This window comes from Schistocerca cancellata, chromosome 2 (assembly GCF_023864275.1).
Source record: "Schistocerca cancellata isolate TAMUIC-IGC-003103 chromosome 2, iqSchCanc2.1, whole genome shotgun sequence".
NCBI lineage: Eukaryota > Metazoa > Arthropoda > Insecta > Orthoptera > Acrididae > Schistocerca > Schistocerca cancellata.
The window spans coordinates 469,647,943-469,792,121 of NC_064627.1; the positions used below are offsets into that span (position 1 = coordinate 469,647,943).

General features: G+C 42.3%; 1 protein-coding gene across 1 annotated transcript; it reads left to right on the top strand.

Moving 5' to 3' along the window:
• Nucleotides 1-8,935: 8,935 nt before the first annotated feature.
• LOC126161989 (protein takeout-like) lies at nucleotides 8,936-91,038 on the top strand. The gene is made up of 6 exons (XM_049918190.1): nucleotides 8,936-9,092; nucleotides 13,912-14,004; nucleotides 34,440-34,587; nucleotides 72,488-72,630; nucleotides 74,734-74,883; nucleotides 89,759-91,038. Exons 1-6 carry the CDS (start codon nucleotides 9,011-9,013, stop codon nucleotides 89,911-89,913), a joined length of 771 nt encoding a protein of 256 aa, XP_049774147.1. The 5' UTR covers nucleotides 8,936-9,010; the 3' UTR covers nucleotides 89,914-91,038.
• The last annotated feature ends 53,141 nt before the right edge of the window (nucleotides 91,039-144,179 follow it).

Below are 144,179 nucleotides of genomic sequence, written 5' to 3' on the forward strand. Positions count from 1 at the left end.
GACAAAGAATAAAAAGTCTTCTAGATTTCTGCAAGCATTTCCCTCAGGATCGATATCATCGTTAACGCGTCGCCATACGACTCCCCGTCCTTATTCCATGCGTCGATGGTGGGAGAGGGCGGTTCAGTACTCGCTGTTTGCAGGACTGCACTCACCCTTTGCTCGTAGCAAAGCGCTTCATGAAGATGAACTGGAGACTATTTACTAAGTATAGTTCAGACAACTTTCATAATGTCATTCAATGGACGTATGAAACAGTTGGTTCGATAATTAACGCAATATACTGAAATTCACCCGATATGTAGACTTAACGAGCAATATTGTTAAATAGTGATCACAGTGCAGAGAAAATCGATTTTATAAACACCGCAAGAGAAAATTCCCATTAAATTTGTATTACGAAAAATTTATTATAAATTATTACAGGTCACGCAACGAAGTAAAATGTGTCATATTATAGGCTTACAAAACTTAGATCACAGAACAGAACTAAATTTCGCGACGCACTCTACAGATCTGTCTCTCGACAGATCAGCTGGGAGAACCTAACCACTTAGTGATGGAAGCCAAAAACCTTACACTATTACATCTGGTGGGAGATAGTGAGGTTCTGGCTTATCTTAACGTGTTAAAGTTTAAAACAAGGTTGGAAACTTTACCTAAATGCTATGATACATGGTAGACAAACATACTGTAAAGCACACTGTGATTAAACACAAAATTAGTGTAAGAAACATAAAATAAGTTCACAAAAGCTGCACTAAGTGAGATTATCACTAACCTTAATTTAGACGAATAGCCGTCATACTTTGGAAGCATACCGGCCGGCCGAAATCGTTTGCTGGGCGGGTACTCCAGCAAACAATGTAGACGTGCTTTGTTAACAATGTTAAGCAATTACTCTCTGTCGATGTGTACTGTTGTGTTAATTATGAGAAATGGTGGAAACGTACGTCAAAGGGTTTATGGAAAACCTACACACAGTGACCACTACCTGCGCAGTCTTTCAAATCATTTAGCGAGACAGAAAAGGGGTACGATCAATATGCTCGTAACGAACACAAGTCGAACATGTGCGCCGCAGCACTACGACCGAGATGCAGCAACTGACAAGCATTCTATGGAACAAAGTGGACTCCACCAGTTGCGTAAGAAGTGCTACGAGACCTAACACCCGGTGTAGCGACACGTTGGAAAGATGACTGTCGGGTGCGGCCTTTCAGCCGTACGTACCCAGTGTTACCGACAGAATGGACTGCATATTGCGCAAACACTGCGTACGATCATTTACAAATCGACCTAGAAGACCAGAGAATGTCTTAGTCTGCAAAGGAGAAAAGGAACCCTGTCGCAATGCCAGATGGATAACGCACGCCGTCTACACGTGTAAATGTCTTTGTTGGAGTGATCAAACGACCCATTACACCAGGGTCATCGAACGTAGACCGAGACAGTTGGAGAAATCGACAGTGGTGGAGCACGCGTTGTGTGAGACTGATAGTGCACTAATGTTTAGCAACAAGCAGACTCCCCCTGTTCACATAAGCCACTGAAATTCATAAATACCACAATTTGACAAGGACATCAAATTAAAACTGTTAATGAGTAATCTCCAGTAATTACAGTCTACGACACAGCCTCGAGGTGAAGGGATCCTGGATTTCTGTGCTGCAGCGAAAGACGGTTGCATTTAACAAGGCATAAACACAGCGTTAGTGACCAATGAGAGGACTTCAGACGTTGATGCGACAATTACATACCAGGTGGTTACTGATGGAGGCCCATTGCGGGTTGCAGTTATCGTATGGCAGCAAAACTTGGTAGATGTGCAAAAGCGTTAATGCGGAACTGATTTACGCTGGGAAAAATTAGTTCCAATTTGGGCCAACACGTGCAAATCTGGCGCCGTACAGCATCTCTTGAACGTCTCTAGTGCTCATATTGAACAACTTGTGTAAGCGGCAGTTAATAAAATCAGTATTATGCCTTTCTCTGTTGTTTGACCTTTTATGCGCACGTCCAGTTCCTAATTCATTACATTTGGAAACATTAATTATATATATCTGTCTTGCATTCACAGAGCTATATTGCAGCTGGTGGCCAAGACAGGAACTTTTTTCCCCGTATAAATCAGTTCCGCGTTAACGTATTTGAATATCTACTAAGCTTCGCTGCCATACGACAGTTACAGTCACAGAGGACCTCTGTGACGATCTGCATCATTTATAAGCACCCGGTGTAATCTCAGGCAGTAGGCTCCAGGAAGGAGGGTGAAGTCTTGACAATACCAGCCACTCGTACAGGCAAAACGTCAGAGATGTCATCAAATACAGGGGGTTGCATAAGCGGGTATACCCGTAGGTACACTATATTTTTATCCGTTCTAACATCGCTTTTCTATTTTTTCAGTTATTCAGATAATAATACCTCGTAATTTAAGCAACGACCAGCGGAAGTGGATACTTAAGACACGGAATGCTGAACAGGTTCGACAGAAATGGACAGAAGAATTCAATACACTTACACGAAGCAGGATATCAATTTACAGGTCGCACGGCATATTTGATCGAGGTGCGTCTATCTGTAATGTGCCGAAGAGCGGTCGACCATTGAGTGTTACTATCCACGAAAATCAAATGCTAGTTGCTCAGGCATTTATCCAAACCCCACAGAAATTAAAAATGAGTGCCTGTGTTGATTAGACGTTTCTCGTGCATCCATGTGTCGTCTAATCCAATGTTTCGGTTTGCAAGTGTACCGCCAATATTGCATCATGGATTACTAGAGGATGATCCAGATCACCGTTTAGAATTCAGCGAGATTCTTTTGTATGAAGAAGTGCAGCGTGATGGAGTAATTCGAAACATTTTTTGGTCTGTCGAAGCGACTTTTAAGCTGTCAGATGCTGTTAATAGGCATGATTGTGCGTACTATACCACAGAAAATCTCCGTGCAGTAATTGAAAATCATTTGAATGAACCTGGGGTTACGGATCGGACGCGCTTTTAACGTCAAGGGATCTTTGGGCCTCCTTTTCTTCCACAGAGCTGTTGCCTTGGGCGCCTGACTTGAGATGCTGCAGGATACTGATATTTCACAGTTATGTATACAGCAGGGTAATGAAGAATTCTAATTCCAACAAGATGGGGCTCATCTCCACAGTACGTCATATTGCTGACACACTCGTCCACCACCTGGGGCACTCAAAGGTGTGAGCCCGCTAGGCCTCTCGCTGTCTAACAGAAATGACTTGCTTTTCGCATTTACGAAGCTAATAGTGAAAATTTTTGGTCGAACATCATCACAGGCGATGAAACGTGGGTTATTCACCTCAATCATGAAAAAAAAAAACGGCAGTCCATGGATTGATACAACACTACCTCTCCTTCGAAGAAAAACTTCAAAGCCGCACCCTCAGCCGGTAACGTTATGGCGACGGTGTTCTGGGACTCTGAAGGGCTTATTCTGTTTCATGTCCTCTCTCGTGGTGCAACTATCATCTCGGAAGTGCATTCTGCTACCATTAGGAAGTAGAAGAAAAAAGACTTCAGCGATTCGTCACCACTAATATGGAAACAAACTGTTTCTCCTCCATGACACTGCAAGGCCTCACACACGTCTGTGTGCCCGAGAGGAGCTCACTAAACTTCATGTACCGTTCTTGCTCAGCCCGAGTCTCGCACCTTCCGACTTCCATCTGTTTCGCCCATTGTAGGATGCACTCCACGTGAAGCAGTACATGGATGATGGCGAGGTTATTGATGCAGCAAGACGTCGACCAGTAGAGTGGTACCATCCAGGCATACAGGTTCTCCCAGTAAGGTAACGCAAGGCCGTCGCATGGACAGAGATTATGATGAAAAAGAGGATTTTTTGGCCAAAAGAAAAAAATTGAAAATTAGTTGGAAGATCTTATGGGAACAAACTACTTGGGTCATCGGTCCCTAAGCTTACCCATTACTTAAGCTAACTTAAACTAACTTGCGCTATGGACAACACATGCAGCCATGCCCGAGGGAGTATTCGAACCTCCGACGGCGGGAGCCGCGCGGACCGTGACAAGACGCCTCAGCCCGCGCGGCTAGCCAAAAGAGTGGGGTATGATGTAGCGTACTGTAATCCTGGATAAAACCAACCTGCTTTCATAAAAAATGTGTTGCAGTACTTATTCAATGCCCCTCGTGCACAATAATAACAACATGTACTGTTTTTGCAAAACCAGACATAATGTCTTATGGGATAACAGCAATCAGTGATTTTATAATGTTAGTTAAAATCCGTCTTGATTGCAATTTTTTTTTATTCATGTGACCGGTTTCGGTTCATTCAGAACCATCTTCAGATCTGATGTGAAAGTTGCTGGATTTGGACGGGTTACTCCTGTAACTGAAATATCAGATCTGAAGATGGTTCTGAATGAACCGAAACCGGTCACATGAATTTAAAAAAATTTGCAATCAAGACGGATTTTAAGTAACATTATAATATGTACTGTGCCGGCCGGGGTGGCCGAGTGGTTCTAGGCGCTACAGTCTGGAACCGCGCGACCGCTACGGTCGCAGGTTCGAATCCTGCCTCGGGTATGGATGTGTGTGACGTCCTTAGGTTAGTTAGGTTTAAGTAGTTGTACGTTCTAGGTGACTGATGACCTCAGAAGTTAAGTCCCATAGTGCTCAGAGCCATTTTAATATGTACTGTATACCTTCTTATGCACCGCCCCCCTCCCCCCGCCCTTTAGACCTTGGACAAAGATCACAAGGCGGAAGTCAACAGACAATATGTGTCACCAGAAAAAATAATATGGAGTCCCTGAAATCAAGTGGAGCGTGCCATGTACTACAAGTTCTATGTGGGTAAACCGCCTCTGGTCACAGCATTTGTTAGGTACTCTCGACGGGAAGCTTTATTATCGAGGTTTTTATTACGATAGCTACTGACGTTTCCTCTATTCTTGAGAACGCTTTATTGAGTACTCCTGCCAGTGAGAGAACATTGCTGAACATGGGGCTTCGTATCAGACAATTGCAATGCGTGTGTTTTTATCTTAACTCTTTCATCTTGACCCGACAACTTCGTAGCGGCTCTCCAGCTTTATGGGTCCACTGACAGGCAACCCCTTGATTGCGAGATCGCAAAAGGCCAATGATGTTTACGGCATTCGACGCCCTAAATATTGACTACCATGCAACCACAACACAGCGTGTTTCAAAATGAACATACCGGTTTTGATGCGTTGTACCATTTATTACGTTCAGGTTACAATTCTAAATAATACACCAAATGAAAGAGCGCCTCAAACAGTTTTGTTTGTATACCTGTGCGCAATTGGAATAGTGTGAAATGACAAAGAGTGACTGAAAAAAGTGTTGAACGAGTGCGAGTCTTTCAAGCTTAGCCCCTAGAAATATCCCCGCGGAAAATTTGTGGGCCTTTCTTTTTCGGTGAATCAACTGTAACTGATGTTTCTTATCTTGATGTGCTACAGCTATGGCCCGTGTCTGAAAGGGGAGAAGCTGAACAATACATCTTTATTTGGGAGCAAACTGGTGCGCCGCCTCACTGGCACAACTCAGTACGTGACTGGCTAAACGACGTTGTATCCGACCGGTTGATTGGCCGCAAGGGGCAGGTTGACACAGCACTTTATGCATGACCTCCACGTTCACACACGATCTGACGCGATCATGTGTATGTGTCTCCGATACCAGCTGATCTATCCGATTGTACAAACAGTGTTCTTGCAACAGTTACTCCTGACACACTGATCAAGATTCCGGAACAACTCGCCTATCGACTCGATGTGTGATCGGTATTCACATTGAATAATTGTAAAAACTACTGTTTGTGTTTCTCTTTCATTTGGTGTACTACTTATAATTGTAAGGTGAATGTAATATATGCTACAAAGCCATAAAACCCGTGTGTTCGTTTTGAAACGCCCTGTGTTAGCTGCTAACGACAACAGGGGGTGAGACTGGAGACATCCAACGGTGAGCATAGCATGATACTGTAGAGCGTAGCTGAAGTGCTTAGTCGACGAGTAATTCATTCCAGTGCTACAGTGCTAGTGGTGTTGATACAAAGCAGAGCAATGGCAACGATATACAAAGCAAACATTGCATTATGTCTACAACCGGCTATCGAAGTTGAAATTTCGTCAGAAAAGGACCCAAGGAATTTCGCAGAGTGATGAAGAATTGGCAGATGAAATATTAGCGTTTATGGAAGATGAGTCAGTGTAATGTGTAGTGTCGTATTCGCTCCACAGTGCGGACAATGATGACATACGTTCTTAACAAGTGACAGTGATATTGAAACAGGCGTCAAGGCATGTAGCTCATCATCCTTGACGGGCAGGGAGCCACAAACCCCGTCTCCAGTGAAACATAGAAAGGAGCGGATACCAAAGATAATCACGTACATGGAAGAGCATCCGCATCATAAGAAAGAAAAAATTGTGAACAGATTTCGAATAATCCGTAGCAATATCACCTGTAGTGCATAAGAAAAAGTATGGATATTCAAGGAAGAACGAAGCACTTTGTTACAAAAACAGGTGTTTGTGACTTTCAAGAATGTCCGATAGAATTTACAGGATGTGATGATAGTGACTTACTAAGTTATGCACCTCAGATTGTGCGCGACAAGGATTACAGTGATTTCGATGGACGTGATGGTTGGTTGCATAACTCCAAACAGTGGTATAGAATTGGAAGACACAACGAAATTTCAAACAAAGCGTCAACTCGACGATGCACAGAAAACTGCGGAATAGGCACGAAAATTTGTGGATGTGTCAAACGAACACATCCCATCGTTCAGTAAGGAACTTTTTTTCAACTCTAACCAATCTGGATTTGAAGAGAAAAGTAGTAGTACCAAAGAGTTGCGTCAAGACAACTAACATGAATGCCTTAACGCATTCATTTATAGTCCTGCCCACCTCTCGCAACTGGCCATGGCCCGTCTCCAGTCTGCGTGAGTACAGCGCTGGAGTCTCGTCTGGATGCAAATTGGCTGGAAAGTTATTTATCGTGCTGCGAGAAGTTGGAGGTGTTAAGCTCCCTAAGATTGTTTCTCGTGTACATGATCTTGCAAGGTCGGCATGGAATATTTACGTCACAGCAAGCAAGAGTGGGAAAACGGGCATAAGACAACTACAACTACGGTATGAGCACTGCTTTTGGCCAATAGCTTTTTAAAGTAACTTACTTTTGCTCGAATCCTGGTCCGCGTCTAAAAATAATACTTTTTAGAGCAAAGTATCCTTCCCGGGAAGTGTGTGACATTGCAGTTCATGCCACCCGGAACCAATGGACGAATTCAGCCTCTGTATGTTTGTTTTTTCCGTGCCTATAAAACATTAAGGCACTATGTGGGACTACGCCTTAAGGCAGGGGCGGGCAAACGTTGCACGCGGCTCGTGAGCGCACAGCGCTGCACGTGTGCTGCTCGCGTGCAATCGTCGAATGGGGCAGTGGCGACAGCCGGCAGGTTGCGGCAGTGTAGTACCAGGCTAAGCTGCGGACGTCGATACGTAGCGACCACTACGTAATGAACGTTGTATTTCAAGAACCGGAAAATGCAGAGTGACACAAGAAAACGGAGAAGCGGAGATTTGCTATCTTTTAAAAAGTAATGGGAGAATCATTTTTTCTTTGTGCAAAAACGTGAAAATTCGAAATGTTTAATATGTGGCAGTATTCTCGCTGGTCAGCGGAAGTTTAGTATTGAAGGCCATTATAACAAATTTCACAAGGACGAGTACAATTTATTGTCGGATTCTGAGCGGATGGGGAAATTGACTGAGCTTAAGAAGGGCGATCTGACGATACTAGATGAATCTGTCGTAATTGCTGTGGTCACGAGAGATCTGCGACCTCCTTTCGTCATGTCTCTCATCTAACTGATTTAACATTTTATGGAGCACTGTTTTCAATTTTTCAGGACGACAACAATAATAGTCCAGCGGTACGTGCAAGTTATAAGATTACGCTTAATATAGCGAGAGCTGGAAAACCATTTGCTGAATTAGTAAGTGTCAGTTAAGAGGAAACATCAGTGATGAAAATTTAAGTATCTGTTTGCGTTTGTCTGTATGTAGAAATTTTGTTCCACTCCACCTGTGATAATTAAATAAAACGTATCGTAGGTAATAGGCACTCTTTCAAACCATGATATCTTTCAAGCACTCCTACTAATCTTATTCCTTCATTCAATAAAGCAAGCTAGGAAACAAAACGCATTCCAGGGAAAGGAGCGGACAGAAGGTATGGTGGGGAGGGAAGATAAGTGGGTGGCCAGCTTGCCCCTGTGTGCACGCAGAACGACTGTTAACTGCACGCGTGCAAGTGTACCGCACACGTGCAGGATTCCTGCCCACCCCTGCCTTAAGGGATAGAAAGTTTCACATTAAGCTCCACGACAGACTGTCTCACATTTCGTTGCATGCCATCACTTTCCAACAGTTCTCATTACATCAATATCATTGTAATTGCATTCTTTAAGATTGGATACCTAGCTGAACGTCCTGCATGCCTTGTAACTCCCAAGGAATTCGCCTTAGAACTTGACGGTGGGAACCTTTCTGATCAGCTTTTCATTTCGTGTGATGGTGTAAGTTAATGGTTTGTTTTGAATGTTTCTTGGATGTCAACGATGTCCGTTTTGCGAAGTACATAGTATAGTACATGCATCCAATAGAAGGTTGATCCTTGCACCTTCCGGACATTCATTTTCTATTGCCCTCCTCATGCACCATTAGCAGCTGTCATAACTGTTAACATAATGCTGTTAAATGAGCCTTACTAAGGATTGAACTGTAGACGTCGCGCGCAAGGGGTTTCTTGTGTGTTGTTCTCCGCGCGCCTGGCAGGTCGGCCGCCAGCCTAGCGCCTGCTATTTAAGTGGCCGCGGCAGCGCGGCGCGCGACTCACTCTCGCTGCGGACTGCTCGAGACGCGGCCAGTTTTACCAGGAGCCACCGCCCACCAGCTGCCCGTCGCGGCACCATGAGGATCGCGCTGCTCGCCTGCCTGCTGGCGCCAGTCCTGGCCGCCTCCCGCAACAGGCCGGGACCCGTCTCCAGTCTGCGTGAGTACAACGCTGCCGTCTCGTCTCGTTAGAGTGCGCAGGGTGTCACATGCAGGGACCTCCCTCAATGTTTCTCTACGTCCTAAGCAAGTAGTCTTGCATTTGCTTGCCTAAAGTTTATGTTACAGTGCCGCGTGGAGCATTATGGGAAGATTGTGTTTAACGTATAACTGCATAGTGCCTGGTTCCCAAAATGAAAGCAGTGGTGCGTGTAAGACTCGCTGGCACAATTTCCATAAATTTGAGTAACTGGTTCTAAGGCAGCAAGTTGCAGGTTAGTTTGTGGTGTTCAAGTTCTGTACGGGCACTGTGTGGCCGTATCATTGTCTAGGTCTCATTTTTCATTAACGTCCTTAAACTTGCAGTTCAGAGTCCACCATACGAATGTAACAGTGCAGTGTGGAACCCCTTACTGACACTTTTTGGGCGCTATTCCTGTAATCAGTGAGGGTAACACCTCTACAGTCCAAATCATTGAAACTAGAGCCATTCCCGCTGCCAATGGCCTTCACATTTTCACTGTGTTATGAAATGATTCGGGGCACCACTTTCACCGTTGTTTGGTTATGCATTCACTTCCCCTCTATTTGTGTGAGGGCGTGTTGAAAAAACAGACCTGCGAATTTTTTATATGAAAACTCTTACAGGTTTTTAAATAAAACAAACGATATTAACATTCTACATGTTTATTCTACAAGTCTACATATTTATAACCATCTGCCGTTAATGTGCTCCGCATTGTAGCGTGTAACATGGCGGTTTGTAACATAACTCTGTCGATCCGTGAGAAACAGCGTGCTGTAAACGACTTTCGTATTCGAAGAGTTCGTCCACACATGGAGCGCCCTCTCCTTCCGCAAGACAATGCCAGACCACACACGAACGCTGCAACTATCCGATGCCTTGGGTTCACCGTCATCTATCATCTTCCATACAGTCCCCACTTGGCCCCATCCGATTTGCAATTCAAAAATTGTTCAAATGGCTCTGAGCACTATGGAACTTAACTGCTGAGGTCATCAGTCCCCTAGAACTTAGAACTACTTAAACCTAACTAACCTAAGGACATCACACACATCCATGCCCGAGGCAGGATTCGAACGTGCGACCGTAGCGGTCGCGCGGTTCCAGACTGTAGCGCCTAAAACCGCTCGGTCACTCCGACCGGCATTTGCAATTCTTTCCAGAACTTAAGTAACACCTTCGAGGACTTCACTTTGATTATGGTGGAACGATGAAAGCTGAGGTAAGGTTTTGGCTCTGTCAACAACATCAAACATTCTACAGTGACGGTATCAACAAACTGGCCTCTCGTTGGGAGAAATGTATTCGTCGCCATGGTAACTATGTTGAGAAAAAAATATGTAGACGTGAAGAACAAAGACGCAGAAGGTTAATAACGTTTGTTTTATTTTCAAAGCTTTAAGAGTTTTCACATTAAAAAATCGTGGGAATTAGTTCCCAGCACGCCCGCGTACCATTCATTAATAATCTGAGTTGCATGTAAGGTTATCAGATGATATAGAAAGAGTCTACATTCTTCGACTTTGGTCGACAGAATCCACTTCTGGTATCCATTTTCCAAAGTGCTCTCTCATGTGCAATGTTTAACGCAAGTTGTGATATCCCCTGTGAAATGAGACGCTTGCAGAACCCTAGTCGGATGAATTGTTGTGTGGTGGCCTTGTATGACCGTACTATGAGTTTGCTGTGTTACTTCAATGGTCAAGGCTCCACCCTGATGACCGCAAAGTGCCATCCTCTGTTGACATCACCATATTTTAATTCACTTACCCAGAAGCAAAATTTTCATTGATACCACAGACTGCCCAAGTGCATTTCATATGTGTCACTGTTTGGTCACGAAGAGATGTTTTATCATTTAGTGGAGTGGAACCAACCATTAAAATACCTCTTTAAAATGCTTTCCACACCCAAATAAGCAGTTTTACGCTGATATGTGGTATTCCTTGACTGGAGAGTCTTCATCTCCTGCAAAGTAAATAGTGAAAGTATGAATCTTAAATTACGTAAATAACCTTTGTATATCTGTTGGACATACCAGACGGACTGCTGTCTTCGACATTCGTGGTGTCTCTCTTCTAATTATGTTACATCATAAATCCATACGACACTGTTGAGGGATAATCAAGGACCCCTTCGCTATATGTAGTTCCTTGACCTTTTAGTTGTAAGATCAATGTGTTAAGTGGATACCCTGATGTCTTCTTCTACAGTATTGACTCGATACTTACGTCGAATGCACTGTCCACCACTAAAATTCTGACTGTCAGTCGAGCACCAATATGAGTTACTGTTTACGGACATCCTCCAAGAAAGCGGATAGTGTAGACGATAATTCAGTTATGTAAAGTACTATGATTCATGAGTACTGAAAGTTTCGAGAGTCTTCTACAAGTCTTCGATAATATTTTTCGTGAAGATCGTGGACAGATGGCAATTCCGCGGGCATTTTAGTTACGACAACTATGCCACGACCAAATTCGATATTTACTGCTACAGAGATCTGAGCAAGTTTCTCTCCTCCAGGGTTTGCATTACTTTATTCAATAGTTTCAATTCGCTCTGCCTTCCACTACCAGCCTTTTGCAGAAGGAACTAACTTTCACTTTACGCCAAACCCGATTAAGACTTTATAAATAGAGAACACGCAAACTACTATGACTGGAGGTTACTCATGTATAGTTTTCATTTGTTTTCTTCACCATCCTTGCACTACCTCGAGCACTATTTGTTGTGGTGGTAGGATTCATTGGAGCAGTCTTTTTTGTCCCAATATTTTCCTTGTCGACGCTCTATTAAGCTAAGAGTGCAAACTTCTCCATACCCTAGTGCTGTCGTGCATTATCCTTTTCACATACATTTAACTTAATATTCCCGAAATAAAACCAGGCTGCTCGACTTGGCAAACGCCCAAACGTCTCGTCCTGTAATGCACTCATTATACTGGTTCCATCTGACACCTTTCGCTTTCCATTGCTGTTTCTTAAAGTGGTGGCGTCTTCGTTTCTTGGGAATCAACTTGCGCTTCTCCATCAACATCTTTTTCGCCTTGGAAAATAAATATAGCAAACTATACTCTTTTTTTCTTGCCTTATACTACCTGACGAATGTTCAATAATGTTGTCAGAGACATTACATAAACGAATCACAGGAAAGGTATGGAGCTTTCCTCCAGATACATACTGCCGGAACACAACAAGAAGTAAGTATTGGAAATGAAGCGTTAATTTTCTTTCTGAGAAATCTGGCCTTTTCCCTCCTTCCCCTTGTTCAACCATAACAACGCATTACAAAAGACTAGCCACTTTTTCGCCTACTTAACACACATCGAAAACTAATCGAGCACTCACTGCCGCGAATACATAGAACATATTAAGACTGTGGCAGCGTATATTAAAACTTGTGGACTGGTAAAGTCAACAATTAGACCATACACGCCATTATTCGTGAGTGGTAATACGCTACACTTGGAGAGTAAAACTGCCAGCCGAAATAATAGTCCAATCATGTATTTACCATATTGTTTTTACCATCTTATTTTTTTTCATCTCCTTCTTTCTCCTTCGCGAGTTTTGTACTTTTCTACTTTTTAAGCATTCACTGACCTACTCTTAGTTCTATCAGTATTTCTGGTCTTTGGTTTTCGTCAGATGGCAATGTTTTGCTCTATAATATTTACCCATCACTTTTACAAGCTCAGTCCAGCACTGCCTACATCGCTTTCCGTTGAGTTCACTTAGCTGTGATAAGACACTTTCCTTTTCTCAACCGCTACAATCAGATGCTTGAAATACATATCACATTATGAACAATCAACATCATTTAAATATCACACGGCTGTCACTAAATCTTCGCCGTTACGACAAAATCTCGGCGATCTTGCTTAGAGGTAACGTAATACCTTAAAGCATACAATAAACTGTTCTTTCAGTGACGGATTAATGTATCGTAGCTCGCTTTTATATCTACAATTATAACTTATTTTTTTTAAATCTGCGCCTTTTTTGTCTGCGCTAAAATTTCGCAATACACAATTTTATATCTACTGTCTCAAACAGAGTACCATGACGATTTCATGACAGGGCATGATGACCTTTATTGCTTTACTTGCACAGACGTTTAATACAATAGAGTCTACCAGGTATTCTACGTAAATTTCAGAAATTGTAACGCCTGTTCTTGTTTGACATATATCTCGCAACGCTTGGCCACTCTTCGGCCGATTGGTGTCATGTTAGAAGATAAAAATTTGTATTTTTCAAAAAATCTAGTTAACTGAGTCACCTGTACCTAAATTAGAGTCAGTTATGTTTTTGCAAATGAATTACTTGTTTAACACCTTTCCCCCACCATTTTCCCCCATACCTGTATACCATAGTAAGCAGTTGCCTCATGTTCTAACGTACAGCCAAGACGTCCTTTGCAAGTTTCTTTATCCACAAGAACATTTAGGCACCGGAAGCCCAACGAGTAAACAGCTTTCCCTGCTTGGACAGAGTCCAGTGACCTCCACCTGAGGTTGGGGCAGGTCATTAACAGCATTGTTTATGAAGACGACCTTCTCCCTGGTAGAAACGCTCAGCTTGCCACGGTAAGAGATACAACTAATTTCCTCGTTTCTTGTTTCCAACGTACCAGTCAGACACCTGTCCAATGCAACACGTCACCGAGAAAATTCTTCCTTCAGTATTCCAGCATCTTCCATCCATAATAAAGCAGATTGAGCTGTCACACCAGTATGCTTACTTAATGTACAAGTCGACCCTGTACTTACCAAAACCCATTTCTGTTTCAGCCGACTGGGTTGAAGTATGTGGCAGAAACGACCCAGACCTTAACTTGTGCATCAAGGATAAACTAGTCAAGAACATACGCAAAGCAAAAGACGGTGAGTACTCATTAGAGGTTTTCACGTAATTGCTAGGCTTTATATTACGCTACATAACACCAAGAAATCCGTTAACACGCTGAAATGTCATTTCTTTTTGGTTTCCAAGGATTCTACACAACTTGATTACACATCGCAATACTTATTGAAAATTTCGCGTTACTTGCGCATTTTAGAAACTATGAAATAATGTGGAAATGTACTTTCACTTTTACATAAAATAAGTTCTACTTTTAGAAGATACTTTCCAGACTTACTGGATTTCTGGAACGCTTCTTCTAAAAAGTGGAATTTATTTGACGTAAAAGTGAGCTGATACTTATCTAGATACGGAATCCGTTAGCTAAGTTTCAACAACTACTACGATATGAATTTGCTGTTTCGTGTACTTACTTGAGAGTTTACTGTCGATAATCACTTCAATTGTGTAAGTACAATGTCGGCTACTCTTCTCATTTTAATGGTGCCATTGGCCTTGACGGCCGTTACATTACCGACCTCGAGGAGGGAAAAATATTTTCTCACGAGTTCCCTTTATGAGACTCAGTTTTCCACAAGTATCTCTAGCTACAGAATATGGAAATGACAGGCGAGTTCCACTGTGTCCCTTTGTAAATGCGGTATCTCTGGAAAGGGCTCGATCAAATACACTAGGTGAATTTGAGAGCTTGCGCTCACACGGCTACCAGGGACAAGGACACGCCGTGAGAAAAAAAATGGAAATTGATATGAGTAGGAGAATCCATAAGTTACGTTAGATCTTAGACAAAATATGATTTTTAAGCTTTATGCATAGTCAATGGCAAAGCGCAGAAAAATTCTTATAATTAACACTGCATCAATATGTGGAGCTATTTGATCGAAATTTTGTTGGGAAAACATGGCGGCATTTGATTAAAGCGAGTTGAAAAATATTGGAAATTCAGATCATAATAACCACAGTAGGTTTAAAGTTCATTTCTACTTAATCAATGTACAAACACTTAACAGTAGCTATAAGAGTTCCAGTGAAAGAAAAATATGAAAGGCAGAATCCTCTGCCGAGGAAGATAAATCTAATTGCTGTATCTTTTCGGTTTAGTTTGATTAAACGCCCATACTTCAAGAGGCATCGCTGCATATATTGGTGAGTATCTCAGAAAGCCGCTGTAACGTTGGTATGAACATTAGGAATCAAGCTAATAACTTTTTCACCTTGAGTCATATCCCTACGAATTCATCTGTTCTGCGCAGTCCGAAACGTGTGTCTCAAATGTGCCATTAAACAACTGATTACAGTATTGAAATCCAGTTTTCTTATCATATTAACGACAGTTTTACTGTTGTGTAGAACACAAAACAAAAGGAATAAAACTGGCACAATGTGCGGTTGATGTAGGTTGGTTTGCCTATCGTAAGGCGTAAGAATTTCTTTCTCCGAGCCAGATATTTTTTGCCTAGCCTGTATAAAAAATAAGGATCGCTCGCTTTTTAGGATGTTGTTGTTGTGATCTTCAGTCCAAAGACTGATCTGATACTGCTCTCCATGCTACACTATCCTGTGCAAGCCTCTTCATCTCCCAGTAACAACTGCAACATACATCCTTCTGAATCTGCTTACTGTATTCATCTCTTGGTTTCCTTTACGATTTTTAACCCCCCCCCCCCCCCCCAACCTTCTCTACAGTACTAAACTGGCGATTCTTTGAAGTTTCAGAATCTTTCCCATCAACCGACCCCTTTTTCTAATCAGATTGTGACACAAATTTCTTTTATCTCCAATTCTATTCAGTACTTCCTCATTAGTTACGTGACCTACCCATCTAATCTTCAGCATTCTTTTGTAGCACCACATTTCAAAAGCCTCTATTCTCTTCTAGTCGAAACTGATTATAATCCATGTTTCACTTCCATACATGACTACCCTCCAGTCACTTTCAGAAAAGACTAACTCTTAAATCTATACTCGATGTTAACAAATTTCTCTTCTTCGGAAATGCTTTTCTTGGCATTGCCAGTCTACATTTTATATACTCTCTACTTTGGCCATCATCAGCTATTTTGCTTTCCAAATAGTAAACTCATCTACTACTTTAAGTGTCTCATTTCCTAATCTAATTCCCTCAGCATCACACGATTTAATTCGACTACATTCCATTATCGTCTTTTTTTGTTGATGTCCATCTTATATCCTCCTTTCAAGACACTGTCCATTTCATTCAATTGTTCTTCGAAGTCCATTGCTGTCTCTGACAGAATTACAATGCCACCGGCATTTCATTTCTTCTCCATGGACACCAATTTCTGATCCAAATTTTCCTTTTGTTTCCTTTACTGCTTGATCAATATACAGATTGAATAAAATCACTCTCCTCACAAATACTGCTTCCCCTTCGTGCCCTTATTCTTATAACTATCATCTCGTTCTGTACAATTTGTAAACGGCCTTTCTCTCTCTGTGCTTTACCGCTGCCGCCTTTAGAATTTAAAACAGAGTTATCCAGTCAACATTGTCAAAAGCTTTCTCTAAGTCTACAAATGCTATAAACGTAGGTTTGCCTTTCCTTAACCTATCTTCTATGAGAAGTCATGGGGTCAGTATTGCCTCGCGTGTTCCTACATGTCTCCGGAATCCAAACTGATCTTCCCCGAGGTCGGCTTCTGCAAGTTTTTCCATTCTTCTGTAAATAATTCGTGTTAGTATTTTGGAACCTTGACTTTTTAAACCGATAGTTCGGCAAGTTTCACACCTGTCAGCGCCTGATTTCTTTGGAATTGGAATTATTATATTCTTCCTGAAGCCTGACGGTATTTCTTTTACCTGCTTCATAAATCTTCCTAACCAGATGGAAAAGTTTTGTCAATACTGGCTCTCCGAAGGCTATCAGTAGTTCTAACGGAATGTTGCATACGTCCGGAGCCTTGTTTCAACGTAGGTATTTCAGTGCTCTGTCAAATTCTTGACGCAGTGTCATATCTCTCATCTCATCTTCACTTACGTCCTCTTACGTTTCCATACTATTGCCTTCAAGAACATCTCCCTTGTATGGACCCTTTATATATTACTTCCAGCTTTCAGATTTCCATTCTCTGCTTAGGACTGGTTTTCCATCTGAGCCGTCGATATTTATACAGGTGGTTCTCTTTTCTCGAAAGGTCTCTTTAATTTTCCTGTAGGCGGCATCTGTCTTTCCTCTAGTAATATATACTTCTAAATCCTTAAGTTCGTTCTCTAGTCATTCCTGCTTAGCCATTTTGCAGTTTCTGTAGATATTTTTTAGACGTTTGTATTCCCTTTTGACTGCTTCATTTACTGTGGTTTTATATCTTTCCTGTCATCAATTAAATTTAATATCTCTTGTGTTGCCCAGGGATTCCTACTAGCCCTCGCCTTTTTTACCTACTTGATCCTCTGCTGCTTTCACTCTCAAAGCTACCCATTCTTCTTCTACAGTACCTCTTTCTTCTGTTCTTGTCACTCGTCTCTTAATCCTTTCTCTGAAATTCTCTACAACCGCCTGTTGTTTCAGGTTATCCAGGTCCCAGCTCCTTAAATTCCTCCTATTTTGCAGTTTCTTCAGTTTTAATCTACAGTTCATAACCAATAAATTCTGGTCAGATCCTACATGTGCCCTGGAAATGTCTTACAATTTAAAATCTAGTTGCTAAATCTCTGTCTTACCATTATCTAATCAATGTAAAATTTTCCGGTAAATCTTTCACGTATACACCCTTCTTTCATGATTCTTAAACCAAGTTTTAGCTATGATTAAATTATGCTCTGTGCAGAATTCTATCATGCGGCATCCTCTTTCATTCCTTTCTCCCTGTCCATATTCACCAACTATTTTCTCTTCTATTTCTTTTATTTTACTATCGAATTCTGATCCCCATGACTATTAAATCTTCCTCTCTCTTAACTATCTGAATAATTTCTTTTATCTCATGGTACATTTCTCCATTCTCTTAATAATCTGCGGAGCTACTGTGTTAGCTGTGCGCTTCGTGTCTATCTTCACTTCAATAGTGCGTTCAGTATGCTCTCCACAGTAACTTATCCATTTTCCTATTTTTTATTCATTATTAAACGTACTTTTGCGTTATCCCTATTTGATTTTGTATTTATGAGCCTGTATTCACCTGACCAGAAGACCTGTTCCTCCTGCCACCAAACTTCACTACCTCCCAATACATCTAGCTTAAAGCTATCCATTTCCCTTTTTAAATTTTCTAACCTGCCTGTCCGGTTAAGGGACCTGACATTCCACGCTCCGATCAGCTGGTTCAAATGGTTCAAAATGCTCTGAGCACTATGGGACTTAACTGCTGAGGTCATCAGTCCCCTAGAACTTGGAACTAATTAAACCTAACTAACCTAAGGACATCACACACATCCATGCCCGAGGCAGGATTCGAACCTGCGACCGTAGCGGTCGCGCGGTTCCAGACTGTAGCGCCTAGAACCGCTCGGCCACCCCGGCCGGCTTCCGATCAGTTCAACGCCAGTTTTGTTTCTCCTGATAAAATCTTCTTGAGTAGCTCCCACCCGGAGATCCGAATAGTGGACTATTTTACTTCCGGAGTTATTTTACCCAAAAGAATTCCATCTTCATTTAACCATACAGTGGAGCTATACGTCCTCGGGAAAAATTGTGGCTGTAATTGCCTTCGCTTTCAGCCGTTCGCCAGAACAACAAGGCCACTTTGGTTATGTTACAAGGCCAGATCAGTCAATCATCCAGACTGTACCCCTGCAACTACTGAAAAGGCTGCTGCCCCTCTTCAGGAACCACACGTTTTTCTGGGCTTTCAACAGATATCCCTACATTGTGGTTGCTCTATTGTCATACAGCTGTCTGATTCATGGCGGTTGGCGGGGGGGGGGGGGGGGGAATTTCAAGAAAGATTTAAAGATTTATAGACTCAACTCGTAGCTTGGCAGGTACCTTGTGTCTTTTGATTCATGAGACTGTAGCTTATTGCAGAGTCATACTAGGTGAACAGACTACACTGAAGAGCCAAGGCAGCTGGTACACCTGCCTAATATCGTGTAGGGCACCCGCGGGCACGCAGAAGTACCGCAACACGATGTGGCATGGACTCGACTAATGTCTGAAGTAGTGCTGGAGGGAATTGACCCTATGAATCCGGCAGGGCTGTCCATGAATCCGTAAGAGTACGAGGGGGTGGAGATTTCTTAACAACATTTTGCAAGGCATTCCATATATACTCAATAATGTGAAGAATACGACAGTAAATCGGCTTTGAGTGGAACCACACCGACATGTTCGTTAAGTGGTTCTGGGGAAACTGCAAAATATGACCCGACGGAAAATGGACGCTCCTTACAACCGAGACATTCGCCTACCTATGTAACCCCATTTCGTGCATTTTGCACTATGACATTAACATGTATTTCACTTTTGTTCCAAGTAACAGAGATCGGTCTGGAACCGCGCGACCGCTACGGTCGCAGGTTCGAATTCTGCCTCGGAATTCTGCCTCGGGTATGGATGTGTGTGATGACCTTAGGTTTAGGTAGTTCTAAGTTCTGATGACCTCAGATGTCAAGTCCCATACTACTCAGAGCCATTTGAACCATTTGAACAGAGATCGCTAAATGTGACAAAAATTAACATCGCCGCGGATGATAGCGGAAACTCTTCCAGAAGTCCGCCATCTCATTCAACATCAATCAAACAAAATCGACACGTTCAAATATGCCTACCAATTTGTGTTGCGTTACGGAGATGTCGTTTCATTAATACTGGATGTATTAGAGAGACACGTATGATCTCAAAAAAGTATAACTGACATTCTACCGTCCTCTGAAGGGAGGCATTCAGACGTGATTTAAAATATAGACGCGAAGTCCAGTAGACTGGAGTGTTCTGTCTTTGTGCAGGATGGGCTGGACTGAACTTCGTTTCCCAGTGGCGACGCCACTTGTAAGGCTGTGGGTGAGTGGGTCAGGCAGGCCGCTGGCAGAGGCGGGGCAGAGAAAACAGGCAGGCTGTCTGGAGCAACAGGCTGAGGCAAAGACAGAATGAGAGAGAGACAGAGAGAGAGAGAGAGAGAGAGAGAGAGAGAGAGAGAGAGAGACGGACAGAGTGGAGGAGGCGGAGCGGAAGAAACCGTTACACCGCAAACCGCAGGCGCCCGCCACACAATGCCTCGCGTCGCCCATTAAGCACTCACTTTCTTTCGTTGAGGTTGCCGCCAGAGGTAGCCGAGGCAGCAGACAGTGCAAAAATACGTGTCGCAACCACCAGGTCACTCGTGTTACTTATATTTCGTATCAGAGCTCTGTAATGCGATATAACAACACAGCGAGTAACTGCTGCTACGAAACCGTTAGAACCGCGTAAGCTGTTCTCATTTGTTGGAAACGCATAATTACATACTGCAGTTTAAAAAAATTAAAGTTAATGATACAAGCTCATGTCAGATATTCAAGAATGAGTAACATGCAGGAAATTCACGAAATTTATGTACAAATATTTCGAGCTGTATCTCTGGGTTTTGGCGTCACTGATCGGGAAAATGTTCAAGGATACTTCCATTACCAGTTTTTTTTATGTTATTCCATGACGTATAATTAGGCCTCATTCCTTTCGCGGGTTTTACGCGGGAAAAAGAGTTTCATTATCATTACAACAGATGTAGCCAATAGCCTTGCCTCGCTGAACACAGCATTTGTCGCCAGATCACCGAAGTTAAGGGGGAACGTTCATAAAAAAACAAAACTATTTAAAAATGCACCAACTCCACGATTTTGAAGATACGGGAATGAAATTTTGTACCGTGCTTTGCATGAAGTTAACAAATTTACCATTAAGTTCCTCGACTTATATATATTAAACATTTGAATGTAATTTAAAAGTTTTATTTTCAACAGATAATGTATGTACCTTTTTCCCAGAAACTATTCGAGAGATTTCTACAAACTTTTCTCTGTTTAATCTCTTTGCATGTAGTAAGCTTCTCTCAAGAGGTTCTTTGAACATATCGAATAGGAGAATTTCAAAAATTTACTCTTGAGACAGCATTTATTTTGTTTATAGAAATAAATGTGCAAAATTTCTAGTTCTAACCTCGGTTCAAATGGTGCAAATGGCTCTGAGCACTATGGGACTTAATTGCTGAGGTCATCAGTCCCCTAGAACTTAGAACTAATTAAACCTTAAACCTAACTAACCTAAGGACATCACACTCATCCATGCCCGAGGCAGGATTCGAACCTGCGACCGTAGCGGTCGCGCGGTTCCAGACTGTAGCGACTAGAACCTCTCGGCCACCAAGGCCGGCCTAGTTCTAGCCTTCATAGGTTCTGAGAGAAAGGTACATAAACTTCAAATTAAGTTGAAGTTCAACCTAACGATTTTTCATATGTGACCTCTTCAGAAGGCCCCATATTTGTACTCAGGGTCCTCTTGCCCTTCAAGGCTTTTCTTCTGGTTTCTTGTGTTCTGGCTTCTTTCCTTGACCCGGTCTTCAACTGACGCGCCGTAAATTTATTTTTCTCAAGATGTCTTGGGTGAAATTTCCTGGCTTAAAGCCCATTCTCTCTAATACCTCTATCCTCCCGAGATTCCCATCATTAAATACAAGAACTACATCATAAGTTCCAATTCTGATAACTGTAGCAGATGAAAATCTGGTTCTAGGGCATCGTTTCCATAGGCGTGAATTTAGAGACTCATTTGTTTCTAAGATACGGAACAGAATCACAGATGATGCATAAAAACAAAGAGTACAATGTATCTCGTGCACGTTTGCTCGGAAGTAATGCAGGGAATCGTTGTTCACCTAGCTAGTATTGAAATATTGCTTTAAAAAGTTTCAGTGGAAGGTCGCGTTACATATTTAACTATTTTTCAGGACTTCGGATGCGATTTCATCATTGAAACTTTGGAAACTTATTTTCCATGAGTTCTATTAATAAATAAAAAATAAATAGAAAATTTGAATTTTTTTAGCGATTTCGTTGTCCCATTAAGCAACATTGGGCATGGTCAACACTTCGATGGGTAACTGGCTGGGTACGACACATGCTGTTGGCTGCTTTCCCTGCCTTTACGGCAAAGGGGAGGAGCTGTGACGGTGTAATCCCCTGATCGTCAGTCTTTGTGCCAATGTATGGGATTAAATTTTAAACCTCTTTGCATGGTGTCACACAGTAATGCTGCTGACGATATCATTCGTCCTTCGGATGGGGACGTTAAGGTCGGCGGCCCCTTTGGTACTTTTCGAGAGAAGTAGGCTTGTGTCGGCACCGGGTTCAACGCTCCGTCTTCTGTCTTCATCATCCAGCACGAACATTACACAATAATACACACACATACACACACACACACACACACACACACACACACACACACACACACACACACACATCACATTCACCTACACTTACCGTATACACACGACTCTCACACTTTGTGAAGGAGAAGTGCCAGTGTGCACGAAGGATAGGAAAACCTTCCCAGTTCGGTGTCTGAACCTGTTCCTTGGCGCCTTCCAGTTAGCCTTGTCACACGACTGTACTTTATTACGATGGAAGTTCTCAACAGCAAAAGCTCGTTTCCTCTTAGAAGGTCGACTCTCAGAAATTCAACAGGAAGTCTTTCCTTCTGCTACCGACTTATATAGTTTAATGGGCATTTCTGTGGCGTTCTTGCGTGGTTCAGTCAGCATGGGACGAATCGTGTTGCTCGCATCGCAGCCAGCTCTTCCGTTAATACAGTACTGGCCATTAAAATTGACACAACAAAAAGAAATGCAGCTGATAAACGGGTATTCATTGTACAATTATATTATACTAGAAATGACATGTGGTTACATTTTCACGCAATTTGGGTGTATAGATCCTGAGAAATCAGTACCCAGAGCAACCACCTCTGGCCGTAAAAACGGCCTTGGTACGCCTGGGCATTGAGTCAAACAGAGCTTGGATGGCGTGTACATGTACAGCTGCCCATGCTCCTTCAACATGATACAACAGTTCATCAAGAGTATTGACTGGCGTATTCTGACGAGCCAGTTGCTAGGCCACCATAGACCAAACGTTTTTAATTGTTGAGAGATCTGGAGAATGTGCTGGCCAGGGCAGCAGTCGAACGTTTTCTGTATCCAGAAAGGCCCGTACAGGACCTGCAACATCCGGTCGTACATTATCCTGCTGAAATGTAGGGTTTCGCAGTGATCGAATGAAGGGTAGAGCCACGGGTCGTAACACATCTGAAACGTAACGTCCACTGTTCAGAGTGCCGTCAATGCGAACAAGAGGTGACCGAGACGTGTAACCAATGGTACCCCATACCATCACGCCGGGTGATATGCCAGTTTGGCGCTCACGAATACACGCTTCCAACGTGCGTTCACCGCGATGTCGCCAAACACGGATGCGCCCATCATGATGCTGTTGACAGAACCCGGATTTATTGAAAGAAATGACGTTTTGCCATTTGTGCACCCAGGTTCGTCGTTGAGTACACCATCGCAGGCGCTCCTGTCTGTGATGCAGCGTCAAGGGTAACAGCAGCCATGGTCTACGAGCTGACAGTCCATGTTACTGCAAACGTCGTCGAATTGTTCGTACAGATGGTTGTTGTGTTGCAAACGTCCCCATCTGTTGACTCAGGGATCGAGACGTGGCTGCACGATTCGTTCCACCCATGCGGATAAGATGCCTGTCATCTCGACTGCTAGTGATACTAGGCCGTTGGGATCCAGCACGGCGTTCCGTATTACCCTCCTGAACCCACCGGTTCCATATTCTGCAAACAGTCAGTGGATCTCGACCAACGCGAGCAGCAATGTCGCGATACGATAAACCGCAACCGCGATAGGCTACAATCCGACTTTTATCAAAGTCGGAAACTTGATAGTACGCATTTCTCCTCATTACACGAGGCATAACAACAACGTTTCACCAGGCAACGCCGGTCAACTGCTGTTTGTGTATGAGAAATCGGTTGGAAACTTTCTCTATGTCAACACGTTGTAGGTGTCACCACCTGCGCCAATCTTGTGTGAATGCTCCGAAAAGCTAATCATTTGCATATCACAGTATCTTCTTCCTGTCGGTCAAATTCCGCGTCTGTAGCACGTCATCGTCGTGGTGTAGCAATTTTAATGGCCAGTTGTTACGATTTCGCGAGCGTCCCACAGTGTTTATCAATACAGGGAAGAAGGACTGATCAGAGCCTCGTGGACCGCCTCATTCGTGCACCCAATTCTTTATCATTGTTGTAATATCTCTTACTATGGTATCTGCATTCCATAGCTATCTTTACGTGGTCTCTCCACCATCAATAGACCCATGTGTATGGGTAACCTTAATTGTTTGAAGGCTGAGATTGACTGCAGTAATTGTTCGCCATTAATGAAATCGGGTGAATTCTCCTATTTATGATTATTACGTCTGGTTACGTCGGCGGTCACCTTCCACTTTCACCACTATGTGTTGATCAGCTGCAGATTATCCTACGCTCTAACAGCACTTTTCTATTTATGCGATATTTCCCGTTTTCAACGGGCCGTCAAGGAATAGCCTCATAAAGCTACCTTCATGTGTTTGTATAAAAGTGTTCACTAAAATTTTAAATTGAGTGATGTTATTGTTGTTGTTCTTGTGGTCTTCTGTCCTGAGACTGGTTTTATGCAGCTCTCCATGCTACTCTATCCTGTGCAAGCTTCTTCATCTCCCAGTACCTACTTCAGCCTACATCCTTCTGAATCAGCTTAGTGTATTCATCTCTTGGTCTCCCTCTACGATTTTTACCCTCCACGCTGCCCTCCAATACTAAATTGGTGATCCCTCGATGTCTCGGAACATGTCCTACCAACCGATCACTTCTTCTAGCCAAGTTGTGCCACAAGCTCCTCTTCTCCTCAATTCTCTTCAATACCTCCTCATTAGTTATGTGATCAACCCATCTAATCTTCAGCATTCTTCTGTAGAACCACATTTCGAAAGCTTCTATTCTCTTCTTGTCTAAGCTATTTATCGTCCACGTTTCACTTCCATACTTGGCTACACTCCATACAAATACTTTCAGAAACGTCTTCCTGACACTTAAATCAATACTCGATGTTAACAAATTTCTCTTCTTAAGAAACGCTTTCCTTGCCATTGCCAGTCTACATTTTATATCCTCTCTACTTCGACGATCATCAGTTAATTTTGCTCCCCAAATAGCAAAATTCCTTTACTACTTTAAGTGTCTCATTTCCTAATCTAATACCCTCAGCATCACCCGACTTAATTCGACTACATTCCATTATCCTCGTTTTGCTTTTGTTGATGTTCATCTTATGCCCTCGTTTCAAGATACTGTCCATTCCGTTCAACTGATCTTCCAAGTCCTTTGCTGTCTCTGACAGAATTACAATGTCATCGGCGAACCTCAAAGTTTTTATTTCTTCTCCATGGATTTTAATACCTATTCCGAACTTTTCTTTTGTTTCCTTTATTGCTTGCTCAATATACAGATTGAGTAACATCTGGGAGAGGCTACAACCCTGTCTCACTCCCTTCCCAACCACTGCTTCCCTTTCATGTCCCTCGACTCTTATAACTGCAATCTGCTTTCTGTACAAATTGTAAATAGCCTTTCGCTCTCTGTATTTTACCCTTGCCACCTTCAGAATTTGAAAGAGAGTATTCCAATCAACATTGTCAAAAGCTTTCTCTAAGTCTACAAATGCTAGAAACGTAGGTTTGCCTTTCCTTAATCTTTCTTCTAAGATAAGTCGTAGGGTCAGTATTGCCTCACGTGTTCCAACATTTCTACGAAATCCAAACTGATCTTCCCCGAGGTCGGCTTCTATCAGTTTTTCCATTCGTCTGTAAGGAATTTGCGTTAATATTTTGCAGCTGTGACTTATTATACTGATAGTTCGGTAATTTTCACATCTGTCAACATCTGCTTTCTTTGGGATTGGGATTATTATATTCTTCTTGAAGTCTGAGCGTATTCTGCCTGTCTCATACATCTTTCTCACCAGATGGTAGAGTTTTGTCAGGACTGGCTCTCCCAAGGCCGTCAGTAGTTCCAATGGAATGTTGTCTATTCCGGGGGCCTTGTTTCGACTCAGGTCTTTCAGTGCTCTGTCAAACTCTTCACGCAATATCATATCTCCCATTTCATCTTTATCTACATCTTCGTCCATTTCCATAATATTGTCCTCAAGTACATCGCCCTTGTATAGGTCCTCTATATACTCCTTCCACCTTTCTGCTTTCCCTTCTTTGCTTAGAACTGGGTTTCCATCTGAGCTCTTGATATTCATGCAAGTGGTTCTCTTTTCTCCAAAGGTCTCTTTAATTTTCCTGTAGCCAGTATCTATCTTACCCCTAGTGAGATAAGCCTCTACATCCTTACATTTGTTCTCTAGCCATCCCTGCTTAACCATTTTGCACTTCCTGTCGATATCATTTTTGAGACGTTTGTATTCCTTTTTGCCTGCTTCATTTACTGCATTTTTATATTTTCTCCTTTCATCAATTAAATTCAATATTTCTTCTGTTACCCAAGGATTTCTATTAGCCCTCGTCTTTTTACCTACTTGATCGTCTGCTGCCTTCACTACTTCATCCCTCAGAGCTACCCATTGTTCTTCTACTGTATTTTTTTCCACCATTCCTGTCAATTGTTCCCTTATGCTCTCCCTGAAACTCTGTACAATCTCTGGTTCTTTCAGTTTATCCAGGTCCCATCTCCTAAAATTCCCACCTTTTTGCAGTTTCTTCAGTTTTAATCTACAGTTCATAACCAATAGATTGTGGTCAGAGTCTACGTCTGCCCCTGGAAATGTCTTACAATTTAAAGCCTGGTTCCTAAATCTTTGTCTTACCATTATATAATCTATCTGATACCTTTTAGTATCTCTAGGGTTCTTCCATGTATACAACCTTCTTTTGTGATTCTTAAACCAAGTATTAGCTATGATTAAGCTATGCTCTGCGCAAAATACTACCAGGCGGCTTCCTCTTTCATTTCTTAGCCCCAATCCATATTCACCTACTATGTTTCCTTCTCTCCATTTTCCTACTGTCGAATTCCAGTCACCCATGACTATTAAATTTTCGTCTCCCTTCATTACTTGAGTAATTTCTTTTATCTCATCATACATTCCATCAATTTCTTCGTCATCTGCATAGCTAGTTGGCATATAAACTTGTACTACCGGATAGGTGTGGACTTCGTGTCTATCTTGGCCACAATAATGCGTTCACTATGCTGTTTGTAGTAGCTTACCAGTACACCTATTTTTTTATTCATTATTAAACCCACTCCTGCATTACCCCTATTTGATTTTGTATTTATAACCCTGTATTCACCTGACCAGAAGTGTTGTTCCTCCTGCCACCGAACTTCACTAATTCCCACTATATCTAACTTTAACCTATCCATTTCGCTTTTTAAATTTTCTAACCTACCTGCCCGATTAAGGGATCTGACATTCCACGCTCCGATCCGCAGAACGCCAGTTTTCTTTCTCCTGATAACAACGTACTCTTGAGGTGTCCCCGCCCGGAGATCCGAATGGAGGACTATTTTACCTCCGGAATATTTTACCCAAGAGGACGCCATCATCATTTAATCATACAGTAAAGCTGCATGCCCTCGGGAAAAATTACGGCTGTAGTTTCCCCTTGCTTTCAGCCGTTCGCAGTACCAGAACAGCAAGGCCATTTTGGTTAATGTTACAAGGCCAGATCAGTCAGTCATCCAGACTGTTGCCCCTGCAACTACTGAAAAGGCTGCTGCCCCTCTTCAGGAACCACACGTTTGTCTGGCCTCTCAACAGATACCCCTCCGTTGTGGTTGCACCTACGGTACGGCTATCTGTATCGTTGAGGCACGCAAGCCTCCCCACCAACGTCAAGGTCCATGGTTCATGGGGGGGGGGGGGTACGTTATTGTTATGTACGAGTTTTACTGAAGAGTAATGTGCACGTGTATTTTTACACTTGTAGCTTGCTGTGCAAAGAGCTTAGCATCTGGGCTATGAAACATTTGTTGATGTCAGGATTGCCTTGCAATGTCTCTTGAAAAGAAACTTCGAACTCAGCGGAGACTACCAAGTTCACGTCTAGGTAATCTCAGAATCATTCTCCACTTGAAACACGAAAACATGTTCTAATAGTCTCACAGGAAACAGATCTTTCAGCACCCGTTTCTTCTTAGTTTCTGCTTCTTAAAAACCACACGTGAAATGCAAATCAGCGTCCTCAACCAAAGAACACCAATTCTTTTAATTCTCATTAAAGACACAGTCTTATATGCAAACGCGCCATACACACTATTTAAACAATCAGAACCTATCTTTCTTAGGAGGAAGGAAGAAAATCGTCCGTGTTCTCTTGAAAGGAACCATCCTGGCATTTTTGTATTTCTAGCTTGCTGGGTTAATAACAGAACAGCAATTTGTGTTAATCATTTCGATGTAGAAAACAGCCCAAGTTTTGAAATTCAGTTATTTTTATTTAACTGGGGGCCGTTTATGGGTATCGAAACCCATTCTCATATCATCCAGACAGAAAAAATGGCGTTTCCATTACAGCACGAAAGCGATGTTAAAATTGTGCATACTTGTATGTAAGTCAAAATTTTTAGTGAGCATTGGCAGGACAAACATAGAACTGACGCCCGAAACTGGTCATCATTTAAATAAAAAGAACTGAGTTTCTCAAGTTTGGCTGTTTTCTACATCAAATCCCGGTATTTGCCTTATGTGAGTTAGGGGAAACCGCAGTAAGCATAAATCAGGAGGCCGGATAGGCGACTCCATCCTGCAGATCGCGAGTCCTGTGCCTCGCCAGACACTTGCGCCGCGTCGCTCGCTCTTAGCTAAGGTCAGCACTTCCACCATGAATCTGATTTGAGACCTCAGCGTGCTCACATGCGCTGTAGTCGGGGCAGTAAAAGCAACCTGTTCTACAGAAGGGCTATCTGCACATTCTTCAGTAGTAGGATAATGACAATTCTTAAAGAGTTGCGTCGTATTAGTATACCTCTGAAAGACGTTTATCAACCCTAAACTGTTCTAAAGACCAATGACAATCAGTTTAGAGAAAAATTAAAATAATAAACATTCTTTCTTTTACTCTTTGCATCTTCATTATTTAGGGCGTTAGTACTGTAAACGAAGTTCATAAATTTCGTATCATTCATTACTAATAACAATCAAATTACGTCTGACAGGCTCTGAATTCTATACATTTAATTAATTGCTCTCAGCATAGTCAGTTATTATAAAAAGCAACTAATGTCTCACAGTCTTTAATATCAGAGTGAGGAGTGGCAAAAAACGAAAGCGGGCTCCATGTTATAATAGACTAGAATAGAATAAGTTATTGCTTGGTGTATCAAAATAACAGTAAAATGTAAAGCAAATGTTTCTTCAACAAGGTGTATAGGAAATCAAGAATTACTGACGCTCTAATACTCATTTGCGGAGTGCGACTAACAACTAGTTCTACTATAGTGTAGGCTTGTTCGGAAGTGAAACGTCGTTGATAAAGAGTTTAGGCAAGCAGGAAATAGGAGCTTCAGCATTCCTCTTCAGAAACATATTTCTGAAACATGTTTCTGAAGAGGAATGCTGAAGAGTACATGAGTGAGCCGTATAGGTAATGAGGTATACTGAGTCTAACTGAGGAGAAAACAAATTTATGGCACAGCTTGACTGAAGAGATGGTTTGATAGGACATGAAGGAATAGTCAATTTGGTGATGGAGGAAACTGAGGGCGGTAAAAATTTTACAATGGGATAAAGGCGTAGCAGCAGGAACCTGGGTGAAATAGATGTGCGTCGCAGCAATTATGCGAAGATAAAGAGCCTTACACATAACATACTAGAGTGGAGAACTCCAGTAAAGCGGTAGCTGGACTGATGCCCACAGCAACAAAAACAACAAGAAAATGGTTCATGGAAGCTGAAGCTAGTGTAGAGCTATGAAACTGAGCTATAACGTTTGAAAGACCATCCATCGATGCAAACAAGAGCTGTTTCCGTGTAGATCAGAGACCACGATACGGATTCCACATAGTACACAACGTCAGGAAGAAGGAAAGAAGTAAGTAACACTGAGCAGCAGTCCGATGTAATAGGCATCTCACTCAGACTGGAAACCAGATGGCTACCCTCGAACACACACACACACACACACACACACAGACACACACACACGTACGTCCTCCCCCACCAGACAGGTCACAATAGTTTTCACCAAACATTCAAAATTAGCGCCACACTGAACAGAAACAACACGATGAACAGGTGATCCGGGACAATAAAATAGCGCCTCTCTATGATTACAGAGATGTAAGGGTTTACTCGAATCCGATTTTGAGCACAAAAAAGTCGAAACAGATGAGAGTGGAACTTAAAAACTAAGTGGAAAACTGCGTGTACAATGGCAATTCAAAAAGAAAATCGACCATAGGTGCGCAATTAGACGAAAAAGGTAAGGTCAGTGAAATACGCAAGCACTACTCTCGAAAAAGCATTTCAAAAATAAACAATTTTCTTTACGACTACTTTGTAGATGACTTGCTATCAAGACGATAAAAAGGCATAAAAGCAAAATTTTTAATACGTAATGCAGTTTCAGGTGGGCACTCGAAACAAATTAATAAATACACATGTTGTAGTTTTTAAGATTTAACCAAAAGAAGAATTGTGAACTTCGTGGGATATTTTAAGAAATAAATCGAGACCCATAGAAGATGACACGTAATGTCGAAACATATCTGGGCAAACAGAAAAAGAAATACACTGTATTTTGCGTAAGGCGAAGTTTACCCCCCCCCCCCCCCCCCACACACACACACACACAAACACACAGAAAAAAAGAAAAAAAACAAAGCTTAAGTTATTCCAACGATTTTAGTAACCTGTGTTTTCATACGGCTACGTTCTGCTTCAGTCTAATGAATGGTATTTCGCATAAACACCCTCGCTTTCAGCTGAACGCCTACTGCACCTACCGGAGCAGACAACAGACATTGTACCGGTAGTTAAGGTGACCGCGGCCCGTTACAGAAGGAGAGCTATTGATGCAGTCGTAATACTCTTCGTGGAAACGCGTGCCTCAGGACGCCGTGCAGCGTTTGACCTTGGAGAGTGCGGGGACAGAGAAGAGCGAGCGGCCATTGCTCAGACAGGCGCGCGGCTGTCAGTCGGGGAGTGAAAGCGTGGGAGGCGGCCTGCCACAGCCCGCGGACTTCCGTCAACACGCCGCGTCGCAACGCGCGGGCCGCTTACGGCAGGCGGCGGGAAGCAGCCGAGCAGCTGGCTCTGCTGACAAACAGTTGTGATGGCGCGACCGACAGGAGAAAACGTGGGCGCGCCAACTCAGCGGCGCCTCTGCAGCGTCATCTCTGAAGAAATATTCTCATCACAGGAACTGTACTGTACGTGAGGAAGTACTTTCTCTAGCTGCTGACTGAAGGCTCTCCATCACTGCGGACAGTGCTAACACTCTGTGTCATCACACTGCGTTCTCATGGTGAGGCCGTAGTCAAGGAGGAGTGGTATCGCGCACCGTACAGCCTGACAACCAGGACCGTTGGTCCCGGGTGCCATTTCAGCTCATAGCAGGATCCCTTTGCCTATCATCCACGACCCCCTTCACAGCACAGGGCTATGTCGACGATGTTCTACACCCCGTTATGTTGCCCTTCATGACAAGCCATCCTTGAATTAAACTTTGCAAAATAGTTCCCCCCTTGCGCTCGCGGAGAGAGTTTCTACTGCTTGTCTTCGTACTTGCCAAACCCTGCCTTGGCCAACGAGGTCGCCGGGTCTCTCCCCAACTGAGAAAGTTTGGAGCATTATAGACAGGGCCCTCCAACCAGCTAGGGATTTTGACGATATGTAGCGTCAGTTAGGAAGAATTTTCCACAGTTTCGCTCAAGAGGACATGCAACAACTCCAGCTATCAATGCCAAACTGAATAACTGTTTGCATAAGGGCCAGAGGTACACCCACACGTTATTGACTTGCTCAGGAAAAATGACTCTGAGCACTATGGGACTTAACATCTGAGGTTATCAGTCCCCTAGAACTTAGAACTACTTAAACCTAACCAACCTAAGGACATCACACACATCCATGCCCGAGGCAGGATTCGACCCTGCGACCGTAGCGGTCGCGCCGTTCCAGACTGCAGCGTCTGGAACCGCTCGGCCACTCGGCCGGCGACTTGCTCAGTTTGTGAAACTCTATCTCTCGGATAAATTGTCCAATTTTTCTGAAATTGTAATCCTTTGCCGGACGGAGTGGCCAAGCGGTTCTAGGCGCTACAGTCTGGAACCGCGCGACCGCTGCGGTCGCAGGTTCGAATCCTGCCTCGGGTATGGATGTGTGTGATGTCCTTAGGTTAGTTAGGTTTAAGTAGTTCTGAGTTCTAGGGGACTGATGACCTCAGAAGTTAAGTCCCATAGTGCTCAGAGCCATTTGCACCATTTTTTTGTAATCCTTTGTTTGTCTGAACATGTACATCACATTATAACGATGCTACATTCTTCTTGATCGTTACTTAAAATTACTTAACCTTTTACTGGAGTTAATTTTGATGAAAGAACATAAATTTGCAACTTCTCATTATTTATTGACATCAGAACAGCATTTTCAACACGTTTAAACAAAGCACTTCACAGATATCACTGATCTCTTTAACAAACTGACCTCACAGGTAGTCTTTCAAACAGACTCTCAAGCAGACTCAACAACAACTAGTAACTCGCAGTCTCGCTGCATTGCTTTATGTATGAATTTTAACAATCATTTCCAAAATATTCTGTTATTAATTTTGAAACATTTCAATCTTACAATTAAAATTTGCAAAATGTAGGGAAATGAAGTTACATCAAAATAAGGAAAAATTACAATATTATTTGACGTAATTTTTGTAGTATCATCACTAGTTCTAAATATGAAAATAGATCTGAACTTTAATTACAATAATGTTTCTTGTATTATTTTAGTTATGTAATTAATTACAGAAGTTAGAAAACTGTGAGATGTAAACAACTGGAGAGTTAATAAGAAATATAATTACAAAGAATATTAATTACAGAGGAAGACATAAAAATAAATAACAAATGAAAATACATCGTTTGGTAATAACTTTCAAGCCGTTTCTCAAGATAATGAGGTTCTTTGTGTTAACTCGTTACTCGATTGTAATTATAGTAATTAGAGGCACCGGCCACCTATGCCAACACTTCCACAGAATTTTAATATTTCCCGCAAAATATTTATCGCTTCAATTTCTGTATTATACATTCAATCCAGCATTTGTACGTAATTTTGTTAATGACAACAATCTCTTGATAATGATGAAGTATACGTCCCTCCAAAAACTTATTACAAGTCTTCACAAAATGTTCAGCTTTCTAGCTAATTGAGTCAAATGACACTTGTACGTGTATTTCCACAACGTCCTAGGAAGCATCAAATCAGCCAACAACCACCCGGATACATTCAAAAAATTGATATCAGACATTTCCTCTAACTTTTGGGGAAGGCCGTTTCATTATAACATCTACCGATTCCCGTCTCATTCGGACTATTCCATCGTGGTGCATCGTAAATTTATTTATCTGGATATAGATTTATTTATCTATTTTGAATGTATTACAGTTGTAACAGATGTTAACGAAAACAGGAGGAACAATGAGGACGAAATCCACTGCAGGTGCATTGCCTGCTTCTGTCGAATATTACCCCGAAATCACTGAACTTGAAGCCCATACCTACGAACAGGTTATAATCAACAATATAGCACGCGACATGCAGTGAGAAGTAGCAGCGAAGTTCTGCATTTAACTTAGAACGCTGGTGTACAGGGAAGTGATCAAGGACTATACGTCTGTACCTTTTCTCACCTTGCTGCACGAAATAACGCACCATGATACAAATGTGGCAATGACAAAAAACGTAATTTTCACTTTACTTGTAAAATTAATACGATGTTATACTTTATCCGACCAAAAATATCCGGACACTTTTCAATTCCAGAATATCTCCAGTAAAATGTTCAAAAATTCCGTCTAAAGCGATCAATACCGCCTGACATTCCTATTGACACTGTTCCACACCCACACTCCATATTCCGCTAATCAGTACAGATTATTGACGGGATAACTTAACACGTGCACGTATGGCAGTTGCGAGAAATTATGCATAGGTCTTGACGACACGATTATTACACGACGAGGTCCAAAAAAGAATGACGTGAAGATCTTTGCTTCCAACACTAGAGCTAATTCCTTCCCCCTGACGTATTTCCATTGGTACAAAAATTCTTTTCTTTGAAATCACTGATTCCAACAGACCTCATTTCTTGACCCACAGGTCAACCTGTGTCTGATAAAGTGTTTCTGTTGACATTGCTAACCAAATTTTAGATTACAGGGAGTGGTTTTGTTCCGCAGGCATCTCGGAGCTGGGCGTGCCGCCCCTGGAGCCGTTCGTGGTGCGGGAGATGCTGGTGGAGTACCGGCAGGGAGACGTGGCCGGCAAGATGCTCATCAAGAACTCGCGCACCCACGGCCTCACCGACGTCATCGTCGGTGATGTCAGGTACTGTACTCCGACCGGCCTGGTGGTAATACACCTCACCACTCCACTAAACAATACGTGGTTTTTCAGGAAGATTCATCCGGTTTCACAAAACTAGGTCTTCTACATGAACGAAGAAGGAAACTTGGATTAGACTTTGGCTTACATACCGAAATTAAAAGTTTACCCTGACGCCAGTTGTGAGTTTCCGAGTCACGTGGTTGCTCTATGATTTTGTTATCTCGTTAACGAAAACAATGTGGGGCCACTCGAGATGGCGTCAAGACAGCAGCAAAAGGCGTTATGAGTTCTCCGTTTCAACAAATACAATTCTTTTACAACTGTGTGACGTGATTTTCGCGTAGAGTACCGCACTGCAGCTCCGACATTTCAAAGCATTCCGCAATGGCAGCATAAGTTTCGAAACACTTGTCGTTTACGTAGCGGGACATGCACAGTTTGCCTTAGTGTGCTGGTCCACGCCGTAGGCTCTACGTCTTTTAGCAGAACTCTGTTCGTAGTCCACAGAACTCTAGTGCCAACCGAGAGTTAGCTATTCGTCACTTGTCTATCCGGCGTGTTTTGTGGCGACGTTTGTGTTTCAAACCACACAGTATTCTCAGCTGCTACAAACCTTCACGCAGATGATAAAAAAAAAAAAAAAGCCCAGAGTTCGATGAATTCAGAGTTGGCGCAGGGATGGAAAATTACAATTTCCTTTCACCTTTAGTCATCAGTGACGAAACCATATTCCATTTAAGTAGAGGAGTAAATCGTGAAAACGTGAGAATATGGAGCATCCAGCAACTACATACGATAGTCGAGCGCGAGAGAGAATCTATAACACTTGTTGTTTCTGGCGCCGTTTCCTGAAAAAAAAAAATTAAGCCGGTTCTTTTTTGCGGAAAAGACGGTACAGGAATTACGAACCTGCGTCTGGAAATCTTTCTTTACCACAATTGCGAGAACATGTTGAAAATTCTGTTTCCAACAGGGTGGAGCACCACTGTACTGACACCCGAGTGTGCGAATATTTCTTAATAGCACGCCACCTCAGCGTTGGATCGACAGTACACGATAAAAGGATCTCATTTTACACCATTATCCCCTGAATTCGTCTGATCTCGCGATACGAGGTTACTTTTGTGAGCGGTTGTGGCAGCCTCCGTCTGTGCTGTGTCCCCCTCCCTCCCCCCCACCCACCCCCCCAAACACACACACTTTTTATGAACTTTCGGTAAACCGCGACGTTGAAAAGCAGCAGCAGCAGAGTGCACTAATAGCAGACATGGTCGCAAAGGTATGAAACTTGTTTGACTGTCGTCCGTGGACCTGATGGAGGCCACATTGAACATTTGTTGTAAATGAAAGCTTTAATCATTAACATACTTGTAACAAGTACTCCGAGATCCTATGAATATGCATGTAAAAGATATAGGCTTGGAAAAACACTGTTTTTTTAATAAAAAATTTGTAGTCCTATTAGTAAATTAAGATTTTTTACAAGCTTCTATTTTCGTCGTGGTGAGGATACAGTCATGTCAAACCTAATGACTCTTTCTGAGATGTCGTGAACTACCGTCTCCAATCCCCATGAAGTAGCTTACCAGACACGTGGTGCAACCATTCGCAGGTACTACAAGATGAATGCAACTTGGATGAGCAGTCGTATTCTGTTCGTTTCCTGACAAAGTAATTCGTTTAAATGAAAGTCCACATAACACGTGTGATAGCGCCACATCCAAATCAGTATACAGCCTTGAATCGTAGAGTAGACCAGAAGCACTGCGTACAGGTTTACATTCGTCCCGTAATTAGTATTAGCAAATACTCACAAATGCTGGCTGTCATTTTTAGTCCACTGTTGAGTGACATTACAATTTACTTCTTTTAACTGGATTCAGATGAAGTATTTACTTTAACAAACATGGGGCCTTACCACGACTTCCATTCATTTGTTCAATAAATACCATGTACCGGCGAACTCAACGATAACGTGAGTCTCGAGATTTTTACGACGTACTGAATACTAACTGACTTTTCACATTTACGTCTAGCTGTTGTTTACTTTCCAGCACGATATTTTAACTAGGCACCTACGAGTCATTTTCAACTGAAGGAAAGAATTTACATGGGCTGCTCATGTCACACTATTTATTAGCACCGTGGATGGAGTTCATGAAGTGTTAAGAAGCCTGATAACAATGCTAATCACAGTAGGTGGTTCTGCGGGCAGCACCAACGGCTGTGTACGTGCGAAAGTCAGCTGTCCGATGGGTTGCCGCTCGTCAGGGGTTAGGGCGTGTTGTGTCGTCTACACTGAGAGCGTACTATGGGAATGACGGGATCCCACGCATTACACTATGCGACCAAAAGTATCCCGACACCCCTCAAAACATACGTTTTTCATATTAGATGGATTGTGCTGCACCCACTGCCAGGTATTGTATATTACCGTCCTCAATAGTCATTAGACGTCGTGAGAAAGCAGAGTGGGGCGCTCCACGGAACTCACGGACTTCGAACGTGGACAGGTGATTAGGTGTCACTTTTGTCATACGTCTGTACCCGAGATTTCCACACTTCTAAACATCCCTAGGTCCACTGTTTTCGATGTGACAGTGAAGTGGAAACGTGAAGGGACACGTACAGCACAAAAGCGTACAGGCCGACCTCGTCTGTTGACTGAAAGAGACGGCCGACAGTTGAAGACGGTCGTAATGTCTAACAGGCAGACATCTATCCAAAACATCACACAGGAATTCCAAACTGCATCAGGATCCACTGCAAGTACTATGACAGGCGGGAGGTGAGAATGATTTCATGGTAAAACAGCTTCTCATAAGCCACACATTACGCCGGTAAATGCCAAACGACGCCTCGCTTGGCGTTACGAGCCTAAAAATTAGACGACTGAAGAGTGGAAAAACGTTGTGTGGCGTGACGAATCACGGTACACAATGTGGCGATCCGATGCCAGGGTGTGGGTATGGTGAATGCCCGGTGAACGTCATCTGCCAGCGTGTGTAGTGCCAACAGTAAAATTCGGAGGTGATAGTGCTATGGTGTGGGAGCGTTTTTCATGGAGGGGACTTACACCCCTTGTTGTTTTGCGTGGCACTACCACAGCATAGGCCCATATTGATGTTTTAAGCACCTTGTTGCTTCCCACTGTTGAAGAACAAATCGGGGACGGCGACTGCATCTTTCAAAACAATCGAGGACCTGTTCATAATACACGGCCTATGGCGGAGTGGTTACACGACAATAACATCCCTGTAATGATCTGGCCTGCACAGAGTCCTGACCTGAATCCTATAGAACGCCTTTGGGATGTTGTGGAACACCGACTTCGTGCCAGGCCTCACCGACCGACATCGATACCTCTCCTCAGTGCAGCACTCCGTGAAGAATGGGCTGCCATTCCCCAAGAAACCTTCCAGCAACTGACTCAACATATAACTGCAAGAGTGGAAGGTGTCACCAAGGCTAAGGGTGGGCCAACACCATACTGAATTCCAGCATTACCGATGGAGGGCACCACGAACATGTAAGTCATTTTCAGCCAGGTGTCCGAATACTTTTGATCACACAGTGTATCTAATTGATAGCCGCTACACTGGTTAATTAGATTTTCCGTAATGCATATCTCCACAAACTCTATAATCCAGTGCCACCATTAATTCTCTGTAGCCGGAAATATTTTGTTCTCTTGTTCCATTGGGTGTCTGTTGGAGATATGGCGGTTAGAAAAAGCAGACATGATCTGTTAAAAAAATGAGATTTTAGTATTGGTGTTTGCTGCAAAACTCTTCCACAGTGCGTGCGGTCCGACCCAAATATGCCACGTCACGCTGCCTATTCTAGTTTATTGGAGCAGTGAACCTTTCACTACCGATCCTAAAATATGTGTAATACTAAATGGCGAGTGGAATGTCACTAACTTGTAATTTGCGGAGGAGTCTGACTATCTTAGATGAATCACTCACATACGGAACCAAAGTTATGTATTTTGCGAGCTTTCTATCGTCCGCCTCTGTTGGCTGGTGTATGGCTTTAACTGATAGAGCACTGTTATTCTGACGGACGGGAAATCTATTTTCCTTGTACTTAGTTTTTCCTAGGAGTTCACCTAAATCAAAACAATCACATCGAAAATAGTATGTATTCAACGTAAGTGTGCAATATTTCGTGGCCGTTGTCGTTAAAGGTAACATTTTCTAGGTTGTTTGGCCGCATCAAGATCTTTTGCAGTTTCTTCCTACACAGCTGACGTTTCCATCCCTCTGCTGAGATCTTCTTCAGGCTCTTCTCGTGTGTATGGTTACCTAAGTGCTCAACTAACCGGGACATCAGAAGACCCCAACAGAGGGGGTGAAACGGCAACTGCGCAGGAAGAAACAGAAAAGAAACATAACGCGGCCGAAACACATAGAAAATTTTAATTCCAGTATGCATTCTAGGCATTACGTATTGAGCACGCCTTGATTACCCAAGGATGATTACAACAACTGGCTGAACAAAAGGGACTGAAACAAAATTTTAGAGTAAGTGAGCTTACGTTGAATCTATTTCTTCAGAGAGCCATTATTCATCCGTCTGATCAAACCATGCAGGAATGGGGAACAGCTATCTTTTTCTGCTGCGATGGCGAACTGGTTACTACTTTGAAATGCTGTATGTACGAGGGTGTGCTGAAAAGTAATGTCTCCTTATTTTTATATGCTTTTAAAATAAAACAATCTTTATTAAAATTCTTCATCTCTATTCTTCATTACTACAAATTTATTTCTCGACATAATCACCATAGCGGAAAAGAAATTTCTCCCAGCGAGAGGCTATTTCGTTGATAGCGTCAGTACAGAATGTTTTATTCTCCTGTCGGAGCCACAATTTCACCTCTGCTTGCACCGCTTCATCACTATCAAAGTAAAGTTCTCGAAGTGTTCTTTACGTTCCGGAAACATATAACCAAATGAAAATCCAGTGGGTCCAAGTCTGGACTCTAAGGAGAATGGTCGATGACGGTGAAGCCAAGGCGTCGGATTGCTGCAGATCTCCGACGCGCGGTGTGGTCGCGCGATTTGAGGTGCCATGTCACGGACTGCGCGGCATCTACCGCCGGAGGTTCGAGTCCTCCCCCGGCCATGGGCGTGTGTGTATTGTTCTTAGATAAGTTAGTTTAAGTAGTGTGTAAGCCTAAGGACCGATGTGCTCAGCGGTTTGGTCGCTTAGCAATTCACGCACATCTAAACATTTTTTTGCAGATCTCGCAGCGTTCGTGTGAGGCCTGGCATTGTTATATTGAAGGAGAGGGTGCCCCATGTGTGAAAGAACTCTTCGAATTCGTTTTCTGTGGGATTACAACACGCATCGATAAAGATACGTTACACACCGTCATGTTACCCGGTACAATTCGGAGCCCTCTAGCGCCAGAGCGAACCGACGCAGCCGAGTAATAAGCATGAGATATACACTCCTGGAAATTGAAATAAGAACACCGTGAATTCATTGTCCCAGGAAGGGGAAACTTTATTGACACATTCCTGGGGTCCGATACATCACATGATCACACTGACAGAACCACAGGCACATAGACACAGGCAACAGAGCATGCACAATGTCGGCACTAGTACAGTGTATATCCACCTTTCGCAGCAATGCAGGCTGCTATTCTCCCATGGAGACGATCGTAGAGATGCTGGATGTAGTCCTGTGGAACGGCTTGCCATGCCATTTCCACCTGGCGCCTCAGTTGGACCAGCGTTCGTGCTGGACGTGCAGACCGCGTGAGACGACGCTTCATCCAGTCCCAAACATGCTCAATGGGGGACAGATCCGGAGATCTTGCTGGCCAGGGTAGTTGACTTACACCTTCTAGAGCACGTTGGGTGGCACGGGATACATGCGGACGTGCATTGTCCTGTTGGAACAGCAAGTTCCCTTGCCGGTCTAGGAATGGTAGAACGATGGGTTCGATGACGGTTTCGATGTACCGTGCACTATTCAGTGTCCCCTCGACGATCACCAGTGGTGTACGGCCAGTGTAGGAGATCGCTCCCCACACCATGATGCCGGGTGTTGGCCCTGTGTGCCTCGGTCGTATGCAGTCCTGATTGTGGCGCTCACCTGCACGGCACCAAACACGCATACGACCATCATTGGCACCAAGGCAGAAGCGACTCTCATCGCTGAAGACGACACGTCTCCATTCGTCCCTCCATTCACGCCTGTCGCGACACCACTGGAGGCGGGCTGCACGATGTTGGGGCGTGAGCGGAAGACGGCCTAACGGTGTGCGGGACCGTAGCCCAGCTTCATGGAGACGGTTGCGAATGGTCCTCGCCGATACCCCAGGAGCAACAGTGTCCCTAATTTGCTGGGAAGTGGCGGTGCGGTCCCCTACGGCACTGCGTAGGATCCTACGGTCTTGGCGTGCATCCGTGCGTCGCTGCGGTCCGGTCCCAGGTCGACGGGAACGTGCACCTTCCGCCGACCACTGGCGACAACATCGATGTACTGTGGAGACCTCACGCCCCACGTGTTGAGCAATTCGGCGGTACGTCCACCCGGCCTCCCGCATGCCTACTATACGCCCTCGCTCAAAGTCCGTCAACTGCACATACAGTTCACGTCCACGCTGTCGCGGCATGCTACCAGTGTTAAAGACTGCGATGGAGCTCCGTATGCCACGGCAAACTGGCTGACACTGACGGCGGCGGTGCACAAATGCTGCGCAGCTAGCGCCATTCGACGGCCAACACCGCGGTTCCTGGTGTGTCCGCTGTGCCGTGCGTGTGATCATTGCTTGTACAGCCCTCTCGCAGTGTCCGGAGCAAGTATGGTGGGTCTGACACACCGGTGTCAATGTGTTCTTTTTTCCATTTCCAGGAGTGTAATACCTCAACCGATACCGAGAACAGAATAAAAAATTCGAAGGCATTACTTTTTGGCAAGCCCACGTATGATATTAATTTCTCCTCAAGAGATGGAAGAAACAGGGCATCTCGCATGGCAAACATGCTGGCCCGTTAAAAAAAAATCCTGCTTCAAAAAAAAAAAAAAGTATGTTGAGAAAACAGCACACCGGAACAAAGAAGCGATGTCCGCATGAAAGTTATTGGCAACCAATGTTTAACACGTTTTGTTTGGGATCCATATGGTAAATGTCTAAATGATAATTTCGCCATTTGATGTTCTTTTATTTTATTTTGAATTGCTTGTTCGTTTATTTTCTTTTGAACTCTTCAGTGTCAAATAGTGTCCAAATAAAATAAAAGAACAGTTAAATAGTGAAAATGTTATTATTTACACTGTTCTACACGACTGTGAATCTCAAAAATCGTAAAATCACTCTGTCGTAATGTATAAAATAATGGATGTTAGGAACATTTACTTCAGTGATGGATAAAATTCTAAACAGATCGCTACCTAACTAGATTTCACATTTCTTACGGACAAAATCTGAGTGGCTAGTCGAATTTTCTCTAATTTCACGAGCTGTAGGCAACGGCCTTGCTGCAGTGGATACACCGGTTCCCGTTAGATCACCGAAGTTAAGCGCTGTCGGGCGAGGCTGGCATTTGGATGGGTGAACATCCAGCCGCCATGCAATTTTGCCATTTTTCGGGGTGCACTCAGCCTCGTGATGCCAATTGAGGAGCTACTCGACCGAATAGTAGCAGCTCCGGTCAAAGACAGGGAGGGCAGTGTGCTGACCATGCGCTCCTCCTAACCGCATTCTCAAATGAGGATGACACGGCCGTCGGATGGTCCCGATGGGCCACTTGTGGCCTGAAGACGGAGTGCTATGCTTTCACGTGTCGTGGTCATTGGAAGTAATGCAGCGGCTAATGATATAGCCTGGCTTTATAACTGAAATTCGCCATTAAAGGCTTTTAATTGGATCGCCGTCATTGGACGTAACTGCAAAGATTAATGATCTAGTCTGGCTTTACAACTAAAAATTCAGCCTTAAACTGGCCTTACCACATCACGAAATCAATGAGACTGCAAGGAATAAACATGTTTGTTCTGTAATACACAATTCCGACACCGACGACGGGAGGACGTTAGTAACGTCACAACACAATAAAAATCAAGAGTTTTTCCCATTCTTGTGCGAAGGTCATCCTTGGTAACAGAAATGAATGGCGATACCTTTAACAGGACCAGCGACGCTATTTTGTTGTGGACGGGAGCAGGTGTTACTTACATTTCAACTGGAGTACAGCCGATAATAGCTTTCTTCTCTGAGATAACGCCGTACTCTTTAACAGCAAACGCATTTTATTGCTCGACGTCTCCGAGACGTGGCGTTTATGTATATGCAAATTACAGGCTGACATAATATGTAAAAAGGATACCACAGTAGCTGATACAACTATCTGTTGTTCATGGTTCAAATGGCTCTGAGCACTATGCGACTTAACGTCTGCCGGCCGCGGTGGTCTAGCGGTTCTGGCGCTGCAGTCCGGAACCGCGGGACTGCTACGGTCGCAGGTTCGGATCCTGCCTCGGGCATGGGTATGTGTGATGTCCTTAGGTTAGTTAGGTTTAAGTAGTTCTAAGTTCTAGGGGACTTATGACCTAAGATGTTGAGTCCCATAGTGCTCAGAGCCATTTGAACCATTTTTGAACTTAACGTCTGAGGTCATGAGTCGCCTAGAACTTAGAACTAATTAAACCTAACTAACCTAAGGACATCACACACATCCATGCCCTAGGCAGGATTCGAACCTGCGACCGTGGCGGTCGCTCGGCTCCAGACTGTAGCGCCTAGAACTGCACGGCCACTTCGGCCGACTTGTTGTTCATGATGTTGAGGATAGTGTAGGTTTCCGAAAGGCAAGGTTTATTTTTATTGGAAACAGACGCTCCAGTTGCCAATTATTTGATGTGATGACACGGATTGTTACTAGTCAATTACGAACCATTCTCAAGCGTTAATGTGATTATGCAACGCAGAACGTCTAACAAAATCTATAAAATGCTTCTTTGTCAGATGGAGTAAAGTGAAAGTTGAAATTTATATATATACTGAACCGCCAAAGAAACTGGTATAGGCATTCACATTCAAATACAGAGATATTTAAACAGGCAGAATACCGCGTTGCGGTCGGCAACGCTTATATAAGACAACAGTTGTTAGACCCTGCATGTCAGCAGTAGACGGTTGAAGGTGGTGGAGGCTCTGTAATGGTTAGGACATGTGCAGTGGGAATGATATGAGACTCCTGATACGTCTAGGTACGACTCTGACAGGTACACGCACGTAAGTATCTTGTCTGACCACCTGTATCCATTCATGTCGATTGTGCATTGCCATGGACTTGGGTAATTCCAACACGAAAATATTACGCCCACACGTTCAGAATTGCTACAGAGTGGCTGCAGGAACATTCTTCTGAGTTTTAACAACTCCGCTGGCCACCGAACTCCTCAGACATGAACTTTGTTGAGCATATATGGGGTGCCTTGCAAGTTGCTGTTCAGAAGAGATCTCCACCCTCTCGTATTCTTACAGATTTATGGATAGCCCTGCACGATTCATGGTGTCATTTCCCTCCAGCACTACTTCAGACATTAGTCGAGTCCATGCCACTTCGTGTAGCGGCAGTTCTGCGTGCTCGCGGGGGGCCTACACGCTATTGGGCAGGTGTGCCAGTTTCTTTGCCTCTTCGGGGTATATATATCTGGTCTACTGAGAGGAAGAAGAGATGATAAAACATAAAGGAGAAAGTATTGCTTACAATAACGCTTTGTTTCAGTATTGATGTTCATTTGACTGAATACAAGTTCTTGATGATTTGGAAAATAACGATGGGTGGTGCTATACAAAAGGAATATTATTTCAGATGTCAAAGGCTTCGGCATTTGCGCCAAAACACATTTTTACTGTCACCGCACTGCTCTTCACAAAGGACGTTCTAGGGGACTTCATAAAGTAAGGTACACCTATCGTCCCACACTAAATCGTTGCCTAACAAGAGTAGCGCATTGTCAGAAGAGAATACATGGTCTGGGGCGCGTGGGGTAGCCGTGCGGTCTAAGCGCCTTGCCACGGTTTGTGCGGCTACCCCCGTCGGAGGTTCGAGTCCTCCTTGGGGCATGGGTGTGTGTGTTGTCGTTTGTGTAAGTTGTAAGTTTAAGTTAAATTAAATAGTGTGCAGGCCTAGGGACCGATGACCTTAGCAGTTTGGTCTAATAGGAACTTACCACCACCAATACATGTTCTGGGTTTACTGCACACACTGTTCTCCTGCGGTGCCTATAACAGGGTGCGATGGAATAGAGTGACAACTGGAAATGTACTCCAAAGTTGAAGTACACAGGACAGAACGATTCTTGTGGACAAAATGTCTAAACTTCACACAGATACATCCTCAAATTCGGGCGACCTATGGACCAGATATAATGTCGCGAACAGCTATAATGAAATGGTGGCAACAATCTGACGAAGGCTGCACAAACGTGGCTGATGATGGTCGGCAACGAAGGCCATCGACATCGACCACAGACGACAATCTCTACTTAATCGAGGAACTAACTGGCAGCGATCAAAGTTTTTCCGACGATGAGGACCTTCACACAATTGTCCTCGAATATCTCCGTGACCAAGCAGCGATTTTTAACGGCGATAAACTGAACGACTGCTTGAACTTTACGACCGTTGTTTACAGAGACTTCGTGACTGTGTTGGGATATAACGTCACATTTCTTAATCACTTTGGAATGTAGTGCAGCAGTGAATGAAAGATACTTGGCTTACCATAGATACTTGGCTTGCCATAATAATATGTACACTACTGGCCATTAAAATAGCTACACCAAGAAGAAATGCAGATGATAAACGGGTATTCATTGGACCAATATATTGTACAAGAATTGACATGTGATTAAATTTTCACGCAATTTGGGTGCATAGATACTGAGAAATTGGTACCCAGAACAACCACCTCTGGCCGTAATAACGGCCTTGATACGCCTGGGCATTGAGTCAAACAGAGCTTGGATAGTGTGTACAGGTACAGCTGCCCATGCAGCTTCAACACACCACAGTTCATCAAGAGTAGTGACGATCCAGTTGCTCGGCCACCACTGACCAGACGTTTTCAATTGGTGAGAGATCTGGAGAATGTGCTAGCCAGGGCAGCAGTCGAACATTTTCTGTATCCAGAAAGGCCTATACAGGACCTGCAACATGCGGTCGTGCATTATCCTGCTGAAATGTACGGTTTCGCAGGGATCGAATGAAGGGTAGAGCCACGGATTGTAACACATCTGAAATGTAATTTCCACTGTTCAAAGTGCGAACAAGAGGTGACCGAGACGTGTAACCAATGGCACCCCATACCATCACGCCGGGTGATACGCCAGTATGGCGATGACGAATGCACGCTTCCAATGTGCATTCTCAGCGATGTCGCCAAACACGGATGCGACCATCATGATGCTGTAAACAGAACCTCGATTCATCCGAAAAAATGACTTTTTGCATTCGTGCACCCATGTTCGTCGTTGAGTATACCATTGCACTCGCTCCTGTTTGTGATGCAGCGTCAAGGGTAACCGCAGCCATGGACTCCGAGCTGACATTCCATGCTGCTGAAAACGTCGTCGAACTGTTGGCGCAGATGGTTATTGTCTTGCAAACGTACCCATCTCTTGACTCAGGGATCGAGACGTGGCTGCACGATCCGTTACAGCCATGTGGATAAGATGCCTGTCATCTCGACTGCTAGTGATACGAGGCCGTTGGGATCCAGCACGGCGTTCCGTATTACCCACCTGAACCCACCGATTCCATATTCTGCTAACAGTCATTGGATCTCGACCAACGAGAGCAGCAATGTCGCGATACGATAAGCCGCAATCGCGATAGGCTACAATCCGACCTTTATCAAAGTCGTGAACGTGATGGTGCGCGTTCCTCCTCCTTACACGAGGCGTCACAACAACGTTTCACCAGGCAACGCCGATCAACTGCTGTTTGTGTATGAGAAATCGATTGGAAACTACAACGTGCTGACGTTGTAGGTGTCGCCACAGGTGCCAACCTTGTGTGAATGCTCTGAATAGCTAATCATTTTCATATCACAGCATCTTCTTCCTATCGGTTAAATTTCGCGTCTGTAGCACGTCATCTTCGTGGTGTAGCAATTTTAATGGCCAGTAGTGTAACTTACCTTTTGACAGGATTGAAAACAACAGCCAATAGTTTCTAAATTAAAGATTTATCAAACCTTCGACAAATATAAATGTGTCTTCTTTAGAAGAGAAATGTCAACCAAGAAAGGAAACAAATTCAATGAATAATAACATTGTATATTTTCCGTTCATTTAGAAGGGCATACCTCACTCGTATAACCGCATAAACGGATATTGATGGCAAAAGGCTCTTGTCTAGTACAATGTGCAGTTCACCGTCAATCACAAACATCGACTTTTGAAATACATAACTGTAGGTAGTATCCCAACGCTCAGGAGTGCAAGTGGCCTTGCATCCACCTAACATTTAGTGTGGCTTTGTCGTAAAACTTTTAAAGTAACACTGTTGTGGTTGGCAGGAGAGCCAACACCGTGTTACTAGAGGAAGCCGAAAGGCACGCGTCTTAGGTCACGCAGGCTGGCGTGAGGTCTGGAACAGGACAAGGAAATTACAATTTAGAAAAAACGGACGTAGCTGGTGGAATACTTAACTTTAATCCATTAATGGTGAACGTCGGTCTTGATGGTACATGATTCATAATATCAATAGTAACTGGTAATGGCGCCTTGCTAGGTCGTAGCAAATGACGTAGCTGAAGGCTATGCTAACTATCGTCTCGGCAAAGAAGAGCATATTTTGTCAGTGAACCATCGCTAGCAAAGTCAGTTGTACAATTGGGGCGAGTGCTAGGAAGTCTCTCTAGACCTGCCGTGTGGCGGCGCTCGGTCTGCAATCACTTATAGTGGCGACACGCGGGTCCGACGTATACTAACGGACCGCGGCCGATTTAAAGGCTATACCACCTAGCAAGTGTGGTGTCTGGTGGTGACACCACATTCCTCCCCCGCAAATCGGCGTACGGTGGTGGCATAAGGCTTCCGCCCGCCGTGGGGAGGACCGCATGTTGACGTATGCGACGAGGTGGGGAGTCTAACAACAGGCGAGGCTGTGCCACACGCACCCTGCCATTCGGACCGCGGGGAGCTAAGAACCGCCTGAAAACCTGCTGCAGGGTGCACGCCAACATGCGGTGTATGTACCCGCAGAGAGACAGGAGGGGCCGACGGGTCGACCTCCATCGGGCCGGGGCACCCGACGGGCGAAGACGACATATGGTCCGGAGCGGGCAAGAGTTCCATGTCGGAGGACAACTGGTCACGGGAAGCGATCGGCAGCGCGTGACCCAGGGAGGCGCCCGGCGGCTGCAGCGATGCGTCCACTGCGGGCGGCGGCGGCGGCGGCGCGTCGCAATGGGGCAAAATGGAAGGCAGCGTCGGTAACACCTGGGGCTGAGGCGAGCCAGTAGATGGATCCCCAGGGCGCTGACCGGACGGCACCGTCGCTGAAAGCAGACGGCGAGCGGCATATCCCATGTGGCGACAGAGGTGCAGCTGGTTGAGGTGCCGGCGCACCTCACCAGAGGCCCCCAAAACCAGATACATAGCGCGTACGAGGCAGCGAAGAATGCGCCCGTCGAGCCAACGCCGTGAACCTCGATAGTGGCGGTAGTAGATAACGTCGCCTGGGGCAAAAGCAGGTGTCTACCGCTGCACAGGAACCTGATGCGGCGGATGTAGCAAAGACATTAAGGTTCGATGAGGCCGACCGTGGAGCAACTCAGCCGGCGAGCGACCATCTCGGGGCTGAGAGCGATACGAGGACAAAAAGAGCAATAACGCGTCCTCCCGAGAATGCGACTCTTTCATCTTCAACATCTGTGACTTGAAAGTCCTGACCAATCGTTCAGCGGCACCGTTTGACTGTGGCGAAAACGACGCGGACGCAGATGTTGAATACCATTGGCCGTGCAGAATAACTGAAATTCTGCGGACATGAATTGTGGGCCATTGTCGGAAACAATAGTCTGTGGAAGACCTTCAATGCAAAAAATAGCAGATAACGCTTGGATGGTGGCAGATGACGTCGTGGAAGACATCCGGACAACAAAAGGAAAATTACTGAATGAATCTACCACAACCAACCATCGAGCATTCCAGAATGGACCAGCAAAATCGATGTGTAAGCGTTGCCAAGGGGAAGTGGCTTTTGGCCATGCAAAGAATTTCTGCGGTGGTGCTGATTGTTGTTCGGCACACACCATGCAAGAAGAGCACATATTCGTAATCGCGGCGTCGATTCCGAACCAAGTACAGTGCTGACGAGCAAGTTGTTTCGTTCTCACGATACCCCAATGTCCTTGGTGGAGAAGCTGTAAGACAGGAGACTGTGACGAACGTGGGACCACGACCCTGGACTGATCATTATCTGAACGCAACAGCAAAACACCACGTCGTACAAAAAGTCTCTCCTGGTGAGCAAAAAATCGGCGAACCAACGGATCCCCGATCCGTGACTTTGACAAGTGCCATTGCGTAGCAACAAAACGCAGAACGGTAGCAAGGACAGGATCGGCAGCTGTGGCTGTAGCTACACGACGAAAATCAATCGGAAACGATTCAACCACGTCATCGGTTTCCGAATCAATGAACATGCAAGCAAGTTCGGAGGAATCGAATGCTCTATCCTCAGCAACAGGCAAACGGGACAACGGATCGGCGTTTCCGTGCTTAGCAGTGGACCGATACAAGATATCGTAGCGGTACTGCGAGAGTAAAATAGACCAGCGAATGAATTTCTGCGCTGTACGTGGAGGTACAGGCATGGTCGGATGAAAAAGCGATGTCAAAGGTTTCTGGTCTGTGATGATGGTAAAGTGACGACCATACAAGAAATCATGAAACTTTGTAACACGAAAGACGAGAGCCAATGCTTCTTTCTCGATCTGTGAATAATTTCTTTGCGCAGACGAGAGCAATTTGGACGCAAAGGCAATACGGCGATCGTGAGATCCATCTTTGTGGGCAAGCACCGCACCGATCCCGAAATCCGATGCATCCACCATCAACAAAAGGGGCTTCTGGGGATCGAATGGCGTAAGGCAAGTATTGGAAAGCAACGCCGATTTCAACTGGCGAAAGGCGCGTTCGCATTCCGTCGTCCAGACGAACGGAACACCTTTACTGCGTAAGCGATGAAGCGGAGCTGAAATGGAAGAGGCGTGTGGTATATAACGGTGGCTCTGAGCACTATGGGACTTAACAGCTGAGGTCATCAGTCCCCTAGAACTTAGAACTACTTAAACCTAACTAACCTAAGGCCAGCACACACGTCCATGCCCGAGGCAGGATTCAAACCTGCGACCGTAGCGGTCTCGCGGTTCCAGACTGACGCGCCTAGAACCGCACGGCCACAGCGGCCGGCGTATATAACGGTGATAATAATTAATTTTTCCCAGCACACTCTGTAGCTGCTTCAAATTCTGCGGCGAAGGCAAGTCTTGTATGGCACGGAGGTACTCGGGACTGGGATGTATGCCTTGGGCATTGAGTACATGTCCCAGGTACGACAAGTCACGAGCAAAAAACACACATTTGTCCTTCCGCAAGCGAAGACCATTTTGTCGCAAGACCTGAAATAATGTTCTGAGATTGGCTAAATGTTCTTCTTCCGTCTTTCCGGAGATCACAATATCGTCCAGATAGTTTGCTGCAGTAGGGACCGACGGACAAACAGTTTGTAGATATTGCTGAAACAATGCAGGGGCGGATGCACACCCGAATGGCAGTCGTTTGAATCGATACAAACTAAGATGCGTGTTAACCACCAAAACGAGCTGGGATTCTTCGTCCACCGGTATTTGCAAGTACGCATCTGCTAGGTCCAAACTTCGAAAAATATTTACCCGGGCACAGTTTGTCAAATAGATCTTCCGGACGGGGTAAAATTACTAAGGGTGATGCCCAGAGAGAAGCCTGCACAAGTTCAATTACACTTTGTGATTCCAAATCGTGTAATGTTTTTGCGACCTCATCACGCAATGCGTGGGGAACATTGCGCGCTCTGAAAAATTTCGGTTGCGCGTTTACTTTCAGTTTCAAATGTGCTTTATAGTTCTTAGCGCAACCAAGGCCCGGTGCAAAAATGTCTGCAAATTCTTCACATAGACGAGAAACACTGTCTGAAGGCACAGTGTGGTTCACTGATAGGACCTGATTTACTATAGACAAGTTAAACAACTGAAATATATCGAAACCAAACAAGCTCACTGCAGAAGAAGAACGAAGGACGTAAAATGACACAAGTTTTGTTTGTCCTTTGTATGTTGCAAGAAGGCTGCACTGTCCTAACACAGGGATCTCTTGACCTGAATAGCTAGTTAATTTAACAGTTATGGCACGCAATGGAGACGTGCCCAGCAGTTTGTAAGTGTCTTGATTGATCAGTGAAATTGCAGCCCCGGTATCGAGCTGAAATGGTATCACTTTGCCATTAATGTCCAAGTCCACAAAAAGTTTATTGCCCTGCTGACGACAAGAACGACTGTCTCGTGCAGCGTGAACTGACACTGGTACAAAATCACTTGCGACTTGACGAGAGTTCTGGCGATGTCGACGCACACTATTTGTGGGACGAACACAGTCACTGGGCGGAGTGGCATGAACTATATGAATTTCCATAGGCGAAGTTTCACGAGCCTGTGTATCCTTGGTTTGATTCCGATTCCGGGCTGAAGCAAATGGCCTGGAATGGTTTTGAGCTTCTGATCGGATCTTTTTCTGGCAAACACTTTGAACATGTCCTTTTTTATTACAGAAAAAGCAAAGAGCTTGGCGTGACGGGCAATTCTCACGCGAATGTCTAGTAGCACACCGCGGGCATGATTTCACTGCATTTGCTTGCTGGCGCGGGACACGTGGCTGAGAGCCAGGCGGCTTTGGCGCAGCCGGGCGCGAGGACTATTTACTGCTCCATGCAGCTCGCCCGGCTGGCTGGTTAACCTGACACATGGCTGGCGAAGTTTCAAATGATTCCTGAGCAAAGTCAAGTGTGTCCTGCCGATCCATTATGTCCATCACTTGTTGAAGGGAGGGATTGACTAGTTTCAAAATCTGTTCCCTTATATGAACATCAGAAATGTTCTGTGCAATTGCATCACGTACCATAGTATCTGAATAAGGGAGTCCACATTGACACTCAAAAGCACAATCCCTAGTAAGGCCTTGCAAGGTTGCAACCCACTCCCGATTAGTCTGACCTGCCGTACGTTTTGTACGAAAGAAGGTATACCTTTACGCAACTACATTGACTGTTTCTTTGAAATATGCATCTAATGCAGACAAAATTTCTTCGTAGGACAGAGTTGCTACATCGCTTTGGGGAAATAATTTGACTAGAGATGGAATCCAAATTGGCGTGACCACTCCGTCCAGCTTTCCAGTGCAGCATCAAAAGGTCGAAAAGCTGGTGCAACTGCGTGTTGTGGCTGCGTTAGCGGTGGAACGGCGGCTGCCGCATCGTTTTGCATCGCACGTTGACCCTGGACGAGCTGTCCAAGGGCATCCAGTAAGGCCTGCGTCTGCTGATTCTGTAAGCGATAAAATTCGGACAGTACATCTGGAGATGGTGGCGAAGCCATTACACAAGTAAATCAGGGCAGTATAGTTAAGAGCGCAGTGTTGCCTCGTCGCCAATGTTGTGGTTGGCAGGAGAGCCAACACCATGTTACTAGAGGAAGCCGAAAGGCACGCGTTTTAGCTCATGCAGGCTGGCGTGAGGTCTGGAACAGGACAAGGAAATTACAATTTAGAAAAAACGGACGTAGCTGGTGGAATACTTAACTTTAATCCATTAATGGTGAACGTCGGTCTTGATGGTACATGATTCATAATATCAATAGTAACTGGTAATGGCGCATTGCTAGGTCGTAGCAAATGACGTAGCTGAAGGCTATGCTAACTATCGTCTCGGCAAAGAAGAGCGTATTTTGTCAGTGAACCATCGCTAGCAAAGTCGGTTGTACAATTGGGGCGAGTGCTAGGAAGTCTCTCTAGACCTGCCGTGTGGCGGCGCTCGGTCTGCAATCACTGATAGTGGCGACACGCGGGTCCGACGTATACTAACGGACCGCGGCCGATTTAAAGGCTACCACCTAGCAAGTGTGGTGTCTGGCGGTGTCACCACAAAAACACTGGATCCTGCTGACATTTATTTATTTACATGTTCTGACCATGCTGCTTTATGCACGCATTTGCCTATAATTAGCACTGTTTAAGTAAACCAGCTTGCTCTATGGAAGTCACATGACTTCAACGCCTCACTCACCCTGTCTCCCCCCTTCTTTCCTATTTTCATTTGTTTTATTCTGTTTTAATATTAGCTATTAACTATTTCATTTGCTGATTCAGACACTGGCTGCTCAGTGCGACTATGTGCGCAGATTCATTCGAGCAGTGAGCATCACCTACCATACTTCACATACTGCCAGTGTCTGCATATCTTAATCAATTCGTTCGTGTCGCTAGCAATGTATGTGCCATAGTAAATGTGAACCAGATAGATTGTCACGTGTGTTTTATTTTACAAGTGTTACGACGAAGGCGTACTAAACGTCAGCTGGACTCAATTGCGCTTGTGTTTTATTTTAAAAGCTTTACGACAAAGCCTTACAGTGTCGGGCTATTACCTTCAATTATGCATTTAAAACGTCTATATTTATGGTTGATATGCACATTGTTCTAGATAAGAGCCTTTTGGCACCAATATATGTTTTTTCGACATGTGATTTTACGAGTGAGAATGCTCCTCTAAACAACTTCTAATATATTGTTTATCAATTTTGGTTCCTTTTCTGGTTGATGTTTGTAACTATGTAGTAATAATTTGTTCAGTAGATACATTTACCTTCTTAAGAAGACAATTTTATATTTGTCGAAACCATGACAAAGGGTTAAGAAACCTTTAATTTTCAATTGGTTGGCTGTTATTTCTAATCCTATCAAGTTTCTGCATGCACCGTTGCAAAAGCGCAGCCTTGTTTAAAAAATCTTACTTTTTGAAGTCTGCCAGTACTATCTCAGCATCATAACGCCAGAAGTATGACAGAATCTCCTGGAAAGAAGTAAAGGACCAAGAGTAATAGGGGAGCTAAGTGGTACTCTTCCGTATTTTTTTCTGCGGTGGTAAGGCGCCAATACGGGAGATGCATTGTAATTTTACAAATGATGCCTGTAATTTGAGATGCCGCTCACTCACTGTGACAAAGTGAAAGGAGCGCCATATCTGACGCAGCGTGCTATTTCTACGCAACTGGAGGCCACAATGCCCTCGACTTTCTAGCTGGGACGAGGTTCTGTCACACCGTAATTATTCGAATGTCTTCTTCTTCTGCAAGATGGTTCAAATGGCTCTAAGCATTATGGGACTTAACATCTGAGGTCATCAGTCCCCTAGACTTGAACTACTTAAACCTAACTAACCTAAGGACATCACACACATCCATGCCCGAGGCAGGATTCGAACCTGGGACCGTACCGGTCCCGCGGTTCCAGACTGAAGCGCCTAGAACCGCATGGCCACTGCGGCCGGCCGGGTGGTAGTCCTTACCTCTGAATGATACCTTTATCCTTCCCCATAATTCCTGAAAGTTTGTATCAACAGCACGGAATTACCGTGTCTCTAAACGTTGTGACATACTACTGGTATATCGGGGCATTATCTTTCACACCCCCATATTTTGAGGGAACCACCGTTAAGGACAACGAGTGGAAATACTGTCCTAGTATGGACCGACCCAGTGCAATGGGCATGGTACTCCATGCCACAAATTCACATCCGGCACCTGTACAATAGAATGCATGGGCATTTTCATGCTTGCATTCAACATTCTGGCGGTTACACCGGTTATTAAGATACCAACATTTCATATTTGCAATGGTTTATTTCACGCTTACATTAACCTGTACTCTTGCAACGTTCATCACTTAAATATTTTACCTAGACAAATGTATTCCCTAAATTTCATTATACTAGTTGGTTAGTGTTGGTTAGTGTTGTTTAACGTCCCGTCGACAACGAGGTCATTAGAGACGGAGCGCTAGCTCGGGTTAGGGAAGGATGGGGAAGGAAATCGGCCGTGCCCTTTGAAAGGAACCATCCCGGCATTTGCCCGAAACGATTTAGGGAAATCACGGAAAACCTAAATCAGGATGGCTGGAGACGGGATTGAACCGACGTCCTCCCGAATGCGAGTCCAGTGTGCTAACCACTGCGCCACCTCGCTCGGTTTCATTATACTACGCTAACTATTTTTTGGTGCTGCGATTTTTTTCTTTAGTATAGTTTCACATTGGTCAGTATGAGACACAGCACAACCGTTGAGTTGACTATGAGAACTACATAAAATATCTAATTGGCTAAGGAAAGGAAAGAAAATTAGCGGGTAATACCTCGTTGCAGTAGTAAGAGATGGAACACTTGCGAAATGTTGCTTTTGTCCGTCCTGCAAGCTTCCGTAACGTCGTGCAAAATCAGATTCTGATTCACGCACTCGAAGCCACGTGCGGCGCGTAAGAGAAATTGTGGAATGTGTTGTTACTAAAATTTACTCGTAGACAAACTCCTAACATGGTATGAACATCTTAGCGGAATGCCAGGGGTAAGAAAGTCTTCTTTGGCCGGCCGAAGTGGCCGTGCGGTTCTAGGCGCTGCAGTCTGGAACCGCGAGACCGCTACGGTCGCAGGTTCAAATCCTGCCTCGGGCATGGACGTGTGTGATGTCTTAGGTTAGTTAGGTTTAACTAGTTCTAAGTTCTAGGGGACTAATGACCTCAGAAGTTGAGTCCCATAGTGCTCAGAGCTATTTGAAGCCAAAGTCTTCTACTATATGGCACTGGACACCTCCACAACACTTAAAAAAGGAAGACTCCGGCTACATTAGAACGATGTCGTGAGGCGTGTCAATGCAAGTAGAGTCATGCAAAAAGTAGATTGTCAAGATAGAAGGAGACGATAACTAGGATGCGGAGGCACAGCGTGGTGTAGAAAACTCGCAGAAAGAAGAAGACGGATCCGTATAAATCGTATGCAGTGCTACTCTATTAAATTGTCTACTGTGTGCTTGAGTATCTGTATTACCATTTGGATTGTGCATGCATACATAACTGAATTAAGTCACTTGCGAATATCGGTGGTTTGAGACTGGATGCAAGTCCGAAACAAGCCACTATCAATAAATAAAGAAGACTTATTAGTGCAACTTACAACGATAATCCAACTACTTATCTCATTATTATTAGATTAGCCTAAATAGGTATCCCCAGCCTTGCACTGACCCGTGAAACCATGTTAACCTTCTCGCCAGTTCAAATGGTTCAAATGGCTCTGAGAACTATGGGACTTAACATCTGAGGTCATCAGTCCCTTAGAACTTAGAACTACTTAAACCTAACTAACCTAAGGACATCACACACATCCATGCCCGAGGCTGGATTCGAACCAGCGACCGTAGCGGTCGCGCGGTTCCAGACTGTAGCGCCTAGAACCGCTCGACCACAACGGCCGGCCTTCTCGCCAGTAATAAATAACATGTAATCGTCGAAACAAAGTGATTCCGATATTCGACCTCTGGACACAAAAATTCACACCACTACCACTCCAGCTGGTTTCCAGTAGTTTGCGCGACCATCTCCGCAGAAATGAGAGAGGAAAACAGTTTTAGATCAACAGGAAAAATGTCTCAAAACACGCAACACTCAGTTTTCCTCAGAAAAAATTGGAATTTGCCTTCAATCAAACCTCACCGAGCCGGCCGGTGTGGCCGTGCGGTTCTAAGCGCTTCAGTTTGGAACCGCGTGACCTCTACGGTCGCAGGTTCGAATCCTACCTCGGGCATGGATGTGTGTGATGTCCTTAGGTTAGTTAGGTTTAAGTAGTTCTAAGTTCTAGGGGACTGATGACCTCAGTAGTTTAGTCCCATAGTACTCAGAGCCATTTGAACCATTTGAAACCTCATCGACTCCACAACATTCACAATAACAACACCGTCCAGCTACGAGAGGAGTTCAAATAGTAAGTTGCACATTATTACGGCAGGCCACGTAACATTATTTATCGTATGCTGCGCTACTCTTCAGAGCGAAACGGATACGTATCACTATTTCTCATCACAGCCAATAAATATCTGTAAACAACGGTCGGGACGTTATACCAGTCGTTCAGTTCCTCGACGACAGAAATCAGCTCCTTGGTCACGGAGCCATTCGAGAGCCGCTGTGTGAACGTCTCCATCGTTAGAAAGTCTGCGACTCCTCGACTGCGTGGAGATTGTCGTCTGTGGTCGATGTCGGTGACGTTTCTTCCCGGTAAGTACGGTCCAAGCCTGTGCAGCCTTGAACAAATTGTTGACACCATTTCACTACGGTTGGACGCGACATGGCATTTGGTCCATACGCCGGCAGAATTTCACGGTGAATCTGTGTGCTACTCACATCAAAAAAAGTTTTACATCACCTCGGTTCCCAGAACTCCTGGAGATAGACATTGACTGTGGATATTGTATCACATACACAGTCCCTTTGACTGTTCAGAGATGTCACTAAACCCGCCCAAATATGTAAACAATCATGCATGAGCAGCGCCTATTAGACGGAGGGGGTCCGACAGCCGATCAGTTCCAGTCATTCCGCCAGGAAGGAGGTACACGACTCGTGTTGTCTGTAGCTAAACCATGCCTACACGGTCAATACCGCGGTTTGATCGTGTCCGCATTGTTACTTTGTGGCAGGAAGGGCTCTCAACAAGGGAAATGTCCAGGCGTCTCGGAGTGAACCAAAGCGGCGGACACGGAGGAGATACAGAGAGACAGGAACTGTAGATGACATGCTTCGCTCAGGTCGCCCAAGGGCTACTACTGCAGTGGATGACCGCTACCTAAGGATTAGGCTCAGAAAAACCCTGACAGCAACGCCACCATGTCGAATAATACTTTTAGTGCAGCCACAGGACGTCGTGTTACGACTCAAACTGTGCGCAGTAGGCTGCATGATGCGCAACTTCACTCCCGGCGTCCATGGCGAGGTCCATCCTTGTAACCACGACACCATGCAGCGCGGTCCAGATGGCCTCAACAACATGCCGAATGGACCGGTCAGGATTGACATCACATCCTCTTCAGCGATGAGTGTCGCATATGCCTTCACCCAGACAATCGTCACAGACGTGTTTGGAGGCAACCAGGCCAGGCTGAACGCCTTAAGACACACTGTCGAGCGAGTGCAGCAAGATGGAGGTTTCCTGCTGTTTTGGGGTGGCATTATGTGGGGCCGACGTACGCCGCTGGTGGTCATGGAAGGCGCCGTAACGGCTGTACGATACGTGAATGCCATCCTCCGACCGATAGTGCGACCATATCGACTGCATGTTGGCGAGGCATTCGTCTTCATGGACGACAATTCGCGCCCCCATTCTGCACATCTCGTGAACGACTTCCTTCAGGATAACGACTTCGCTCGACTATAGTGGCCAGCATGTTCTCCAGACATGAACCCTATTGAACATGTCTGTGATAGATTGAAAAGGGCTGTTTAAGGACCACGTGACCCAACAACCACTCTGAGGGATCGACGCCGAATTGCCGTTGAGGAGTGGGACAATCTCGACCAACAGTGCCTTGATGAACTTGTTAATAGTATGCCACAATGAATACAGGTATGCACCAACGTAAGAGGACGTACTACTGAGTCTTAGAGATACCGGAGTGTACAGCTATCTGGACCACCACCTCTGAAGGTCCCGCTGTATGGTGGAACAACATGCAATGTGTGGTTTTCATGAGCAATAAAAAGGGCGGAAATGATGTTTATGTTTACTGTTGATCTCTATTTGAATTTTCTGTACAGGTTCGGGAACTCTCGGAACAGAGGTGATGCACACCTTTTTTTGATGTATGTATTTAGACGTTTTGGCCGCGAGAATCGCACTGTCACACGTACTTCAACTTTCGAATACGTTTCCAGTTGCAGCACAATTTCATTTGCACACTGTAAGCCCCTGTTAACGGTACGGCAGGAGAACTAGTCTACAGGGAACACGGAACATGTGTTCTCCTCTGACAATGCATCATTCTTGTTGCGCAATGCTTATCACAGGACGAATGTGTAACGTAAGTTTAGGTCCCCTTGTAGATACAAGGCGCTTCTGAAAATTTCGATGAAAGCTCCTAGAAAATGAAGGAAACAAGATTTACAAACAAAATACCTTTTATAACTTGAAACTAATCACCATTAGCTACAGCACACCTCTGACATTGGATGTAAAGTTGCGAGTGATCGGCGACTGTATTTGAGAATGGGAGCGGTATAAGCACTATTGTTCACGAAATTCTCAGACGTTGCGGATATCCAACAATGCGTGACCACGCAGCTTCGAGCGATTTCACAAGGAGCGTTTGCTGACAGATTCCAACAGCCTTACCACCGATGGCAGAAGTGTGTTGCTGATTACTTTGAAGGACAGTAAAGGTATTTTGTTTGTAGCTCTTGTTTCCTTTATTGTCTGAGACCACTCAGCATACTTTATAGATACGCCTTGTGCACTGGACCACAATCTAATTTGTGGGTGCTATCTGTTGTGCATGTGCACACTCGCTAAAAATCAACAGTCACCTACAAGACCAGAAATGATTCAGTTCCGAATTCCACGTCCGCACATACGAATATGCTTTCGGGTTCTTGCAGGCTTTTCTGTATTTGAAAAATAAACACGGTTGTTCACTTACATTTAATGGCTACTGACTGCAGAAAATCATTTTGAAGCTCCACCTCCTCACAAGAGGGTACGATCCATGCAGTTACTTTACATTCCTGCCATTGTACCAATCAGCTACAGGAGCCGAATGCAGACATTTCAGTTGGCTGTTGCTTAATATCACTACCCCATCAAATGCTGCATCCTGCCATAACATTCAGAGCTTTATGTCCACTGAATGCTGTAAAACATCTGCGGGCAAGAGAAAGTCGTAAGCGCTTAAGCCAGCCTTGCAGGCCTTGACCACAATCAATTTAGAAGAATTTCGATAGACCTGCATCTACATACACGTTACGAAAGCCACCATACGGTGCATAGCGGACTAGTTGTCATTTCCTTTCCTGCTAACTCGCTAATGGAGTGAGGGAAGAACGACTGTCGACTTCTCTGCGTACGAGACGTAATTTCTCTCATCTCCACGGTCCTTACGCAGAATGTACTCTGACGGCGGCAGAATCATTCTGCAGTCAGCTGCAAACGAGGGTTCTCTAAATTTTCTCGATAGTGTTCCACTAAAATAACGTCCTCTTTCCTACAGGGATTCCCATTTGAGTCCAAAAAGCATCTCCATAACACTCTTGAGTTAGTCGAAACTGCCGGTAACAAATCTAGCCGCATGCCTCTGAACTCCTCCGCTGTCTTGCTTCAATCCGAAGTGGTGGGGATACAAAACACTCTAGCAGTACTCAAGAATATATCGCACTAATCTTCTGTGTGCAGCCTGCGTCGTAGATCAGTTCCACTTTCCTAAAATTAATTCACTAAAGCAAAGTCGACCACTCGTGTTCCCTACTGCAAACCTTACGTGCTCGTTCCATTTAGTATCATATCTATTTGACCGTCTTGGTTATCTTAATTTTTAAAAGTGGCAGGTTTCGGTTCAACACGAACCGTTCTCGGATCTGATTGTATCGGTTACAAAAGTAACCCGTCCGACTTACTATCGTAACCGACAGAATCAGATCTGATGATGGTTCATGTTTAAACCAGACACATCATTTTAATAAATTAAGGTAAAATAAATATGTTTTACAACCATTGTTAGCGGACTTTCTGCAGGACATTACGTCATTTTTTTTTCAAAGTCCATTTCATTTCGCTATGCAACATTACGCCTAGATATTTAATATACATGACTGCGTCAAATAGCACACAACTAACACTGCTTTCGAATATTACAGGATTGTTTTTCCTACTCATCCGCATTAATTTTTTATACGTCTAGGGAAAGTAGCCATTCGTCACACCAAAAAGAAATTCTGTTTAAGACATGCTGTACATCTCCTACCGTCACTCAACGATGACACTTTTCCGTAAACTAATCACATGGGGAGAACTTCTGTCTCGCCAATGCTGGCCACAAGGGTCTTAAGGAGTTCCGTTCATCCACCAGGTTATTGACAATTGATGGATGGTCGTTGGTGCATGTGCATGTGTTACAGTGCGTCACCCTAAAGCATACCACATGCACTCCATGGGATTTAAATGAAGGGAACGGGGAGGCCCGTCCATTCGCCGAGTATCCTCTCGCTGCAAGAGCTGCTCCAGTTGCGCTGTTGGATGCGGTCTCGCGTTGTCGTCCAAAAAAATGAAGTCAGGGTCGAATACATCCTTGAAAATATCCAAATGGAGAAGGAGTACAGTATCACATTGGCGTTGAACGGTGAGCGTACCATATTCAAAGATCTGGAGGTCAGTACGCCCATGCAAAATTATGCCTCCTCACATCATAACACCTGGACCACCAAAACGAACACGTTCCACAATATTTCTGTGCGCATTCCGTGCTACCATCTCTCATACACTACGTGATCAAAATTATCCGGAAATCCCCGAAAACATACGTTGTTCATACTACCAGCGTTGTGCTGCCACCTACTGCCAGGTACTTCATATCAGCGACCTCAGTAGTCATTAGACATCGTGAGAGAGAAGAATGGGTCACTCCGTGGAATTCACGGACTATGAACGTGGTCAGGTGATTTGATGTCACATACGTCATACGTCTGTACGCAAGATTTCCACTCTCCTAAACATCCTTAGGTCCACTGTTTCCCATGTGATACTGAAGTGGAAAGGAAGGGACACGTACAACACAAAAGCGTACAGGCCGACCGCGTCTTTTGACGGACAGAGACTGCCGACAGTTGAAGAGGGTCTAATGTGTAATAGGCAGACATCTATCGAGACCATCACACAGGAATTCCAAACTGTATCAGGATCCACTGCAAGTACTATGACAGTTGCCCGCCCAGTTAGCCGTGCGCTCTAACGCACGGCTTTCCGAATTGGGAAGGAGCGCCTGGTCCCTGGCACGAATCCGCCCGGCGGACTTGTGTCGAGGTCCGGTGAGCCGGCCAGTCTGTGGATGGTTTCTAGGTGTTTTTCCATCTGCCTCGGCGAATGCGGGTTGGTTCCCCTTATTCCGCCTCAGCTACACTATGTCGGCGATTGCAGAGCAAACAAGTTCTCCACGTACGCGTACACCACCATTACTTTACCACGCAAACACAGGGGTTACACTCGCCTGGTGTGAGATGTTCCCTGGGGGAGTCCAGCAGGGATCGAACCGCACAATAACTCTGAAAGAGTGGTTCGGTGTGGGGCGGCGGAGGGCCGAAGTGGACTGCAGTAGTCGTCGTGGGGTTCTGGACCACTGCGGCTGCGGCGGGGACGGAGTCTCTCAGCCGTTTCTACATACAATACAATACTATGACAGTTAGGCGGGAGATGAGGAAACTTGGATTTCATGTTAGAGCGGCTGCTCATAAGCCACACATCACACCGCTAAATGCCAAACGACGTCTCGCTTGGTGTGAGGAGCGTAAGCATTTCATAATTGAACGCAGGAAAAACGTTGTGTAGAGTGAAGAAACACGATATTTAGCGCCAACAGTAAAATTTGGAGGCGGTAGTGTTATGGTGTGGTCGTGAAGGAGTTTGCACCCCTTGTTGTTTTGCGTGGCACTGCCACAGCCCAGACCTACATTGATCTTTTAAGCACCTTTTTGCTTCCCACTGTTGAAGATCAGTTTGGGGATGACAATTGCATCTTTCAACACGGTCGAGCATCTGTTCATAATGTACAGACAACGGCGGAGTGGTTAACCAAAAATAACATCCCTATAATGGACTGGCCTGCACAGAGTCCTGGCCTGAATCCTGTAGAATACATTCGGGATGTTTTGGAACGCCGACTTCGTGTCAGGCTTCACCGACCGACATCGATACCTCTCCTCAGTGCAGCACTCCGTGAAGAATGGGCTGCCATTTCCTCAAGAAACCTTCCAGCACCTGATTGAACGTATGCCTGCGAGAGTGGAAACTGTCATCAAAGCTAAGGGTGGGCCAACACCGTATTGAATTCGAGTATTACCGATGGTGGGCGCCACGAACTTGTAAGTCATTTTCAGCCAGGTACCTGGATACTTTTGATCACGTAGAGTATAACGAGAGTACATCCAAGATTGTCGAATATGGTCGTTTTTGAAAGTCCAGACGTTATTGTGTGGGGAGGCATAAGGTTGCTTCGATGTAGTGACCTCATTGAAAGCTGTTGTCGCATCGGACGCCATCGTTGTGACACTGTACTCGCCCGGGTACGTGTTTTCTGAGATGCATTCAGCCTTGACTTCATTTTTCTGGATGGCAACACACGACCGCACCGTTCAGTGCCTATGCAGAATCTCTGAGAACGAGGGGATATTCGGCGAATGGCCTGGCCTGCCCGTTCCTTCAACTTGCATCCCATCGAGCACGCGTTCGATGCGTTGGGGAGACGTATTGGAGAACGGCCTCATGTACCACCTACCACCCAGCCGTTGTCGACTGCGCTCGTGGACGAATGGAAAGAGCCCTGTCTCAAGAACTCCTTAGAAACCTTGTGGACAGCATGGCAGCGCGATGCACAGCATGTACTGCCATCCGTGGTGATCGTTACTTAGTAAGAATCACGCCCCGCTTTTTGTAATGCGCAGAGGACCAACATAATTTGCGGTGAGTTCAGTGTATTGTTGTCTTTGAATAAAAGTGGCATCTCTGTTTGTCTCATTGCATATTTCTTTCAGTCACCTTCTGTATTGTAGTATACTATACTGTAGCAGTACTTTCTCTGTACAGCGTGGTCCATTGATAGTGACCGGGCCAAATTTCTCACGAAATAAGCGTCAAACGAAAAAACTACAAAGAACGAAACTTGTCTACCTTGAAGGGGGAAACCAGATGGCGCTATGGTTGGCCCGCTAGATGGCGCTCCCATGGGTCAAACGGATATCAACTGCGTTATTTTAAAATAGGAACCCCCATTTTTTATTACATATTCGTGTAGTACGTAAAAAAATATGAATGTTTTAGTTGGACCACTTTTTTCGCTTTGTGATATATAGCGCTGTAAAAGTCACAAACTTATGGCTCACAACTTTAAACGAACAGTTGGTAACAGGTAGGTTTTTTAAATTACAATACAGAACGTAGGTACGTTTGAACATTTCGGTTGTTCCAATGGGATACATGTACCTTTGTGAACTTATCATTTCTGAGAACGCATGCTGTTACAGCGTGATTACCTGTAAAAACCACATTAATGCAATAAATGCTCAAAATGATGTCCGTCAACCTCAATGCATTTGGTAATACGTGTAACGGCATTCCTCTCAATAGCGAGTAGTTCGCCTTCCGTAATGTTCGCACATGCTTTGACAATGCGCTGACGCATGTTGTCAGGCGTTGTCGGTGGATCACGAAAGCAAATATACTTCAACTTTCCCCACAGAAAGAAATCCGGGGACGTCAGATCCGGTGAACTTGTGGGCCATGCTTCGACGGCCAATCCACCTATCATGAAATATTCTATTCAATACCGCTTCAACTGCACGCGAGCTATGTGCCGGACATCCATCATGTTGGAAGCACATCGCCATTCTGTCACGCAGTGAAACATATTGTAGTAACATCGGTAGAACATTACGTAGGAAATCAGCATACATTCCACCATTTAGATTGACATCGATAAAATGGGGGCCAATTATTCTTCCTCCCATAATGCAGCACCATACATTAACCCGCCAAGGTCGCAGATGTTCCACTTGTCGCAACCATCGTGGATTTTTCTTGCCCGATAGTGCATATTATGCCGGTTTACGTTACCGCTTTTGGTGAATGACGTTTCGGCGCTAAGTAGGACGCGTGCAAAAAATCTGTCATCGTCCCGTAATCTCTCTTGTGCCTAGTGGCAGAACTGTGCACGACATTCAAAGCCGTAGCCATGCAATTCCTGGTTCGAATCCGTAGCCTTGCAATTCCTGGTGCTTAGAAATATGGTACGTGGATGGATGGATGGATATGGTGTTATGGACGCTCAACAGTGAATATGGTACGGGTGCAATCGATGTTGATGTAGCATTCTCAACACCGACGTTTATGAGATTCCCGATTCTCGCGCAATCTGTCTGCTACTGATGTGTGGAGTAGCCGCGACATCAGCTAAAACACCTACTTGGGCATCATCATTTGTTGCAGGTCGTGGTTGACGTTTCACATGTGGCTGAACACTTCCTGTTTCCTTAAATAACTATCTGGCGAACGGTCCGGACACTTGGATGATGTCATCTAGAATACCGAGCAGCATAGATAGTACACGCGCGTTGGGCATTTTGATCACAACAGGCATCCATCAACACGATATCGACCTTTTCCGCAATTGGTAAACGGATCATTTTAACACGGATAATGTATCACGAAGCAAATACCGTCCGCACTGGCGGAATGTTACGTGATACCACGTACTTATACGTTTGTGACTATTACAGGGCCACCAATCACAAAGCGAAAAAAGTGGTCCAACTAAAACATTCATATTTCTTTACGTATTACACGAATATGTAATAAAAAGTGGGGTTCCTATTTAAAAAAAAAACGCAGTTGATATTCGTTTGACCTATGGCAGCGCCATCTAGCGCGCAAACCATAGCGCCATCTGGTTTCCCCCTTTAAGCTTGACGAGTTTCGTTTTTTGTAGTGTTTTCGTTTGATGCTTATTTCGTGAGATATTTGGCCCGGTCACTATCAATGGACCACCCTCTATAGTCCAAGTTTCATCGTTTTATTTGACAGTGACACATCACGAGAAAATTACTCTTGTCCTTAGGTTTTGCATGTCATTGTACAATTATTCCATTGATTAACTGCACGTATGTCATTGATTTGTGGCCTTCTCACTGTCCCTTTTTGTATCACTCATTCTGTCAGAAACAACTGCCGAAGGGTCGTCATGTAACGCTGCCACGACGAAGGGACAGGAGACCTGCAGGTAAGATGTCTTTTATCTGATGGTAGGAACGTCGTATCAGATAGGGGAGCGAAGGGACAAGAGACCTGCAGGTAAGATTTCTTTTATCTGATGATAGGAATGTCGTATCAGATAGGGCAGCTAATTCTAAGTAATTAATCTCTCCTTATACCAGTTAACACATTCACAAGTGGTACAGTAACACAGTGGCACTGGTTTCGTTCGTTGTCTGCTGTCGCGCCTAATTGACAAGGACTCCGGACGTTGAAGAAGTACTGTACAATTGCTCGTCGTCCGGAGATATGCTAATGGTAGGTGCAGCGTACGTAGAAAGAAAAGTTTAGGACAGCAGACTGTGTGTCGTTTCACACAACTCAAGCAGCGGCCACGATTCCCTTCCGTTCCATTAGCCAGAGTGCTGCTGTCGGCTGCAGCTTTGCTGTCCAGGAGCAGCAGACTACCTTCCTAAGTTTGGAAGGCCAGCGGGAATCCGGTCTGGGGGACCCGCACGACAAGGCCGGCATTCATTTAGAACGAGCCAGGCCGCTCCAAAACCAGCGGGCCTGCTCTATTGTTAACTTACTGATAGCTAAGCGACGGTGACTAGCTGTCTTCATAAGGCACCGCTTTGCATCGAATCGTGAATACGGCGAATTACTTCTAAACAAATACGTTATGACTAAAGTCAAAGCGTTAAGAACCATGGTTCGGCTGTTGAAAATCTCGTAGACTGTAAAGTTTGTCGGCCGCGTAGAAGGACAATGGTACATCTATCTCCCTACGAAATGTTGTTTGTATCGCAAGACCTTGAAGAGGTTGAAACAGGCTGAAATGGTTCAAATGGCTCTCAGCACTACGGGAATTAAGTTCTGAGGTCATCAGTCCCCTAGAACTTAGAACTACTTAAACCTAACTAACCTAAGGACATCACACACATCCATGCCCGAGGCAGGATTCGAACCTGCGACCGTAGCGGTCGCATGGTTCCAGACTGTAGCACCTAGAACAGCTCGGCCACTTCGGCCGGCTGGTTGAAACAGGCTGGTTCCTACAGCACAAAGAAGAACATAGAAAAAGATGCAAATACGGACATTTTCGCAGCCCCTGTCAGTTCCATTAAAATCTTCCTGGGTGTACTATCTCGTTGTTATACACTATGTATCATATAGTTAATAGGGAAAACTAACACGAGAAAATTTATACGATAAAAGGAACAAAACAGTCTCAATAAACACTAGTACACAAACGAGTCAATTGTGAGACAACTGTCAATATGTGGTTATAAGTCGGCACCTGACTTCAGTATGATGTATATTTCTAGGAGCACAAATTTCTTTTACATAATTTTGCTTCACTTCTTATGGTCTTATGGCAGCGTTGTTTACCTCGATAGGAGCCGGCAGTTGTGGCCTAGCGGTTCTAGGCGCTTCAGTCCGGAACCGAGCTTCTGCTACGGCCGCAGGTTCGAATCTTGCCTCGGGCATCGATGTGTGTGATGTCCTTAGGTTAGTTAGGTTTACGTAGTTCCAATTGTAGGTGACTGATGACCTCAGATGTTAAGTCCCATAGTGCTCAGAGCCATTTGAAGCATTTTTTTTTTATCTCGATAGGGTATGTAAGGGTGTTGAGTCGCCACAACAGCTCACCTGGTCGTTGTGTGCTTCCCAGACCTTGTAACCACTACTTTTCACTCAAGCAGCTGAGCCTGAATGCACCCCGTTTCAGTCTCCTTACCGACGAAGAACCCCTGGCAGTACCGGGAATCGAATCAGGGTCTTCTACAGAGCAGTCCGACCTCTGACCTTTTACCTGTGGAGGTGGTCTATATCTGTATATATTCCGTTTTAAAAGTACCTCAGATGCAAATAGACTGCCGATTAAATGTATGTTCTTAGGTTGTGCAAGTTATTAGTTTGAGACAAGTTTTGGTATTACCATGGTAAGCTGCGGATGAGCAAAGATCTATGGGTAGCAGGAGCAAAAATATGAAGAAAAAAAAAACAGAACACATTGCCATGCCTAATAAATTGCAGGGTAACCGTTGGCACTAGAAAAAATTCCCAGTCATCTCGGAATGGATAAATACAAGACATGTATGTTTTCCGAGCGAATATTATAACATTCATCATGCAACTCTGTGACAAGCTCAGATAACGATAATGGAACTGGGTAGTGATCCCGCACACTTCCCTCCAAATCAAACCTAAAGGATCAGTAATACTGAGATATTGTGAATGCGCTGGTCAGGGGAGATCCTACAACTCATCCTAGTGGTCACAAAATCAGTCCTGGACGATGCGAGCTGTGTGAACAGGGGCCTGTCGTCTTAGAACAAATCATCACCACTGGAGAACTAACACTGCACCATGGAATGGACCTGAGCCGGTCGTTGTGGCCGAGCGGTTGCAGGCGCTTCAGTCCTGAACCACGCGGCTGCTACGGTCGCAGGTTCGATTCCTGCCTTTGGCATGTGTGTGAGTGATGACCTTAGATTAGTTAGGTTTACGTAGTTCTAAATCTGTGGGAGTGATGACCTCAGATGTTAAGTCCCGTAGTGCTTAGAGCCATTTTAACCATTTGAATGGACCTGATCAGCCGTAATGATCACATAAATGTTGGCAGTAATGCGGCCTTACAGAATAACCTCGAGGCCCACGGAATACCAACACATGGCTGCCCAAATCACCTCCGAACTCCGCCATGCTTGAAACTAGAAACCGTCTGAAAAAAGACACATTCGACCAAATGACATTCTTCCGTTGCTCCATAGTCCAGGTTTTATGCTTTCACGAACATGTTTTTCTGCATCACTGATGGTGGTTTTGAAATTCCAGTTGTTCCTGCAGTTCCTTGCTGCTGGAGCTCCCTTCCAGTTGGTTTAGTGTTGGCAGGGTTCGTGAGTGCCTCATTCAGTTCTGCAATGACTTTTTCAGCTGTCGTCCTCTTATTTTTCATCGCAATGCTCTTCTATTATCTTCCGTCACTATTACTGAACACACACGTCCGTTCGCGTTGTGTGTTAGTGGATGATGTTTTTCCCGTTTTCCTTGTATGCCCTGTAACTACGGAAGCACCCATGTTACGAGTACCAATAATTTTCCCACTTTGTAATTCACTGTGCTCCGACACAACGCACACACGACTACACAGAACGTTGTTCTTACCTCTACTGACGTTTGCAACGTCTTTTGGATATGTACGAGTGCAGTTCGTGGTCAAATACAACAGCATAACATGCAGACTTGGCTACCATTTGCATTTATGTTCAAGAATGCGTTTCTCGTGGTGTTTCTGTATTTTTGGCCAACCCCTGAAAGATGAGAATCGATAACGGATGTCTGATGTAATGTATTATAGTAGAAGGGAAGGGCCAGCTAGCGTACCCAGGCTGCAATCACTGGAACCGTTGAGTGCAGTGCGTTCCATCAGTGAAGTGCGTACATGACCATTCACCGTATCTGCAGGGAGTTTGCAGTGGACACGCTAATATGTGCACTGCTCTACATCTACAGTATATCAGGATTGGTTGGTTGGTTTGGGGAAGGAGACCAGACAGCGTGGTCATCGGTCTCACCGGATTAGGGATGGATTGGGAAGGAAGTCGGCCGTGCCCTTTCAGAGGAACCATCCCGGCATTTGCCTGGAGTGATTTAGGGAAATCACGGAAAACCTAAATCAGGATGGCCGGACGCGGGATTGAACCGTCGTCCTCCCGAATGCGAGTCCAGTGTCTAACCACTGCGCCACCCTGCTCGGTGGTATATCAAGAGAACACCGTAATATCCACAAATCAATCACTGTTTAGTTGTAAAGTGATCTTCGAGAAGTGTTCTCCTTGGCGTTGGAGGAGGAATTGACAATTATGTGAGGTATTGTTTTAATAAAGCCGTCTGGATAACTTAATATATTTCCTTATAAACTTCATTTCGGCTATTGGAACAAAAGACCGAGAGGTTAGAGGGTAATGATATGGAAACATTTTGCAAGACATCTGTAATCTGAGGCTGTTGTCTGAGCGGACAAAGCCGACCTATCGTCTGTTTTTTCCCTGGAAGGAGGCGTTACAGAATGGGCTCATTCTTCCTCCACGTCCCCGAGAGGACAGAGATTCTGAATGCACAGAGAAACCGTAGAAATAGCCTACGGTGCGAAATAGTGATTCTTAAATTACGAATTATAAGTACATTGAGCTATGTGAAGTAATTAGAATGTTTAAAACTAAAAAGACTCCTATTTAAGGGACATGTATGTTCTATACATATTATATAATAAGTTAGTATTAGCAATAACGGGAAATGACTTGACTTTTGGTGGTGAATCTTGTGAATGCCGACTGGTTCAGTCCAAAATCGTGCAGTGAAGTGTGAGGCAGATGGCAAGTCTTGTAGGCTGCAGATCTGTGCGTCGCTCAAGGCTGAAACTTTACAAAGAAAGAACGTGCCCTAGGTCGCTCCACGACATAGGTCGAGCACATCCGAGAACGAGTAAAAATTCTATACAAGCGCTGTAGCACACATCGATGAGTATCTAGGATCAGTTATGTGGACACTATTCTGCTATTTATTTACCTGTTTTTATTATTTCTAAGATCTCTGTCAGTAAGTGGTAATACATTTATTGAAATATCGACTAATGTTTACTGCTTCTCATGGTACAGAAGCGCCATCACAACGTGCTATTAGGAAAGTAGAATCGCTGCTCTGACGTAGATATGAAGAGCAACAGAATTTACTTCTTTCTTTTCTAGGCAGTAAAATTCTAATAGCGACGTTCTTACACTATGTTTAAGATGTTTTTGTTACATTCCAGAGTTACCAGCCGACTTCTAACAGGTGCTTAGTGAAACTGAAATAGATCAAGCTGTGCGACGAAAATGGGGCCACTAAGACAGTATATGTATTATAAAGCTGCAGATTTTAAACGTTCACTCACCAAAACTTAGAACTTGTAAACCAAAGTGCAGTGCTCCAGTAAAACCTATCCCTAAGCGGAGCGTCAACTGTCAACTCGGCTTAAAAAATTTACAAATATACAAACGTGCTGGCCGGAATGTGGCGCTCGTGTGGGGTACGTCTTTATATTTTTCTCATCATGCTTATAAAATGACAGACAGTCATTCAGATCAAAAACATTGTATGTGTATGACAGAAACGATGAAAAACATGTAAGTCACTTATGGAAACCCATATGTCCAGTGTCACCTTTGTGCTAGCACTCTGAACATACGGTGCGATATTTGGTTAGTGAGCTGAAAAGAGTCATGGAATACCTCCTAATATCGTATCGGACCTCTTTTTTCTCAGCGTAGTGCAGAAACCTGATATAGCAAAGACTCAACAAGGTCGCTGGAAGTCCCCTGCAGAAATACTGACCAACGCTGCCTCTATAGCCGTCCATAACTCTGAAAACGTTGTCAGTGCGGATTTTGGGCACGAACTGACCTCTCGACTGCGTCCCACAAATGTTGGGTAGGACTCATATCGGGCGATCTGACTGGCCAAATCATTCACTCAAATTGTCCGGAATGTTCTTCAAATCAGTCACGAACAACTGTGACGCAGTGACATGGCACTTTGTCATTCATAAAAATTCCATTTTTTTTTGGGGGGGGGGGGCATGAAATCCATTAAAAGCTGCGAAGTAGCCTAATGATCCATTAAATTGGACCACAGTCCATGTAAACACAGCTCACAGCACTATAGAGCCACGACGAGCTTGTACAGTGCCTTGTTGACAAATTGGTTCCATGAGTTCCAAGAGTCTGCGCCACACTCAAATCTTACCACCAGCTCTTACTAACTGTGATCTAGACTCATACAACCAGGCCACTGTTTCTAGCAGTGCAAGGTCCAGCCGATATGGTCACGAGCCAAGGAGAGGCGTTGCAGGCGATGTCGTGCTGTTAGCAAAGGCAGTCGCCTCGGTCGTCTGCTGTCACAGCCAATTAACGCCAAATTTCGCCGCGCTGTCCAAACGCTTACGCTCTTCGTACGTCCCACATTGCTTCCTGCGATTATTTCATGCAGTGTTGCTTGTCTGTCAGCACTGACAATTATATGGAAGGCTGCTGCTCTTAGTCGTTTAGTGAAAGCCGTCGACCACTGCGTTTTCCTTGGTGGAAGATAATGACTGAAATTTGGTATTCTAGGCAGACTCTAGACAGTGTGATCTCGGAATATTGAATTCCCTAACGATTTTCGAAATGGAATGCCCCAAGTGTCTAGCTGCAAGTACCATTCCGCGTTCTAAGTCTGTTAATTCCCGTCGTGCGACCATGTTCACGTCTTAAGCCTTTCCACATGAGTCACCTGAGTACAAATTACAGCTCGGCCAATCCAATGCCCTTTTACACGTTGTGTCTCGTTGTGTATTATGATTATTCCGTCAGAGCGTTTCCATAGATCCTAACTCCTTGATTACAACCAATGTTTATTGTTAGACATTTCTAAACGCATTTGTTACTTCAGACGTCTTTGCTTATAGATCATCTAAATTTGATGTAGGTATTCTTTTGTTTGTGCAGTATTTCTAGCATCTGACAAATGTTTAAATATATTAATTGATGTGGCGATATTCAATGAAGTTTGTGTGTGTGTTAGTAGAGACAACTGAAAAATGGCATTCTCGTACTATGTTTAATACTGATCTGTGGGTACGAAGTCAGTATCGAATGGCTGATAAAATGTCATGTCATATGGTGAGACGTAACATTATGGACAGTGTTGATAGATGCACTGAGGCGGGCTAAGCAAGCGCTAAAGGCAAGAACATTGTGTCCACAGGGCCAACCTCGATGACGGCGGCCTCTTCAGGATGGAAGTGGATGTCGGCTTCCAGCAGTTGTTTCTAGAGGGCGACTACAAGGCGCAGGGCAAGATCATCGTCTTCCCCATCAATGGCAAAGGCGTCTACAACATCAGCATGGGTAAGTCACAACAGCCACTTGAAACACAGTCGTTAAAGAGTACATTCAAATCTTTACCTAAATACTACAAAATTTTAACTACGTTTTGAAAATTCGAAACTTTCGTTTGCTCAACTATAGTTTCGATCGGCGCATCCATCAAATTTCTTTACTCTCGTTCTGATTTAATATGGTTATCTGAATCTTATCAATCACCACGGAAAATATATTATTATTTCCGTTTTCTTGCACATTTTCTTGTTTTTATTTTTATTTTTTTGTTCGATTCCTGAGACGTCTATGCCCATAATTATAGCATCTACGACTAAAATTTTATATGCCACATTCCTAGTTCTATTTTGGTTAATAGTTCTGCGATGGATTTTGTGTTACCTTGCTGCTTTCGTATTGCTGATTACTACAACAAGAGAACTGATATTATATCTAAGCAACCAAGAACAGAATAATTCGCCTTACATATTTCCTCAGTTGCTTCAGTTCTCTAGAGCATTATTGACAAGGAGTTCGTTTCAACATACCCTCCACTGATCCAGTCTTAGTGTATTCTGTTTTCTTCATACCTTCTCTTCTGCTAAAACTAGACCTACTGTTCGCCTGTAACACAGCATTAGTTTTCCATAAAAATTTTATAAATTTTCGTTGGTGTCACTGCCATCGCCTAAAATTAAGTCCAAAGTCCTGATAAAGGAAACTGATAGGCTTCCTAAGGATTACCTGAAGATATTACTCCTGCTGAAGAGAAACAGTCAGACTATCTGGTCACTGCCTAACATCTCCCCCCTCCCCCCCTGAAACAATTAACAAACCCTTGTGATGAGATAGCTTTCCTCAATGCACACCTCATTACTCTAGAATTTTGTTTTTCATTTATTGTGATTTCATTCCCCTGCCCCATATGGGCAAGGGAGGGCTGTCAGTGGCACAATCCGCCGCTCTTCAGCTGAGTGACATGACAGCTAATAAAACGAGAAAATTATACATATAAAGGCGATAAAAAGGGGGACATAAAAACAGAGTAAGGGGAGACAATGGAGGTAAAATATACACTGACACAGAGACATACATGGGGGGACAATTAAAAAAGTCTACATAAAGTTAAAAAACACTGTTGGCAATTCGTAGAGCACAAAAAAGACTCCGAAGTCACACACACAGGTTAAAAGTTGGCCACAGTATTCAAACACTCCAGAACAAAGACACTTTAAAACCACTTTAAGAGATGAAGCACACACAACAAAGAATAAAACCTGGCAGGAGGGACCTGCCAAGGGAGAGGCCTGAGGAGATAGAAAAAGAGGGGAGAGCAAGGTTCAGCTTGGGTGGGGGTGGGATGAAAGGAATTAGGGGGTCAGGGATGTACCAGGAGACAGGTGGGGCAGGAGATGAAAAGGAAACACAAGGCAGGAGGGAGTGCAGACACTGAAGGGGAGCATGGGGGAGGGAGGAGGCGCAGGAGGTGGTTGGATTGGGTTGTTTGTGGGAAGAGACCAAACTGTGAGGTCATCGGTCTCGTCGGATCAGGGAAGGACGGGGAAGGAAAACCTAAATCAGGATGGCTGGACGCGGGATTGAACTGTCGTCCTCCTGAATGCGAGGGGGAAAGCCACTCGGGAGGAGGGAGGGGGTGAAGAGGGAGTCCTGAGGAGGAGGCAGGAGGAAGGTGGGGTTAGAGTTGGTAGGAAGGGTGGATGTCAGGGTGAAGTTCATCATCTGGGAGGGACAGGTGCTGGAAGTTGCGTTGAGAAAAGTGTGGAGATGGAGAGAGGGCGAGACACAACGGTAAAGGCGCAGCTACTTTAGAGTGGAATGACTTAACGTTAGGTATGCTTATGTAATTGAAGAGCAGGGATACTAAAAATTCCGCTGGCAGTAATTGTTGAACATAACTTGCCCCTGCTTCGGCCACTTGTTGTTGCTTGTTCTACAGAGAGAGTACGTTAGATATAACGAAATAAAACAGTTACTTGATTTCTTCCATTTCTTTAAATAATCAGTATAATTATTTTATTGAACATGTATTTGAGATATTTTATGTGAACGGTTCATTAGTCAATAGAAGGTGCTGTTCTCTGACATCCATGCCATGCACTATTTGCATTTCAGCTGACGTGACTGCCACATGGAACGTGACAGGCGAGTACTTCAGGAAAGCTGGAAAGAAATTTCTGCGACTAACGCGCTTCGACATGTTCCCTGAGGTCGGTGACATGGAAGTCTACGCGTCCAACCTTTTCACTGGAAATGACGAGTTTAGTAAGTACAGCTCCAATGTCCTAAACCAATGCTTGCAATCAGCTCCTTATAAGTCAGTGCTAAAGTCCAAATCCTTAAAGTTAACTCTTTTTCGTGTCCTGTACTGCGTACATACTGGTGGTCTTCAGAAAAATTTCCTGAACAAGTGTCCATCTTTACATGATGTTTTCATCCAAGAAATGATTTATAATGCAATCTGACTATATTTCCAAAATATGTTCAGAAGCAGTTAGTGTTTACTTTGCTCAACAGAAAGAATTATGGGCATAAATGCATATTAGTGTGAATTTTTCGATCACAGTAATTTAGTTATATGATTCGAAGAGTGTATATATGATCCACCTAATACGTGAAGATTGTGCAATGAGCATGCTTGACTCCATCTGATAACATAACACTTTTCTGTACAAGTTCTGAAGTATAAAGATCCAAAGAAATCACATCCAAGTTAATATGATCAGAAACCAGTAGTCTCGGTAATATCCATACACTTACCTTCTATCCTGAGAAGCAAGTAAAGAATAATTAAAGGTTCCTGCTGATTGTAGTTCTGAAAAAAAATTGCACTGATAGCAGCTGTGCCTCATACTGACGAACTTTACTGCTGGAGGCAGAAGAAGGATGAGTGTTCATCGTAAAAGTTAAGTGCAAAATGTAAATAGTTGTATGTTTAAAATGAAATTCATCAGTGACACAGGAATATAAAAAAATTAGAAGCATGAGTTCATTGTGTGATTATTACAAATAAGACCATAATCGTGGGTAGAGAAGGGAGTACAGTTGTCTGTATGTACTCCGCGTGGTATACAAGGCCACCATATAACATGTAATTGAACAAAGGAGAATTCTAGACACATTAGAAAATTGTATGAATGCTCAGTGATCCCCCTTCCATTTACATATAGTGTTCACAGCTGCGAAATCTGCTTGGTGCCTGTCCTTTTGAAAGAACGGACCTCTGCGTTCATATAATTAATAAGCTTGGCTGGGCAATGGATTAACTTTCTTCAGTGCGAATGCACGAAAGACGTCCGACCTCCTATAGGAATCTGTGTAACGTAAGGCAGTATAATGAATGGGGACTGCGGATAGATGGCGCTTGCGGGGAGAGTGGATTGTCACCGAGGCGTACCGAGATAGTCTGTGCAGTTGAGATAATGCTGTGTCCCGACTGCCGCAGTGGTTACCGCACCTCCCTAGTAAGCAGGAGGTACCAGGTTCGAATCCCAGTCCGATAGGCATTTTCGCTCGACGCCGCTGATTCCGCTTAATGTCGCGCTGCAGCTGACAGCAGTGATACCCCTTCCGCTTACACATTAGAAAATCTTATAATACTTGAAATAAATGAGAGTGTTATGTATTAAATACGTCTGATTAATGAAAACTTGATTCTTTGCAGCGAAACGTTAACTTTGGACACAAGTAAAGACACCTTACAGACCTGAAAATGCTGCAGCATATATCACACCAAGCTGGCAAAGCGCTATCCACAGTATTACCATACTTTTGTAACTCGTTGTATGGAAATGAACGTCAGAAACCAACTTCGAAGGAAGCCACTTCATCAGTCATGCATAGCAAGAACGTGGAAGTAACAACCCGAGCTGCTCATGGAAGAGCATGCAGAAGCACAGGCAGGACTTTCTGTTTTTCAAATTGCTCACAACGCCGAGACCACATGGTTGTGCTGGCTTACTATTGATTCACTCTTCTTCTCGCCAAACTACCTCTTGGCAGGCTGCTTTTACTCAGTTAGTCAAAGACTATGATACCTTCACTAATATACCATGTGGTATGGAACATTCTTGCAATATACACAGCAAGAATAATTTTAAAACATGACATTGAGATAAGCGACTTCCAAATCCTGCATCTAACAATCAGTTCGATATTCGTTAAATTATAATGAATTATAATATAAGTATGCAAGTTCAAATGTACAGTCTATATTCTGAAGGTTCGATGTCCTTACACTATAATTTGTAGAGGTGAAAAACTTCTCACAAGTAAAAATTCCCCTCAGCTAATTAGTTACTCTCATGTTCCATGGCCCATATGCACCATAAATTGTAATAATATCGACCGAGTCATTTTACATTCGAATAACAAATTAGTTTATAAATATGACTGTCGTTTATAATCGAACATTGACTGTCATGGTCGTGTAATTTTCTCATATTATTTCCTATTTTTTCTACGCAAAAAGCTGATATTCCAAGCAAATAAGAAAAAATGGCCGTTAATGATCTCACTTCAATGGAAAAGGGAAAATTCTGGTCCAGTTTTCATACCCATACTCACTGTTGGCCTATAATAGATTAAACTGATATAATGCTTGTGCCAAAGTCAAATATTTCGCAATTCAGTTGCTTACACATACTTATAAAAGCCACAGCTTGATAGTATTTACACCAATTCGGCTTTTCAGAATACTCTAAATGCAAATTTGAATTAGAACAATTTGTAACATGCAAATGTTAAGAGCTCTCGCGTTTTTCTTTACACGTGAGCTGCTCAGCCTAAGTTTTGAGTTTACATACCTGCTTTCTGCCACAACTCACCTGTGTCACTTCAATCTTATCTTTCCTACTATTAGAACGTCTCCTAGTTGTCACAATAAGATAAATTTAAATAATTTTTTTAAAAATAGGATCAGTATTTAAGAGCATATTTAGGACTGAATTGGGCAAATCCTTCTAAAGGAATGTCTGTACATTCAGGATTGTCTTTGGCAACTGGATGCAAGGATTTAGACAGTATGAAGATTCTACATTGTTAGCATTGAATGTGTCAAGTTCTATAGCACAGTTCCCAGTAGATGCTCATTTACATTACGTGTTCAATAGTATGAGTATAAATAATGTGAGATATGAATGTTGGAAAATATTTTTATTAGAGTATAATAGGACACCACACACCAACAAAACCTTTTTCAGTGTTAAAAATAAGTATAAACATACTCAAATAGAAAAATAACATTTACAACTGACACAATTTTACAAACATAACAGATAAGTCAGGCATTGTAAATCAAACTATAATGAAATCAAATACCTGGTATTGGAATAAAATATTAGGATGAGGCATAGTAGTTCGTCACACTTCAAACATTTTGCTGCATTTGCAGCACTAAATAAATAAATAAGATTCCATCTTTTAAAGTGATATTAACGATGTGCTAACCAGATGTAATTTTGGTATTAAATCTCTAATTTCATTGGACAGGCACTAAGAGACACAATGATAAGGCAATGTGTATTTTAGATAGTTTTGGTATGAATTTTCACTCTGCAGCCGAAACTTTCTGGCAGATTAAAACTGTTTGCTGGACCAAGACTCAAATCGGTCGACACTCCATTGCAAATTGAAAAACTGATTCTAGAAACATGCCACAGGCTATGGCTAAGCTCTGCAATATCCTTTCTTCCATAAGTGATAGACCTGCAACTTTTGCAGAACATCTGTAAAGTTTGGAATGTAGGAGTTGAGGTACTGTCTGAAGCGGAACTGTGAGGATGGATTGTGAGTCATGCTTGAGTAGCTCAGTTGGTTACCACTTTCCTGCAAAAGGCAAAGCTCCTCAGTTCACGTCACGGTCCAGCTACACAGTTTAGTCCGCTAGGAAGCATCAATGGACACTTTGTCTGCACTCTGGTAACTTTTCGTTAAAGCTAGAACAGATGTAATAACATATTTTATGAGACCAACTCATTTGGTGTTTACTAAAGCTGAAGCACCAGTAAACAGCATCAAATAAAAAAAATTTCAATTTTTTTTAAAAATGGCGACCGGTGAGCATGCTTTTATTAGATGCTAGAATGCAGTGCTGTTTCTGTGACTGAAGATCAGCATCGTTATATCGAATATTGTTATGATAATAAATGATCCACTAATTTCTGGCCGTCCGGAGTGGCCGTGCAGTTCTAGGGGCTTCAGTCTGGAACTGCGTGACCTAGGCATCCTGCCTAGGGCATGGATGTGTGTGATGTCCTTAGGTTAGTTAGGTTTAAGTAGCCCAAAGTTCTAGGAGACTGATGACCTCAGCTGTTAAGTCCCATAGTGTTCAGAGCCATTTGAACCATTAATTTCTTTTGGCAATAGTTGACACTATGCTGTGGAAAATCCATTTTAATTAATTTAATTTTGATCTTCTCTGTTCGTTCATCAGTTTCCCCTATCCTCATGCAGTAAGAAACTCACCTTTCACTAAACTGTGTTGTGGTTGTTGTGGTCTTCAGTTCTGAGACTGGTTTGATGCAGTTCTCCATGCTACTCTATCCTGTGCAAGCTTCTGCATCTCCCAATACTTACTGCAACCTACATCCTTCTGAATCTGCTTAGTGTATTCATCCCCCTCTACGATTTTTACCCTCCACGCTACCCTCCAATGCTAAATTTGTGATCCCTTGATGCCTCAAACATGTCCTACCTACCAGTCCCTTCTTCTTGTCAAGTTGTGCCACAAACTCCTCTTCTCCCCAATTCTATTCAATACCTTCTCATTAGTTATGTGATCTACCCATCTAATCGTCAGCATTCTTCTATAGAACTACATTTCTAAAGCTTCTATTCTCTTCTCGTCTAAACTATTTATCATCCATGATTCACTTCTATACATGGCTACACTCCATACAAATACTTTCAGAATCGACTTCCTGACATTTAAATCTATACTCGATGTTAACAAATTTCTGTTCTTCAGAAACGCTTTCCTTGTCATAGCCGGTCTTCATTTTATATCCTCTCTACTTCGACCATCACCAGTTATTTTGCTCCCCAAATAGCAAAATTCCTTCACTACTTTAAGTGTCTCATTTCCTAATCTAATTCCCTCAGTATCACCCAACTTAATTCGACTACATTCCATTATTCTCATTTTGCTTTTGTTTATGTTCATCTTATATCCTCCTTTCAAGCTACTGTCCATTCCGTTCAACTGATCTTCCAAGTCCTTTGCTGTCTCTGATAGAATCACAATGTCATCAGCGAACCTCAAAGTTTTTATTTCTTTTCCATGGATTTTAATACCTACTCCGAATTTTTCTTTTGTTTCCTTCACTGCTTGTTCAATATACAGATTGAATAACATCAGGGAGGGGCTACAACCCTGTCTCACTCCCATCCCAACCACTGCCTCCCTTTCATGCTCCTCGACTCTTATAACTGCCATCTAGTTTCTGTACAAATTGTAAATAACCTTTCGATCCCTGTATTTTACCCCTGCCACCTTTAGATATCGAAAGAGGGTATTCCAGTCAACATTGTCAAAAGCTTTCTCTAAGTCTACAAATGCTAGAAACGTAGGTTTGCCTTTCCTTAATCTTTCTTCTAAGGTAAGTTGTAGAGACAGTATTGCCTCACGTGTTCCAATATTTCTACGGAATCCAAACTGAACTTCCCCGACAAAGTGTTACTGAGTGTTTATTTTCTACAATGTTTCCAATGACTGTTAGCTTCTTGAAACTTTGGTGTAAAAATATATCAAGGCTTTTAATAAATGGGGCTGAAATTCGTTGACTATTTACCAACTTCTTGTATGGATCAGATTTATCTACTGCTGTATATTGTGATTAGATGTAATTCTGATATTATCAGTTGATAGTTGTTTCTACAATGCTTATCTTGAATAGAATTCCAATAGAAATTGGGATTTAATATAACATGCTTCTTAGGATGTGCATGGCTATAAATTAGCGATAGACTGTTTGATTGGGAAGTTAAGTAAAAAGTAATTTGCCATTATTTAAATTTGTGACTTTTGTTTCAATTTTATTCCACATTGTCAGTGTTAAAAATTAAAATTGTTAGTAGATGAAACCTATTCATAAAACTTACTTATCTTATCTTCCATTTAGTGAAATTGTTTGTACTTATTTAACATACACATAAGCTGTGAAGCTGTGATGACTCATATATGAAGGTTAACATGTAACAAAATAGCTTAAGCAGGAACTATGTCCAGGCATTGATGGTTTCCTGTTCCTTGCTTATTACATCTGTTTCATCATTATTACAGAGTTATTTATTTCATATAAAAACAAATGATCATTTCATTAAAAATAACTGCATTTAATATTGTTTGGTTCATATTTTTGTTATTATTTCCCCTGTTACTCTCATAATAATTTTAAATACATGAGTTTCTTGGCTAATGTGTGATTTATCTCACATTTATCTTGTTATGTGTTATGTGCATGTGTGAACAGAAATTTTCTGATATTATCAAATTATGCATCCTGTTTTATACATTTTTCATGGACTGAATAATCTTCGAACCCTTGCATTCATAAAAATATCTTAATGATCACGATGCATTCACAGTAGCAACTACTGCTTTACTTGAGAGTTGTTTTTTACAAATCTTGCTAAATTAGATGATAAGAGCTCCCCATCTCAAGCCTAAATCTTTCTTTTTCTTTGCATTTGTATTTTTTATATTTTCAGTCTGATCTTTATGTGTGATTATGGCACAACATATATCCATCTGTCAAACATACACCAACTCTCCCTACTATAACCAAATTATTACAGTTGGTTCATTTTGTCTATCTGAAGTACTTTCTTCATCAGACACTATGTTCCCTCAGTATGAGTATGTTCTTATCATTTTTAAACATAGAAATCTGCCAATGGCGTTTTGTTGGTAGCATTCACTGCATATAGACAGTAAAGATTGTCAGCCATTATGTACTTGTAACTATTTTTTGTAGTAGGTACTTGCTGTTTTGCCTAACCTATGAAGATCTGCCAATGTACATAAATAAATTTCACATATGTAACTAGATCTATGTTCAATGAAAATATATTTTCTGCATATAGTCCTTTAATAAAATTAAATTTAAGAGTAAGATCTGTGCCGAATTTAATATTTCCTAAGGCAAACTGATCATTACAATTTTTTGTTTCTGTTGTTTTGTACATTATGTTATTACCAGATTATACATGTGACTATCAAGCTGCAGAGCTGTCTTAGTCTATACATTTTCCAGTCATAGGTTTTTATCTTCAAAGTATTGTCTGACTATCATCCCTTCCAGCAGCTGCCATTCAGTATAACTTAGTGATTTCCTAGCATAATTTCTGTCCTTTCGCTATTAGAAGAAGAGGAATTTTGTATTTCAAAGAAAATGCAGAAGAAGCCTGTCTCTTCATCCATTACCATGCTGTAACATGTAATACACCCATAGTTCATTTACCTCGCATGCTGTCATATTAAACTCTCCCATGACTATTAAGTTTTGAATCTTTAATGTACCATGTTAGATATTCAGTCTTTTCACATATATCCTAAATTTTGTGATGTTGTGCTTTAGAGTTGATGGTGTTGATCTGTACTGAGCTTGATAGAGATGTTTTGTGGCACAGATCTGTGTGGACAAATTATTTCACTATATTGCTCACAGCAGTGTATTTTTGGTGTTACATACACATTAATAACAATTCTCCTTTCTTTTATAATCTTCACCCTTAATTTGGTTACTCACTTTCATTTACATCTCCTGTTTGATTCTCTATGTAGCCTGTTTATTTCTCTTTCACTGCTACCAAACTCATTATGTTAATGTTATGTTATCTTTTAGTAGAATATGTACTTTCATAACATTGTTTCTGTATTAACATTTTCTAGCAACCACTGCATATGATGAATATATGCAGTGCAATGGAATCTATTTATATATTTCTCTTCCACCATGTTTCTCTACTTGGCTAGTAACACAGTGATCAATTAACTTTAGCCTGTTCATGTCTGCTTCTTGATTATCTCTTTTACTTCTTATATTAAGACTGTTAACACTGCATATTCTAAATTGCTGAACCATTTATTTCTGATATTGTGGCCTTGTTCTGACCATCTAGTCATCGAAATGAAGGACTAAATTATCACAGCAAATCTAATACAGTGCTAAAATGTCAAAGTGGTTAACAGAAGACCACAATGCACGTTTATAAAGTTTATGTTTCTCAAGTAGACTTTTCTATAGCTACATATGTTGCCCATCAGTCATCATTAGTCATTCTGTGAAAATCTCATATCAAAGTGCAGATTACATCCCAAACCTTTACTTTTTCTGTGGTCCACAATCCCTGTTATAAATGGTCACAGATTTAGAATAGCCCTAAGCACAATTTCTTTCGTCAGTGGAATGCCCAGTAAAAATTTCAAGCAATAATTTTAATTGAAAGCACAGTTTTCATGTAGGTAATTTTAAACATTAAAAGCATTATTGCACTACAAGTTGACTACTTGACAGAATAGTATTAATGTTTTGAACACATAAGGCCCTGGTGGCACGAATTAATCACCTTATACTACTAGAGTTTATTCAGTACAGAAGTATAAGGTGTGTAAAATAGATACTCTTCTGGTATACACTTCTTTTGATAATCTTATTAGCATAACCTTGAGAACAACTATGATGAAACTGAGCTATTTACCACATCCACATAACATTTAAGCAGTTTGTGAAAAGGAAGAAATCAGTCTCACTACATAATGAGAACTCGACTCAGTAAAGAAAGGGATGCAGTGTAGGTTATGTAAGCAATATAGGCATTCACTGTATACATTGACTGGTAGAAAATTTTAATATATAAACCATTCTAAATTTTCTCACATACCTCGACAATGCCTCACAAGGCAGAAATGGAGTATTTGGTCTGATCAAAATTTGTAAGTAATCTGATTTAAAGAAGACTGAAAATCAACAGACATAGTAACTAAGCTGATGCATTTACTTTCGACTGTAGACTGGCAATGTGTTTACTCCACTAGTGATATTGGCTGTCAAAGGTGGATGTTCCCATTAGAGCACTACAGAACTATTATTATGTGGCCTTCACATTAAAATCAATGCCCTAAAATAAAATAAAACCACTTGATAGCCCCAGTTATGCACACATACTGCAAAAATAAGAGGTTACTATATATTCAGAATAAAAATACATCATAAAAATCATTTGATGCTTATTCCAGCAGTATTAGAAAATGCTCAGTAAAAATCATAGTTATAGTTTATTTTTGTCAATTGATCATATTTCATAATGATACAGTACATGTCATGGTGCCCATTTTGTACAGAACAAATTCCTTCTAAATTTGTCACTTATACACAATAAAATTTTTTATATAATGTTAACAGATAATATAGTAACTTTCAGTGACGGTATATGCTAGTACGATGCATTAATTTACATAACACTATGCGATACAAAAGGAAAAGTTAAGTTGTTTGTTTTTGCTATATGGCTGAAAACAGTAAAATACATTTATATAAACTGAGATTAGTCTTTTAGGTAATTTATTTTTATCTGTACTGCAGAAAATTTAGATATTTATGTGTAGACAAAACTCATTTAAATGACATTTGCACAAAATACGTTTTCTCTATATGTTTTCTGTATTTTCAGCACTGAACTTTGTTTTCCTTTCCTTCTTTCAGTAACTTTCCACAAGAAAAAGGAACTGATTTACTCCATTTCCACCTATATTTACATTTCTCTTATTGATCTGCCTGCAACTACTGCTTCACCTTATACCAATGTCCAGAGATGAGATGTTCCTTCAGTTTTCCTTTGAGGGTGCTCAGTTCCTTTGTGCTCTGCATGCTAAGTGGCAGTTTGTTATAAAATTAGCTTCCTGAGTTTGTAGAGTCAATATCAGTCATTTTCTACCTTTTGCTGCTTATGAGTTAATATTTTAAATTCTTTGTATGTGTTTCTGCAGGATTCCCATAGTGTTAATTTTGCCATGAATCTGATGGCTTTCTTTTGAAATTTTAAAATTCTCTAGATTACATATCTGCTGCTCCATCCCAAATTGGTATACTGTACAATACGTGTGAGAAGATAAATGTGTGGTACATTTTTAGCAAGGTTTTTGTGTACACTGGACAGCACATTTTTTTCATTAAGAATATATCTGTACTTATTTTTGAAAATATCTTATCAATGTGGTTTTCCCAAATCAGAAATTTATTCTCTTCTATTTCCAAAAACCTATTACTGTCCACTTTGTTTAAGTCTACATCGCCAATAGTGAGAATACAGCCCCCTGAGGGATTAGTTCTGTTTGTTTCTGATTTTCTGCACATTGTTTGCTTCCTGCTGATCAGTAAATTATTTTATCTAAAGTAACAGTCTCCATTTGCCTCTTCTCCCAAGCTCGCTTTTCCAAATTCTTCGTTGAGTCACTACATAGAAGTAATGTTGTGTCATCAGTGTGCCTAATCACTTTTTCATTTACTGCAGTGGACATATCATTTATAGACAAGACTACTTAATATTTTATCTGCAGAGTATCAGAGTGGACATTTTTCTCTGTATGTGTGGATTTGTGTATTATTTCAGCTCATTTGTTGTTTTCTACAAACGGTTTTATAACATTCACAGCTTTTCCTCTTGTGCCAGAGCAGTACAGTATCTCTACAAAATTTTATGACAGACACAATCAAAAGCTTTTCAGAGGTCTAGGTACACAGTAAATACTTTCTTTTGATGATCCAGGGCCTCAGTGACGTGTGTTATGAAGTTCGCCAATGCAGTTTTAGTGGATATCTCCTTTCTAAACCTATGTTGTGCTTCATTTACGATGTTTTGTTTTCCTATGAAGTTTATAATTCTATCTTTAATCACTGCTTCTACTGAGAGAGAACAGTTGTGATTGTTATGGGACTGTAGTTTCCTGGATCTCTTTTTACCCCAGCTTTAAATAGTTGCACTACCTGCTCCTTTGTAAACATTTTGGGAACACTCCTACCTTCATTATTGAATTGATCAGGTATTTAAGAGCCTTTGAAAGGAAACTAGCACAGTGTCTATAGTTTCCTGGACCTTCTTTTTCCACCTCTTTAAATACTGGCACCACCTTGCTCATTTTAATCATTTTGCCAATGCTTCTTCCTTCATTACTAAATTTATCATGAATGTCAGAGGCTTTGAAAAATAGCTAGCATAGTATTTCAACAATTTTTGCTGATGTGCCATCCAGACCCTCTGTATTTTTACTTTTTAGAGCTCCAGTTATTTTTGAAACTGCCAGTTCATCAGTAAGGTGTAGGTATAAACTCTCAGCCACCCTTTTGGGACTTTCCATACTCTTTGCTTCTGTTATGTTTCGTTTCAGAAGTTTCTCCACTGTAGCAATACAATGCTGATTGAAAATATTACACAGTTGTTGTGAGCCTGTCACTTCATCCCAATCTCTTTTAGTATTATATTTATATTTTTTAAGACATGTGAATCTTTTCTGTTCTCATTTATTTAATTTCCAGGCTATTTTAGAGAAGCTAGAAGAATTTTGGATTTCAAGGTCTTCATGACTACCCATTGCTTCTCTTATTATCATAGTTTATGCTTTCTTCTTGCATTTGTAAGCCACACCTCCCATTTTTTAAATTTTTATGATGTACTGTTTTTTGCTTGGTTTAATCCAAGTATTTCTGTGTATTTTAGAACAAGCTACATCTATGTGGTGTTTTTGCTGGCTTCTGTGTATACATCATTCCACTTTTCAGATTCTGGCAATAAATTTAATTTGACTAAATTTAGTCACTATGTTGTCCTCACTGCTTATATCCTTTTTCAGTTCAATTTTGTGTCCAAAATGGTCTGCGATAATGTTATTCACAACCTGATATTTTGTCTGTCTCTAGGTGTATTTGAGAGAATATGGATTGTTAATGTACTTGATATTTCTATATATGTTATTGGAGTTTTTACAAGAAAATGAATGTCCTCATACTATTATGAAAACTTCTTGTGTAGCCACTGTCTTTCAGCTAAGCTATATTTGAGTAACCTACTATTACTACAGAAATAAATATATTTCTTCATGGCTTTATGTAGGAGCACATCAACTTCTAATAAAAATCTTTCAACACTTGAGGTAGATGATCGATATTTTCCTATTAAAAGATATTTTACCTCTGTGAACTTCATTTGTACTACTGCTGCTCCAAAGTAAAAATCTGTGCAATTTGAGATCTTTTGTGGAGTTCAGTCCTCTACTTTGCTGTCTACATATCTTGCTACTCCCCCACTTTTATCATCAGTTTTGCAATAATATGCTACAGTTTTGCATCCAATTAGACTGAAAACCTTTAATTCAGTCTCCTTTAAACCACATTCTGTCATTCTGAATATATTGGGTACTTCAGCAGCTAATAAAACTTCTAATTCTTAGTCCAAGAAAATATATAACCGAGAATTTATAACAAACTGAAATAACACAGCTAAAGCCACATGGAGAACTATAAATAACACTGTAAGATTAAAATCCAAGAATGAGTTATTAATATTTATTAATCATTTAGAAGCTAAAATAACCAATCCTAAGCCAATATCACAGGTTTTAAACCTTCATTTAACAAGCATTGGTGACAAATTGTCTTCATCAATATAGCTGCAGTGTCACAATGCTTGGAAGTAGCAGGGATAGTAAAATCAGTGTTCCTCCCTCCAGTAAAATCTGGAAAATTATAAAACAGGTATAAAATTCACACATAAGTCACTTTGATGTTACATCTGACAATGTGTTAAAACAAATGTGGCCTGTTATATCTTCTCCATTGTGTGACATAACTAATTGTTCAATCAGGCCAGTTCTTAATGGTCTCAAGCAGCAAAAATTATTCCATTGTTTAAAATTCATAAAAATAATTATAAGTATACATCTGTCTTACCAAATCTCTCAAAGACCATTGACAAAACAATATATGATCAGGTTTTAATTTTTTTTAACTGCTTAGTAAGTCAACAACAGTTTGGCTACAGTAGAGGAACGTCTGTTATGGTGTCATACACTCCTTGTTAAATGAAATATGTACTCCACTTAGTGCTGGATCTCACCAAGGCATTTTATCTCATAAGCCATGAATTACTACTACTACTACTAAAAATGCTAATTTATGGGATAAGGGTCACATACAAACACTGAAAACAAAGAGTAGTAATTACACCACAAAATGGGGAAACTGTACAGTCCAGCAAGCAAATGTGACAGGGATCAATACTCAGTCCACTTGCCTCTATAGTTTTTGTTGATCACCTTCAAGCTACATTAACAATGGGTTGCTTGTAATCTTTGGTGGTGACACATATGTCCCCTCTAATTACTTGCTAGAAGAACTAAGAGAAATGATTGATAACACCAGCCACAGGGCAATAAGTTTCCTTAATATCAGGAAAGTGTTACTGAACAAAGCAAAGGTTGCATACACAAATTTTACTTCTTTGCGACAGTAACCACGTGAAATTGATTGTATAGTCATTGACAATACCCTCATCAACTAAGAAAAGTAAAAAAAAATAAGTATGTGGACAGATGACACCTTAAAATACCTTACACATAAATAAAGACTTTCAAGCAGATGAAGTAACTTTCACTACAGTTTGTTTCCTGAACCAAGTCAAAACAATTAATGCTCAAAATAATGTGATTTCATTGGTGTAATTACTCATCTCATAAGGTATCCATTTCTGGGGTGTGAATTACAGATATATATTCCTAATGCAGAAAAGTATGTATGAAAATAAGGAAGGAATTTTCATTACCCTCTAGTACCAACAACCTATTACATGAACCAGATGTCTTACCAGTACCTTGTATGTATATCCTTCAAAATGTCTGTTTCATTCATCAAAGTGAACCAACACCAAACCCACTACTCAAATAATATTTTTATAGTGGAAAAGCATTTGCATAAGCCTCATGGTAGTGTCAGACACATAGAGGTATTCATGTATAGTAAGTTATTTTACAATCTATGTGTAAACTAGAATGGATTTAGAGACACACTGAGAAAAACACTCAAGAAACATTACTTATATGTAGTAAAAGATTGAATGGAATCCATATGAGTATAATCAAATATCATTATAGTTTCAATGCTATAGTTTGTTAGTAAGTAGTAAATGCTTATTTCCATACTTGACATAAACATTTTTCTATTATGAATAATTTGACATCAAAGTATGAATTATGCAGTTCTCAGTTATTCACATACACAGCTTTTTTTAGCTGTCCATGTATGTAATACAGTTTTTTTTTACATTCTGCATTAGTGAGGGAAAATACAAAAACCCATTTATGGGGCAAACAAATACACAAACAGATGTGTCAGTAGGAAGTACATATCAAAGAGATTTCACACATTTCTTCAACCCAGGACTGTAGTGCCACTAGCTTACAAATCTTTCACATTGAATCATAGATATTGTGTTACTTTCATTTGTCTTGTATTCTTCTCAGCTCATACAGCCCTTCTTATTTTTCTTCGATCTAAAACTTAATTCTTGTTCCTAGGGATCACCTTTCAACAACTTATTTTTTCAAAGACGACCCATCTCAGAATCTCATAGAAACTAAAAGAAAATCTAGTTTTAGAAAACAGCTAATGGTATCTCTCTTATACAACAGCAAACTTTCCAGTAAAGTTGTCAACAGGTTAGTCCACTATGACTAACCTCGTTCATCCTCACCTCACCCAAGCAATCATCTACTGAAACACTGTCTTTTCTCTTTCTTATCACCTGCAGTCGCTGTCACTGCCTTTTCACCCTTATATCCTCTGATTACTGCAGTTGCCAAAAATTAATATTTTTGCTTGTGATCTGTATTTTTTGAAATTGTTTTTATTCCTTCTCTTATCATTATTACCACACTACAATAATTATTTCTTAACATCACCTGTTCAAGCAGTGATACACATATGTAATTTGATTAAAGAATTTGAAAATTAAGCTTCGAAAATATATGTGTTTCCTGATTCAAGAGCGCCCCAAAATGAAAATTGAATAAGTAAACAATGAAACAAATGGATGAATCGTTTGATAGAAACCAAGAGAGTTTTACTGACGCAAAGCCATTCTGTTTCAGACAAAGCGGCACTGGCATTTGCCAACGAATTTTGGCCAGTGCTGTACACCGAACTGCTGCCGTTTGCCAATGAGGGCTGGGACAAAGTGATGAGGAACGAGGCGAACAAAGTGCTGGCGAGGATACCTTTCAACCTGCTCTTCCCAGACGAGTAGGCCGGGGCACCCCCCACTGCAACGACATGCTCCAACCTCGCGCCCGTCCACCTACTGCCAATGTGGTCTCTCTCTCTCTCTCTCTCTCTCTCTCTCTCTCTCTCTTTCTCTCTCTCCCCCCCTCTCGCTCTCCATCTCCATTCTCACCTCGATCAAGCCCCACTTTCCCCTTTCTTCAAACGTTGTCACTACAAATGTACTGCCAATCCCAATATTCCGAGCAGTGCAAATTACAGAAACAACTGATGTCCTACAAAAATGTAGCGACTGCAGTTTCTTCGAAATGCCTAGAAACATTTTAACTATTTGTACGTACAATTACAATAAGTAATTATACCTGTAAAGGTGACTGAGTGCAGAAGACGTTCATTGTTCCATTTGGTTACTGAACAACAATACTAGCTCTTACAAACTGGAAAATAACAGATTTGGACAATCATCATTTCGCACCACTCTCAAATATTTTAATCATATGATGACATTCTATTATTATACATCCTCAGATACATCTGCAATAGGATAGAGGGATATGTGAGTCCACGGATATAGACTGAAGTGGGTATTTCATTACTGCCCCGTTATAATTTATCGTGTAAATAAGAATGTAAATTTGTACAGCTTTTTTTTTAAGCTAGAGAAGAATCACCCTAAAATACCAATGTGCAGAAGTTAGTAAAGCGCTAAAAGTTACACAGGTTGATGTCTGTTAAGAATTATAGTATTTTATAATTGATTATGCATGTTAGTCAATCAATGCTTCCTCACACATTGAAGAAAAGGTGAATGAAAAGAATATTATAAGTTTCGGAAATTTGACTTGCGCTTGTGTCCTTCAGGTACCTTACCTAAATTTTTTATAAATGGAGAAATCCGAGACATTGTGAGCAATATTCATTCAGAGGCTTATGACTAACCAAACTCACAATTCTGCACGTAATCACGGTGCTTTGCTAAAGCAGTTCTTCCTTTCAAAAAATACATTTTTTGCATTATGTCTAAAAATGTAAATTTGAAATTGATATAGTATATAGTTGATACAAATGTATATAAATATGTTTTATATATGTGATATGAAACCCATGTGTATTTATAACTTAATTAATAAAGGAACATTTCCTTGCCTCAGTATGTGTTATGAAATGTGGGACACAAAGGAACATTCCAAAAACCCAAACACATTGCCTATTTTATATAAAAAGACTAAGGTCAGACAGTGTTCTCAAGAAATCGCTAGACTCCAAACAGTATTCATATCGTTAGACAATCTTGATACAGATCTCTTTCTTTATGCACTTATTTATAATTGTTCTTGCCAAGAAAACTACATAAAAACTTCCTCAATGAAACCAAATCAGTGAAACCTGAATTGCTATGAAAAAGATAGAGGTAGCAGATTACGCTGCTACAAAAGTCTTTGGTCACTTACCTAATAGCATCAAAAGTCTGACAGATAGACATATAACATTTAAAAGGAAATTAAAAGAATTTCTTAATGGCAATTCCTTCTACTCATTAGATGAATTTTTGGATATAATAACTGGGTAATTTCCCCAACCCTCACAAAAAAATTAAAAACATTGAGTGTCATGTAATATTTTGTGTAATGTAATATCTTGTACAGACGCCTTTTATTAACCTGACACGTTCCACATCATTACAGAGTGTCGTATTCATGATCTATGGAACAAGTACTAATCTAATCTAATTTAATACCAATTACTATTTTCTGTATAGATTATTAACACACGATAATTTCAGTTTTGATACTGAGCTGAAACAGTTAAGAGACAACAGCTCAGTTGAAGTACAGAGCACAAATTTGAAACATAATCAGAAAAAAAGCAAAACTGAATAATATCAGATGGATGAATGGTACATTCCTAAGATGATACAATTATTTTCATCAAAGAAAACAAGTAGCTCGTTGTAATGGACCTTTTACAGCAATAGAGGAAGACACAGGAGAAATAAAAGAATTGGGGGAAAATGAACTTTACTTGGTAAATCAGTATTGGACACACCCCAGAAATTTATAAAAGTTCCTTTTCCTTCTTTCACGGACGAGACCTCCTAGCTGTGGGCTCTATTTAGGGATATTCAGCAATGACAATGACTGAATCGTTAGCCACAGACTGTTTTCAGAAGGATCCACGAATATCAAAGATGCAGTGAATGCAAGGCTGAATGAAGCTGGTACACTTACGTAATTTGTTGTGTCAGGCTCGTCCAGGCGGTCAACAGAAATCATATGTTGCGAATTGAGAACATAGCAGTACCAAACGAATATTGTTTTTCTACGAATTTTGAATTAGTGCAGATTGATATTCATACCAGTGATAAAATACATCGAAATTGCTTTAAAAATGTACACAACCAGTCTCGACTGAAAAAAAGATTTATTTTTTGATAACCGGTTTTGGTCAGTATTTGACAACCTTCAGATCATCAAACCATGATGGTAGACAGTGGTGGTGAATGAAGCAGACGTTGTAACTACACGAACCTCTGCTGCTGCAGTTAATGTTCGTGGTAAGAGGGTCCAAAGGTGGTCAAAAACTGACCGAAACAAGTTGTCAGAAAACAATTTTTTTTTGTTGTTGAGTCTGTTTGTGCCCATTTCTGAAGTACTTTTTACCAGACCACTTTTCTCCACTATAGATGTTCTCAAAAATTACTAATATGGAAACTGAAATTAATTGCTGCTTCTCAGAAGAAAATTGGATGACGATTAATGGACTTATTATTACCTAAGACTACAAGGACAAAAAGGGATTATAAACTGCTAGAACAGGCAATAAAAGGCAATGCAGAGAAACTAAGCTATTCCCATTATTTACAAGATTGCATTATTTAGACGATGTTGTGTTATATTTTTAAAGTTACCTGAAGTTTTAAACAAAATGCTTATTGTACTTATCAGAAAATTGAAAATATTTCTAGGAAGCCTATGTATTATATTGCCTTATAGCTTTATTGGTTGTGCATGTGAACCAAAACTTTTTAAATATTCTAGAGTAATATAGAGTCTCCTGTCAGATAACATATTTTTCACCTGATAAAATGACGCCTCCACGTCTACAGAGGTAGTGGACTAACTTTAAAACACTGAACTATTGTAGTGTCTGTTTCTGCTGCAACAGAATTGTCATTTCGTAGAATATTTGTAATGTTTCTAAATTTGTCTAGACCAGCAGTTTTCAAATACACCGTTTTACACTTTTTCCAAAGTACGAGTGATGAATCCCATTTCCCTGGCATACTCTCCAAGCTTAACTCTGCATCATCAACAATTTTTACTGACTTCATCAAAGGCTGCCCTGTTTCTTAATACTGGCAAATCAAATTCGGCCACAATGAAAGTTAAGTCGGTTCTCACTTCGGAAGATTCGAGAAGTTCATTTGTTGCTACAGTTAAAGATGCTTGAACCTCTGCAGCGGTTTCCACATTCGTCATACTCAGGAAACTTAAAGTGTAGTAAACTGCTGAAACTCCTGTTCGCCGTCCTGTTATGATAGGGGAAGAGATATCGATGGTGTAATGCCTTTAATTTTCTGAATCTTTGACGGGGCAGTCAAAAAGATCTTCTTAGCACTAAAAATGAATTTGGCGACATCCGGAAACAAGCTTAGTATCTCTTCTGACACCATGTAAATAACGCTTTTTAAAGTTGTCCCAAACTTTTTCGTACTTGGTGTAGTGTCTGATATGAAAAGTAATCCTTGTTGTATTGAATTTCTTCAGGTCACATTACCCATAATGAATTGGTAAATAACTTTGAGTTAATTTAATTGTAAACTTTTTTCAGACTCTCTGTCGTATACAGGAATGGTTTTATTAATTCACTTCTTTTAGGATTTAATGAAAAAGATATGACACGGACAATGAATTGACCCATAGGATAATCTGCCTCGTCAATTGAAATCCAGGTCTTTTCATTTTCCTACTTTGCTTTAAGGGGCTCCGGAACGCCCTATACTTGCAATGTTAAAATAACGCTTATAAATTACATCTTTCCTCACAAAGTATTTGAGGTAGGAAGTTGAACTTTTTACAGATTATTTATTGGAATATGGGCTACAACTTAACACAGGGATTTTACAAAATTTTAGTTCAGTTATTAAAGATGATTTTTTTTCAATTGTAATCAAAATTCACAACATTTTTTTGCAATTTTTTATTTCTATATTCAAAAATATACAGTTTTTGGAAAAAGGCTGTGTTAAATTATGCAGAAGGTGCTGTGTAACATTTACTGAAAGTTTGAAACAAATATGTTTGGAAGATCCTTAGAAAACATGTAATTAGTATTAGAAAATAAAAGTTTTGGGAATCTAGCGACAAAGATTGGATTAACTTTTTAGTGCATTCCAGGTCCATAGGATGGATTGTCTTCATCCTCTGCAAACTCCTCTTCCAGCTTCCTCTTGTTCCTCCTCCTGTTTACTCTTGGTTGTATTTCTAGACTCTTTACAGCCCTGTCTGCAGCCCGAAGGCGTTCCTTGTCTAAAGCAAGCATCGCTCGTACCATGTTAGAACCTATCTTCATTCCCATATTTCTAAATACCTTGCACCTTACAATGTTGCCGTCATTGAAAGTCGCAACAGCATCATACACACCAAAGTGAAGTGTTTCTATTCCAACAAATACAGTCTTGGGGATTCTCGACCATATAACACTATTTACACTTTCATTGGGTTTTTGAGTTTTTCCGTGAATACACTTTTTCAACAGTTCAGGTGCTGCTAAGTCTCTGAAAATAGGTTAGCCACAACACATACTTTATCTCACATCACTAAAATGTACCTGATGAACACGGACGTTAATAATAACACCATTTGACAGCAGTTTAACAGCGCCACAGTGGGTCACGCCCATGTAGAACGCATTTCAAAAAAAATTTAAAAATAGTTGTAGTCTTCGGAATTGAATAAATTATATATCTATTAAAAGGTAATAGTCTGCAGATTCAGAAAACGCAAAAAAGTAAAAATTGAACTTTTCATGATTTTGAGCCTTTCAGGAGCCCCTTAACGTTTAGTATTACTTCATCGTAACATTCACTGAAGCAACATTTTCCTAAATCTTGACTCACTGGGCGTTGATACGTTTGTATACTTCTCCAAAAACTGTCTTAATGTAGGATTCCGTAGTTTCCACAAAGTGATTCCGACATCAACGAAAGATTTACACAAGTCGAATATAAATTGCGATTTTCGACCCGATATTGCGGTCGCCGTTGGAAGCAAAAGAATCTTCTTTTCTCGCAACCTTAGAAACCGCATTTTTTCGGTTTGTTGTACCAGTATATTGAAAAGCGGAATATTTCTTTTCGTAGTTCAATGACGGCTTACATACTTTAGACAAAAGTATTATACCGTGAGTAGAAAATAAGTCGGATCTGAAGGCATCCACGTAACTTAACAATTTACTACGTAAAGCGGCAGTGAATTTCGGCATATAATTAGCTACGTTGGAAAACAACGTCGCAATGAAAACTGAGAGAAAGAAAAAAATTAGAACTATAATGAAGCTATGTTTTAGTTCCAATACTCATTGGTGTTTTTGAAGGAGGTGTGGTCCAATTAGGACCTAAATAAATATAAGCCATAATTAACACTTACTTCCTGTTACCTCTTTTTATGGCGATGTTAACAGTTTTTAATAGTCAAGAAGGCAGCAAAAGACAGTTATTTCGGAAATTAGACATTTATATAAAAAAACACAGAAAATGACAACACAGAACTTTAGCGTTTTTAATCACAAAGATATAAACCATGCAAGTCACGTTCAAACTGACGACAGATTTAACACATTTAAAAAGGCATCCTTCCAAATTTGCCGTCTCTTGATTTTTAGCAAAACAATCACAAGTGCAACAAGGAGTTCATGCATCACAGACTTCCCACGTGGTCTAAGAATACTTGTTATATAGCCAGCTGGGTCACGACTCCAAATCAAGTCCACATCTGTAGCGATAGTTGTATTTATGACCCACTTGTTACTACGTTAACGAAGCGCATGTCCTTGGACGCAGGTCTCACCGGAGCTCAGCAAAGCCGATAACTTTATATCAGGTGGTTGCACTTTGACTGGCCTACGTGGTTCTTCCCCAGTAAAAGAAACCTGCCGACAGCGCCGCCGGTGGTACCACGGAGGACCCTCATGCTGGCTACACAAGACCATCTTCGAGGTCACCGCTATTATGTCCTCCCTGGTATCAGTAGTTAGCTATGTCCCCTTACCCCTATGGCCGGACTCTACATTTTCCCCTGATGTCCTCTGTAAATTTGACGTGGATTTTACGAGAGTCCAAAGATTCATAGTGCGTGTTTGTTGTTATATTCCGGAGGACAGGTACCAAATACATTGACAAAAGCGACTTTGACAAAGGATAGATTGTTATGGCCCGTCGATTCGGACTTAGGATCCTGGAATAGCTGACGGCAGTCGGCTCTTAGCATTTTACTGTCGTGAGCATGAACTGAATGTGGTTCAAGGACGGTGAATGCACGAATGTTGAACATCCAGGTCCATCACAGAACGTGGAGGTCAGAGATCTGTCTGCTTTGTGAAGCAGAATAAACGGTGATCTGTGGCCTACCTGATGACAGATTACAGTGTCAGTGCATGTACACCGTTCAGTGCTCATTGCTGGTCATGTGTTGATCATGGGGATCGGTATTACATAGTCCATATTCCCATGTAGTCGATATAGTCACTTACGACTGCGTATGGCACGGGATAATCGATAATGGGCCATCAATGAATGGAAATCTGTCGCCTGGTCGTACGAATCACGTTTATTGTTACAGCAGCCCCAGGGTCGTGCCCGGATACGACATTATCCACAAGAACGGCTGCTCGAAATAAGGACCTCCTCATTCTTCAGACCGTCAAGGGCGCTATTGTACTACACTCCTGGAAATTGAAATAAGAACACCGTGAATTCATTGTCCCAGGAAGGGGAAACTTTATTGACACATTCCTGGGGTCAGATACATCACATGATCACACTGACAGAACCACAGGCACATAGACACAGGCAACAAAGCATGCACAATGTCGGCACTAGTACAGTGTATATCCACCTTTCGAAGCAATGCAGGCTGCTATTCTCCCATGGAGATGATCGTAGAGATGCTGGATGTAGTCCTATGGAACGGCTTGCCATGCCATTTCCACCTGGCGCCTCAGTTGGACCAGCGTTCGTGCTGGACGTGCAGACCGCGTGAGACGACGCTTCATCCAGTCCCAAACATGCTCAATGGGGGACAGATCCGGAGATCTTGCTGGCCAGGGTAGTTGACTTACACCTTCTAGAGCACGTTGGGTGGCACGGGATACATGCGGACGTGCATTGTCCTGTTGGAACAGCAAGTTCCCTTGCCGGTCTAGGAATGGTAGAACGATGGGTTCGATGACGGTTTGGATGTACCGTGCACTATTCAGTGTCCCCTCGACGATCACCAGTGGTGTACGGCCAGTGTAGGACATCGCTCCCCACACCATGATGCCGGGTGTTGGCCCTGTGTGCCTCGGTCGTATGCAGTCCTGATTGTGGCGCTCACCTGCACGGCGCCAAACACGCATACGACCATCATTGGCACCAAGGCAGAAGCGACTCTCATCGCTGAAGACGACACGTCTCCATTCGTCCCTCCATTCACGCCTGTCGCGACACCACTGGAGGCGGGCTGCACGATGTTGGGGCGTGAGCGGAAGACGGCCTAACGGTGTGCGGGACCGTAGCCCAGCTTCATGGAGACGGTTGCGAATGGTCCTCGCCGATACCCCAGGAGCAACAGTGTCCCTAATTTGCTGGGAAGTGGCGGTGCGGTCCCCTACGGCACTGCGTAGGATCCTACGGTCTTGGCGTGCATTCGTGCGTCGCTGCGGTCCGGTCCCAGGTCGATGGGCACGTGCACCTTCCGCCGACCACTGGCGACAACATCGATGTACTGTGGAGACCTCACGCCCCCCGTGTTGAGCAATTCGGCGGTACGTCCACCCGGCCTCCCGCATGCCCACTATACGCCCTCGCTCAAAGTCCGTCAACTGCACATACGGTTCACGTCCACGCTGTCGCGGCATGCTACCAGTGTTAAAGACTGCGATGGAGCTCCGTATGCCACGGCAAACTGGCTGACACTGACGGCGGCGGTGCACAAATGCTGCGCAGCTAGCGCCATTCGACGGCCAACACTGAGGTTCCTGGTGTGTCCGCTGTGCCGTGCGTGTGATCATTGCTTGTACAGCCCTCTCGCAGTGTCCGGAGCAAATATGGTGGGTCTGACACACCGGTGTCAATGTGTTCTTTTTTCCATTTCCAGGAGTGTATAAACGACATTCACGTAGGCTTCCATGGCACCTGTGGTAGTAATCGAAGACGTCATCACAAATGTGGACACCGTGAACATCATTACGGGCCACCTTCGTACCCTTCATGCTTAACGTCTGTCCCGGCGGCGACGGCGTCTTCCATCAAAATAACTATCCGTGTCACAGGGTGAAATTCGTGCCACAGTGGTTTGGGGAGCATGATAATAGATCTCGTTGAAGTCATGGCCACCAAATTCGCCTGATCGGAACCCGATGGAACACGCTTGGAACGCTATACCGAGTCGGCTTCGTGCCCACAAACCACGGAACTTTAATTAAAGGGCTTTGCGCAACCAATGCTTAGACAGCCGGTGCCACATACCTTTTGAAACTTGCTAAGAACTTGTGGAAGTCATGCCGTGCAAAATCGCTGCCGTAATGCACTCCAAAGGTGAACTCACACGCTGTTGAGCAGATCATAATGCTTCGGCTCATCAGCGTACGTCTAATATGAAATAAAAAAACATTTATCGCAGAAGCTGTTATCTATGAAACACACAAAATGAATGAAGTTAAGGTAATGTACAACACGTGAAGACTACGAATATATGAAAGAAACTCAATAGTGAAAGGCGGTATCACAGAAAGTAAATAACACTAATTCTCGGGGTTATATTTTACACTGAAATAGAATGAATAGTGGACAATTGCTGTTAAAATGCCATTCGTAATACTGTTTTATCGTTCGCTACCAGGAGATTGTTGGAACTGGAAAAAGCCCCATACAAATATCCCCAAATGGGAACCCTTCACCCCACCCAAAACTTGGTCAGATTAGAGAGAAAACAAATTCTAGCCAACTTGCCCTCATTTCTGGATATGAAATGCGTAAAAGATAATAATCAGAAAAACAAAGAAGCTCTACATTCTGATATAGGTTTCCAGGCAATTTACCATCGTCGTAAGCCAAAGGAAGATAATGATAATTTCCAACTGTTTTCAATTTTGAACACCTTGCTGCTAGACAACATCGCTAAGATATGGCTGAAATGACCTGATAACTCTACAACGAAAGTCTCCACCTGCTTGGTTAGGCAATGGAAGTGGAGGAAAGCTACATTTTGTGACATCTCATGAGTATAATTTTCTTCTTTATGTTCTCAGGCACAAATTACCACGTTTCATCAGTGTGGCTTTGTGTCTGTGATTAATTTATACCTTACTTGCTCCTCCTTGCGTGATAAGCAAACAAACTGAAATGTCCAGATATTATCGCATTTTTGAGTCCCAGATCTACACAGTTTTATCGGTAATACCATAATCTATATTGTAGTCCTCCTTTTAAATACCGCTGAAGCGTAATATTGATGCAGAAAGTTGGTGTACTTTGTGTCGTCTGTTGTACGCTAATGATACTCGTAAGAGCGAAGTTAGTGTGCCCTTCCCGCGTATGCTGAGTCAGAGTTGGAATTACATTGTAGATGTTTATGTACCTAACTCATAAACTGACGAAAAGATGCTGAAACGCATTTAAGAAAGACATCAGGTTGGTCTAACACAAGAAATGACTGAAAAACTGATGGGAAAGAGAGACTGGAATGTGACTTACTGTGAAAGGGAATAAGACAGATAACTCTGTGAATATACCCTAAAAGGAAAAGAAAAGAGAGATAAACTTAGTTCTACTGGTGCATCCATTTAAAAATAATCATGGGAAAGGACGGCATAAAAAATGGCTCTAAGCACTATGGGACTCAACATCTGAGGTAATCAGTCCCCTAGACTTACAACTACTTAAATCTAACTAACCTAAGGACATCACACACATCCATGCCCGAGGAGGATTCGAACCTGTGACCATAGCAGCAGCGCGGTTCCGGACTGAAGTGCCTAGAACCGCTCGGCCACAGCGGCCGGCAGGACGACATACGTGAAGGAAATACAGTGATATGTCAGACAGACTGTCTGATGAGATAATCGAATATAACGGTGGGTAATAAGAGATTTAAAGAAGGAAGAAACCTTACTATGACGGGTAAAGGACAAATCTGACATTGATTAGATGAAATAGAAATTCATACGGTATGACAGCTGCCATATGCAAAAATACAGAGAGCAGCTCAGTATAAAAAATACATACAGTAAAGGGATAAGTAATTATGCTTAGGAAAACTTAAAGAGAAAGAAGTTGTGAAATAAATACATGAAGCATTTTTACTATTAGAATTTGTAAGATGAACTGAATGTGTTGAGCTCATACGATCTGGGAGGTATCGAACCACTTTATTCATCACTAAAGTCATTGGCAGAGGTAAGAAAAGAAGTTTATTCAGTCTGCTTCCCTAAATAAAGCTATTGAGACGTGTTCAGACTTCCATATCGACGAAAATGTTATTTTCTCATTCCAAAGAAAAGTAGGAACAGGAAATGAGAATACTACCTAGTGCTCCACACATTCGATCGTTTCAGTTTCGGAAGAGTTGGGGACGAATCTATGACTTCATTCTATACGTTAAAAATAAACAGTAAACAAAACTAAGATGCATTGAAATAAGCCTACATTTGTTCATTTTGCGTAGCTCTTCAACAATGTCAAATTTAAAAGTATCAGAAGTTCTGAGGTAGAAGTGAACAAGCATAACTGAAGTAACATGGGTCAAATGAAAGTAAAGTTAAGAGAAAGAAGCCGTATTTAATAAAGTTGTAGTTTTTGTCTCATATGTTTGATTTATGAATAGAAGGGACAATTGAGGCAGTGAAAGTGTGCTGTACAAGCAAATGGAGAACAAGAAAATACCAACATACAGCCTCGCTAATTCCTTTCTCGCGGGAAGGCTGTAAAATGAGCTGGTCAGTTTGCTAAGCGCAAAATGTGGGTTAAGAAGACGAGAAACAATATTACACTCCTGGAAATTGAAATAAGAACACCGTGAATTCATTGTCCCAGGAAGGGGAAACGTCATTGACACTTTCCTGGGGTCAGATACATCACATGATCACACTGATAGAACCACAGGCACATAGACACAGGCAACAGAGCATGCACAATGTCGGCACTATTACAGTGTATATCCACCTTTCGCAGCAATGCAGGCTGCTATCCTCCCATGGAGACGATCGTAGAGATGCTGGATGTAGTCCTGTGGAACGGCTTGCCATGCCATTTCCACCTGGCGCCTCAGTTGGACCAGCATTCGTGCTGGACGTGCAGACCGCGTCAGACGACGCTTCATCCAGTCCCAAACATGCTCAATGGGGGACAGATCCGGAGATCTTGCTGGCCAGGGTAGTTGACTTACACCTTCTAGAGCACGTTGGGTGGCACGGGATACATGCGGACGTGCATTGTCCTGTTGGAACAGCAAGTTCCCTTGCCGGTCTAGGAATGGTAGAATGATGGGTTCGATGACGGTTTGGATGTACCGTGCACTATTCAGTGTCCCCTCGACGATCACCAGTGGTGTACGGCCAGTGTAGGAGATCGCTCCTCACACCATGATGCCGGGTGTTGGCCCTGTGTGCCTCGGTCGTATGCAGTCCTGATTGTGGCGCTCACCTGCACGGCGCCAAACACGCATACGACCATCATTGGCACCAAGGCAGAAGCGACTCTCATCGCTGAAGACGACACGTCTCCATTCGTCCCTCCATTCACGCCTGTCGCGACACCACTGGAGGCGGGCTGCACGATGTTGGGGCGTGAGCGGAAGACGGCCTAACGGTGTGCGGGACCGTAGCCCAGCTTCATGGAGACGGTTGCGAATGGTCCTCGCCGATACCCCAGAAGCAACAGTGTCCCTAATTTGCTGGGAAGTGGCAGTGCGGTCCCCTACGGCACTGCGTAGGATCCTACGGTCTTGGCGTGCATCCGTGCGTCGCTGCGGTCCGGTCCCAGGTCGACGGGCACGTGCACCTTCCGCCGACTACTGGCGACAACATCGATGTACTGTGGAGACCTCACGCCCCACGTGTTGAGCAATTCGGCGGTACGTCCACGCGGCCTCCCGCATGCCCACTATACGCCCTCGCTCAAAGTCCGTCAACTGCACATACGGTTCACGTCCACGCTTTCGCGGCACGCTACCAGTGTTAAAGACTGCGATGGAGCTCCGTATGCCACGGCAAACTGGCTGACACTGACGGCGGCGGTGCACAAATGCTGCGCAGCTAGCGCCATTCGACGGCCAACACCGCGGTTCCTGGTGTGTCCGCTGTGCCGTGCGTGTGATCATTGCTTGTACAGCCCTCTCGCAGTGTCCGGAGCAAGTATGGTGGGTCTGACACACCGGTGTCAATGTGTTCTTTTTTCCATTTCCAGGAGTGTATATTAGATGTCTGAGACAAGAGAAACGTCTAACGGATGGAATGGTGCACTCGAAGAAAGTTTCTTTCTAGGAAAGATACGGGCCTAGACTTCAAAGAAATAGTTCTCGATCAGTACGTTTAGGGAACAGTACTGCACGGAAGTGAAACATGGACACCAGCAAACGAAAGACGTGAGACAATGAAAGCATTTACGAAAGGATCAACAGGGTGGGGAGACTTACACTTAATTTTCAGGGACAATTACTGTCGAAATAGAGAGGGGAAAATGGAAGAGATTGGAAGATCGGGTGTGATATAAATACTAATAAATACTTTCCAGAGTTTCTTTGAATCATTTCGAGAAATCGTTGTTTAGCTCATACTCAACACAAAACGTATTATAACAACGTAAAAAAAGAAACACAAAAAGTCCGAAATAATAGCTGCGGCTATTTCAAGGACTTGCTACAGCTTCATAGCATTTAATACTAAAATTTCACGCAACGCATTGCTTCTGTCAACACAGAAGTGTGGACCACTTAAACACTTGTGATTTAACTATCTAGATATACTGTGTACATGATGTGTGGGTATTTTATATGATGCAAGGGTCTTTTTATTACAGTACAATTATGTTATGAATAATTTATAGCGGTGTTATCTTTCAAGCATTTATTCATATCGTACCTTTTGTAAGTAGTAATGAACCAATGCATAGTAGAATAACCACAAAGAAGAACGATGTAAATGTGTTGCAAGACGGTATGGCGATGGTCTAATGATAAATTAAAACAATAATAATGGAAAGACAAGAAATGGTTGCATATAATGTAAAGTTCGTACTGTGAAAGAAATTTTACCTTTGCCTAACCCTTCGTACACCATACTTATGACATCCTTTTATCTACAGGTACATCATAGATACATCACAGACTGCTTAAAATTCATTATTTTTCTTTTGTTTTGAACGCCATGTCTTTCATAAAATATAATTTTGTATGTTTCTATAATTGGAATTACACTCCTGGAAATTGAAATAAGAACACCGTGAATTCATTGTCCCAGGAAGGGGAAACTTTATTGACACATTCCTGGGGTCAGATACATCACATGATCACACTGACAGAACCACAGGCACATAGACACAGGCAACAGAGCATGCACAATGTCGGCACTATTACAGTGTATATCCACCTTTCGCAGCAATGCAGGCTGCTATTCTCCCATGGAGACGATCGTAGAGATGCTGGATGTAGTCCCGTGGAACGGCTTGCCATGCCATTTCCACCTGGCGCCTCAGTTGGACCAGCGTTCGTGCTGGACGTGCAGACCGCGTGAGACGACGCTTCATCCAGTCCCAAACATGCTCAATGGGGGACAGATCCGGAGATCTTGCTGGCCAGGGTAGTTGACTTACACCTTCTAGAGCACGTTGGGTGGCACGGGATACATGCGGACGTGCATTGTCCTGTTGGAACAGCAAGTTCCCTTGCCGGTCTAGGAATGGTAGAACGATGGGTTCGATGACGGTTTGGATGTACCGTGCACTATTCAGTGTCCCCTCGACGATCACCAGTGGTGTACGGCCAGTGTAGGAGATCGCTCCCCACACCATGATGCCGGGTGTTGTGCCCTGTGTGCCTCGGTCATATGCAGTCCTGATTGTGGCGCTCACCTGCATGGCGCCAAACACGCATACGACCATCATTGGCACCAAGGCAGAAGCGACTCTCATCGCTGAAGACGACACGTCTCCATTCGTCCCTCCATTCACGCCTGTCGCGACACCACTGGAGGCGGGCTGCACGATGTTGGGGCGTGAGCGGAAGACGGCCTAACGGTGTGCGGGACCGTAGCCCAGCTTCATGGAGACGGTTGCGAATGGTCCTCGCCGATACCCCAGGAGCAACAGTGTCCCTAATTTGCTGGGAAGTGGCGGTGCGGTCCCCTACGGCACTGCGTAGGATCCTACGGTCTTGGCGTGCATCCGTGCGTCGCTGCGGTCCGGTCCCAGGTCGACGGGCACGGGCACCTTCCGCCGACCACTGGCGACAACATCGATGTACTGTGGAGACCTCACGCCCCACGTGTTGAGCAATTCGGCGGTACGTCCACCCGGCCTCCCGCATGCCCACTATACGCCCTCGCTCAAAGCCCTCTCGCAGTGTCCGGAGCAAGTATGGTGGGTCTGACACACCGGTGTCAATGTGTTCTTTTTTCCATTTCCAGGAGTGTAGTTTCTGCCTTGGGAGAAAGAGGAATAAAATTACACTTTAAGGTGAACCTGCAGGACGCGAAATTCACAGTGTAAACGATAAGGAACAATACTTCTTACAAAAGGCAATGTTTATCACAGTTACGCATCTTCAGTACAGTACAGTAATTTGCAGATGTTATACACTGATAGAAAATAATTGCAAACCCAAGAAGGAGTTGTTTCTGCATCTGAATGAAGATGTCTATTCAAATTTAGAGCCAGTCGCATAAGAGTGGTGTTAGTGGCGTCACTATGAGGATGCAAATCAAGTTTGCTTTAAGTACACGCTTTACCGGTCCTGAGCGTTCGGTAGTCAAGAGTGCCTTTAAGGCGACAGAGATTCCATTATCAATAACTCACTGAGTTTCACCGAGGTCGTGTACAGAGCTACGAGAAGCTGGATGTTCCTTCTGCGATATTGCAGAAAGACTTTGCAGAAGTGTAGCCACGTACATGTTTTCTGGCAGCGGTGGTCACGAGAATGTACAGTCGCCAAATGATCAGCCTCCGGACTGCCACGTGGCACTACCAAAAATTAAGACCATAGCGTTCGCCGTATGGCTCGGGCACATCATAGTGAATGTGCAGCAGCGACAAGAAAAAAAGAGTTGGCACCACAGCGACACAACGTACTGTTACAAAACTTTAAGGGCAGCTCCGAGCCAGTGCATTGCACTGACCCAAAACCACCGCCAGTTGCGGCTTTAGTGATGTCATACGAGAGTTCATTGGAGGGTAGTGTGGAGGTTTGTTTTGTTTTCTGATGAAAGCCGATTCTGCCTCGGTGCCAGTGATGGCCATGTGTTGGTTAGAAGGAGGACAGTTGAAGGCTTGGAATCAACCTGTCTCTGTGCTAGACACACTGGGCCTACACCAGGAGTTATGTTCTGGGGTACAATTTCGTACGACGGCAGAAGCACTCTCGTGGTTATCCCATGCACTCTGAATGGTAATTTGTACGTCAATATGGTTATTCAACCTTTTGTGCCGTTGTTTATGAACACCATTCGAGGCGATGTTTTCCAACAGGATAACGCTCGTCCACATACCGGTATTGTAACCCAACGTGCTGAAAGAATATCAACACGTTGCCCCAGCCTGCTCGATTAACAATCCATCTCCAATCGAGTTCATGTGGTACATCATCAGACGACATCTCCAGCGCCATCCGCAACGTCCATTAACAGTCCCTGTACTGGGCGACCAAGTGCAACAGGCTTGGAACTCCATCCCACAAACTAACATCCGGCAGCTGTACAACTCAATGCATGAACGTTTGCTTACTTGCATACAACATTTTGGCGGTTACACCGGTTATTATTGTACCAGCAGTTCTTATTTGCAATGGTTTACCTCACTCTGAGATTAACCTGTGATCCTGCAATGTTAATCAGTTAAATATTATATTTAGACAAATGTATTCCCGAAATTTCATTACTCTACGTCAATAACGTTTTGGTGTTGCGATTCCTTCCGTCAGTTTATATAGATAAATTGAACTGGAATCATAAATTAATCCTGGAAACCCTATTTTCAAATGAATATGACTCGTAGAAAGAGAAAATAATATAAAGAAATGCCGTATCGAAAAACCTTCGACTTTGTTTGGGACAGTCAGCAGAATTATTGTAAAGGGTATCACATCTTTTCAGCGTGAACTTCTATAATTTATACAGGAGGTCTTTATTCCGAAGATGATTTTAAGGCAGTTCTCCATGCTAGTCTGTCCTGTGCAAACTCTGTGTAACTACTATAACCTACATCCATTCGAACCTGCTTACCGTAGTCAAACTTGGTCTCTCCCTGCAGTTTGCACCCGCCATATTTCCCTCCAAATTTTCGATTCCACATTACGTCAGGATATGTGCTATGAACTGATTCCTACTTTTAGACAGGGTATGTGACAAATTTCCTTTCCCTCCTAATCGACTCATGATTATTTACCTGATCTACCCATCTAATCTTCAGCATTCATATACGACACAACACTTCAAAGACTTCTGTTCTCTTCCGGACTTACTCTTAGTCATCTATGTTTCACTTCTGTACAAGCCTGCACTCCCGATAAATCCTTTCATATAAGATATTCTAATAGTTAAATTTATATTCAATATTAACTGGTTTTCTAATTCACAAAAGTTTTTTTGCTAATGACGTCAGTTATTTTGCTCCCCAGATAGCAAAACTCAACGACTGTTTTATTGTCTCATTTCCCAATCCGACGATGTTCTATTACCCTTGTTTTAGTTTTGTTAAGATTTATCTGAGAATCAATTTTTGAGAATACCCACTCCATTCAACTGTTCTTCAAATTACTTTTCTGTCTGAAATTACAATATCATTCACCCAGCACAGCTCAGTATTAAATACAAACAATCGCTTCAGTAATAAAGAGATGTAATCAAATGCACACGACTTGTATAAGTCATAAAATTCAAATTCAGCCACTTCCCCAAGAGGACATAAATTTCAGCTAAGAAAGTATAGGGACAAGCGTTCACTTTTTATGAATAAGCGATGTCTGATACTTGAAATGTACCGCAACAGGTTCTGTGGGATTGTACTACTTTGTAATACAATGAAGCAGTAAAATAGTCTCAAGATAGTTTTCTTCTGAGATGCAAAAGAAATACGTCTTGAATTACGTTGCAAAGAGCAAAACTAATAGTGACAAAAAGTAGACATTTCTGAGAAACAAAATGCGAGAAAAGGAGTGGATCGGAGAAGAAAACACGTATATGCATTGGTAGTGAGGTATTTGAAGTCCACCACTCACCAGATTTGGCACCCTCTAGTTTGCTTTCTTCCACGTCTCAAGATGTTACCCTTAGTGTATCGAAAAGATTTCTCTTTCGATCGATAGGTTACGCCATATCTATATGGATATTTTAGAGACCTTGCAATTAACAACCATCAGAAAACGGTGGACGAAGTGCACTGGGGTAAAAGCGTCTATACAGAAGAACAACGATCATTTTTCATCTTGAATAATAAATTTTTTCGTTGTCAGATTGAGAAATGCTTTCCCGTCCTCATACAGCATTTAAGGCGTGAATACAATTCCCCACGAAAATGAGATAGATACTCTAATCGATAATTTCAGATGACTTATTACTAGATTACCTACGAAATTATTCTCTTAGTCTCAAAGTAGCACACCTCACGTGCTCCGTTACCTGTTTTTTTTTATTCCACTCTCTGTTTTCCCCGATACTTCTTTCCCTCTGCAGCTCTATTGCTATGGATATTTATACATGATCGTTGGCCTCTTCCAAGATTTTCTATTTTTTATAATGGAAATCAAGCCCTAATGGCTTAACACACGTTCTATTATTCTGCCCCTCTTTCAAATTAGTATCTACCACACACTCCTTTCCTTGACAATTCTGCGAACAAGCTCATAATTTCTTATCGTTACAGCCAACTCTAGCATTTTACGGTAAGAAGATGTCTCTAACGGTCCATAAATGTAGAAGATGGCAAACATGTGTCATCAACGACACAAGAATACGTATTACGGCAATAACAAACAGCAAATTGCAAGCAACTCTCTACACAGTTTTTCTCTGGGATGGGTGAAACCTTGTTGACTCATGCCCATAGCTTAACGCGTAGCACAGTAGATTGCAGGACGCTACTGAACCCGAGCGGCAGCCGACCAGCTTGACTGCACTTTTTAGTCGTTTTTCCACGCGCGTTTACTCTAAAGCTAGTACCCGGACTGGAAAGGAATGGGTCAAGGATGCACTCTTTCGCCTCTACTGTTCAATCAGTACGTCAAAGAAGCAATGCTGGAAAGTAAAGAAAGGTTTGGGAGTGGCGTAAAAATTCGGGGTGCAATGATATAAATAACAACTTCTCTGGTGACATTGTTATCCTTAGTGAAGGTGAGGATGAACTGCGGAACCTATGAAATGAAATGAACAAACTAACCAGCTCACACTCTGGATCAAAAGTGAACGTAATAAAGACGAGAGTAATGACGAGTATTCAAGCAGAAATGAGATGAGGTGGCCATGAAGTAGATGAAGGGAAGGAATTCTTTCATCTGAAAAGAAAATGACGTACATAAAAAGCAAACTAGGGCAAGCAATTAGAGCATTCTTAGACAAAAGAAGTCAATTAGTATCAAAAATCGGCCTTAATTTACGGAATAAATTTCTTGGTATATACGTTTTGACCAGAGCTTTGTATGGTAGGGAAACTTGAACAGTAGGAAAACCGAAAAAGCAGAGAATCGAACCATACGAGATGTGATGCTCCAGAAGAATGTTGAAAATTAGGTAGATTGATAAGGTAAGAAATGAGGAGTACCAGGCACAAACAGCGAGGAGTGAAATATGTGGAAAACATTAAAAAGAGGAAGGGACAGATGACGGTGTGTTAAGACATCAGGAAATAATTCACATACTACTTGAAGGAGCTGTAGAGTGTAAAAACTATGGTGGAAAACAGTGATTGAAACTAGTGAAAAGAATGATCACTAAAACAAAACGGTGGGAGGAGGGTGGGTGGGAGAGCTGGAACCCAATCTCCACCACAAAAAATAAGATTCACAAACAGTAATTACAATATGATAACACACACAGCAAAGTTTACACAATTCACACAGAGATGGCACACACGACATCCCCCCACTGTGTTAACTGTCGACTGCGGCGGCAAGAAAGTAATCCAGCCACGCAGTCAAAATAAAATAAATTTGCCAAATCATCAAAACACCGGGCCCCATAGGACTGGCTAAACACCAGGAAAGAGATGTAGTGATGTGTATCCTTCAACCAATGAAAATCCATCTCAAAGGTTAAGTCTTCTTCGTTCACTTTTTCTCCATCACCCAGTATCCCCAATTAATTTTTTTTTTCCCTTTTCGTCCTCCCTTACTATCACATTCAAACCTCCCGCCTTCAGTAGCCTCGGAATACCACTTCTGTAACAAACAAATATTGATCTCTCCAAGAATTATTCTTAACCGCAAATAACTGTCAATGGACGTAGAAATTTGCGGACCTTCAAGCGCGGTTAGTTAATTTCCAAGATGATTACACACTCCTGAGAGGTAAAAATGTGTCGACGTAACCAAAAACGAAGAAGAAATAACATTTTTAATTCGTGTAGATCTAATACGATGTCATTCAAAGCTCAGCACAACACCCTGAGGAAGGCCTTTTGTAACAGTGGCCAATACGTTGGAGAATTATACATATTGACAATACGCTCACATCATACCCAGAAGAATTTTATTGACAGTAATAACGGCCATGGAATCTACGTACTTATTGTTAGGTTTTCTTGTTACTGACCTTAAAAATATTGCCGTTCATGACACTTACGTTTGGAAAAAGTAGTCTTTTGCAATGATGTTTATGGTCGCTGGTTCGAATCCTGCTTCGGGCATGGATGTGCGTGATGTTCTTAGGTTAGTTAGGTTTAAGTAGTTCTAAGCCTAGGGGACTGATGACCTCAGGTGTTAAGTCCCACAGTGCTTAGAGCCATTTGAACCATCTTTTTGCAGTGATGTTAGACAGAACACGCGTGACCTCAGAGCTGTGTTCACGCTGCCTGTTCTGCTGCTCGTTTCTGCTATGTGAGTCATGGACGGCAACATACCGGAAGGTTTCATCCTCATGGCTGTTACGTCACGCAGAAACGGCGCACCTTTGATAGGGTTTCAAAGCTGTCTGCGGCGCGATACATCAAACTGACAGGCATCGCTCCTGATTAATGCTACTCCTGCATCATGCTCTGGGATCTTTAGTAAAACGATGTTGATGTGTCAGAAGTCAGTGATTCTACTGCCCTAGGCCGATTACTTTCATCAGGACTGCATCTTACAAGGAGACCACACGGCAGTCATATTTTTGTAACTTTTTTATTTATGGTACGTGAACTCTAGAATTCAAATACCAGTTTTGCCAAAGCAGTTCGATGCAACACTCAGAAATCGTCAATAAAATTCAATTTGAATTTTTCCGACCATCCTTAATACACTAAAGCAAGGTGGCTCTCCTCGATGGCAGCGTGGGTTGCGCACCAAGGGTATTACCGAACTCGAGGGTCAGGGGATCTTAGAGATACCCCTTTGCAGTTTTATTCACGCGCACGTTAATGTCGCACTCCCGCGTGATCACGCCACAGGCGAGCGGAAAACAGGAGGGTCGAGAAAGCATAAGTACCCTTTATTACTTCGAGTCACGATCAGATTTCGTTGAATGGTAATGAACGGTCGCTAGTGGTTTAAATGGCTCTGAGCACTATGGGACTTAATTGCTAAGGTCATCAGTCCCCTAGAACTTAGAACTACTTAAACTAACGTAAGGACATCACACACATCCATGCCCGAGGCAGGATTCGAACCTGCGACCGTAGCGGTCGCGCGGTTCGAGACTGTAGCGCCTAGAACAGCTCGGCCACCCCGGCCGGCGGTCGCTAGTGGTTCCAGCCTGTTCACGAGAGCTAAAACTGCGCTCACACTGCACTCCAAAGTGGTGCAAAAACGTTCAATGCGGAGGCAAACCAACAATGGCCTTAGAGAAGCGTTGAAGGGTCCGAGAGTGTCAACAGTGTCGACGGTTGTCAAGGACATCTTCCTGTTGCTGATCGAACTGCTAACTGTCGTTTTCAACCGCTAAGTATGCGGAAATCAATGCACCATGGAAGGGGGCGATTTCATTGACGACTTTTAAGACACGTCCTGAGACCTTTTCGTGTCGATTCTGGGCTGTGGTGTGCCTGAAATGTTTTCCTCGGCCACCCATAAGAAAACCGCCTGGTTTCGACGATGGGTGTCACGGTTCTGACCTCCATCACAGAGACGTCAAAAGAAGGAAGCGTGGGTAAAAGGAACTGTGACACGCCCATGAGGGTGTTAGGTAGAATTGCGGTAAAATTTGGTGCCAATGTGACACCATTAGCCCACCTTACAGCTCACATGAACTTCTGAGCTGTGACATTTTTCTCGCGCGTGTCGACACATTGCTGTGTGAAGCGTCGTCGAGCGCGAGGGCGACATCGCAGGGAGCATCTCTTTTGTATCACTAAAAGGGGAAGTTGTAGCCAACTGTAAACCAGATTAAAAAGGTATGTCCATCTTTTCAAAGGTGGTTGCGGGACTCGGCTATTCCACACAGGATGTCAAATTAAACGCCTTTCATCCGTCTAGTTTGCAAACTTATTTTACTTGGCTACCAGTTTCGGCGATTTACTACGCCATCATCTAATACCATTACTGCTGGTCCCTGTTTTCATCAGAACCGAGGAGGAGTCTTCCTACACGTCGGTGAGGGGCCTGAAGATGGCGTAGTAAATCGCCGAAACTTGTAGCTAAATAAAATAAGTTTCGAAACTAGACGGCTGAAAGGTGTTCAATTCGACACAAATGATAATTAATTGGAACCCTCAGCTGCCGACAGGTGTTGTTGATATACCTCTATGGGGCAGCCGAAAATATGTACCCCGGCCGGGCCTCGAACCCAGGATATCCTGCTTACATGGCATACGCTCTACCGATCTGAACCACCGAGGACAGAGACGAAAAGCGCGACTGCAAGGACTTATCACTTGCACGCTTCCAGTGAGACCCACATTCCGAACTGTCCACAATCTACATACATAATCTACCTAATAGATATTTGTCCATCCACTCACTACTCGCGCACAATAAGGTGACGATTTCCGTAAGAGTCTGTGCGAATGCGCACAGGTTGCCCAAACCCTTACGTGTATCGTCACCTTAGTGTGCGCGAGTAATGAGTGAATGGGCAAATATATATTAGGTACATTACGTACGTAGATTGGGGACAGTTGGGAATTTTGGTCTCACGGGAAGCGTGCAAGGGATAAGTCTCTGCAGTCGCGCTTTTTATCTGTGTCCTCGGTGGCGCAGATGGATTGAAAACCAGATTTTTGCCGGCACGGTAGCTCACCGTGTTCGATCGGTGGGTTATCAGCCCTCTGCAATAAAAAAACTGAGTTAATGGATCAATAACGAACTTCAACGGCTGTCATGGGACGTCCGCCGCGAACAAGGCAACGAACATGAACGAATAAAATGAGTTAAAAAAAGAAAAAGATGTATAGAGCGTCTGACATGTAAGCAGGAGATACTGGGTTCGAGTCCCGGGCGGTGGCACATATTTTCGGCTGTCCCCACCGAGGTATATCAACAACACCTGTCGGCAGCTCACGGTTTCAATTAACTATCATTTATTCTAGAGACGCTGCACGGTCATCAATGGGATCTGTTCTTTCGAGAACAGTTACTATCTTCATATATATATAGTTCGACATCCTTTAAATGATATGCGTTGCAGTGGGAGACCATTACGGTGTTTCGAAAAAGTGTTCGTTTACTACTGTTACGCAGTATATTTGTATATATCGTACATAAAAACTCAGTTTTCACTGTAAACATAAATTCTTGATTACGGATCTTTTATAAAAGAGATTTTAATTTTTAGAAAAGTTACAACTTCATTTTTTTCATTTTTACGTGTTTTATGCTTCACAGAAATGATCATCTAACAAGCACCTTAGCTTAAAATTTTTATCATGGATGGTCATCCAAACCAGGCCATCCAAGTGGTATATTAGCATTCTACCACAGAGCCGCGTGCCCCATCAGAGCCGTAGGTTTTCTCTAGGATATTAACGTAGCTCGACAAACTTCAAAGTAGATTTTTCTCGAAAAGGTTTAGGAGTTGAATCTAAATGCTTCGGGAACCTGATGTGTGAGTTCTGAACTTCAGGTACTATAAACACCAAAAAATTAAAAAAATCCGATAGCCGATATTAGAGTAACAGTCGGTTAAAAATTGCAGGAAGAAGAATATGGCATTTGAGTATTGTAAAGGGCATATTCCTTCTATCAGTGGACGAAAAATAGTTGCAGGAAATAGTGTAGGACATGGAGTCTAGTGGAAAGAGCTATGGAGCGAAAATCAATACAAACATAATAATAACAGCACTAGGAGGTATAAAAAAGTAAACAAAATGTAGAGTGGAAAAATATTGGAACTTATGAAGAGCCTGAAATTTCTAAGAAGTAGACAATAAAATGACTGTAAATGAAGCACAGGAAACCAGATAGCAATGGCTAAAGAGGCATTTTGTAAGAGAAGGAGAGTTTTCTACATTAATGTGGACAAAAATTTAAAGAAAGGCTAACAAAATGTCTCGTATTGAGTATCATCTGTGCGGTGTTGGAACATGGACAATGAGGAAGAAAAATGCAGAAAGATTGGAGGGTTCTGTCGTTGGTTATGAATGGAAAAAAATATGAAATTAGATAGATAGAGTGGAAAATGAAAGGGAACTGCGAATAGTGAGAGAGAGAGATTACTGAGTGTACTAAGAAGAAGGAAAAGAAAAAAATGTAATAATTCAGGAGGAGACTCTTATAAAAACATTCTTAGATGTGTGGAAGAGGAGGCGACGGAGAAACAGATTTAGGGTCGTAGACGATGTGCTGGACGAAAATGCATAAAGCCGTATTAAGAAAGAATCGACTGGCCTCCAGCAATTGAGATGCAAAGAATCAGCTAACAAAGCAGAAGACTGATTATGAAACTCTTACTGAAAGCCCAAATGTAATTCTCATAATTAAATTTTCTTGTTTCTTATAAAATATGCTAAAATGCAGTTGTAAAAATAGACGCAAGTAAAATTAGTTAAAGTTTCGCTTTTATCATGAATTCGAAGTTTTATTCTCTTTCTACTTCCACTTACTGTATAGAAACATCGACTATCCTATTTTGTATAAGAATTCTTATTATTGTCTTATAACTTACTGCTTAGCCATTATTATACGGTTCTTTCCGCTTCTCTAACAGTTCAAATGTTTAGTTTTCAAGGACTTAGGGAATATTGCAGATTATATACACGAACACTTGTATGTCTTTCTACATCCTACATACATATAGCGTGTTCAAAATGTGCAGTTAATTTTGACATGCACTCCATCGACGTGAACAAGTTAAATAGCAGAAATTAAATTTTTAAATAACTTCTGTAATTTGTGGCTACCCACTGAAACCGAAATGTTCCATGGAACAGTGCTACAATTCTGCTGCACTCTGTCATGCGACCGTCGTTTTTTATAAACGTTTTACCTAATAAGCAACGTTGACCATAAGCAAATCTGACACTAAACATCGGTGAATACACGCTGTCCGAGTACCGTATTTAAACGTGTGCTGAACAGTTTGTCGCCCTAGAGAGTCTGTAGCAAACTCAATCGAAACGTCTAACGTCGGCATTTTATTTGTTTTAGTGTTTCATAATGATGCAACCTAATACGAAAAAGAAGACACGAAGCTCACGCCTACGACAGTAGTACTAGTTTATATGCCAACTAGCTCCGCAGGCGATCAAGAGATTGATGAAATGTATGATGAGATAAAAGAAATTATTCAGAAATTTAATAGTCATGGGTGACTGGAAAGGAAGAGAAGTAAACGTAGTAGGTGAATATGGAATGGGAGTAAGGAATGAAAGAGGAAGCCACCTGGTAGAATTTTGCACAGAGCATGACTTAATCATAGCTAACACTTGGTTCAAGAATCATGAAAGAAGGTTTTTATGCATGGAAGAGGCCTGGAGATACTGGAAGGTTTCAGATAGATTACATAATAGTTAGACCGAGATTTAGAAACCAGGTTTTATATTGTAAGAAATTTCCAGGGGCAGATGTGGACTCTGACCACAATCTATTGGTTAAGAACTGTAGATTAAAACTGAAGAAACTGCAAAAAGATGGGAATTTAAGGAAATGGGATAAACTGTCAGAACCAGAGGTTGCAGAGAGTTTCAGTGTGAGCATTATGGAACGATTGACAAGGATGGTGGAAAGAAATACAGTAGATGAAGAGTGGGTAGCTTTGAGAGATGAAATAGTAAAGGCATCAGTGGATCGCGTAGGTGAAAAGATGAGGGCTAGTAGAAATCCTTGGGTAACAAAAGATATATTGAATTTAATCGATGAAAGGAAAAATATAAAAATGCAGTAAATGAAGCAGGCAAAATGGAATATAAACGTCTCAAAAATGAGATCGACAGGAAGTGAAAAATGGCTAAGGAGAAATGGATAGAGGACAAATGTAAGGATGTAGAGGCATATATCACTAGGGGTAAGATAGATACTGCCTACAGGAAAATTAAAGAGACCTTTGGAGAAAAGAGAACCACTTGTATCAATATCAAAAGCTCAGATGGAATCCCGTTACTAAGCAAAGAAGGAAAAGCAGAAAGGTGGAAGTAATATATAGAGGGTCCATACAAGGGAGATGTTCTTGAAGGCAATAATATGGAAACGTAAGAGGACGTAAGTGGAGATGGGAGATGTAACACTGCGTGAAGAATTTGAAAGAGCACTGAAAGACCTACGTCGAAACAAGGCCCCGGGAGTAAACAACATTCCATCAGAAATACTGATAGCCTTGGGAGAGCCAGCCCTGACAAAACTCTACCATCTGGCGAGCAAGATGTATGAGACGGGCGAAATACCTTCATACTTCAAGAAGAATATAATAATTCCAATCCCAAAGAAAGCAGGTGTTGACAGATGTGAAAATTACCGAGCTATCAGTTTAATAAGTCACGGCTGCAAAATATTAACACGAATTCTTTACAGACGAAACTGGTAGAAGCCGACCTCGGGGAAGATCAGGTTGGATTCCGTAGAAATTTTGGAACACGTGAGGCAATACTGACCTTACGACTTATCTTAGATTTAGGAAAGGTAACCCTATGTTTCTAGCATTTGTGGACTTAGAGAAAGCTTTTGACAATGTTGACTGGAATACTCTCTTTTAAATTCTGAAGGTGGCAGGGTAAAATATAGGGAGCGAAAGGCTATTTACAATTTGCACAGAAACCGGATGGCAGCTATAAGAGTCGAGGGGCATGTAAGAGAAGCAGTGGTTGGGAAGGTAGTGAGGCAGGGTTGTAGGCTATCCCCGATGTTATTCAATCTGTATATTGAGCAAGCAGTAAAGGAGACAAAAGAAAAATTCGGAGAAGGAATTAAAATCAATGGAGAAGAAATAAAAACTTTGAGATTCGCCGATGACATTGGAATTCTGTCAGAGATAGTAAAGGACATGGAAGAGCAGTTGAACGGAATGGACAGTGTCTTGAAAGGAGGATACAAGAGAACCTCAACAAAAGCAAAACGAAGATAATGGAATGTAGTCGAATTAAATCGGGCGATGCTGAGGGAATTAGATTAGGAAATGAGACACTTAAAGTAGTAAAGGAGTTTTGCTATTTGGGGAGCAAAATAACTGATGATGGTCGAAGCAGAGAGGATATAAAATGTAGACTGTCAATGGCAAGGAAAGCGTTTCTGAAGAAGAGAAATTTGTTTATATCGAATATAGATTTAAATGTCGTTTCTGAAAGTATTTGTATGGAGTGTAGCCATGTATGGAAATGAAACATGGACGATAAATAGTTTAGACAAGAAGAGAATAGAAGCTTTTGAAATGTGGTGCTACAGAAGAATGCTGCAGATTAGATGGATAGGCCACATAACTAATGAGGAGGTATTGAATAAAATCGGGGAGAAGAGGAATTTGTGGTACAACTTGACTAGAGGAATGGATCGGTTAGTAGGACACATTCTGCGGCATCAAGGGATCACCAATTTAGTGATGGAGGGAAGCGTGGAGGGTAAAAATCGTAGAGGGAGACCAAGAGATGAATACACTAAGCAGATTTAGAAGGATGTAGGTTGCAGTAGTTACTCCGAGATGAAGAATCCTGCACAGGATTGAGTAGCATGGAGAGCTCCATCAAACCAGGCTGTGGACTGAAGATAACAACAATACGAAAAATGATTTTACTCAAATTGACACTTGTCTTGTGAGTCTATGACATTACACATTTTGTAACAAAAATAAAACATAAAGCATCCACAAGACATGCTTGGATGTCAGTGCAACTTGGCGGGTACATAAATCATTAATGATTACTGTCAGGCAGAAAGGCCACCCGAGTGCATTACAGTTGCTCGTGTTTAGTAATGTTAACAGGACTGATAGGGTATACAAGGCGCGCAAATAACATCAGATGTTGAGTGATTACTGTGAAGGATAAGGAGACGCCGTCAACTCGTGTGAAATAGCGTTATCAGTAGCTGACAGAGATTCAAAGGGGCTTCGTTGTGGGTCTGTATTTGGCCAGATGGTGGTATGGTGCAATATCCTAATTTGTGAGGCATTCAAATGTTACGTTGGCCCGACGTTGGGCTGCACGGGAACGTGAGGGCAGATACGCTCTGCGTCAAGGTTCCGATCGACCACCTCTGACTATTCTAAGGCTGGATCATCGTTTTGTTCCTAAAGCCGTCAGCACACGGACCCTGCATCCGAACGTTGAGCGTTGAGTGTGCCGAATTTCTGACGTCATGGCGTGGAATAGCGCGTTCGGGAGCCTTTCCGAACGTGCAGAGCGATATGTAGCATGTCAGATATTTGAGCGTGCATCCGAGCGTTGACCAATGGGATGACAGCACGCCACCTACGTCACGTGCACACCATCTCCCTTCAGCACAGAGCTGTGAGGCACCGTATTGGCATTCAATTAAAGTCTATACGTATATATGCCGTTTGTGAGCACCAGAAAATTGAGAATCACTCGAAATCCCGTTGTTAACTGTGTGATTCGTTGCAATAAAGTTATGAGAAACATAATATTCGTGGCAAAAAAATTATTGTAACTTTTGTATTATGAGAGTATGCCATTTGAAGGCCACAACACAATGAAATCCACTGTTCTTGGTACAATTTGTTATAATTAAATTTCAATTAGTAACACAGCTACGATTAATACTTTCAGAAAGTGCGAAGATGGTAGGATCAGGCACGACGGACATGTTGGTGTGGCGTGGTGGGTAGCGAGAACGATTGTCAATATGACGTGTGATCTGGTGGTGGTGGTTTGCGACTCGTCACGTCTAGATTTTTTTTCCTAACATTCGCGTTTTTAATAGGTTCTAATGCTTTAATATAAGTATATACTGTAATATTTGTTGTTACGTAAATGTAAGTTCACCTTTTTTTGAGGACTGAGTTTGTTCGATTGGTTTAATCTACAGGACGGCTTGCACTATTTGTATAAAGGTATTTTGCTCCTTTTTCTTTTAAGTTTCGTAATTCACGTGTTGTAAAGATTCTGCTACTGGGTAGGAACAGTGGTCAAATAAGAATGACCTTAGCGTTTTACTGAAATGTGGGAATGATGAAATAATGTTTATCTTACGTGGAGAACTATTGCAAATTTGTATCGCACTGCTTTAATGTCACTTTTATTAGCCTGTGGCCTTACTGATTGGACATGGTACTTTCCTTATCGTCTTAAAACATATACTTGGATATTGACGTTTTTATTTGTGTATATTACATATAGAACAATATGACTAGCATATGGACAATGGAGGAAATGTGAGTTTTAGTAGAGCTAACGTGGGAATTTTACGCGCGCCTGTTTAGTGATTTACGAACTAGAAACATCCCGCAACTACCGCTGGAGTGCGTTGCGGTCGCGTATACCACATTGGGTCCCACGTACCGTACGCACGAGTCGCATCGTCTCTGAGCGTTCAGCAGCACGTTGATATCAGCACGCTCAACTTTGACGTTCGACACCACGGTCTGTGTGCCGACGGCTTAAGCACATCGTAAATCCCTCCATATCTGCGCCTGCCATCCGAGCGTGAGTAATGGACCCTCCCATAACATACTGTGTCATCCTGCACTATCGGTCAGAGCAGCAACAGGTGGACAGGCTGCGTTAGCACCACAACACAGGCCGTGACTGAGAAGCATGGACAGCTGATCAATGTTATCTCATTGTGTTGAGTGTTGAATGACACTTCTGCACTACCGCAGATGGCCGTCGTCCGCGTGTACAACGTCGACATTGAGAGAGGTCCGGTTTTTCCACTGTTCGAGAAAGGCACAACTGTTACTCGGGAACTCCAACGGCGCAATGGTACACCGCAGACATTTTTCCATACGTTATCTCTCATGCGGCAGTATCATGTTACCAATGTTCAACAGGACAATTCTCGTCCAATCATGTCAGATGTCTGTGTGAACTGATGTGATGATGAGGTAGTCACGTGGCCACGAAGATCCCCAGATATGTCCCCAACAGGTCGCGTGGGACCAGTTCGGACTTTGGCTCTTTTCCGGTATCAGAACCCAGCATAGCAAGGACAAGTTACAAAAGTTTGGACCAACTTGCCTCTGGAGGGTAGAAGTCAAAAGTGAGCTCCGTATAGTCACTTTCAACTCGCTACCAGTTCCCATGACATAATTTCCGAACTCTTCATCTCCGTATACTCGAAGACTCGACTTTTCCCATGTTACCTCGAATTCGTCGCTTGGTTCCACCAGCGTATAAGGTGAGCGAGTTCACGAGGTCACAAGTAAAAAACGAGCACTCGTGGCATTGCTGCTACATTAACAACTTTTGGGCACGACTACTGTTACATACCAATACAGTGACTGATTGATCAGTAGCAAATATTGTTTTGTTTTTATAAATTGATCAGAAACAGTCTGAAAAGATAGTAAGGGTGTTGTTGAGTAGGTTGTGCTGAGAAATAATTGTTCAGAAAAAATTCTATAGGTTAATTACCTTTGAAGTTAGCCAATCAGGCTGTTGCACGTGGAAACTGATATCTCCCGCCACAGACAGTGGGACAGACGTATTCTTGGTTTGGTTTCCTAAAACCGAACAAGGGAGGGATTCAGAAATAGGGCATTGGATGGTGATGAGAAGCGAAGCCGATTCAAAGACTGAACAGCCTCGTAAGCTATCATCTAAGCTATGAGAACAACGACACTAATTGTATATGGCACTTCGCTTGAATGTGCGAGCGGTCCAATTGGCTAACTTCGGCGCACCGATTAAATTTTTTTCTTAGCAATTATTTCTCGGTACAACATACCCCACAACACACTTTTTAGCTCCTGACCACCCTCTATATATAAAACATATTATATAAATTAATGCCGGCCGGAGTGGCCGAGCGGTTCTAGGCGCTACAGTCTGGAACCGCGCGACCGCTACGGCGCAGGTTCGAATCCTGCCTCGGGCATGGATGTATGTGATGTCGTTAGGTTAGTTAGGTTTAAGTAGTTCCAAGTTCTAGGGGACTGATGACCTCCGAAGTTAAGTCCCATAGTGCTCAGAGCCATAAAAATGAATGTATGTGCGTATATTCCACATCTCCTCCTAACCCCCGGACCGATTTAAACCAGAATTGGTACATACATCACTTACTGTCTGGAAAGAATCGCTGCTGGGGGCAGCAACCACCTATCAAAGTGACGAAGTGTGGCGTTAAAAAGGAAGTGTAGCCCACGACGCGTAGGTACCAAGAATTTATTCATCCAGTACCGGAGGATGAGAGCAGTTAGAGACTAGTAACACGTGATTGCAAATCTTTGCGATACCGTTTCCTCACTGACAACCCCCACAAACTGATGAAGGCAAAAACCTTTATCGTTTGCTACATTCTCGCTGTTCACGCACTAAAAGTTCCGCATCAGGTATGACGTTTTAATTGTTACTTCTTTGCTACAAACTCTATTCGCAAGAGATTTCACAGACAGTATTCATCTATTTTGCTGAATGTGTTAACAAAATTACGTAACTGTATGACATCTTAAACTTTGAGATGCGTGAAAACGAAACTGCAGGGCGAAATGGCACTAGAGATACAGGTAAAGTATGTCTATAAATATATGTGAAATATGTTAAATATAAGTAATACGCAGGTATGTGGACAAAGCAACGAGTAAAAAGCTCCTCCAAAATCCTTGGATCGACAACAAAGATACCTGTTGCACTTACCACTTATTATCTAAAGAAAGACAGACACAGAAGGGGAAAGAGGAGATGGACACAGATAGGGGAAAGGAGGAGTTGAACTGAGAGACTGGGAGAGGGAAACAGACAGAAAGACAAAAGGAGGAGAAGGACAGACAGAGGGGATGAGAGGAAACGAACAGGGAAAAGGAAGAAGAGAAGATGGACAGAGGGAGGAGATGGACACAGAAATGGGGGGAGATTGCGTTGGACAGAGAGGGGGAGGGGGAGATGGGCTTAAATGGAATGAGGAGGAGACAAAGGAGGAGGAAAAAACTCCATCTCATTCTTCCCCCTCTCTCTGCCCATCTCCTTTACTTGCTCTGCCAATCTCCTCCTCTCCTCTTTCTCAGTGCATTTCCTCCTGCCCTCCCTCTGTCCATCACACATAATGTCCTTCTCCTCCTTCTGTTCATATTCTCCTCTTTCATTTCTCTATTCCTCTCTCTCCTATTCTTCCCTCTCTCTGTCAAACTCCACCGATCGTCTTTCTGCCCATTTCCCCTTCCCCATCTCTCTGTCCATATCCTCCTCTCCACTAACTGTCTCCATCTCCTCCTAGCTCCTTCTCTTTCCATTTTATCACAACAACCCAAATAGGAAGCTGCTGTTTCTTCTCTCCAAAAGCCGGTCGGAGTGGCCAAGCGGTTCTAGGAGATACAGTCCTGAACCGCGCGACTACCTCAGGCATGGATGTGTGTGATCTCCTTAGGTTAGTTAGGTTTAAGTAGTTCTAGGGGACTGATGACCTCAGACGCTAAATCCCATAGTGCTCAGAGCCATTAGAACCATTTTTCTCTCCAAAATACTTCTTTCCAGATAATAAGTAGTATGTGTACCAAGTGCTGTTATCGATTCATGGATTTAGAAGGAGCTTATTACTAGTGGCTTTGCCCGCATACTCATGTATTACATATATTTGATATATTATGCACATAGTTATTACATATGCTTTATCTGTATCTGTAGAATTTCGCCCTGCAGTTTCGTTTTCATGTATCACAAAGTTCACGTCATATCTTTTGAACTATATGTCACATAATTATATAATTCTGTGTGTACATTGAGCTGCGTAGATAGATACTGTCTGCAAATGTCTTACGAATAGGGTTTGCAACAAAGAAGTATTAAATTTAAATGTCATGTATTATGGAACAGTTTTTCACGGAGCTCAGTGTTTATGCTGTCATATCTCCTGAACTGTATATAGTACGAGGACATAATTTTGCAGATTCGTGTCGGGAATACAATTAGTTATACAGAAATAATAAATTAGAACGTTATGCCTGATGGGACTATTTTACTCAGTGAATAACGATAATGTAGTAAGCGATAAACTTGTTTCCTTTCGTCATTTTGAGGGAACAGGCAGCGAGAAAAATTTTCGTAAAGGTTTGAAATTATGTGTAATGTTTGCTACAAGTCACTAAGAGCTCTCTTTCTCCAATACTGAATGAATAAATGCGGAGTATTCGGGTGTCATGGGCTACACTTACTTTTCATTAGCCACCCGCACTCCCACTCTTTCGATAGACGGGTGGCTGTAGCCTGCACAACAATTCTTTCCAGACAGTAAACGATGCGTATCTCTATTTTGGTTGAAATCGGTTCAGTAGTGTAGGAGAAGTTACTGATGAAAAAAAATTCCCAAGAGTTGTGCGAGATAAACGAAGGTTAGCAGGCGCTTTTCTATATCTGACAGATGACGTCTGTCGAGACTTCGTGCCTGCTGCGTGAGAGTGGCGCTCGTGGAGACACTACGAGGATGCAAATAAGGTTCGCTTATACGCGCTGTAACGGCCGTGAGCGTTTGTTACGTGTGACATTGGTCGTAATGAGTTGATATTACTCAAGAATGCCTTTAAGACGACGAAGACGCAATTAACTTGTTGCAAACAAACGTTCTCGTGACCACCGCTGCCAGCAATCACGTACAGTGGCTACATTCCGATCAGTCTCTCTGCAGTATCTCGGAGATACATCAGTTTCTTGTAGCCCTATAACACGACAACGTTCAAACGCAGTGAGTTTTTAATAACGGTGTCTTTGTCGCCTTAAAGGCATTTGTAACTAACAACTACTCAACACATCCAATCTCAAAAGTAGCTAACGGTCAATAACATTACGGCGAGTATTTAACCCTTTCGTACCCGTATTTTTTTCTGGAGGAGGAAACATTTTTCTTTTTGTTGTAATGCTCTTAAGCACTCCCTCTTCAGGTCACTAGTGGCCCATCGGGACCATCCGACCGCCGTGTCATCCTCAGGTGAGGATGCGTATAGGAGGGGCGTGTGGTCAGCACATTGCTCTCCTGGTCGTTATGATGGTTTTCTTTGACCAGAGTCGCTACCATTCGGTCGAGTAGCTCCTCAATTGGCATCACGCGGCTGAGTGCACCCCGAAAAATGGCAACAGTGCATGGCGGCCCGAATGGTCACCCATCCAAGTGCCGACCACGCCCAACAGCGCTTAACTTCGGTAGTCTGACGGGAACCTGTGTAGCCACTGCGACAAGGCCGTTTGCCCGTAATGCTCTTAGGTAATTTTTTAATGATTTTTGATGCAAGATTTATACTAAAATACGTACCCGTTTTCAAAATATACTTTATATTTGGCTTCTTTTTATTGACTAAAATAACTAATTTTGAAATACTGTTGTAATAAGTTAACTGATCATTCGATATTTACCACGAAAAATAATAATATTTATGTCCATTTATACGGTGGAATATGGTTACCCAACCATTTCCGTGTATACTGGCGGTCACAAGCTGCTGCACAGAGCTACATTGACTTGTTGACATTTTTATAGAAAAGCCTAACAGTTTGTAGCAGTTGTACATGATAGAAAGATGGAACATTCACCAATGTGTACATGAGTTTTCCAGTGTGGAAAAATATTTCTGCTGCAGCTAAAGGAAAATAAAATTTTCCATACACAACTGCAGCCAGAGGGCCTGACAGGTTTAAAGTAGACCTGATTTGCATCCTCATAGTGGCGCCACTAGCGCCACTTTTATGCGACTGGCGCGAATTCTGAATGGAAAATTTCTTCCAGATGTAGAAACACGCGGTGTCTTTTAAATCTGCATCTATGATTCCAAACGGCATCGTTAAGTATTACTGCGTTCTTTGAGCTTACGGGTGCATCAATGATCATGTTTACATCGCTTCGCGTAGTTCCGAGTTTGGCTAAGGAATTTCATTGGTGTTCGTGTTCCTTACTCGTCGTTTGTTTGATGTACAGAACAAAAAAGCGTCATGAGTTGCGCTACTGCATTTGTTTGTGAACAACGTGTAGTGTGTTTTGTTTTGTTCTGTGTATAGTAAAAGTCTTGGCTATGTAACACACTTTACATACTTCCTCAAGAGGGAGGGGAAGAAATACCGTAAGTTTACAATGCAGTTAAAATGGTTCAAATCGCTCTCAGCACTATGGGACTTAACTTCTGAGGTCATCAGTTCCCTAGAACTTAGAACTACTTAAATCTAACTAACTTAAGGACATCATACACATCCATGCCCGAGGCAGGATTCGAACCTGCGACCGTAGCGGTCACACGGTTCCAGAGTGTAGCACCTAGAACCGCTCGATCACTCCGGCCAGTACAATGTAGTTATATACGCATTTTTTCCAGTAATTATTATGATTTCTTATAGCGCCATTTGGAGTCATTGATGCATTAGTATGTATGAGGTATGTGAAAATGAATTTGTATCATAAAAGTGTATTGTGCTTGTTCTTATACAGAGTGAGGCGGAAAGGACGGGTGTTTTAAGAACAGGTAGTATTCGTGCTCAGGTAATAGGAGTGGAGGAACTGATGTGGTCACGTATTTGGTGGCTCCTGCCATTTTGTCTTGTCTAGATCATGGAGCCGTGGACTATGCCATATCGTGTATTTGCTTACGATAGTTTTGTACGTGATAATGAGTCTATTGTTGTAGCTGAGTGTAAGTTTCGTCGCCATTTCAGTCTTGCGAGACATGATGGTGTTCCCACTTCTAACACCATTTCCTGTTGGGATGAATCATTTCATTTACGAAGAACAGTTATGAGCAGAAAATCGCCAGGGCCTCCTGTACACAGTGTAGAGAATGTTGAAAGAGTTCGGAAAGCCACACTCCGTAGTCCTGGTAGATCTGGTAGGGGACATTCTGCTGAACAGTGCCTCAGTAACCGTTCAGTAAGGTGCATTTTGCATATTGATCTAGGATTTTATCCCTATGAAATGGCTCCGGTGCAACAATATATCCCTAGAGATTATGTACAGTGACTAAATTTTGCTCGAGATACAGAGGCCATACTTGAGCAAAATGACAACATTATTTTGTATATGAGTGATGAAGCACATTTTCATTTGAACGGCATGGTAAATTAGCCCAACAGTCGTTATCAGGCCAGTGAAAATCTAAAACTATTCCTTGAGAGACCATTTCATAGTCCCATTGTGGCTGTTTGATATGCTGCAACCGATACAGATGTTATTGGCCAAACTTTTTCCAGGAAGATAACGGGAACACTGTAACTGTAAATCCGGAACGTTACAGATAGATCATCACTGAATTTTTCCTACCTGAACTAATAAGGAAACGTATTCCTGTCCGACAAGTTTGATTTCAACAGGACAGGGCCGAAGCTCACACGGCAAGAATGTCAATGGAAGTTATTTGGACTGTTTTTCGTAGTCGCGCCATTTACCGTTTTGGCGACATTAGTTGGGCTCCTCGTTCCCTGGACCTGTCCATGTGCGACTACTTTTCGTGCAGTTACCTCAAATCACGTGTATACAAGCATAAACCATGTACACTAGAAGGACGGAAGGAAGCAGTTCGTGTGAAAGTCGTTCAGGTTGACAAAGAGATGTTGAAGAAAGTGAAGGCCAACTCCCAAGAGCAGCTTGAGAAGTGCATCACTGAAAATCTGAGAGATGTTGTTTCCAAACATTAATTTTGTAAAATGGCAACATCATTTGACTATTATTCGGTAAATAAAAAAAATTTTAAGCGCTAATAATGATATATTGTTTTTTTAAACATCCATCCCTTATGCCTCACTCGTTCTAATATTTCGTAGTTTTCATTCTTGCATCATATTTTCATTATAGGTTAAACATGAACAACGTGAAGCTCTATGGGACAATTAAATTCTTCTTCTGTGTGGCGATGAATCTGAAATATCAGACGACGAAATCATTTCGGATGATGAAACTAACACTGACGCATCAGTGCAACAACCATTGCCTCAAAAGACAGAATTTGAATTGGACGGTTTAGATGATTCTCTTACTGATGATTTAACTCCCCTAGCTGTATCGCTTGAAACGTTAGGGGCAGTAAATGCATACTGCTCAAGTTATACGTGAGTATGCAAGGACCTGCAGGCTATGGATGTTAAGTGTGCTGTGCAGTTTTCAGATCCACGAGATGAAGAACATAGTCCCTTCCAATATTTTGAAAGTTTTATTGATGAGACTATGACTGACAATTTAGTTACACAGACTAATCTATACTCAAGGCAAGTGTTAGGCCAAAGATGTACTGGGGAAATGAGGAGAGCTGTAATCAGATAGCTGACATGATGCCATTCTGTCTATTCTACAAGTTGAGGAGGTATCTGTATCTGAACGACAATGCAAATATGTTACCCAGGGATGACCCACAACATTACAAGTTGTTCAAGGTGAGGCCATTTTTAGATCAACAAAAGAAACATTTTGTCAAAACTGAAGTTCAAGACTAGCATTATTATTCCTCTAAAATCACATACTTCTATGCGCTAGTATAAAAAATCAAAGCCACACAGATGGAGCATAAAAGTGTTTGCTTGAACTGGTGTAAGTGGCTACATACATGATTTTGAACTGTATGTTGTGAAGACAACAAACACTTCAAGTAATTCTGAGTTAGAAATGAGAGGAAATGCAGTGATGTGGCTGATTGAGAACTTGTCTAGGCATGCCAATTTCAAAGTCAGACAACTGGTTTACTTATCTCAGTCTAGCAGTAAAGCTCAGAAATGAAGGAATACACATTGTGGGAACCATCAGAAACAACAGACTGGGTGGATAACAACTGAAAAATGATGCAGAGATGAAAAAGAAGGCAGAGGAACCTGTGATTACAGGGTAGATGAAAAAAAATTATAGTTTTCAAATTGTTTGACAATAAGTTGTCCACCTGACTTCTACTTCTAAAGGCAAGGAACCTGTGTCAAATGTGGAATGTTGGTGTCAAAGAAACAGATTGCATGTAGAAGTTCCATGTCCCAACGTTGTGCAGGAGCATAATATGCACACGGGAGGGGTGGACCTCCATTATATGTTGGTCCAGGTATACCAAATAAACATAAAAAGCAAGAGGTATTATCTGAGAACTATTTTCCATTTCATAGCTATGGCTTATGTGAATACTTGGCTGCTTAACAGGAAACATTGTGGTCACAAAAATGAGAAAAATACACCACGCCTGAAGTTTTGAGCAGATGCAGCAAGTGCCTTGCTGAAGAAAAGCATTGGTACACGAGTAAGAAAGAGAGACCATCCACCCACAGGCTCTCTAAGACCATTCCCTCCCAAAAGAAAATTTATAGCAATTCGCCCAGTTGCTGACATTCGCTTTGACAAAGTGGGACACTGGCCAGAGCATTTAGATTCAGAATCTAGATGCAGGCTTTGTATAATGGCTTATGCAAGAGTCAAATGCTCCAAATGGAACGCTGCATTGTATTTTAACAAACAAAACAACTGTTTCAGAAATTTTCATTGTAAATAAATCAGTAATAAATCAATTTGTAGCATGATTTTGCGTTAAAAATAAATGGGGTTCAAAGAAACGTGCGTTTGATTCCTTAACTAAACAATTCTGAGCAGAACCTCCTCATTCATTAGCATATCAAACCACCTAATTTTCAACATTCGTCTGTAGCACCACATCACAAAGCTTCGATTCTCTTTCGTTCTATGTCACCCTTATATATATGTTTGAAGCATGAATTAGACATAGTGCATTCTGTAAAGTATGGGATGAAATACCAATATACTCATGAGCCAGAACTGCCGTAGCCCAACTACTTCCAGTTACATTACAGCGTGACTTGCACTGACTGAGTTCTTATTGCGTGTTGGTCGCGATTCTAACATTGAGTTTAACATGTAAATTTTATCTCTGTTATACAGAGGCAGCTGCAAGGGCAACAGAATGTCTTTGCGCTAGCACATTGAGTAGAACACCGGGGAACCCCCCCCCCCCCTAAGTGGATACTACAAAATGATCTTGCTAAAAGCCGAGAGACTTAGTACACCATACTATGGTACATATTAAGTCCACATTAAAAAGAAAGAATCTTCATTACAAAATCATATATTTACACTAATTACCTTAAACCTAAGTGAGAATTATGGTGAATTTCAGTGACAGTGATGTCATTTGGAATCATTATTTTATTTTTTAAACAATAGCTGCAAAAGAACTTATGCAATTCAAATGGCATATGTACAACATGCACAGTAAATATTCATTACAAATTTTTTTCATAATTTTTTTCTAAACGCGATGCACAAAGGTTTAAATAGATACGCCCATTTTTAATTGCTGCTTCGTATTCTGCGGAAAAAATACATCAGTTTTGCCTGCGACATTTTTCTTTTCGTTTTGCGACAGATGCTGTCATCGGAAAAATCAAAATAATTAGAAAATCGTATGTTTCAAAATTCTATCCAATTAAACTTGAGTGAACTGAACCACCCCCCCCCCCCCTCACATCCACCTTCCGAGGTTAGGACAGAGATCAAAAGTTTTAATGCGAAATCTTGTATTCCCCCCCGACAAAACGAAAAGGAACTGATCGACGCACTACCGTGGCCGAGTAGCAAACAACGACTTACTATGACAGCCAGTGCAGTTCCATTAGAAGTTTAGGAATAATTGCCTGTCCTACCCACGCACCGTGGAGGTGAAGAGATAATTGAAATGCCACAAACAGCATTTTGAAACATACAATTTTCTACCCATTTTGATTTTTACCATTACAGCGCCGATTACTGTTGCATAGCGAAAAAATGCTTCAGACAAAACTTTTTTTTTTCCTTCATAATCTGGAATAATAAATGGAAGTTCCCAATGAGATTGTTATCGTTGGATGTATCCCTCCAGGACAAACAGATTTTAATTGCAAATTTTGGGTCCAATGTGTTTTTTTTTTTTTTGAGATTTTTCAAAATCTTCAGTTAAAGTGAACACCCTGTATGCACACATCGGATAAAACAATTTGTAGTTAAAATTTATTCGTCACCTAGGGCGACATCCAATGATGCCGAACTCGACCGCCCATCCCATAATCATTTTATTACACTTAATAAGTGCAACTGACCCTGCCGAATGACGCAAAGCTAATTATACTTGAATCTTTGAAGTTCCCAGACAGCTCTCATTTTTTTCTCTGTGAATCCTTTTCAGTTCTTCAGTTCACTTTATGCCTGGTCTGGTGGTGATTTCGTTTCCTTATAGTACTTCCTCTTCGCAATTTTTTTCTTGTCTGTATGAGTTTCTGCGGAGAATGTCTTATACGAGGTTTTCTTAAGACCTTTTTAATCTGATGGATCCGTGGTACGGGTTTCAGGTGTTTTACATACGTATGAATGGGAAATTCTTAAAGGCACCTGAGTCACCAGAGTGATCTGTTTGAATTAGTGCCCGCATCTCGTGGTCGTGCGGTAGCGTTCTCGCTTCCCAAGCCCGGGTTCCCGGGTTCGATTCCCGGCGGGGTCAGGGATTTTCTCTGCCTCGTGATGGCTGGGTGTTGTGTGCTGTCCTTAGGTTAGTTAGGTTTAAGTAGTTCTAAGTTCTAGGGGACTGATGACCATAGATGTTAAGTCCCATAGTGCTCAGAGCCATTTGAACCATTTTTTTTTTTTGAATTAGTGCTGGATTGGAACTGTCTGAGGGTAGATACACACCTGAGTGCTAAAACGGTCCTAACGTAGCCCTTCTATCACAGTGTTCCATGTTACAAGGTCTTAGACGTGAGTGGAAGAAGGAACCTCATTCATTGACTCAGGTACCTTTTAACACGTTTTCTTGTAGCATGCTTTGCCTGGACCGATTTCCTGTTGTCTTATAAGCTGGTGTCTAAGGTTATGTCTACGCTCGCATTAGTGGAAAATTAATAGTGCCTTTATTAATATTTATGTCGGTAAGCGCTGGTTGTTGTACAGTGGTCAGCATGAGTGGAGGGGGAATACAAATCATGTCCAGAATAGACAAGGAAAACGGAAAAATCCAGAAGAATATAAAAGGGATATATCAAAACAGCTCGCCTCAGAGAAGAAGAATACTCTGACTGTGGTGGTGTTGGAAGAAGAGCGCGAATGACCCTTTTCCTTGAGGGAATGTGCAATTAACAACGTACTGTACGTCCCTGAACAGACCTAATTAATCCTTTATAGAATTTAACTAACGAAACCTTGGCACTGCGGTTTTTACTGCAGGTGCCAAAGAAAATACTGTGAGCAGTTTGATGATGTCGACGGAGCAGTTATCTGTGATTCATTTGATACGTTGGCTTCCAAAAATGGACAAGATGTACATCTACAGAGGATCACTGATGTATGTGAATTGGGCAAGAACCGGCCAAGAAAAGAAGAAACCATACGCAAATAAAAAAGTTTCAGATATTACGTGCTAGTGCGTTAAGTAAAAGAAGAGGCTTGTAGAGAGGCCTATTTCAGGCTTTTAGACGTATCTGGTAGCAGAATAAGACGTTTGCGAAATCACCTGCTGGAATTAAAATCTCACAAGCCTAAGCAAGGTCATCATCCTTCTTCTTTAAAAGGGGAGGGAATTGATCTTTTCCAGGTAGAGGCACATATAAGCTCTTTCAGGCAGTTACACTTAACCTGCAACAGAACTTCCTGTTGTCAAACTATACAGCCTTTTTAAAGAAACGTATAAGAGTTCAAACATTAAATAAGAGTTCTATTTTCGCTATTTCAACGAAAATTTCAGTATCATGTTTTGCAGGCCACAGGTGGACACTTGCTATGAATGTGAGGAGAAGAAAAATAAGCTGAGAAATAGCATTGTTAAATGATAATTCAAAAAAGAGTATTTGCTGAAGAGTTAACGGTTCTTCAAAATAAATCTAAAAATTTTCCAAAGACTTCACAAGTGAATGAACAAAAATCTAAACAGTGTGATGAGAATCAGTGTCTTGTTTGTGATTACATGAAAAATCTTGCACTGCCAAAAATTCATATTCAGGGAATTTTTATGTGAGACAACCTATCATAAACGGTTTCTGCGTGCCTAACATGAACACGGCTAGCTCCCTACTACGTTTACGACAAAGGAGGAGTCGGGAAAGGGCCAAACGAGGTTGCATCCTTTTAGCTTGACGACATCAATGATAATGTCAAGTCTGATGTCCAGGAGTTTCATATTTTTGCAGGTAACTGTCCAAAACAAAATAAGAACCACACCTTGTCGCATTCCTGCTTAGCCCCCACAGACTGGCCGATTCGCCTTGTGACTGTCCCGTCGGAGGTTCGAGTCCTAGCCGGCCGGAGTGGTCGTGCGGTTCTAGGCGCTACAGCCTGGAACCGAGCGACCGCTACGGTCGCAGGTTCGAATCCTGCCTCGGGCATGTGTGTGATGTCCTTAGGTTGGTTAGGTTTAATTAGTTCTAAGTTCTAGGCGACTGATGACCTCAGAAGTTAAGTCGCATAGTGCTCAGAGCCATATTGTTCGAGTCCTCCCTCTGGCATGGGTGTGTGTGTTTGGCCTTAGGATAATTTAGGTTAAGTAATGTGTAAGCTTAGGGACTGATGACCTTAGCAGTTAAGTCCCATAAGATTTCACACACATTTGAACTTGGCCTTGTGACTGGAAGTTCAGAGTTAAAAAGCGTCCAATAGAAAGAAAAGACAGTATTTATACAGTGATGAATACCTGTGGTCTCACTTGTAATTGATCTCAGAAGGTCGAGAAACTGTAACAGTATTTGGCATACTTCCTGACATTAAAACCTCGGGGCAAATGTACTATGATCAATCAGTGAACTCACTTGAGACTAGTAACGCTGCTCATTATGAAAGAGAACATTTCAACAGATCCAAGTTCCATTATTTTGAGCCCTGCAGTGAGTTGAAAAGCGTTGTGAAAGCACCAGAAGCAATCAATACCGACACATGTTTGCATTTCACAAAACGTTACGATTGAATCTTTCATTATAGCAAGCCTACCCATCTGGTAAGATACTGCTTAAGAAAGTCAGTCTGGATGACATTCAAAAGCTGTACCGCAGTTTTCCACAAGAGCACTCTGACGTATATGAAGAAATTTTACAATGGCCCACAGTGTCTGGTGAATACTATGATTTCGATGACTGGCCACTGCAAGACCATTATTAACATATTGTTATTATTATTACTATTATTATTGTTAATGGACGGCAGTTTGTTCTCTTCTGCGCTGTGCAACAAAATCAAATGATCGGTGCCCTGTAATGCCACTTTCGTGCTCAGCGATGTTGCAGACAGCAAGGTGTCGACACATCCGAAAAATAGCCCACAGATCAGAAGCTCCAGTGAGCTATAACGTTACTTTGTCGCCTCCTCGGTGGCGTTTAGAACCGCGATACCCAGCGTTGAAGGCATGCGGTTTTGTTATGAGTGGCCGAGGGAAACATTTCAGACACCTTCCTGTCAGGAAGGTCGCAGTTCGTAGTAACAGACGGCAAATCATCGAGTAAAACTGAAGTGATATCAGGTGTTCCCCAGGGAATAGCCCTGGGTCCTCTGCTGTTCCTGATCTATATAAATGAGCTGGGTGACAATCTGCGCAGTTCTCTTAGGTTGTTCGCAGATGATGCTGTAATTTACCGTCCAGTAAGGTCATCCGGAGACCAGTATCAGTTGCAAAGCGATTTAGAAAAGATAGCTGTATGGTGTGGCAGGTGGCAGTTAGCGCTACATAACGAAAAGTGTGAGGTGATCCACATGAGTTCCAAAAGAAATCTGTTGGAATTCGATTATTCGATAAATAGTACAATTCTCAAGGCTGTCAATTCAACTAAGTACCTGGGTGTAAAAATTACGAACAACTTCAGTTGGAAAGACAACATAGATAATATTGTGGGGAAGGCGAGCCAAAGGTTGCGTTTCATTGGCAGGACACTTAGAAGATGCACCAAGTCCACTAAAGAGACAGCTTACAATACACTCGTTCGTCCTCTGTTAGAATATTGCTGTGCGGTTTGGGATCCTTACCAGGTGGGATTGACGGAGGACATCGAAAGGGTGCAAAAAAAGGGCAGCTCGTTTTTTATTATCACGTAATAGGGGAGAGAGTGTGGCAGGTATGATACGCGAGTTGGGATGGAAGTCATTAAAGCAAAGACGTTTTTCGTCGCGGCGAGATCTATTTACGAAATTTCCGTCACCAACTTTCTCTTCCGAATGCGAAAATATTTTGTTGAGCCCAACCTACATAGGTAGGAATGATTATCAAAATAAAATAAGAGAAATCAGAGCTCGAACAGAAAGGTTTAGGTGTTCGTTTTTCCCGCGCGCTGTTCGGGAGTGGAATGGTAGGGAGATAGTATGATTATGGTTCGATGAACCCTCTGCCAAGCACTTAAATGTGAATTGCAGAGTAATCATGTAGACGTAGATGTAGATGTAGATGGAGGCATATCGTCGCTCAGAATTGACACCAAGAAAACTCGAGGGGTGGCATAAAGGGAGTCAGTGATATGACCCCTTCCCTTAAGGAGTTGATTACCACACATTTCGCTCTCGGAAACGACAGTTTTCAGTGCAGAGAGCAACAGGCAACGTTCTTGACAACTGTAGACACTGTTGCCATCCCCTGAGCATTTCAAACCTGCTCTAAGAAAACTGGGTTTTCCACCTCATTGAAAGTGATATGACCCATTTGGAGTGTAGTGCGACTGCAATTTTTGCTCTGGTATTCAGGGTGGTACCGCTAGGGACCGTTCAAACCATTAGACGAAATTTGAACGTGATCCGAAGCAGCAAAAGGGTTTTACTCTTTCTCAGTGTTTCTTTTTCGCACCCCAGATCATGAAGTGATTGAATAAAACGGCAAAAAGTCCCTGTAAGGTCTCCCGTTCGGAAACATCCTCGGCGTCACACACGCATCTTTGTTGGGGATTTTAAAACTGTACCTGTCGGAAACTGGCACCCATTTAGTTCAGCAGTTGCTCTAGCGCCTAAAGGTAGGTAAGCCCCACTTATGGGGTGTCGAAGTAGTTGCCTAACCATCAGGTGTATGACACAACACAAATGAATTTTATTTTATCATTGAAACTCCAGGTATACTGTAACATGGCGCTAATAATTAAACTGAGACGGATGCAATTTCATTCCGCTAGATCGAATCACACACACATCAATTTTTCTTATGCTGTGAGAATGTTCATTGCTATTTTCATGAGTTTTGTAAATAAGTATTCTTTTATTTTATTATTTTTTTGAAAATGTATTGTCCATTGTAAACGACTGTTAATCAACGCATCTGCATCTCAAGAATGCCGTCGACCAACTGCGACTGCCTCAAATATTATGCCCAGCGCGCGCACAATACAACAACGATAATTCAAAAACCATTTCAGCAAGGAAAGATTAATTTTTGTCGCTGTTGCTGGAGCCACAATAAAGAATAAGCTCTGAAAATGCAAGAGAAGTAAATAATGTAGACTTGATGATACATGATCCTTATAATGTTCATTGGAAGGTGCTCTACAGTTGAGCAAATGATAGCTGTGTTTATTTATTTATTTAATATTTTCTTTTAGTCTGTTATCTGTATAAAAGAACAGACTGAATGTTTTACATGAACTGGCGTAAATAGAGCACATTATATCTTAACATAATTTCAAATGTGTTAGTAATAACTAAGTATAATGCTTTCTAAGCGAAAAAGCTACATAGATTATCTACACGAAATGAATAATAATAATAATAATAATAATAATAACAAAGAAAGTGTACGTACTACTACTACCATTTGTCCATCTGGCGCACAGATACCTGCTCATCCAGAATCCAGAAGTCACACGTTACCGGTCTGTTACACTATGAAGCATTGGTATATCACAAATTTTGTAATTTATAATTCTCGACTACACTACCACACAACTGGGGTGTGCGTACTGTAAGACCTTCAGTGCACATACCATCAGATTATTTGACTTGTCGCTCTAACAAAGTAGGCGAGTGTCAGCAGTATGTCCCGTGGACTTATTATGGCGTGTTTATCTTCTGCCGTTAGGTCAGGCGATAGAAATGCCACTTGCACGCTTAGAATAGCAGATTGATGGTGACCAACATTAAACAGAACTTGATTAGTGTCACACACATTTATTAAAATAATAAAAAGCATAGAATTACTTAACTTGATTCTGGATGCTATTTACAATTGACAATCTGAAGTTCCTTTGGTCTTGGTACGTTAATCTTATTCTCACGTATCTCTGATACTTAACAAAAGTGTCTATACATTTATCTTCATGGCTATGTACAGGAATATGGTAATCTTATTAGGCGCAGACTGAAACTTGACTATAGACTGGTACAGACTAATGTAGACTGGTACAGACAGGTGCAGATAAATGCAGACTCGTACAGACTAATGCAGACTGACTGATCGCAGGTCTGTACACTCGTTATAATACCTCTTGCGTTCAGGTATCACTGTGTGAGTGTGATCTGCGAGGAGAAAAGGTTCTACGTTAGCAGCAATTTCATTGGCTGCGTTACATATTAATACGCAGATCGGCGGAAGTAGAATTTGGTCCGTCTCTAAGGCAGCGCCATCTCGTAGTGCTGAGATAGACGAGCACTGCACCTGCGGCTGTTGTGCTTAGCGGGGTGTGCTCTAGTGGGAAAGTTGTGTACGCGCTGTCTATGTGGAACTATGTACACAACAACAACACTACGTTAAACAACAGTTCAGTACACAACACAACACCGCACTACCGTACTTGGCATCAAAACCAATCTGGATTTCTTGTTTATCTAGACGGTTAGGCCCCGGTGTGCTGACATGCAACTCAGATTCACAGGAGCTGCGCTGTTGTGCGCCCCAAGGTGTACAGATTAAGAGATGGCTGACAAGGTCTCAGGAAACCCTTCCTGGTCCTCACTGAGGCTCATCTCCTCGCTGCTTCCAGAAGATTGTTGCAGGTGGATGTTCTGCCGTGGCGCGTCTCATTATAATGATCTAGGGCCTCTTCCTGGTTGTCTTTCAGCCATGTAGGCTTGCAATTCGTAAGCTGATACTTCAACTGTCAGCGAGTTCAGCTTATGCCACAGTTCGACATTCCTTGATATATGATAGACCGTTGCATTTCCAAATGCGTTCCTGTCCTGTTCTGTAACAACTTTTCTAATGGAACGTTCCCAGACGATGTGATCCGGGATGGCGGTTTCTCCACATACACAAGTGTCTGTGGTGCACTGTCATAGATTTATTAAGTGCACTGAAATAAAATCACGATTGTGAGTGAAGGCGGTAGTTCTTTTATTTACGAAATTAATAAAGTAACGGAAGAAACACTGATAGAGAGGGATAAAATTAAATTTATTTAGTAGCTGAGATCTGGGCCATGTTTCTACAGGTAGAGTATAGCTCCCTTAGCAGGAAGGAAGTATGTCGCGCTTGTTCTTTCTTTTACGTAAGGAAGGAAGTGGTAGGATCTCCTCCCTGTTTCTGCCCTGTCCCAAATTCCTTGCCATTCTCTATCAGTGTATTATTTCCTTATCGATACGGCTCTTGCGCTCAGTATCTCCTTTACTTATCATATTCGCGTGTTTTGAGCCAATATTGTGCCCCTCTCTTTCTTACCGCTTGGTCTGGATGTAGCAAAATTACACTGGTCTTCAAAATTAAACGAACTGCTATTTCCTCGTCCCGTGTCTAACTCACGATATAATCAGAGAAACTGTCAACAGATGTCGTTCCGATCGTGTTCTGCACAGAAATGGCATTCAGATCAAAGGACAACCACAGCAGCAATGACGTCAGGGCACCTATCAAGCGGGGTAGTGTTTGATGGGTAGCCCCACATCCACAATCGCTGTGTATACAGTCACAGACGGTGCATAAGGCACAGAGAAGACGCCTACAGACTCTATATCTGCATTATCTACATCACACTCCGCAAGCAACCTAATGGTGTGTGGTGGAGGATACTTTCAGTACCACTATCTGATCCCTCCAACCCTGTTCCACTCTTGACTAGTGCGTGAGAAGAATGTTTGTCGGTAAGCCTCTGTATTGGCTTTAATTTCTCCAGTTTTCTCCTCGTAGTCAATACGCGAGAAGTATGTGGGGTGAAGCAATATGTTGTCCGCCTCCTCCTGAAAAGTGCTGTTCCGAAATTTCAATAGTGGATCTCTCCGTGGATGCATAATTCCTCTCTTGTAGCGTCTGCCAGAGGAGTTTGTGTAGCGTATCAGTAACGCTCTCTCGACAGTTAAACGATTCCCGTGATGAAACGCGCCGCTCTTCGTTGGATCTTCTCTATCAGACCTACCTGATAGGGATCCCTTGTAGATGAACAACACCCAATAATCGGGCGAACAAGCGCCTTATAAGTCACTTCTTTCGTGGATGAGTTACGTTTCCTTCAGATTCTTCCGATGAATCTAAGTCTGGTGTCTTGCTTTTCCCACTATCTGTTTTATGTGGTCATACCACTTAATGTCGTTCTGGATAGTTAAGCCTAGATATTTTACGGCAAACGCTGTCTCCAGCTGTTTGTCATCAATAGTGTGAATTTGTGTATGTATTCTCACTATGTTACGTTTATTTACGTTCAGTGTCAACTGCCAGAGCCTGCACCATTCATCAATTCTCTGCAGGTCGTTCCGCAAATTCTTACTATCTTCTGCGGTTGCTACTTTGGTATGGACAACTTCATCACCTGCAGATAGCCTTAAAGAGCATCCGACGCTTTCTACTAGTTCATTTATATATATGCTAAACAGTAACGGGCCTACCACACTCCCTGTGGTACTCCGGATATTACCTTTACATCTGTCGATTTAGTTCAGTGAAGAGCGACGTGTCGAGCTCTAACTGCACGAAAGTCTTGAATCCAATCATAGATCTGCACCGATACTCCGTAAGCAAGTATTTTTTTTTCATTAAACGGCAATGCGGGACGGTGTCAAATGCCTTACTGGAATCAAGGAATACACCATCAACCTGAGCGCCGTTGTCCACTGAGCGGTGACTCTCATGGAGGAACAGAAAGAGCTGAGTTTCGCAAGATCTCTGTTAACGGAATCAATGTTGATTTTTATAGAGGAGATGTTCATTCCCCAAAAACGTCATAATTCTTGAACACAAAACATGTCAGTAGGCTGTTTAAGTTTTCTTATTGGTAACGCCACGTAGTGCTCTGTATGAAAATCACTGGCTGTGCTGTGTGCAGTCTGTGGCTAGTTTGCATTGTTGTCTGTCATTGTAGTGTTGGGCAGCTGGATGTGAACAGCGCGTAGCGTTGCGCAGTTGGAGGTGAGCCGCCAGCAGTGGTGGATGTGGGGAGAGAGATGGCAGAGTTTTGAAATTTGTAATACTGGATATCATGAACTGCTATATACATTATGACTTTTGAACACTATTGAGGTAAATACATTGTTTGTTCTCTATTAAAATCTTTCATTTGCTAACTATGCTCATCAGTAGTTAGTTCCTTCCGTAGTTTGAATCTGTTATTTAGATGGCACTAGTGGCGCTCGCTGTATTGCGGTAGCTTGAGTAACGATGATTATTGTGAGGTAAGTGATTTGTGAAAGGTATAGGTTAATGTTAGTCAGGGCCATTCTGTTGTAGGGATTTTTGAAAGTCAGATTGAGCTGCGCTAAAAATATTGTGTGTCAGTTTAAGCACAGCCATGTATAATTGTTCTAAGGGGACGTTTCATATGGCGACCCTACCAGGATACCTCACTGGAATCTTCTGATTTTTTCTTGTAGTTTGTGTAATTAGTGTAGATTTTGTTTATTGCTAGCGCGTAATTGTAGAGAGAATCTCCTTTATAGTTGCAGCCTTTCATTCTTGTACAGTAAAACAGTTGTGGCATGCATGTAGATTTGCACCAAGTATTTCGCAGCTGCGCTTGCAATTAACTAGATATTATTTTCAGTGCTACGTTAATGTGTTCCCCTATTTTTGCTCTACAAATTGTGTTTTTCTGTGTTGTCGTGTGAAATATTGTGACAATAATAGTGTGTGAAAAACGTAATACTAGGCTCCAAAGTAAACTGAGAAATGACAGTGAAGACGAAAGCAGTGTGTTAGTGCCATTGTGTAATGAATTAACTAATGTTCAACATAGTAATTTGGTAATTGTGCATAGGGAAATGGAGCGGGCGGCAAACAATGGCGTAGGCAGTGAAACATTTAGTGAACAGGGAAGCATTATCGATCGATCGCTCGGCAACAGCTCACCTCAGGAATCCGAAATGACAGGACACAATTTTACAAATACTGTAGATTCAGGTTTTGCGTCCTCACCCTTTTCTCAAATAAGTCAAGACACATTTTCTGCTTTTCAAACTGCGAATATTGCCGGTTCAAATGCATTGCCGAATAGCACTGAGGAACATGTTTCAGACACCAGTGCATTGTTATTACAATTAATGCAACAAATGGGACAAAAGCTTCAAAAGTTAGACACAATGGAACAAAATCAGAGACAAACACACAAAAGCTTCAAAAGTTAGACACAATGGAACAAAATCTTCAAAAGTTAGACACAATGGAACAAAATCTTCAAAAGTTAGACACAATGGAACAAAATCAGAGACAAACACAGCAAAAGTTAGACACAATGGAACAAAGTCAGAGACAAACACAGCAAAAGCTTCAAAAGTTAGACACCACACTTGAACAAACACGTGAAGATTTAACTACTGAGATACATAACATTGAATCGAAATGTCAAAAAGTCTGTAATGACTTAAAAACACAAATTTGTGAGCATTTTCAACCTATTTTTTCGCGGCATGCAAATGCATTACAGAATCACGAAGCAGCCATAAAAGAACTGCAAACTATTGTTCATCAAAATCATGAGACCCTGCAAGCTAAAATTGACTCAGTTGCATCTACCGATTCGCTTACGCAACTTGCAAAAACTCAAGAAAACTTAAAGGACACAGTAGATACTCTGAAAATTGGTTCAGAAAGACACATGGAGGAAATTAGTTCATTATCAGAGAAAGTAGTTGAACTTTCGGATCAGGTAAATAATTTATCTACGAAGGTAGATGATAATCTGAATGACACAAAACCAGTAGTCTTTAATGACACAGAAGAGTGTGAACAAATTAGGAAACTGAAACAAAATCTGAATCAAATTAATATGCAACACCAAAGAGAAATCCGGGAAGTACAAGATCAGCTGACACAGGTAATACAAGAATTACGTATTTCAGAGGACACTCGCGCTCCAATACGGGAAGAGGGACATAGAAATACGGAACAGCCACAAAATAATAACACAGGGCACTTCGGAAATTATGAAAGAAATTGGCAAGGTACACCGAATTTTGAGATGGAACCGCCGAAACGACGTAACAATGACCGACATGCGACTCGCTGACGTAACAATGACCGACATGCGACTCGCTAACATGATGATTTTGACTATAAGCTGTTCATTACTACACGTAAATTCAAAACGTTTAAGAATTCTGCCAACGACATTCATCCACAAGCGTGGCTCCATCAATTCTCTCATTGTTTTCCTCCCAACAGGTCATTAGAACACAGATTAGAATTTATGTGTTGCTACTTAGAGAATGAACCAGCTGTAAGAATGCGATCGGTCATTCACGATTGCCACAGTGAAGGAGAATTTTATCATACCTTCCTCTCAGCATATTGGTCTCAAGCTACACAAGACCAAGTAAAACATAGCATCATGATGATGAAACGCTTTGAACAATCTGAATTTCCCAGTCTTGTCACATATTTTGAAGACATGTTGCATAAGAATCAATATCTTTCAAACACATACAGCCCTTCAGAACTCATCCACATTTGCTTAATCAAATTGCCTGCACATTTACGACATATTATTTTAGCAGGACATTGGAAAGACGACACTGAAGCTTTTGAGGGACTGTTACAAGAACTGGAAATTGACACTGACAATCGCGGAAATCGCGGAACGCGAAAACAGGAACACAACAACTACAGGTCACATCTGTCACAATTCCGCGACGAAAGAAATAATAACTGGACACGACAAGGCTATTCTCACAACAAAAATCGTGACCAAAACAGGCACCATCCGTATGACAACCGTTGACAGAATAATAGTTACAGGAAAGATCGCTTTTCCATAGTAATGAATGTGACAGAGACAACCATAGAAACAGACAATATGGGAACCAAAATAATTATTATCAAGGGAGACAGAATAACTTTAGATGCAACGGTCCAGCGCGCAGTTACGATTCAGGGAGAAATTCTCCACCACTTAACCGACAAGAAAGAAATCACAAGAACTACCGACATGACGACAGACGATGTGATCGTAACGACAGACCTGAATTGCATCAGAACTGGCGGGATTTAAACAGGGCAGGGCCCTCTCGGCAAGGTGAATTTGTAGAAGTTAGGTATCCAAACTCCAATAACGACGCGCGCCAACAAAGAGACAATAGGCAATGACTCATACCGCTGGCAGCCACAAAACGTACGTATGACACTAACGACGCAGCTGCCGTAGCTAGTAATTACGTAAAAATGGAAGACATTAGGGATATCTTACTCCAAGAACACGACGTAAAACATAACAACATTGCATATCCTGTGATTCACATTACAGTAAATGACGTAAAATTTACGGCAGTACTTGACTCTGGCAGTCCCATTTCAGTAATTAGTGAAACAGCCTTTAGCAAATGCAACAAATCTAACGATTGCCCCACACTTCCATTACGTAAGATTAAATTACAAGGTGCAATCTTTGGAAAAAGTGTAGATGTACACCAACAAACCAACTTAGAATTCTTTTGTCAAAGCCACAGCTTCTCTATGAACTTTCTTATTGTTCCATTATTGTCGACGGAAATTATAGTGGGAGTAGACTTTTTGAATGAATACAAAGCAATCTTAAGCTTTCACGATGCTGAAATAAGTTTAGAGAAAGAAGGTAAGTCAGTAGCTTTGAATTTTGAAGATTGGCTCTCAAACCATGACGAAGAAATTAATCGGCTTTACCTCCTGTTAGACAACTGTTCGGAATTTTCGACGGAACTTGACGCTAATAATCACTCTGCAAGTACTGACAGGGATGATATCGACGGCATATTTTAAACTAATGAGTTAATTCAAAATAAAATTCAAACAATTGAGAATTGTAATGACACTGATAGGCAGGACCTTTTTGAGATTTAACAAGCACATTCACACAGTTTTTACTCACAAAACAGGAACAATCAAGGGATTTCAATACCAATTTCGTGTTCGTGAGCATACTAAATTTTGTGTTAGACCATACGTAATTCCAGCACATTATAGGGACCGTGTTAGAAGAGAAATACAATCTATGCTTGACGAGGGCATTATCGAGCCTGCAGTAAGCTCATACAACAATCCATTACATGTTGCTGAGAAGAAAAATGGATCGATCAGGCTTGTCTTGGATTCGAGACAAATCAATACTATCATCATTCCTGAAACAGACAGGCCGAAGACGATGGAAGAACTTCTTCAAAATTTTAATGGTGTAAAAGTGTTGTCTTCCATTGATCTCAGATCCAGTTTTTATCAGATCGAACTTCATCCAGAATGTAGAAAATACACAGCTTTTCTTTGTTTCGGCGTTTGTTATCAGTTTCGGAAACTTCCATTTGGTTTGAACATTTCTTCGGCAGCATACATTTGCGGGCTAAATTCCATATTACCTGAGTTCTTAAAACGTCACATCACCTTATATGTGGACGATATTCTAATAGCAGAAGCTTCATGGGAACAACACAATCGCATCCTCAACAGCGTGTTACATATTTTTCCAGAATCTGGAATTACAGTTAACTTGGAAAAGTCTGAATTCGGTAGGACAAAGGTGAAGTTTTTGGGGCATATTATTTCTTCTGAAGGCATTCAGCCGGATCCTGAAAAGTTAGAAGCAATCAGAGCCATTCCAGTTCCATCCACAAAAAGACAAGTCCGCAGTTTTCTAGGTCTCGTAAATTTTTACCGTCGTTTTCTAAATATGCAAATTCTTGTTACACCGAAACTTTGTTCTCTCACTGGAAAAAATACTATTTGGAACTGGGACGAACAAGCACAGTTGGAATTCAATTCTTTGAAAGAAGCGTTACTTCACGCGCCAATACTAGCTCATCCAGATCTGTCACAAGATTTCTGCCTTAGCACGGATTCTTCTAAAGTCGGTCTTGGTGCCCATTTATTTCAAGAAGCCATAGAAAATGACATTACTGTTCAGAAAACCATTGC

Excerpts from the sequence above, each read along its gene's own strand:
- LOC126161989 (XM_049918190.1), top strand. The coding sequence starts at position 9,011 with ATGAGGATCGCGCTGCTCGCCTGCCTGCTGGCGCCAGTCCTGGCCGCC. Across the intron at positions 34,588-72,487 it reads GTCATCGTCGGTGATGTCAG|GGCCAACCTCGATGACGGCG; the intron begins GTACTGTACTCC and ends TTGTGTCCACAG. Across the intron at positions 74,884-89,758 it reads CACTGGAAATGACGAGTTTA|ACAAAGCGGCACTGGCATTT; the intron begins GTAAGTACAGCT and ends ATTCTGTTTCAG.